The sequence below is a fragment of the Gigantopelta aegis genome, chromosome 8 (assembly GCF_016097555.1).
Source record: "Gigantopelta aegis isolate Gae_Host chromosome 8, Gae_host_genome, whole genome shotgun sequence".
NCBI classification, from domain to species: domain Eukaryota; kingdom Metazoa; phylum Mollusca; class Gastropoda; order Neomphalida; family Peltospiridae; genus Gigantopelta; species Gigantopelta aegis.
The window spans coordinates 25457837-25602015 of NC_054706.1; the positions used below are offsets into that span (position 1 = coordinate 25457837).

A 144179-nucleotide genomic window follows, 5' to 3' on the forward strand; every position below is an offset into this window, starting at 1 on the left:
ACCACACTACCAAAATGTTACTGGACGTTTAATCAGTAGCATGCCACGTCGGATTCGTTCATGATTGGCGAACCGCGGGGGTTTTACCCGTTACTAGTGTAAATATTGACGTCAAATTGACAAGCACCACCTCTGTTGCCTGTCTGTGTCTCCTCTGGACCTACATTTTCTGGCTATAATCTTTAATGCAAATCCTTGTCAAAAGAGTGCTTGTGTGTTACCATTAATTATTATTGCAATAAAAAATAATACATCTCTTTTATTTTGTGTTATATTCGAATATCCCCTACTTATTTTTAACATTATATAAAATTGTTATTAAAATTAAATTATTAAGTATTTTTTGTCCTGTTTGTATACCAAATATTATCTTTCTATTGTTTATAATTGTACGGCAGCCAATGACGTAAAAATTTAACATTCCAAATTTCGCCACAAAAAAAGTCACTTTTGAAGATTTTACACACAGGTGCATTATCGTTACCTCGTCCTCTTTACAAAAAGAACAACGTGCATCGTCCCGAATCACAATCCTACAAATAAAGCTCTGGGTTGCTATTATTACATTACGAACTTTGTATTAAAACTGTATAAGGGTGTATACTGCCAAATCAAATCCCATAGACAACAATACCATAGTTCCATACACAATTTGAGTACTTTTGTTTACAGGTACCCCTTACATGTTCCAAGCACAAGGCTACTTGACACAGTGGTACTAGATGAAATGTAATTGTATAAATGTTTTGCCCAGATGAAGCTTGGTTTGTTTTTTACAACCAACACACTCACATTTATCACCAATCTTATGGTGACTTATGGTGTTAACTTCTCTATCAAAACTTGGGTGTACATCGATCTTTGACCTAGCCGGAAGTTATTTCATTTAGTACTACCCATTAAGTGCGATTTGTTTAGTACTTTATATGTGTTATAGTCCCACTCGCGGTTACTGCGAGCTCGCAATTTCCGACGTATCGGCTATTTTCGAAATAAATATTTGGAAGCGCCACCTAGCATTTGTTGACATATGCAAATACATAAATGGGATTATGTTTTCAACGTGTGCAAAGAAATCGGTGCGAAATGTTCCATTTTCCTGTAAGTTTAAAAACAAACCTTGAAAACATAAATGTTCCTTAAAATTCACTATCCGAGTCCCAAACATATCGTTTGCAATCTGGGGCCTCATTCACTAAACTCTCGCAACTTTGCGATTTCGCAGTGCAATGGTAAAAGACTTGCAAATAGGGTACTTTGTTGTCTAGCAGAGCCTAAGAGAGCTTTGTAAATTAGGCCGTCTTGACAGCTGACCTACCGGCAATGTTCGTAATGACATGTGACGGCTTGTATGGAGGCACATAAAGGCTACAAAATTTTAACACAACATCCTAACTTGACAAATTGTTGGGTTCACATTGTCAATACAGAAAATAAGTGAGGTCGTCAAGGTACTTGTCACTTTTTTATGTTTTATTTTTATGTATATACGAAATACAAACATCAGTATAGGGGCCTGTATACGGTTTTGTCTCTCTTTGTTCTTCCCTATTATATAAAAACAATTGTTAAAATGGGTTTTTTATTCAGTGTTGATAAAATTTATTTATAAAAATTTAGGATATCAAGCGATGTGGTGCAAAGTAGAAAACTGATATTTGATAATAATCTAGTGAAATCTAAGAGACAGTATGATCCGGAAAATTTGGTTTGGCTTATAATGAAACCTGTTCAGGAACACCAGTGTATCAGGCTTGTAGGAAATATGGAGTCCCTGAATCAACTCTTAGGGACAGGACTAGGGGGAAGTGTCACTTGATGCAAACCCAGGGCCCGAAAGATTGTTTTCTTCTGATGAAGAACAAGCACTAGTGAATTACATAAAATACATTGCAGGAATTGGTTATGGCTACACAAAATCTAATGTCCAATATCTTGCATCCAGCTATGCCGTGATATGTGGGGGGAAAAACAAAGGGTGACAAACTTATGAGTCACATTTTGTTTTACAATTTCACAAAAAGATGGCCAGATCTCAAGCTTGCAAAGCCACAAACATTGTCAATTTTCCATGCCCAATACAATTCAAAAGACATCATTAGAAAATAGTTCAAGGAATTGTCTACCATCCTCACTGTAAACCATTTACTAGATAAACCTGAACATATTTTTAACATTGATGAGACTGAAGTGTCGACAGAACATACGCCTCCAAAAATCTTGTGCGATTCGAACAGTCAACCACAAGCAATAGCATCCCCAAGATCAAATACAATTACTATAATAGGAGGTGGAAATGCTGCAGGAAATCACATCTCACCATATTATGTGTTTCCTGATAAACGATGGAATGATGTCTTCTTGGGTGGTGCTCCCCAAGGTTCTTCATGAGAGTTGTCTGTTAGTGGTTGGTCAAATCATGACATATTTTACAAAACACTACTAAACTTGCCAAAACATTTGATTATGTTTCATGGACACAAGTCCCACATATCTTTAACACTGACAGAATGGGCAAAAAAGCACAACGTCATACTCTTTGTACTGCCACCTCACACAAGTCACATCACACAACCTTTGGTGTTGGCCTGTTTGGGCCACTAAAAGCTATCTATCACAGGGAATGTCAAGTGTACTAACAAAAGAATCCTGGTATTAAAAGTACCAAATACGATGTTGTAGCTTTAACTTCCAAACCATACCTGAAGGCAATGTCACCAGAAAATATGGTATCAGGCATTTTGCAGAACAGGCATATTTCCTTTCGATAACAAATTTATCACAGACACTCAGGTAGCTCCTTTTACAATATACTCATCTGTACCAGAAAGTGAGCAGGAAAACCAAGCAGTTGACACATCTTCTACATCTGTTGTAGAGGATGCCTCCGATAACAAAATGGTTCCTGTATGGATGACCAACAAAAGAATGTTAATTGCATATCATCAAAACAGACACCAAGTGATTTTCAGCAGTCCGGGAAAATCGTGAATGTTGCCACTTCGAAAAACAACAAAGAAGTTTGTACCCCCATTTCTGGTTAGCAGTTTGCAAAAGAAGCGAATCATTGATAATCTGAAACAAAAACTTATAAAAAAATCAATAACAGCAAAGATCACTGAGAAGACAATTAAAAAGAGCACTAAAAACCTACTTTCAACACCGCGGCCTGGCCATCCATACACCACCTCAGCAGCAGTACGCCAAATTTCCATGAGGTCAGTGAAGGGTCTGATTTATCCGATTCAAATGAATCGAAGTGCTGCATTTGTAAACAGTTTAACCCACACGCTCTCATTTTCTGCACTGATGTCAGAGACAGCGAGTTTCTGTGTCCTCACTGCATGCACATTATGCATGTACTTTTTTTTTTTAAACTGTTACTGTTTTATATATTCAAGTTGAGGATTCATTCTAGTTCAGAATTTGTTCTAGTTCAGGATTTCTGTTCTAACTATTTGTCACCAAGATTCTTGTACTTTATCGGCTTAACTTTTTAACCATGATGGAAAGATGCCCAAAAGGAGAATTCTGTGGATGTTTGCTCAGATGACTTGCTCAATGCTCACGCTCAATGGTAAGGCAAATATGTTTTTTAATGTTGTCCAAAATGGGCCTCCATACAAAACAGTAGTAATTCCCGCGGTAACTGCGAGTTCCTTCCATAATTATGTGTGTTGTACGTCATTGCATCAACACTAGTAAGTGTTTTCATGGGCCTAGCTTCCATATACACAGGTACGTAGCTGCGTACCACGTGAGATTACAACGATTTTGTTTTTAAATTAAAATATATTGGGGTGGGATGGGCACAGCCAATAGCGTTTTATTCCATCGCCTAAAAAGTCTGCGTACCACCGGAAAATCCCAAGCTAGGTCCCTAGTTTTCTACTAAAAACTAAACATTTTCACTAGAGCTTTTATTTCACTATATGCATGAAACCATCAATGTCGGTGTTTTTAACAAATTAAAGTTCAATTCCTTTTTCAGGGTGTATACTACCAAATCAAATCCCATAGACGACAATAGTAACATATGTGGTTAAGACTCCTACCTGCAGCGTATCAATCGACATAAACGCCACGGATATAAATACTACCACCCCTCACACTTAGTGAATCAGAAAAAATTGGGGCTCAAGCTGCTCGTTTCTGAGATAACGGGTAGCGTCTATGACTACCCTAGTTCCGCACAAAATTCGAGTACTTTTTTATATAGGTATCCCATACATGTTTCAAGCGCAAGGCTACTTGACACATTGGTACTAGATGAAATAAAATTGCTTATTTTTGTACCCAGATGAAACTATTATGTTTTACAACCAACACACTCACACTTATAACCAATCACAGGACTTGTGGTGTTCTATCAAAAGTTCAGTGCACCTCGAACTTTGACCCAGCCAGAAGTTATTTGGTTTAGTACTACCTTCAATGGTTAATCAAGTATCAACATATTAAGGGTGCAATCAAGATCGCCAGATCTCAGCCCATTGAACATCTATGGGACGAACTGGTCAGACGTGTACGCCAGCGTGACCCGGAGCCTCAGACGCTTCCGCAACCGTCACATGCACTACAGGAAGAATGGGCTAGGATTCTGCGTGCCCGGATTCAGACTCATTCAGTCTATGCCAAGGAGATGTCGCACAGCGATTGCTGCTGCAGGTGGCCACACAAGGTACTGATTTCAGCGCCTCGTGCGACGCTGTTTGGTGACGAAAACGCCTCCACTGCCGTCAGTCCATAGCACGAAGATTGTCACATACTCATGTCAAATGTGATTGTGATACGATCATAAATAACGAAATTATACCACTTTGTATTAAAGAGATAATTTCATGAATATTTTGCCTATGCGTTTCTTTTTTGACAGAGTATATATATATATAGATATATATATATATATATATATACCAACTATCAGTATTAGAGAGCAATCAACATAAATACACATCACGCAGTCCAGTGTCATTGTCAGGCAATGTGTAATTTTACACACAATTTTGTCTGTATGGGTTATGTATTTGGTTGTGCGTGTGTACTGGTGTGTGGGCTTGTTTTGTAGCTTGTAGGCTATTGTTTATTTGGGGGGGGGGGGCAGATTTGTTGTTGTTACTGGGGCTTTCTTGTTGGGGGGGGGGGTAAATTGTTGAGTGGGGTATTTTTAAAATATTAGGTTTTTTGTTTTACCTGCCACTTACGCTTATAATCATGTATACAACAATGTCTTCATTTTAACATGTTGGGCATCTACCTATCTTAAATAATCGGCATGCAATATTAAATATTTTGATATTAACAAAACTAGTACTGTTACTATAAAATTTACACTTTATAAATGCAATGTATATAGGCCCTACATATAGTCCGCCCCATCCTCCTACAAAAGTGTTTTGTTGTTTTTGTAAATAATTTAAGTTTAGTTTGACGTAAAAATAAAAAATAAAAGTGTTTTGGAAATAACAAAAATATACTATTTTTGCGTGTAATTTAGAAAACAAGCGGTTCAGAAATAAATAACTTGTAGTAAATTCCATAGTATGAAAAAATGCGTTCCCCGTTGGACGCACTATAAACATGTTTTTATTATCTATTACAACTGTGTTACTGTCACACACAATTCATTAAAGCTGCAGGTGTGTTTGTATGCTTAAATGAAATTATGATAATTAATGTGAGGCGAGATTGCAGCTTTGAAAAAAAAAAATTCCATACAAGAAAACCAAAACAATCAGGGTGGGTGACTGCTCGCTACATTCATGTCCTATACTTAACACATGGTCAATTATAACAAAACGCAATTTCATCAACTTAATTTTTACCTGTATCATTCTTTATTTTTAAAGCATAGTCCCTGGCATCATAAATCTCAGCTGAAGATTCACAAACAACTGTGGTTATTGGCCATTCAACCTGTAACCGGAACGCGCCGGAAGTGGTTAGGGGACGTAACTCTTCCTATTTTTCACGCGAATTTCTATAGAGGCTTATATATATATATATATATATCAATCAGAGAAAACAACCACACGACTCGTCGCTCTTCATACAAGGAACATTAGGGTTTAATCGGAAATAAACAGTACATAGCTGATTTTTTTCCCCCAGGATAAATGCAGAGCATCATCAGTAATAACATATTACAAGTCCCCAAGTTTCCGAGGTGTGCTAACTTTACTACAGACGTAAAAGTATAATTATCGTAATGTAATCCGTTTACGCATGTAACCCATTTTCGTTATCTCCCTTAGCAACTTCATCCTGGTATATCGCGCACGCATTTTTGACATATGCTGTCGAATTTTTAAAATAAAGAATTAGAGAAACTAGAAACAACAAAATGATTAGATGATTCATATAAATTTTAATAAGAAGATTAAGAATATTAATTTAAAAAAAATGTATGGATGTCTTTTATTAAAAACGACAAACAAATGCGTTTGAGGGTAAGACTTTTCTTTTGCAGTGTTAAAAATGACATTTTCTACGATAATTGAACGGGCTAATACATTTAAAACTGTATTTAGATAATTAATTTTTTAAATATTAATTATTAAGACAAATTATTTTTAAATATATTTATTTGATTTAAAATAGAATGAAGTAACAGTTAAAGTAACTATATGTACCTTTATTTCCATTCCCTAAACCTAGTAGGACTATATTAGGACCACACATATTATTAAATCTAACACCGACAATGAGTCTTATACAACGACTTCGCGTGTTGTGTCTGTAAAACGTTTCGGCCGTATTCATTAACTATGTGGATCATCTGTTGTGGGCCATTTACAAAATTAGTAGGGTGTGTGTATCCAAACACATATTTCATCAAAAAAAGAAAGAAAGAAAAAGAATGAATTATGCTACAGAGGTTGTTGTTGTTGTTGTTTTTAACATAGATGAGAATCCTCCGGATTTTTGCGCTGTCCGATTATGGTCCGGGTTTTGTCAAAATTTGCTACGTTTTATACCAGAAGTCCGGGTTTTACACCAACCGAGCAATCCGGATTTTATACTTGCCCAGTAGTCCGGGTTTTATACCAACCAGCATTTGACCTCAGACCATAATTAATGGGTTATGGGTGAATAACTCTAGTCTGATGCCATTTCGGCGATTCCAACATGGCCGCGGTTATATTAGGTCTCACTACACAGATGTCATCTGCCATTGAAACCCATGTTAAATTGCCCAACTTCAAACGAAGATTGTCAATAGAACGGGTTCTCACTGGCACTAACAACATACACCATTGCGAACATACATTATATAAGCATTTATTTTCACTCCAAACTTGAGAACATTTCCGTCTCAGTGTTTTGTTATATGACCGCATCTGGCTGTAGTACCGGTCCGAACAGGTGGTTCATTAACCGATTCACTCAGGCTGTCTCTTGCGCTGTACACCCATGTCCCAAAAGGTCGATGCACAATATTACAAAATAGCATGGGTAAAATACAGCCAGAAGGCTTACCATTAAACATACATGTTGTTTTAATTCTTCACCATTTCCTAGAAGTGAATATGTGAACCATAACATGTGTCACAATTAGGAACTATAGTGGACGGTGATGAATGAACTCTCACCCGAGAGTGATCTGTGTAGTGAGACCTTATCCACGCAATGACGTCAAATTCGACGTCATTGTATCCACGTATGTTATCTTCATCACCATTGGTCAGTTTTGATCTCTGAGACCTGTTAGCAGTGTTAATGTGCGTATTTGTTTGGACCACAGCGGCGTACGCCGGTCGATGATCCCTCACGTGAAATATACTTCCGAAAATTAACGAATGATTTTTTTTTTAATGTAACATTTAGCCATAGCCTACAGCGGAAGACTTGGCATCAAATAAGCAACAAAAAAAAGAATGGTAAAAAACCTTTTTTTTTCTTTTTTTTTAACAAATTATTAATAACATTACATAAAGCTGTAGATGTCAAAGACAGGAGGTGGCAAAGATGTTTCTTGATAATTAATGTGTGTCAACTACTGTAAAAACATAAACTGTATTATAAAATTTAAGATAGATAAAAATGTTGCGAAACCACCAAATTAAATCAACTAAAAAAAACTTTAAAATGATCGAAACTGTTACTAATAATTAGAAAATAATTAATATTTTTACTCCGATGTCAGGAAATAGGCTTTCAGTCCATTATATTTTCAAAATTGTCCAGGGGAGCATTCCCCCCTGTACCTATGACTGTCTTGCATTATTATACTCTCCCAAAAAAGTTTTGTTACACGTAACTTCGACATCATTTATTTTAGTTAAAGGGACATTCCTGAGTTTGCTGCATTGTAAGATGTTTCCCACTAATAAAATATTTCTACGATTAAACTTACATATTAAATACATTTTCTTGTTTAGAATATCAGTGTCTGTATATTCAATGTGTTTCTGGACGTCTTAATATTTGTAAGAAAGAAAGAAATGTTTTATTTAACGACGCACTCAACACATTTTATTTACGTCTATATGGCGTCAGACATATGGTTAAGGACCACACAGATATTGAGAGAGGAAACCCGCTGTCGCCACTTCTGGGCAGTTACCGCGGGAATTACTACTGTTTTTTATGTAATTACAATCGCTAAAAAGTCTCTGTTAGTCGATAACATCTTAAAAAGTGTAGCAAACTCAGGACTGTCCCTTTAAATATTACATATTTGATTATGAAGTAACATTGTATGATTACTAAATTATCTAACGTTGTGTCGCACAGGTCTCCTTGCTCGAAGACCAGCTTGACGTAGACGATTGATAACGGTTTGGGGGGGGGGGGGGATTCTTCTTAGTCCAGGAATTTGGCTAGCTGTGGAGGTCGCCGTCTTAAATCTATCCCGAAGGTATATCAACCGGATGTATCGATTTTGGACTGGGGTGGTCAATCTCGGTCGGCCTGACCTTGGTCTATTACGAGCGCTTCCTGTGTTGTTGTAACTCACCCAAAGTCTGCTTATAGTGGCTCTGCAAACCCCCATATGTCGGGCAACATCACCCTGGTTTGCCCCTGCTTGAAGGCGTTCAATAGCGTTGTTCTTCTGTAAGTTTTGGCATTGTAACATCAACCTCTGTGGGAAAAACTGTGAATCGATGGCATTTGCCGATGGTGTCCTTTATACCCCTATGTAACGAAGTCACAGCGTGCAAATTTTGACAGAATTTGGCTACACGTGCCACGTGCAGCGTGTGGTTTGTCAGTTTAACATAAAGTTGGACTAATGGGTATGAATATTGTTTATTGTGTGTTTCATGAGATTTTACGTTCACATTGGTCATACATATATTCAAGTAGTTGATGGTGTAACAGAACCTTTTTGGGAGAGTATATTTACAACCTGCTAAACAGTATGTCATTTAAACAATGTTCTAAATAAGCCTCTAATTTTCAGGATTTTTTGGGATGGGACATTCTCATCTGTGTTTTAAAACTGTCTGGATGGAAGTCGTAATCTACTTTGACATAATAAATGACCTAAATATTCGAGGTTGTAAAATAATATATATATATCAATTATATGGTTAGGCTGTGAGTTTTGCTTCTTGTAGCCTTGAGTACTTCCCCCTCCTCCCTCCCAACACTGATACATTTTTTTGCCTACTCCCTTAGGTTAAATTTGAGGATGTATCAAGTGTGCGTATCATTAAAGGTTCTGAAATTTAGTTTATAAGTTGTGTAAATGTCCGTTGTTGGTTACATTCATACATTCAAGTTTTGCGTTCTGCACTTACCTGTACATTATAAATATTTTCTGTCTGTATCATGTTGGGGCAAGATGGAATGCCATTCTCCAGTTTCATGTTTCTGTACATCAATAATCACTAATTTGTTGGTGAAAAGTGCACTTGTGTATGTGCAAAGAGTATTGGGTCTACTAAACTATAATTTCATTACGTTGACATGAAACGAAGTGCTCTTTACATTAGTGGCTACAATGTACATTAAAATCTAAAATACATACCATGCGAATAACAGCACATGACATTTTCACCGCAAATGGTTTTCACCTATCTTCAACTGTTTATCTCTACATATGTATTTATATGTGTACTGTATTGAAGTCTGTACTACCTGGACACCAAGACCTTCACAATCTGAATCAAAATTATATGGTGGTTTCGCCCCTTTGATGTTACCCAGTATTATGTCAAATACATGAGTTTTCGGGCACCAAGTTTGTACCATATTAACAGAAAATGGTGAAAATCGAGTCTGAGCACTTAAGTGAACGTTAGGGGCTAGGCTCTTCCTAACTACAAGGCCACTGCAACCAATATTCTTTAAAATAAGGATGTCAGTACTTCAACATAATACTGCTGATTACAAGCTGAACTCAGCCTGAGTTCTGTATGTTTCATTATATCACCCATATTTACAGTTGTGTTGAGTTGATAACAATACTTGTATCACAGCTATGACCATTTTGATTTTGGCCATCTTCCTCAAGTCTGATTTCGTCGGTTTCCTCTAATACTTGTATCACAGCTATGATCATTTTGATTTTGGCCATCTTCCTCAAGTCTGATTTCGTCGGTTTCCTCTAAAATAATTTGTTTATGCTTCTAACCATAAACTTCCCTTATTATCTTATTGTGTTGCTATCCTTGTACGGGGCCGTACCTACCCTAAAGTAAGTGGGGTGGCAGTAAAAAAAACAATAATAAGGCTACAGGTACAGGGTTTCTGCCAGAGGGTACGAAGGATAAAATTGCATATCCTAAAATTTTAGAAATTAATGGATATATAGAATTTTTTTTTTTTTTAGAAAAAATATAGTTAGAGAACTACTCTTTAAAATGTGTAAAAGTACATAAAATACAGTATCCAATTTTAAAAGATTTTAAGTCCATAATTACCTATACGGGGTAGTTATGATGTGTTTTCTTTTCATTACGTATCCTCACATTATTTTATGGCAGAAAGTCTTGAGGTAGACTAAAATGGCTCTTTTAACCTAAACATGGTACTTGTTGTTGGTACGTTCAAGATTTGTAACAATTTTAACTGTTTGCATGGCCCTGTAAATATTAATGACCAATACAAATGAATGGATGGTGTGAAATTCGTGTTTACTAACTAAAGTATCTAATTTTGAGCTTCCTTTCCATTCCTGAAAATATATACTTCCATTAAAACTTATGTGGCTTCATATATGAAAAATATCCATAGCACTGCTACATTGTGATATGAATTACAGTCCATGCTACTGTCAAATTTCACGTTTTAATCAAATGAAGCCTACTTTTATTCATTCGAAACCGCTAAAGAAAATTTGCACATTTAGGTACGTAAACATATTGTTAAATTATTTATCTCAATAATTAAATACACATTATTTATTCAAATAAAAGTTATAAGCAAGTTTCTATTTTTGTGTTTATCACAAGATCTTTCAATGCATTCAATACATCATTCCCAAAAATTATTTTAAAACTTTTAATTTACATATTTACCGACACTGGCTCTCAGTTTAGATATAGCTAGAATATCTATATATTAATTTTAAAAACATTTCCATTTGCAGTCTGATTGAAAGTAGCGTCTTAACAATGAAATTATTAGACCTTTAATAAATGTCAGTCATTTTAACCCATCCTCAGTCTAATTTTTTTTTGTAATAACTGAACGTTTAATTCTATATGAATCATCTTTCCATATAAATAATAATAATAATAATGAATATAATAATAATAAATATATTTGTCTATAAATGTTAGTAAATGATTAAGAACTTCAATGTCGTCATTATTGAATGCAATAATAAGCATAACTTACCAAATAGTTTTAGCACTATAAATAAGACAGTGTAAAATAAAATGAGTTTCATCTTCCACAGCTAGGGGATTACAAACAATACAAGTCCTCTGTTCAATCGGGATTTTTTTTTCAGGTTTTATTCGCACTAATTTGCCACAGTGTCTACATTTTGATTTCCTGAATCCCGACTCCAAGACGAACATTTTGATATATCTTAACCTTTGTTGACCATCTCAAACATTCATTCATTCATTTATTCGTTCATTCATTCATTCATAGTTATTTTCGTGTTTATATCCATTTAAGGTTCAAGCACGCTGTTCTGGGCATATACCTCAGCTATCTGGGCTGTCTGTTTAGGACAGCGGTTTGTTGTTAGTGGTTAGTGAGAGAGATGTCGATGTAGTGGCCTTACATCTACCCATTCGTGCAGTCGTTAGACCCGCTCTGAGTAGGAGGCGGTACCAGGGTGCGAACCCAATACCTACCGGCCTTACAGGAATGCTTAAGCAAGGCTTTTGGACTGGTATGCATATTCACCGATATATAATGCACATTATTGCTTAATATCAACAAATATAATCTTACATTTAATTAATAAAACGGTTAAATATGACGGCTATTATATATAACGGACGCAGCCGGTGGTTACGTAATACTTAACGTGTCACGTCAGGAATTAGTCTTAGAACTGAAGAAACAAAACGTACCTGAATTTTGCGGATGCATCGCAATGTTCTGTAGTAATATCCATCCCAGTAAGCCAGCAGTAAGTATACATTATTTTTAATACAAAATAAAACACCGTTGTCAAAGTGTCGAAATAACACTATTATGTTTTGTTCATACATTAACCCACGTACTGAAATAATAATCGGAGTGTTTTCTTAGTTAAATGGTATTTTCTTTTCGTGGCCTGTATCTGTCGTTCCTGATTGGCAGGTGTTAACTTTGGACGGTCACCAGTCTAGGTGTCTAGACACAAACAAAAATACGTGTCTGTTTTGTGAAGATCACAGGGTATTGTAGGATAACCGCGCGGCCACCCCTAAAATCGTAATGGACATTGTCAGCCGTCCTGATTTATTACTGTAAATAATTCTGTAAAACCCTTGATTAAGTAGACTTTCCCATCTAAAATAACAAAACTGATCAATTACATAGTCCTAAAGAAAAGAAAATTATCACTTTGGTATTGTGAGTAGTCGTTTTTGCTCCAACCAGTAGGCCTAATAATATGCACTTTTTCTTTGGATTTTTTAAGAGAGAAAAATACTATAACCCCATTTCATTCTATTAAAGCCGCACACCCTAGTTCCATCCAGCGAAAATAAATTATAATTTGGTTAATCTACAAACCTGTAACACACTTAGATCACGTTTTTATCAAATGGAGTGAAAAAGCAGGTTTTATATCGATAAATACCATGGGAATCCCCATGTCCCAATTGCTTGAAATAATTTTGAAAGTTAGTATTCTGATGTCACCGGTAGATGTCGCTCGAAGCACAACAATGCCTACGTCACGACAAATTTCACAGACTCCTGGACATGTTCCAACTGTTCTGTCCTGGTTGTATCCCCTCTCCAGATATCGTAAGACTTAGCACAATTATTGGTTTTAAGGGTTTGTAACGTTTTGTATTGAGACACTTACTTGTCTGAACTTTATTGTTACTGAAAATGTTCACGAACTGTGAAGAAAAATCTCACAAATGAACAACAAAAAATCGGATGTTGATTGCGCGAATCGTGCACGAGAAAACAAATCGAACCAAAATGATAACGGTCACGTGATATACCAACGTCTGTGACATTGAAATGGAAATATCCCCTCTAAAAATAGATTGGACCTCGCTTGCTTAACGGTTTTTTTCAAGACAGAACGTCTTGTGAAAAAATGCAAAAAATGTATTTCGTGGTTTTACAAACATCAGGATTACCAAAAAGCACTTCAGGTGAATGGAAATGTGTATTCTAAATAATAAAATGTAAGTAAAGTGCAATTTTATTTGTGAAAAATGGGGTTTAATAGCGAAAAACAACGCCGTAATGGTTAACAAATAGCCGTAACTAGGGTGTGTCCCTTTAATGCAAACTGAAATATATTTAGTTAAATAGTTTATTATATTATCAAGTCATTTATGATGTTTTACAAGTCAGGTTGATAAAAGCGAAGCGCCTTGTCGTAAATTACTGCCTTTGTTTACACTGTGCATACAGAAGTTGGTCAGAGCTGACGTCACTTTGCCCCAAGTTAGCAGGAATAATCACGGTTTTTTATTTACTCTAAAATTACGCGTTTTTCATTTCATAAAGTGTCAGTATGTGTTGGTGGTCCGGGTATGCATCTTTCCAACGCATAAGGCTCATGTTAGAGTTTACTACTACATCACCGAGGCTGGTGTATCTCAAACATCGTTTCCCTCTGCTGCTCTGCTACATATGGAATCTGTCTTTACCGTAGATCTACGAAAACGTGCTGGGAGTCAAATTCAAAAGTTTAAAAGTTCGTTTTGTTTAACGACACCACTAGAGCACATTGATTTATTAATCATCGGCTATTGGATTTCAAACATTTGGAAATTTTGACTAGTCTTAGAGAGGAAACCTGCTACATTTTCTGTTAGTAGCAAAGTATCTTTTATATGCACCATGTCATAGACTGGATAGCACATACCACAGCCTTTGATGTACCAGTCGTGGTGCACTGGCTGAAGCGAGAAATAGCCCAATGGGCCCACCGACGGGGATCGATCCCAAACCGACCGCGCATCAAGCGAGCGCTTTACCACAACCCAGCATTAGAAGAAGAAATTTTTAAAAACCCCAGAAAACAACGAAACGTCATGTTTTAATTTATATCTTTATTTACAATGATTTACGAAGTAAGATAACAATAAGCTGAAAATAGATTATTACCTACTACATATGTAAGTAAGTTCATATAAAAACGCTTACTGCTGAAACTGCTAATCTATTTCTAATTCTAAGTATTGCCGAAAGTAGTGCACAACTGAGATTAATGCAGTTTTGAATATCCGAGCTTTTTTTAAGTCACATGATATTATTTTGACCAATCCAAGCATACATATATATAAAGAGTATTTATAAATTGAAATTATATTGTGATTGATATTGGGGTCGATTATGTGGTCAAGACTGGTTGGTATTGTGTTTAATCTTGCGTTTAACTATGTGGCTAATTCTGTAGTTGATACTGTCGTCGACTGTGGTTGATAATGTGGTTGATAATATGGTTGATATTGCCGTTGTCTGTTGTTGGCAGTGTGGTTGGTACTGTGATTCATATTGTGGTTAATATTGTGGTAAACTGTGTGCTTGATATTGTGGTTGACATTGCAGTTGATATTGTGATTAATATCGTTGTTGACTCTGTGGTTGATAGTATGGTTGATTCTGTGGTTGATTCTGTGTTTGATACTGTGGTTGGTATTGTGGTTGATACGGCTGTTGAGCAGCGTGCTGAAGACCCGGCTGTTGAGCAGCGTGCTGAAGACCCGGCTGGTGACCTGGTTGGTATCCTGCTAGCTCGTGCGTGTTCTGGTTGGAAGAACTGGTCACCACTTGGCCTGGGTTAGACTGGCTACTGCTGATTCCAACAATGACAGAAAATATTAGAATCAGCACAGACCCGACAACAGACAGCGCAAATGACCACGATAAATGGGCCGTCACATGACTGCTTTGTGCAGCTGTTATCTGACCTGCGATTCCAATGGACCCGAAAATTGCTTCTCCAACAAGGCCAATAATTCCTGCAAGTAAAATAGAACATGTCAAAGAACGGTTGAGATTTAGGCAAGAAAAAACCCCAACATGACTGTTTTTTCAAAGACACCCATCCACCTGTTTGAACTACAACTATAAACTGATAAAGTCACCTCAGCACCTGTTTGAACTACAACTATAAAGTGATAGTCACCTCAGCACCTGTTTGAACTACAACTATAAAGTGATACAGTCACCTCAGCACCTGTTTGAACTGCAACTATAAAGTGATAAAGGCACCTCAGCACCTGTTTGAACTGCAACTATAAAGTGATAAAGTCACCTCAGCACCTGTTTGAACTGCAACTATAAAGTGATAAAGTCACCTCAGCACCTGTTTGAACTGCAACTATAAAGTGATAAAGTCACCTCAGCACCTGTTTGAACTGCAACTATAAAGCGATAAAGTCACCTCAGCACTTGTTTGAACTGCAACTATAAATTGATAACGACACCCCAGCACGTTTCAACTACAATTATAAATTGATAACGACACCCCAGCACATGTTTCAACTGCAATTATAAATTGATAACGACACCCCAGCACATGTTTGAACTACAATTATAAATTGATAACGACACCCCAGCACATGATTGAACTATAATTATAAATTGATAAAGACACCTCGCCATGTGTTTCAATTACAACTATAAATTCATAAATACACCCCAGCACATGTTTGAACTACAGTTATAAATTGATACAGACACCCCAGCACGTTTGAACTACAACTATACATTAATAAATACACCCCAGCACATGTTTGAACTACAACTACAAAGTGATAAAGACACCCCAGTACATGTTTGAACTATAAACTATACATTGGTAAATACATTTGAGCACGTTTGAACTACAACTATACGTTGGTAAAGACACCCCAGCACATGTTTGAAATACAACGATAAATTGATATCTCAGCACGTTTGAACTACAACTATATATTAGTAAAGACACCCCAGCACATGTTTGAACTACAATTATAAATTGATAACGACACCCCAGCACATGATTGAACTATAATTATAAATTGATAAAGACACCTCGCCATGTGTTTCAATTACAACTATAAATTCATAAATACACCCCAGCACATGTTTGAACTACAGTTATAAATTGATACAGACACCCCAGCACGTTTGAACTACAACTATACATTAATAAATACACCCCAGCACATGTTTGAACTACAACTACAAAGTGATAAAGACACCCCAGTACATGTTTGAACTATAACTATACATTGGTAAATACATTTGAGCACGTTTGAACTACAACTATACGTTGGTAAAGACACCCCAGCACATGTTTGAAATACAACGATAAATTGATATCTCAGCACGTTTGAACTACAACTATATATTAGTAAAGACACCCCAGGACATGTTTGAACTACAACTATATATTAGTAAAGACACCCCAGGACATGTTTGAACTACAACTATATATTAGTAAAGACACCCCAGGACATGTTTGAACTACAACTATATATTAGACACCCCAGGACATGTTTGAACTACAACTACATATTAGTAAAGACACCCCAGGACATGTTTGAACACAACTATATATTAGTAAAGTCACCCCAGGACATGTTTGAACTACAACTATATAATAGTAAAGATACCCCAGGACATGTTTGAACTACAACTATACGTTGTTAACGACACCTCAGCACATGTTTGAACTACAACTATACATTGGTAAAGACACCCCAGCACATGTCTGAAATACAACTATACATTGGTAAAGACACCTCAACACATGTTTGAACTACAACTATACATTGGTAAAGACACCCCAGCACATGTCTGAAATACAACTATACATTGGTAAAGACACCCCAGCACATGTTTCAACTACAACTATATATTAGTAGAGACACCTCAGCACATGTTTGAAATACAACTATGCATTAGTAAAGACACCCCAGCACATGTTTCAACTACAACTATATATTAGTAAAGACACCCCAGCACATGTTTCAACTACAACTATATATTAGTAGAGACACCTCAGCACATGTTTGAAATACAACTATGCATTAGTAAAGACACCCCAGCACATGTTTGAAATACAACTATACATTGATAAAGACACCAGTACATATTTGAATTACAACTATACATATTTTACCTGTTAAGAAATCAACACCATTTGTTATGTTATACGAAGAGCTAGGACGAATGCCAGTTCAATTACTCATACATAGAAGAATGATATGCTACTGGGCACGTCTTTTATCAGGAAAAGAATCAAAACTCTTTCTTATTATACAAAGCTATGTTATATGATCATCTTACTAACGGAATCAACTATAATTGGATCACCGCTATCAAAAACATTTTGGATAACTTAGGAATGAGCAATGTATGGATATCTCAGTCGTTCATATCAGTAAACTGTCTCTCGCAACAAATCAAACAAAGGCAATACGACCAATATTTACAAATATGGAGACATAACTTATCACAATCATCGAGAGGGAAAGGTTACGAGCTATATAAAGAAAAATTATTTCTTGAAAATTATTTTAGTATACTTCCTGAAAAGCTGTGGTCAGTTATCATAAAACTTAGAACGTCTAACCATGATTTGCCCGTTGAAACTGGTCGTTGGAATAACATGCCTATAGATGAGAGACTTTGTACACTATGCGATGTCAATGATATTGGCGATAAGTTTCATTACCTTTTTATTTGTAATTTTTTTCATGACTTAAGGGTCCAGTATATACATTCATATTACTATAAACGACCAAGTACTTATAAATTTAAAGAATTAATGAATAGTAAGCGAATCGGAATATTAAAGAAATTAGCATATTTTATAAATGTAATTATTAGTAACTTTAAACGTCCCTAACCAAACCAAACAAAAATATATAATTATTATTACGATGACATGTTTGCTTATAAGTACTTGGCCACACATGATGTATATCCAGATTATATTTATATGAACACCAACTTGTGGTTTGTGTATAATGATGTTCTTAAATATGTACATGTATCTAATGCATTTAGAGTTTTTGTCATACATATTGTTCTTATAGAATTTTATTCAACCATCTTGTCACGTGAATGTTATAAATTGTATATGTATATATGTATATTCCTCATATGCAGTTGCGCAACGGTCCGAGTGTAAATAAATTGTTGTCTTGTCTTGTCTTAGTAAAGACACCTCAGCACATGTTTGAACTATAACTATACATTGGTAAAGACACCTCAGCACAAATTTGAACTACAACTATATATTAGTAAAGACACCCCCAGCACATGTTTGAAATACAACTATGCATTAGTAAAGACATCCCAGCACATGTTTAAACTACAACTATAAATTGATACCTCAGCACATGTTTGAACTACAGCTATATTTTTTATAAAGACACCCCAGCACCTGTTTGAACTACAACTATAAATTGATACCCCAGCACATGTTTGAACTACAACTATACATTGGTAAAGACACCCCAGCACATGTTTGAACTACAACTATATATTAGTAAAGACACCCCAGTACATGTTTGAACTACAGCTATATTTTAATAAAGACACCCCAGCACATGTTTGAACTACAACTATATATTAGTAAAGACACCCCAGTACATGTTTGAACTACAGCTATATTTTGATAAAGACGCCCCAGCACCTGTTTGAACTACAACTATATATTAGTAAAGACACCCCAGTACATGTTTGAACTACAGCTATATTTTGATAAAGACACCCCAGCACCTGTTTGAACTACAACTATAAATTGATATCCCAGCACCTGTTTGAACTACAACTATACATTGATATCCCAGCACCTGTTTGAACTACAACTATACATTGATATCCCAGCACCTGTTTGAACTACAACTATACATTGATATCCCAGCACCTGTTTGAACTACAACTATACATTGAACTTGAACTTGAACTTAGTATAGACACCCCAGTACATGTTTGAACTGCAACTATAAATTGATAACGATACCCCAGGCAACTGAACTGAACTTTATTTACACTCAGGCCGTAGTCTACGACATATGAGGATATATATACATACATCAGTCACATATAATTGTAACAAAAGGGTGGGTGTACATTAATGTACATAAATACAAAGATACACAAAAACAAATACACAGAATATCAGCCAGAGGATTTGAATGTATTCATAATTGGACTACAAAATAAAAACAAAGTTTTCTAAGGACACCAGCTTTCTTAGAGTTGAATAATTTGTAACATATATATATATATATATATATATATATATATATTTGGTTTAGACTGACAGAAGGAAGGAAATGTTTTATTTAACGATACACTCAACGCATTTTATTTACGGTTATATGGCGTCGGACATATGGTTAAGGACCACACAGATATTGAGAGAGGAAACCCGCTGTCGCCACTTCATGGGCTACTTTTTTTCGATTAGCAGCAAGGGATCTTTTATATTCACCATCCCACAGACAGGATAGTACATACCACGGCCTTTGTAACACCAGTTACGAGAAATAGCCCAATGTGTCCACCGACGGGGATCGATCCCAGACCGACCGCGCATCGAGCGGGCGCTTTACCACTGGGTTGGGTCCCGCACAGACTGACAAAGATGTTAAGTTCAACAGTATTTTAAAATAATTTATAACTTGAAGCTTTGGATGAGTTATCGATATAAGAATACCATGATTGTATGTATTGATCTGTAAGCTTTGTATTAATATAGGTTTTCAACATGGAAACACAGGTAATATCATTGCACTGTGATAACCATATATAAGTACAGCCAATATAATCCAAAACAGATTTAACATACATAATCCATTGGTGATTAAAAAAGTTATTTTTAACGAGAGGGTAAGAGAGACGCATACGTCCAAACGTAAGTCAAATACATGCACACATGCATACACACGGGGTGTGGGGGGGGGGGGGGGGGGGGGGGAGGGACGTAGCCCAGTGGTAAAGCGCTCACCTGATACGTGATTGGTCTACGATCGATTGCCGTCGGTGGGACAATTGCGCTAATTCTTGCTCAAGTCAGTGTAAAAAGACTGTATATCAAAGGTCGTGGTATGTGCTGTACTGTCTGTGGGATGGTGCATATAAAAGATCCGTTGCTAGTAATGGCAAAAATGTAGCGGGTTTCCTCTCTAAGACTAAATGTCAAAATTATTAAATGTCTGACATCCAGTAGACGATGATTAATAAATCAATGTGCTCAGTGGTGTCGTTAAAGAAAACAATCACGGACACACACACACACACACACACACACACATACACACACATACACTATATCATGTGTATCTATCTCTCTCTCTCTCTCTCTCTCTCTCTCTCTCTCTCTCTCTCTCTCTCTCTCTCTCTCTCTCTCTCTCTCTCTCTCTCTCTCTCTCTCTCTCTCTCTCTCTCTCTCTCTCTCTCTCTCTTACTACAAATTGTGAAAAACAAACGAACCCGTTGAATATCACAGTAACGTATTTATTCACAGAAATCTAAAATTCCTCACCTGCTATAATTCCAAGGACAACGATCCCAGTCGGTCTAGAGTTAGAACAACATTGTTTAAGCAATGCACAGAGAGTTGAGGCCAGGTGAAACACACATGCTACGATTTCAATGCCCCGAATATAATCAAAAGGAACCACTGAAAAGAAACCAAAGCAAAACTTGTAAACTCAGGGTACTACATGTATACATATGAAACAGAACTTTGTGTTTGAGAATGGACGGAAATGTTTCATTTAACGACGCACTCAACACATTTTATTTACGGTTATATGGCATCGGAAATATGGTTAACGACCACACAGATATTGAGAGAGGAAACCCGCTGTCGCCACTTCATGGGCTACTTTTTTTCGATTAGCAGCAAGGGATCTTTTATATTCACCATCCCACAGACAGGATAGTACATACCACGGCCTTTGTAACACCAGTTACGAGAAATAGCCCAATGTGTCCACCGACGGGGATCGATCCCAGACCGACCGCGCATCGAGCGGGCGCTTTACCACTGGGTTGGGTCCCGCACAGACTGACAAAGATGTTAAGTTCAAAATAAGGTCAAAATAACACTGAAATGAGACTTTAAAAATCATAACGGAGTTGATAGTACAGTTTAACTTTTACCCAGAACTGTAATTCCATACTGTGCAATTACTGTATTGTAGTACATTAATATTATGCAAACAATTAACATTTTGACAGCTGTAAGTGACACGCACGCACACAATAAATGCACACAATAGACATGAATTTGTGTATTGGTAGGACATGTGTTGAAGCCTAAAATGTCCCAACTGCACAAGATTTTCCATTTCCATGTATGTAAAACGAGTATTTTGTGTATTTGATTCACGCAGACAAACACATACAATCAACACACAGACAGGAACATGTGATTTTGCTAAAATATCTTCGAGACAAAATACATCACTAAAAATGTCAAATTATATCAGGAATCCCTTTTTGTCATGGTCATCTGTGATAGAAATTCTAGATACACTACAAGAACAGTTTGTGATAGGGCCCACTGGCATAACCATCATATTTAATATATTTGATGATGATTTCAAAACAAAACAAAATAATATATCGCTAGGTGTACCCGACAGTTGAATTGAAAACTATTAGATTCTGTTCTCTAATGCCGATTATAACTTATACTACGTAGCAAAGAGCGTCGGTGATATAACGAAGATCTATGCATCCATTTAAACACCAAAATTACCACATACAAGTTTTAAAGGAAGCTTAAACTCTTTGCAACAGGCAATACGATATTGTGTTTACACTATTATGAAACATTCATTGTCGTAAAATTCCTGATATGCAGAACTAACAATAAATTATCACGATCAAAAATTATTACAAATGATATAACTGGATAATATAGCAACAAGCAGAGAGTGAAAAGCAGACGGAGACATACACAAATAGAGAAAGAGAGAGAGAGTGAGAGACAGATAGACAAACAGACAGACAGACAGAAACAGATACACACAAAGTAAATGGGGGAGATATAATCAAAAGAATAGGCTCACGGAGAGAGAAAGTGGGATATAGAGGGACAGTGAGACAGACATAAAGAGAGAGAGAGAGAGAGAGAGAGAGAGAGAGAGAGAGAGAGAGAGAGAGAGAGAGAGAGAGAGAGAGGGGGGGGGGGCACACACACACACACACATTTGTCGATATCTTATCATTTTATAAAAAATTTAAAGGATTATTTATTTATTTATTTCATTTTATTTTATTTTATTTTATTTATTTTAAACGGTTAAAACATACAGTTGAGGTTTGTGGAGTGTTTTCCCTAATTCTACAGACCAAGTGTCGCATTATATAATGTACCGGTGCAGTCGTTAAAGAAACATTTTCATTATATAATTCACTAATTTAAAAAAGTAGTATCTTAATGTAAAAACTCACCCATACAAACCGACTATATGTCTGTTCGTACACAAATTTGCCACAGTCCGTACGTGTACTCAACAGAAACCCCAGAAATTTCAAACCACGCTGGTGTCCCGAACCCAACGACGAAGACGACAAAACTTAGGACGATTCCAACAATTCCCACTTTGTACACGGTCGTAGTTTCCGACCACAGCGCCATGATGAGGACTGGTTTGTAGACTGCCAAACGTAACGAGCTGTACCGCAGATTGATGAAAAATTAATAGCTTTGTAACAGTCAAATGGCGACCTATATATTATATTGGTATGGAAATTATTTTATGCCCATATCCAAACGCCCATCCCAGATTTGACCTGTGACATCGCCATATTATAAGGAAAACAACCTGTTCTGTAGCTTTTATAGTGGTTGACCCTACTCGGATTTAAGTACTTCTAGGTATCCAAGATAAAATGGGAACAATGTAAAAATAAGTCAAATCGAAAGTGGCGGATATTTTAGTCCGTCCCATCCTCCTACAAAAATGTTTTTTGTAAATAATTTTAATTTGGTTTGACGTAAGAAGAAAGGTAAATGTGTTTTGGAAATAACAAAATAAAACCACCCTATTTTGTGTGCAGTTTAGAAAACAATCGGCTCAGATATAAATAAATTGTAGTAAATTCCATACATGTACAGTAGTATGAAAAAAGCGTTGCCTGTGTGAACAATCTAACTAAAATTATCTCCACTGGTTAATTACTAGACCAGTAGAGCTCATTTTAATCAGATTGTTGTCTAACCCTGTGAACTCGGGGTCAAGAATAAAGTTTGTTTTGTTTAACGACACCTCTAGAGCACATTGATTAATTAATCGTCAGCTATTGTGTGTCAAACATTTGGTAATTCTGACTCGTAGTCATCAGAGGAAACCCGCTACATTTTTCAATTAGTAGCAAGGGATCTTTTATATGCACTAATCCACAGACAGGAAAGAACATACCATGTCATTTGACCAGTTGTGGTGCATTGTGATTGGAACGCGAAATAGCCCACCGACGATCCTAGATCGACCGCGCATCAGGCGCGCGCTTTACCACTGGGCTATGTCCCGCCGAAATGTTTTTTGTTTGTGTAATCGGCAATATTGACTGGTCTAGCTATGCGTTTTTAACGCGATAGTTATAACAGGAATGACGCCTTTCTCAGTCCGTACCCGGATGTGTCTTTTTACGATCGCATTACACAGAGAGAGAAAAAAGACACACCTACATTTCACTCCATTTCTTTTGATTAGTTATTTCAACGTTGATTTCGCAATAACGAGATTTCGCAATTTGTATTTCTCAGAATTTTGACATTAACTGTGTGTCGTACAGACGGATCCGGCTTCTCAAGATCTGTATTTCAGCACAGCACTACACCTTCAACGTCTATCGACTGTCAATCTAGGGGTTTTCTTGACGGGATGCAACCCATCTCGTCCCTTTAAGCTGTGCACCCACCGGCCTCGGTGGCGTCGTGGCAGGCCATCGGTCTACAGGCTGGTAGGTACTGGGTTCGGATCCCAGTCGAGGCATGGGATTTTTAATCGAGATACCGACTCCAAACCCTGAGTGAGTGCTCCGCAAGGCTCAATGGGTAGGTGTAAACCACTTGCACCGACCAGTGATCCATAACTGGTTCAACAAAGGCCATGGTTTGTGCTATCCTGCCTGTGGGAAGCGCAAATAAAAGACCCCTTGCTGCCTGTCGTAAAAAAGAGTAGCTTATGTGGCGACAGCGGGTTTCCTCTAAAAACAGTGTCAGAATGACCATGTGTTTGACGTCCAATAGCCGATGATAAGATAAAAAATCAATGTGCTCTAGCGGCGTCGTTAAATAAAACAAACTTTACTTTTACTTTTTAAGCTGTGCACCCAGACGGCCTTAACGAGGCCACTCGCGTGGACATATCGATGTGACTTTAAACTTTTAGATCTGCGTTCAAAATTTTATGTCGAAATTACTTTCTTTTCTTCTTTTTTTAAATATTATTAAATAGTCCGATCCTCTCTTCTTTCTCTTATTTAATTTTGGACTGTCCTTCTAAAATGCTCCAAATTATATAAATATTCGGCCGAGCAGTCAATTCTTTTTTATTTTTGGCTTGTAACCTTTTTATTTTTTGTATTTATTCTATTAACGTTTTTACTAATTGCTATTTTCAAAATTCTGCCCATTTTTAACCCCTCACCCCCTCCATTCAGAGTCAGGCCACCGATCTTATCGGAGGTCGGACTCGGGATGGGCGTGTTCGAAACCCTAGTGGTATATGGGCACGTTAAACTAGTTATCATCATCATCAGTTGAGATATATATTCGATTCGAAAACAACGACATCTATAACTCTATTCAAATCAATTTTATTAGACATATTCTCCCTGTGAAAAAAACTACCCCAATCTGCATGTTATATGGTGAACTTGGTAGAATGCCAGTCGAGTTGACTATCCACAAAAGATGAATTTGTTATTGAGCACGAGTTATCTCAGGGAAACAGTCTAAACTATCTCTATTATTATACAAATCAATGATGAGAGACCATAATTTTATTAGCAATCGAACTATATATAACTTATAAAATTTGGGACTTCTAGCCATTATTTACCTGTTGAGACTGGACGTTGGAATACAGTTCTATTAGAAGATAGATTGTACTATTTGTGATGAAACGACATAGGAGACGAATTTCATTATTTATTTGTATGTAGTTTTTTCAATAATACCCGGAAAGAATGTTTACGTCCATATTATTATATACGACCAAATATATATAAATTTAGAGAACTTATGAGCAGTAAAAGAATAAGCACACTAAAAAAAATTAGCCAAATTCATGAATATAATTTTTCAAGTATTTAAACGCCCATAACAACAACAATACCCAACAACAACCAAAATTACCATACATTACCAGTTAATGAAACTAAAGGTCAACATACAACTATACTTGATATATTTTAAATCGTATTACATTATTTTATGTCTTTAGTGTTCATTTATGAAACTACTTTTATTATTATTTTTATTTATTTATATCTATATATTGTAATATCAAGAATTGTAAAGTACACAGTTGTAACTGAAATATTCTGAATAATTATATTTTACAATGTATCTCTACTATGTTAGATCGCGGAATGTATCTATATTGTTAATATATCTGTATTTATATTATTAATACACATATCTTTATAATGTAATACCATGTACTGTATTTGCATTCAAATATGTACCAAGCAATGTATTCCTGTTATTTGTACCCTCCTGTTAACCATCTTGTCAAAATCAGGATATGTATGTTCCTCTTACACCGTTGCATAACGGCCTGAGTGTAATAAAGTTCTGTTCTGTTCTGTAATAATTATTTATCACTGATAACTAAACAAATAACAAACACACTGGTAGTCAGTATTTATAAATATGCATTAATTTAAAAAGTCGTTCTTTATTATGCTGCTGTAGAATATTTTACGAAATCGTGACAACGTTGAGAAAATATATGGAATATCGTACGAAATATGATTGACAAAATAATATAATAGAGAATATATAAAACTCAAACATAATTGTCATTGTTCATGAAGTGGTAATACAATGATAATAGTTATTTTTTGAAAAAGTCAGTGATCACAGCTTGTTTGACACAATGGATTTTTAAAGTTACTTTTCACAAGTTTGTTATGCACAAAACCTATCTGATCCATCACGAATTCACCGTCTGTTTTTGTTTGGAAATATCCTCATGTGCGTGATATATTTGACAAATTAATACATCCTATTCTAAGCTACGGCTGCGAAGTCTGGGGGTTTATTCAGAGAACGGCAGTAGAAAGAATGCATTTGAAATTTTGTAAGCAGTTACTTGGTGTAAAGCAGACTACTCAAACTGATTTTGTATATGGCGAATTAGGTAGATTTCCTTTGATTGTGCATAGGCATTATAGAATTATTAAGTTCTGGTTGAAAATTATAAAAGGTGACAACAGGAAATTTACAAAACTATGTTATTATATGATGGTAAGTGATATGATTTTGTTCCCCACTAAAAATAACTGGGCTATGCGTGTTCGAAATTTGTTAAATAATACTTGTTTTTCTATAGTCTGGCAAAATCAGGGTGTAGGGAATGACAAGGTGTTTTTATCGTTATTAAAGCAAAGATTAAAAGATATATTTATACAGGGATGGCGCTCGCGATTAAACCTTTCTTCAAGAGCATCACTATACCGACATTTTTCAAATACTTTTTCTTATAAGTCATATTTAGACAGTATTTCTTTTGGAAAATATAGAACTGCTTTAACGAGACTACGCATTGCTGCTCATAGATTATTAATTGAAACGGGAAGATGGGCAAAACCTAACCCAATTGCACTGGATAATCGTAAATGTGTTACTTGTAATTTAATAGAAGATGAATTCCATTTTATACTTGTTGTCCTATGTACAAATCTATCAGACATTACATACCAAAATATTATTAAAATAACCCTAGTATGTTCAAATTTATAGAACTGTTAAATAACAACAATGAAAGAATAGTAAGACGGTTAGCTGTGTATTGTTTTAAAGCCTTTGAAAAAAGACACAATTTTGTACAATTAAGTTTTCCCTGCATGTGAATGTGAATGCGTAAGTAGAACGTTTGTGTTATATATTATGTGTATCTTTAATTTTGCATTTAGTTATTTTATAAATATCATGTTAATACTCATGGGCGCCATGTAGCTAATGTATCCCATTTATGTGTCCATACGATTTACACGTTGTATACAAACATTATATATCTGTGTATATGTATATATTATGTGCTCAAGGGCCATTAGGCCTAATGCGAATAAAGTTCATATATATTTATATTGCACGCTTCAAAAGTTTCAGTCACACTGTTCACTGCCGCGTACCATCTCATGGTCCATCTCGTCATCATTATCTGCATCCGGGTTTCTTTCAAGAAGCACATCCTCGAGAATGTCGTCATCCGTCGTTACTGTACATGTGGGAATATCAAGGTCTGTATCGCTGTTGACAAGATTTATTAAACAACACTCAGACACATTACAATGTGTAACAAGAGGACATTTTCAAATACATAATTAACATACATGACAAGAACAGGCGTCAACATAGAAGTATCTATAATTAACAGAACAAAAGATATGCAAACAAAATAGCTAAAATATGCGGAGAAACGTCAGTTGACAAGACAAGATAATCTTTTAATAAATATAGCTAGGTTTTTTTAATAGTGGTGCATTACATAATGACAGCATATTTTCATTTTAAAAACGCTAGGATTAATTCTATAATATTTTTTTATATATTTTCTTATATATAATTTTTACAATTAAATAAATAATGGTCTGCATGGATGAATTGCCGCGTATCTCTTAATACCGAGTTCTGTCAGGCGTGCTAGAGGCAAGTCGTCATCTGTCATTACCCCTGCGTGTGCTGTAACCTCACCGTGGTGCAGGGGTGTAACATTTTCTTTGAGAATGGCCAATACAGCACAAAATTTAAGTTTTGAGTAAAATTCAGTATCCGTAAAATTCTGTGATATTTGTGTTTTTTGCACAGTTCTTTACACTGTTCTTTACACTGTTTTTGTTTAAACCTTGAATTTTTATGTTGATGTTGATCATCGCTTTATTTATTTGCATTACCATAGTTTGACACCCATTAGCCGTCCCCTGCGTGTGCTGTAACCTCACCGTGGTGCAGGGGTGTAACATTCTCTTTGGGAATGGCCAATACAGCACAAAATTGAAGTTTTGAGTAAAATTCAGTATCCGTAAACTTCTGTGATATTTGTGTTTTTGCACAGTTCTTTACACTGTTTTTGTTTAAGTCTTGAATTTTTATATTGATGTTGATCATCATTTCATTTATTTGCATTACCATAGTTTGACACCCAATAGCCGATGTATTTTTCGTGCTGGGGTGTCGTTAAACATTCATTCATTCATTCATTCATCTGTCATTATTGTACATGTGGGAATATCAAGGTCTGCATAGATGAATTGGCGCGTATGTTCTCTTAATACCGAGTTTAGCCAGGCGTGCTAGAGGCAAGTCGTCGTCTGGATCGTCATCGTCTTCGTTTTCATTGTCAGTTTTCATTGTCATCCCAATGATACTTTTAGAACTGTACTTACCCCGGTTATGAACTGTGTACCACATAATGACAATTATCCCAGAAATATTTTTAGAAATGCAATTATCCCAGTTATGAACTGTGTACCACATGACAATAACTTTTCTAGTGATGATGTTATTAGTAATGATATATCTTCTTCAAGTATGAAAAATGTGATACATGTTGAGCACTTTTGCAGAGATGTTCCTAAAAATGTACTTACCTTATTTATCAACTCTGTAACACCTACTGACAACCATGCTTGTGATATTATTAACAATATTTCAAATAATAACTCTGGTATACTAAATGACAACCATCCTAACAAATCTGCAAATGTATCTTTCTCAAATATGAACTTTGTATCACATACTGACAACCCACCCATTGGTGTTATTGACAATGTGTCTACTAATACCGATAAACCAGATAGAAATACAATAAATACAGACCAGCAAAAGAAATTAATTAATATGGAATCTATACATTGTCTTAGTTTAAATGTATGTGGGCTTAGAAGCAAATTATTGATACCTGAATTTGTTGAAAATATCATCAAATATGATATTTTGTGCTTTACTGAGACCAAAATGGATGAATCGGATAAACTTTCAATTCTTCTACCTGGTTATACCTTCTACCTGAATAACCGCCAAAACAAACTACGTCCCTCTGGTGGCATAGCTATTGGTATCAAAGATGAGTTAGTCACCAGTCTCAATATTGATGTCACCCACAAATCAGAATTTGTATCTTGGCTCCAAATCCCAGGTGAGAATATAGGCCTACATGAAAAATTGCTGATTGGTATACTTTATATTCCCCCAATAAATTCCCCTTATTACAAGGAAATTACATTTACTATTATTGAAAATGAAATAAATCAGCACACAAAATTAGGAAATCCATTGATGTTACTTGGTGATTTTAATGCAAGAACAAAATGCCTGCCAGACTATATCACACTTGATGAAGAAGCTGATCTCCCCTATAACATAGATAATGACATAATTGATTTTTTTAATGATATAACTAAACTAGAATCATGTAATGTCCCAAAAGATAGAGTAAGTCAAGATACAGGGAGAATAAATAGTCATGGCACACAGCTTCTAAACCTGTGTAAAACACATAACCTATACATAGCTAATGGTAGAATAGGTAATGATAAATATATTGGAAAACTAACATGCAAAGACAGTAGTGTCGTTGATTATGTTATTGGTAGCCACCAGATTTTTAACATAATAAATAATTTTCAGGTCTGTAATTTTGACCCACTTTTCTCAGATGCACACTGCGCTTTGACCTTCAATATTAATTCATATCACTATCAAGCTCTCACATTAACAGAAGAAATTAATAAAAACAGACATAACACTGTAGATTCAACAAACATAAAAATCCGTAAATGGATACCTGACAAAAGACAGCAATTTGTCAATAAGTTTGACCAAAAGTCACTTGATAGTATCTCCGGCATTTTGTGTAACGACACGAACGATGCACACACACGTGTCAACAAAGCGATTGAGGTTATGAAAAATCTATTTATAGACCCTGCAGCGTCAACATTCGGCCGTGTGCCAAACGGTGCTCATGCACGGACTAAATATGAAACCAAGCGACCTCTATTTGGCACGTGTCTTGTCTCTAGAAAAAAATACCACGCGGCAAAGAAAACATATTCAGTATATAAAAGTGCAGAAAACAAACAGAGATTAATTAACGCAAGCAGATCATATAAGAAATGTTTATTTAAAGAAAATGCATCTCATAAATACAAAGCAGAAAAACAAATGCGCGATCTGAAATTAAATGACCCAAAATCCTTTTATAAATTATTAAAACCAATAACTGTGAATAATAATTTCCCATCACTAAACGAACTTAGCAACTTTTTTGAAAAAGCAAATGAAGGAGATCCTATGGATAATGATATAAATCAATATACAGATTTTGAAACTGTTGAATTAGATAATGACGCTCTAGATAAACCGATTGAAGAAAGAGAAGTTACAAATGCAATAAAACAACTTAAAAATGGAAAAGCTTCCGGAATTGATAATATTACAAATGAGTACATTAAATCTACTGCGGACAAAATGTTGCCAATATACACAAAACTATTCAATGTTATGCTAGATAACAGTATTTTCCCAAATGAATAGCTGATAGGAATGATTAAGCCAATCTTTAAAAACAAAGGAAGCCGTTCTATGCCAGAAAATTATAGACCAATAACCTTATTATGCCGTAGCTCAAAACTATTTACAACGATCCTAAATAAACGACTAAATGACTACCTTGAAGAAAATAATATCTTAACTGAAGCCCAGACTGCCTTTCGAAAAGGCTACTCCACAACCGACCATCTGTTTAATATATATTCTCTAATCGAAATTTTAAAAAGAAGAAAAAAGAAATTATTCTGTGCGTTTATTGATTTCCAAAAGGCATTTGATACGATATCAAGAAGCTTCCTTTGGCAAAAATTATTAAACTATAACATAAATGGCAAATTCCTTAGAATTATCCAAAATATGTATCAAGGTATAAAATCCTGTATCAGTTTAAATAACGAATGCTCAAAATTGTTTTCTTGCAATACCGGAGTCCGCCAAGGTGAAAATTTGTCACCTGTCCTATTTTCACTTTATTTAAATGACTTAGAAAACCACCTACTAAATTCTAACTGCTCGGGGGTAGCCACCGCTATAGATGACCACGATTGCTTTCTAGACATCGGTATCCACTTACTTTGTCTCCTATATGCCGACGATACTGCACTACTAGCAACCAATGCTAACGATTTGCAAAAAAATCTAAATGTCTTTTTGGAATACTGCAAAAAATGGAAACTTAAAGTAAACAGTGAAAAAACAAAAATAATAATATTTAATGGAAATGCAAATGACTATAAGAAAAAGTTTACTCTCGGAGATAAGTCTCTTCAAAATGTTAAAGAATACAAATATTTAGGTTTAACGTTCACTAAACAAAACAAATTTAAAATAACAAAACAATGTTTAATTCAGCGTGCTTCTAAAGCAATATATTTTGTTTTATCTAAAGCCAAGGATAATAATTTGCCAATTGATTGCAAGCTTAAATTATTTGATTCAATGGTCCTCCCAATACTTATGTATGGCTGTGAAATCTGGGGATACGAAAATGTGGACATAATAGAAAATATTCAGATAAATTTTCTTAGACGATTATTGCCAGTAAAAAAGGATACGTCTATTTTTATGTTATATGGGGAACTTGGTAGAACGCCACTAAAACTAGTTATAGATCAAATAATTATAGGATTCTGGGCACGTATAGTTAAAGGTAAATCTACAAAAATCACTAATTTAATTCTTAATTATATGATAAAAGAATCTGTTGCAAACGGGCACAGCTATAACTGGCTAGAAAATTTAATACACCTGTTAAATAACCTAGGCATGACCGATATTTATATGTCGAAAAATTTCCTATCCGTAAAAATACTAACTGAGCATGTTAAACGAAGGCAACTAGATCAGTACCTACAAACATGGCATAACAACATCGAGTCTACATCCAAAGGCAAAACATATTCTATTTTTAAACAAACTTTAAATTTGGAAAAATACTTTATTAAATTACCCGAACAATTGTGGACCAACGTTCTGAAATTCAGAACATGTAATCATTATTTACCCATAGAAACAGGACGCTGGAATAGCATCCCAGTCGAAAATAGATTATGTACATTGTGCGAAGAAAATGATATTGGAGATGAATATCACTACTTATTTAAATGTAATTATTTTATGAATACACGCAAAAGGTTTATAAAGCCATATTATTATAAAAAACCTAGCACTCTTAAATTCAAAGAACTGTTTAATTGTAATAAAATAAGCACTCTCCGTAAATTGTCAAAACTAATCTCTGAAATTACAAGTAAATGTAGTAAACCATAGATAAACATCTCCGATATCATTTTATACTTTTAAAAGTACTGACGTATAAAGATTTATCTGCTTTATTTAAATGTTCTGTCTCCACGTGTCTTCTTTTTAAAATGTGTATATAGCTATTTTGAATTATGTCTGTATATATTCTATGAAGAACTCCTGTTGTCATCTTGTCACTGTAAATAACTATTGTAAAATATGTCCTCAGATGCTGTCGTTTGACGGCCTGAGTGAATCGAAATAAAGTTTGAAAGTCGTGTATCGGGGCGGGACGTAGCTCAGTGGTAAAGCGTTCGCTTGATGCGTGGTCGGTTTGGGATCGATCCCCGTCAGTAGGCCCATTGGGCTATTTCTCGCTCCAGCCAGTGCACCACGACTGGTATATTAAAGGCCGTGGTATGTGTTATCCTGTCTGTGGGATGGTGCGTATAAAAGATCCCTTGCTGCTAATCGAAAAGAGTAGCCCATGAAGTGGCGACACAGGATTTCCTCTCACTGTATCTGTGTGGTCCCTAACCATATGTCCGACGCCATATAACCTTAATTAAAATGTGTTGAGTGCGTCGTTAGATAAAACATTTCCTTCCTTCTCAGTCGAGTCGTCGTTAGATAGCTATTGTGTTTTTTTAGGTCATCTTACGCCAGGACTGCTGCATTAAATACTTTGCGTTCAGTACCGTAATTATCATGTCTGTGCTCTTTTTATCAAAATAATTAAAGAGAAAACACTATGTTTGATATATATTATATTATATTATATTATATTATAGTATATTATATTATATTATATTATATATATTATATTATATATTATATTATATTATCCAAACAAAAACATCCAACAGAGACACATAACAAAAAAGTAAAGTTTGTTTTATTTAACGACGCCGCTAGAGCACATTGATTTTTTATCTTATCATCGGCTATTGGACGTCAAACATATGGTCATTCTGACACTGTTTTTAGAGGAAACCCGCTGTCGCCACATAGGCTACTCTTTTTACGACAGGCAGCAAGGGGTCTTTTATTTGCACTTCCCACAGGCAGGATATCACAAACCATGGCCTTTGTTGAACCAGTTATGGATCACTGGTCGGTGCAAGTGGTTTACACTATCCATTGAGCCTTGCGGAGCACTCACTCAGGGTTTGGAGTCGGTATCTCGATTAAAAATCCCATGCCTCGACTGGGATCCGAACCCAGTACCTACCAGCCTGTAGACCGATGCCTGCTACGACGCCACCGAGGCCGGTAAGAGACACGTAACAATATAACTTTTTTATTATTCTTTTATTACAACGTTGTGTATGAAATAGTAAAAGCACAAATCAATGAACGTAAGTGCCAGAGAATTGTTGTTGGGGTTGTTTTTTATTGTTTTATATTGTTATAATATTGCATGTGAGTTGAATGCCAAGATTATCTAATATAATTTATACACTATAATATTAATTATTATAATAATTAATGCTATCAAATATTTTGTAATCAGGTAAAAACGAAAAACCAAGTAGGATGACAGGGTATATGTATTGTGTATGGTCAGAACGGTAAATAAACATATACAGATAGGGGGAGGATTTGAGGTGCTTGCGTCGCAGGATTGAACAACCTCGGCGGATCCATTCAGCTGATTGGTTTTTTTTCTCTTGTTCCAACCAGTGCACCACAACTGGATAAATGCCGTGGTATGTGCTTTCCTGTCTGTGCATATAAAAGATCCCTTTCTGCATTAGGAAAAATGTAGCGGGTTTCCTCTGATGACTACGAGTCAGAATTACCAAATGTTTGACATCCAATAGTCGATGATTAATTAATCAATGTGCTCCAGTGGTGTCGTTAAACAAAACAAACAAACAAGCATACGCGGTTTTTAAGTTGCCTAATAAAGTACTTTATTTCAATTTTCTCTGTCCACAAAATCATATAAAAATGTTGTGGTTTTTTTAATCAATAAAGGTTTTTTAAATGAGTATGTGAAATGTTCATGGTTCATACACTTCAAAGGTTTCAATTCCCATACTTTTTAAGCACTATGTTTGCTTCAGGACTGATTTACCTTTTCCCAGGAGTCTGAATACATTACTTGGAAAGGAATGTTTGCTTAATAACACCCCAGCACATTGCCCTCTCACATTACAATATCATGGTTCCGCCCCTGGTATGTGTGTACCTCTGTGTGCGTGCGTACGTAAATAAATACATTTAAAAAACGTTTTAATTAATTAATCAATCAAATCAATTAAATTAAATTAATATTTTTATAAATAAAATATAAAATAAACAATTATGTACAGAATAAAACACATTAGTGAGAGGTGTACGTTATAGTATTTACATGGACCTCACACATTTCACTCACTGTTACATCTGTCCAGCTTCTTATTATATAACCTTCAGCATAAATACTGAGAGCTCTTGTTCTCAGTGTGGAAATGATATTGTCACTATTGTTGTGATGTCGTATACTTAGAGGATTTATAAGGTTAGTTATTTGTATTGGTTATTTGTAGTATTCATGTTTCGTATTTGTTTACAGGCAGGTACTAAATGTAAATTAATGTTTGTGGATTAAGTCGGTACATTATAATATAATGTATTAATACGTAAAATAACTCTTCTGCAACTATATTTATCTAAATTAATTAAATGACAGATGAAGTATATTAAATTAAGTTAAATTAATGTATAAATGGTAATGTAATTAATTTTATGATTTCTTATCACTAAATACTAATGGGTTTTAACGTTAAATTAATTATGGTGTGATCGTTAACTGAGAGTAAGATGTTTGCACAGTTTGTATTATCTCAGAAGAGATGTTTGTATGATATTCAGTGCGTTTTATTATTTTATTTAGATCGCTATTTCTGAATGCGTGTGTCAGTTACCGGCTAGGTGTTACAACCTTAGTTACACACATTTGGTATGTACATGACTGTTGTCATATGTGTATATTTTTATGACGTTGTAAATTTAATGTATATGAATGTGTTAAACATTAGTAATGAATGTATTAGGAAAGTATGGATTGTATAATTGTATTAAGGAATAACAGATGGTGTTATGTTATGTGTATTGTGAATGTATTGTTTGATAGGAACCGTGTATTAGTGATATGTTTAATGTTTAATTATTTATGACAGTCTAGGAAATGTCGTGTTGTCATATATATAATATAATATAATATAATATAATATATATTTCTTATCGTAATGTCATGTATTCTATTCTTGTTGCATTTTAATTTATTATTTTGATTGTTTCAGGGTTTTAAAAATACATTGTGTGTGATGTTGAATAAAATGCCATTGTCCTGAACCATGCAGCTGTTTGTCGTCTATTTTGAAACAAATCTAATGCTGTTACACAACCAGTAACCATGCTTGTTATAATTTAAATACCGTGCTAGTTGATATTATGTCTTTGCATATAAAGATTATTTGCTGTTTTCCGGTAGAAATATCTAATGTAGTGGAAGCTGATTTCTTCCCTCACTATCTAGACCAAGTGTCGCAATCATATGTTAGACACCAAACAGCCGTAATTTAAAATGTGCTCAGGTGTTGTAAAACAAACAATTCCAGAATGGCAGCTTCTCGTAATTTTAAAAAATTAAAATACATCTCGTGTTGCCATATCTACACGCCATGATGCTGCTGAAGTCTTCTGACCTTGCAGAAAGTCTGGAATATATGCAATGCCTTTTCCTCTTTTGTAATGGGGTTGGAGGGGGACAATATCAGGGTTTTTAACACAGGGTACTGAGGGTAACATTACGTACCCTTAAATCTTGCCAATTAATACATGTATAGCATGTGTGACATTGTAAGTTTGTATAAATCGTGGTAAGGAAACTGCTGTTCAAAATGTATCAAAGTGGACAAAATGCAGTGATTATTTCAAAATATTTTCAAACCCAATCCCTCTAGTACGGCAACTTATGGTCTGTGATGTTTTTAGTATGTACTATCAATTTATTTTCTGCCAGAAAGCCTGGATATTAATGTCGCAGTTGACAAAAAACGTAAATATGTATGAAACAAACCCGTGTAATAAGGAAGATAATAGTTTATTAATGAACAGTTTCACGAAAATCGGATTATTCGAATATATACAGGCGCGGGATTTAAGCTGAGTCGGTGGAGCTCTCATCTGAGGTGTTTGGGTCGCAGGATCGAACCTACCTGGCTACCACTAGACATTTTTCGTTCCAACCTGTGCAAAACGACTGGTATATACCAAAGGGCGTGTATGTAGTGCCCCGTCTGCGAGTAAGTGCACATAAAAGACTACTTATTGCTTATTAAGTAGGAGTAGCCCATAAAGTCGTGGCATCAGATTTCTCATTTCATTATCTTTGTGGTTCTTAACCATATGTCCGACGCCGTGTTACTGTAATAAAATGAGTTGAGTGCATCTTTAAATAAAGCATTTCTTCTTCTTCTTAAAGTATTAACTGATTGAATTTTAGTCATATGTGTGTATGTATGTGTATGTATGATTGTGTGTATGTACTGATGTATTGATGTACGAATATATATTGTATGTATGTCGAGGTTAACTGTTACATGCATAGATATTAACGCACTGGCGCAGGGGATAATTAAATCATTTCTGGCCGTCACAAATTGTCCCATGCCGTTGCTGGGACTCAAACCTATGACACCGATTCTTCCGCAAATTGCAGACTTGCCACGATACCTTCTGAGCTATTGAGGCATCCATAAAAGGACGTTCTTTAACTCAGCTATATGCATGGGGCACACACATACGCACACGCACACACACACACACGTACGTACGTACGTACATACATACATACATACATACACAAATTCCAACAAACTAATCCCGATAGCATGCTAATATTTAAGGGAAGGTAACAAGTTTTATTCAAAATGGCCCATGTTAACTACAATAAATGGCACACATATTTTACTTTATGTTATCTAGTGGTGTAAAACATAATTTCTGTTATGCTATTATTAACTGAATAAATAATTTTAAATATATATATATTTTTAAAACAATGTTTAAGAGTAAGACAACATGGCTAATTAATGTGTAGTGGATGATTGGTGCTATCCCATCGATCTACCAATGGTATGCTGTTATAAAATTAGTTCCGGGGAAAATGTCCAAAGGTGCCGAGTTGTAACGGTTGAATAGTTGGTAAGTGATTCCCTGTCCAGCACAACTCAGAGACAGCAGTCAAACCTCTGTTGAGCAGCCATTTATCCTAAATGGCTACCTTATTGTATTCCCAAATCTTCTAATATAGAACAAACTGACCTATATGAAGCAGCCACTTGTCTTTAAAGGCCACAATTTTTACTCCCTTGGGTGGCCGACTAATACAGGTTTGACTATACATAATTAAACACACACACGCACGCACGCGCACACACGCGCACACACACAAACACACACAGATATACCCATACATATACATAATAACAACCCATATACTTTGTATTGTACTTTGGGTATCTAGGCCTAAATTATGGCTGTGATACTTGGTATAGGCGAGTGTGGAAAAGAAAGTTTGTTTGATTTAATGACACCACTAGAGTACATTGATTTATTAATTATCGGCTATTAATTGTCAGACATTCGGTCATTGTGAATGTAGTCAGAGGAAACCCGCTACATTTGTCCATTAGTAGCAAGTGATATCCATAGACAGGACAGTACATACCATGGCCTTTGGTATACCAGTCGTGTTCCACCAAGCTGATTTGATCCTGTGACCGACGCATCTCAGGCGAGCGCTCTATCGACTGAGCTAGATCCCGCCCCCGACATTGTTACGGGCAACAAAGATACTAAGATAGAAAACATGCTACCTCCACTGCTTGTGCTACTCTTAGCGATTAACAGCAAGGGATCTTTTATATGCACCATCATATAGGCAGGATAATACATAACATACCAGTTGTGGAGTAACAAATAGCTCAGTGGGTCCACAAACCTATTTGCTGATAGTCTAAAGGAGAAGCCTATGTGGCAGTAATGATCGTCTTAAATACAATAAACTCAACAGCCTCAAATTGAAGAAATGCGGTGCGCTGTTCCATCAAAGAAAGCACACGTTCCTTTCCATTTTTGTGTTATTACATTTCAAGTCTGTATCTTATTCCAATTCAAGGCAGCTCTGGTTATTACAAATCAGGGCAATTCTTTGTTACAATTCAATTCAGCTAGTTTATTACAATTTAGTGCAGGTTTTTTATTACAATTCATGGCATGTATTACAATTCAGGTAATTTATTACAATTCAGGGCACTACACACCCGCCGCCTAAGCCTGTGTGTAAGCCTCTAACCCAGCTAATTTTTCAGCGGTTGGTTTGTTTGTTATCCTTTTTGCTAACAATCTTCTAAAAACAAATATATCGTATTCGACTAATAAACAAAATATAGTACTAGCCAAACAAATTAAAAACAAGACTGACCGAAAAACAGTTATATTTTAAATATCACAACGGTCAATTTAAAATCAATTTCGAATCTCTAGGGCAAAATTAGAAAATAATAATTTTTTACTTTTTAAAACATTCCTGGGGCAAAATTAGAAAATAATATTTTTTTAATTTTTAAATACATACATACATACATACATACATACATCAATACATACTAGCCAGTGCCAGGTCTGCCCACTGATTCATGCACGTAAGAGGGGTCGACGGCGTAGATTGTAGGCCCCATGCATGTGGTTGAAGTAAAGAGCATCCTTTTTTATGAATGCCTCAGTAGTTCAGAGCGCATCGTGGTTAGTCTTGCAATCTGCGGGCGATTCGGTGCTACAAGTTCGAGTCCTAGCAACGGCATGGGACAATTTGTGAGGCCAAAAAGGATTTAATTATCCCCTGCGCCAGTGCGTTAATATCTATGTATGTAACAGTCAACCTCGACATACATACAATATATAGATATTCATACATCAATACATACTAGCCAGTGCCAGGTCTGCCCGCTGTTTTATACACGTAAGCGGGATCGACCGCGTAGATTGTAGGCCCCATGCATGTGGTTGAGTTAAAGAACATCCATTTTATGGATGCTTCGATAGCTCAGAGCGCATCGTGGTTAGTCTTGCAATTTGCGGGCGATTCGGTGCCACAGGTTCGAGTCCCAGCAACGGCATGGGACAATTTGTAAGGCCAGAAAGGATTTAATTATCCCCTGCGCCAGTGCGTTAATATCTATGTATGTAACAGTCAACTTCGACATACATACAATATATAGATATTCATATATCAATACATACATACATACATACATACATACATACATACATACATACTATTGTGAATTAGATTTAACTTAATCAGGTCACAGCAGCACAACGTTTATTGACATGTAATTAAAAGTGTCACGGCGACACTACAGAATTGACGTATGCATTCATAATCATAACACACAAAAAATGCTTAATAGAACAACTTTACATTGAAAGCTATCCAGCGTATCATGTACTATTATCCTGTTCAATTATTTAGACCCAAAGTTTTTTGCAAATGTTACGTTTATTTCCTATTCGATATTTGTTTTCTTTGCATATACATGAAAACAAATCCAAACCCCGACAGGTTTTATATACAAATCATCATATAAAATGCACGAAGTTGACTTAATTCCACTTTTTAAAAATCTCTGTGTCTTTTGAATGCACGTTATTTCTCCTATAAATAACTAAGGTCATTTGCATATCAAAACATAGATGTAAACAAACAGAACATGTAACCCTTTCTTGTAGGTGCATTATATTTAATAAATTTAGCTAATGTATTATGTATTTTTAATTTATTATATCAATTATATATTAGCATACCATACCTAACCTAACACAACTGAGGTGTAGCACAGTAATAAACACAAATCACCTCACACACCGCAGGAATGTGCTTTCCAAATTTATAAATAAATTTAATGCAGGGCCGGACCCAGAAGACCGGGGGGGGGGGGGGGGGGGGGGGAATAAAATGTCAAAGGCCACCAACATCAAATAATAATAAAAATGTTATTTAATTTGCCTCTAAATTGGGAACTCATACGTATATGTATATATATATATATATATATATATAGTATTTAGGGTGGTGCTAGGGGCTGGGGTTTGGGGGTTGGGTGTTACATTTGTAATGCGAAAAACCAAAGGGCTATTGTTCGGACTCGTATGGGTTCAACCACTTTTTCATCCCGCAGACACAGCCCTGAATGTTCAAAATACGATAGCATTGCTTGGTCAATAACATCATTATTTCGATCTATGACTGCACGTGCTATTGTAGCAATGTGTAAACCACGTAAAATACAAGTTAGGTAGGGTATATAAATTCATTGAAAATGTATTAGTCGACATTCTTGTTATTGTTATTTGAGGAAAAATATGGGTAAATCGAAAAACACTTCAGTTGATGTAAAATCGTGTATTAAGAACGTTTTCGATTATTTTGAAGATGAATATCAGCGCGGTAGACCTAGGCATGCTTCTTATCGAATTGTCGATCGAGTTGCCGCTGCACTTAAAGTTTCGGTTTCAACAGTAAAAAGAACTGTGAAAAATCTAAGCTCTACGAATCCAAGCACACAAATCACTGTTAAAAAACGCGACCGAAAACTCATCGATTTATTTGATAAAGATGTTATTAGACGACGAGTATACAGATTTTATAGAGAGGGCGAATTACCTACATTACATAAGATTAACGTGGCTTTAAGGGAGAAATGTGGAATCAACATATCCATATCAACTTTACGAAGAACACTCCATGACCTCGATTTTAAATACCAACATATGTCTACAACCGGAAAAGTGATTTTTGAGGACGCCAATATATCAGACAGGAGACTGTCCTATCTCCATGAAATATCCAGTTTACGAGAACAGGGGTATTTAATAGTGTATCAAGATGAGACCTGGGTGAATGTCAACCACACAACATCCCACCACTGGACAGATATCCACCCGGGCACAAGTACCGCCAATCACCTGCCGAAATCAGACGCTGCTGATCGAGTTCCTAAACTCTGTTCGGTGACTGGGAAGGGAAAAAGACTTATTATTTGTCATGCTGGCTGTGATAAATATGGATTGATAGATGGCTGTGAATTGATCTTTGAGGCTAAAAAACACAGACGGAGACTATCATGGTGAGATGAATCATGACAATTTCATCAAATGGTTTGAAGAACAACTTATGCCTTCTCTACCAGAACCTTCTGTTATCGTCATGGATAACGCAAGCTACCACAACAAATTAACTGAGATTACACGATGTCCTGCACTAAACGCTAAAAAGGAAGAAATTCAGTCGTGGCTACGAAACAAAAATATACCTTTTGAGAGTAACATGACAAAGCCAGTTCTTTATGAACTTGTGAAAGGTAACAAATGTGCAAAGCAATTTGTTACTGATGATATTGCTGAACGCCATGGGCACTTGTGTCTAGACTGCCGCCAAGACATTCTGAACTCAATCCGATAGAACTGATCTGGAGTCAAGTCAAAGGGCACATAGCTCGTCATAATGATGGTAAAATGACCACGGTGCGGAGAGAACTTGCACATGCATTGAACTCTGTCACACCTACACACTTCTCTGACGCAGTTAAACATGTAATAAAGATCGAAGAAGATTTTAGAAAACAAATAGTTTTATAAGAAATAAAATACCCCTGTGATAGTCCCCCTTAACGAAGATAGTGATGAAGAAATGATTCGTCGACTGATTAAGTTATTTCTCCATACCCATCAGGAGTATTACTTTAATGTATGCATGAACTAGAAATGCATATAGACTACACATACATACGAGAGAAATGTTTATTTAAACGACACACTCAACGCATTTGATATACGTTTATGTGGCGTCAGACAAAACGGTTAAGGAGCATTATGACAGTGAGAAAGAAAACTCACTACCGCCACATGGGCCACTGTTTCCGATAAGCAATTTTGATAAGCAATAAGGGACGTTTTATATATGCACCATCCCATAGACAGGATAGCACATACCACAGCCTTTATACATCAGTTGTGGTGCACAGGCTGGAACTAGACACAACCCAATGGGTCCACCATGTGGGATCGATCAGTCGACCTACCATGAGCGAACGCTTTACCTCTGAGCTACGTCCCGCTCCATATACAAAAGAAGCCTTAAGTGGGGTTGGGGTTGTGCAGAGGGTCACACCTCTACCAATCGCATGCATACCATATTCTTCTCTCTCTCACCCTATAACCATATAACCATAGATTAAAATATGTTGAGAGCGTCGTTACATAAATGACGTCTCTCTCTCTCTCTCTCTCTCTCCTCTCTCTCTCTCTCTCTCTCTCTCTCTCTCTCTCTCTTTTTTTCTCTCTCTCTCTCTCTCTCTCTCTCTCTCTCTCTCTCTGTCTGTCTGTCTCTCCCTTCAGCGCGCGCGCTTTGTGTATTCCACAATATAATTATAATATTTGATACATATTTTTTTTCAAAAAACTGAGGTTTTGTCACTTGAACTCCCCACCTGAATCCGCGCCTGCTTCATGTTTACAGATATTTTCTTAAATATAGGTCATACTACGATTTGTGCGGATAGGACGATAGAACCGAACATTAGTTTGAAACGCACTATAGAATGATGCTTTTGATATGCAAATGACCTTAGTTATTTATAGGAGAAATAACGTGCATTCAAAAGACACAGAGATTTTTAAAAAGTGGAATAAGTCAACTTCGTGCATTTTATATGATGATTTCTATATAAAACCTGTCGGGGTTTGGGTTTGTTTTCATGTAAATGCAAAGAAAACAAATATCGAATAGGAAATAAACGTAACATTTGCAAAAAACTTTGGGTCTAAATAATTGAACAGGATAAAAGTTGACTTTAATATAACGATGTTCCTTTGGAAAAGACACGGCACCATATATTCATACGTCATTTGAATATCGAGTAATGGCTGACTGGAATTAAAGTTGTGTATACAGTTTACAAAGACATGTATTAACTTTGAGATTATATAATAAAGAGATTATTACCCTTCTGTGTTTCGGTATCGTCAATATCATATATTAGGAGTGAAAATAATGTATTATGCTAGAGGCATAATACAACTTTTATTCCTAATATATGATATTGACGATATGTACAGAAACAGAGAGAGAGAGAGAGAGAGAGAGAGAGAGAGAGAGAGAGGAGAGAGAGGGAGAAGAGAGAGATGAGGGGGAGGGACGGGAGGGCAGAGAGGGGAGGAGATGAGAGAGAGAGAGAGAGAGAGAGGGAGGAGGGAGGGAGGGAGGAGGGAGAGAGAGAGAGAGAGAGAGAGAGAGAGAGAGAGAGAGAGAGAGAGAGAGACAGACAGACAGACAGACAGACAGACACAGAGAGAGACAGAGGCAGGCAGGCAGGTAGACAGGCAGGCAGGTAGACAGACAGATGAAGAAGGGAGATATCACACAAATATACCAGTGATCAAAATATATTTTTGTGAAGGAAGAAGCGGGATATTATCATGTGGGTTGTTAGATAAGTACGACTTATAAATGTAAGTGAAAGTCGACATTAATGTATGGCCATAACTGGGAGATAGCTAAATATGCACACGCAGACACAATTACATACTAGTAACCAGATACACATACAGGCACGCATGAACACACAAGCATACATGCATGCATCGATCCATCCGATCCATAACTGGTTCAACAAATTCCATGGTTTCTGCTATCCTGCCTGTGGGAAGCGCAAATAAAAGATCCCTTGCTGCCTGTCGTAAAAGAGTAGCCTGTGTGGCGACAGCGGGTTTCGTCTAAACAACAGTGTCAGAATGACCATATGTTTGACGTCCAATAGCCGATGATAAGATACAAAAATCAATGTGCTCTAGTGGCGTCGTTAAATAAAACACACTTTACTTTACGATCCATCCGAGGCAGGACGTAGCCCAGTGGTAAATAGTTTGTTTGGGGGTTGTTGTTTTATTTTGGGGGGTTTTGGGGGGCGGGGTTTGTTTGATTGTTTGGTTGTTTTGTTTTGGGGGGTTTAGGTTGTTGGGGTTGTTTTTTGTAACAGTGTATACGTAATAACTTGTTATCAGTGACGCGGTACGTTGACTTACGTATAAACATGTTCTGTGGCTATTTCAAAATATATTTATAGTTTGTTATTTATGGCATAGCCTACGTTTCAGTAGCGGATTCAAGGTGGGTAGCGGTTTAAATATCTCCTTTCTCTGCCTAGTAAAAACAAAATGTATGTTCTCTCGTCCGGTACATGACCCCACCTTGGTGGATGCACAGACTACAATATGTAACATTCTCAAGTGTGCTTGGAATTGTCTTTGATAAAACACATACTGCAGTATGACAGCATACTTATTAAACTTAACTCCTCCCCCCCCCCCCACCCCCACCCCGCGCACCCTTCAAAATAATAGATTCACCACTGCGCTTTTATCTTGAGGATGGAGTACATGTATACTATGATCGTACAAAGACACATCCTGGTAGTAATTGTTGTACGAATAAGCCAAATGTCCAACAGTCACTGAGTAGAGGGTTTCGGATTTTTCAGTTGGTTTATTCATACAACACAGTACGATCACAGTACGATCACAGTATACATGTAATTCAATATTTGAACGTTGATTTCACAACAAACACATTTCACAATTTGTGTTTCTCAGAATTTAACATTTTATGAGTGCATGTAATACCAGGGTCGTAAGAATAGGGGGGGGGGGGGGGGCTGTACCTGTACTTGAGCTCTCTCATTATATGGGTCATTTTTTTTTAATGGGTCAATTAAGTGTCAAAAACTAATAATAAAAACAATAATGTTCCTTTAAAAAATGTCTAATTCCAAGAGATACCATCAGCTGTTCATCTGTATTTGACTGATTAAAAACATTTTATTGCACAAAAAAACAAAATAATCGGACATAACTTTACTAACTTACGAGGCCCTCCCCTACATACATACAATATACGTGGCGAATATGTTACATAACTACATATTTATAAACTACATTTAAACAGCAAAAGATAACCAGAGGAAGGAAATTTCTTACACACCCGTTGGTGAGAACACCATGCGTTAGTTTTGACAGCACATAGTTGTTTACACACGTACGTATGTTAACAATTTCAAGACATACGACTGGCTGATCCTAGGTGATGACCAGGTCACCAATGCCATACGTCCAATAGAAAAACAGCTACGATGGAAATCGATTACACTGTGACGTATAGTTAACCTGGCAATTGTGTGTCTGTGATGCGTAAGTCAGCTATAAGTGCAACGCCTGAAAATACCTTTTAGTCGAAAAAGATGTTGAAATTTGTTTAAAACCTGGGTGGGTTTTTGGGGGTGGTTTTTTTTTAGGATATGTAAGAAATAGAATAATACATTCGTGTCCGTTAGATACCATTTATCTCACAACTCGTTGTTTAAAAACGTACAGTGTGCGATTTTGGTTTCAAAAATTAAAGTGCCATAAGGACTCCCTGTTTACAAATTTTGAGAGTCCGCCAACAACCCAGCGAGCCCTACAGCGCGTCATAATATACACTAGATTTTTTTGCAAATGGTATACTAGCAATCTCGTTCTGAAATGTGATGTATTTATAAAACTCAGCTGTTACTCTATATGTAGTAAATGTTGAAATGATCTGAAATAGGATTAATAAAACTTGCAAACAGTTATTAATGACACAGGATAGTACATACCATGCCCTTTGATATGCCAGTCGTAGGGTACTGGTTGGGACATGGTAAAAACCAATCCAAGAATGGATCCACTGAGGAGGTTCGATCCTAGAACCAAAGCACCCCAGACGAACACTACGAGTCTATCGACTGAGCTAAACCTCGCCATAATCTTAAAATTAATGCAAATGATAATTTCCTTTGGCAAATGTCAGATTAAAATTTAATGGAGACTTGCATACATGCATTGTTAAAATAAAATACTTTAACAGTAATTTAAAGTTTGTTTTTGTTTAATGACACCACTAGAGCACATCTATTAATCATCAGCTACTGGATATCAAACATTTGGTCATTGTGACACGTAGTCCGAGGAAACCTGCTACATTTTTCCATTAGTAGCAAGGGATCTCTTATATGCACTTTCCCACAGACAGAAAAGCACATAGTACCATGGCTTTTGATATAACCGCCGTGAGGCACTGGCTTGGATGGTTAATAGTAATTATGCATGAATCATGCTACCTAATATAATTAAATCTGTGGACATTTTAAATAAAAAAAAATTACCTGTACACTGAGTACACTGCAGTAATCAATAAGTGTCAGTATGGGCATTGAAATTATCAACATCAAATATTAAATGAAGTTTTTTTATTTAGTTTTTTCAATTAGATTAATCATAATGCATTAAATTAAAGGTAAACTAAAAATAACAATTATTCCACACTGGACACAATATTCCAAATTTATTTCAGACAATTTAATATGATGCTGTAAATGGAAAAATATCTGTGCAGTACTAGTGAAACCAAAGTTTGAAGTTGGGTTGCCTTTCCATTAAGATGTATCCTAACCGACCTTCTTTTTAAAATTGTTATCAACAGTTGAAACCGCCAAGTAAAAATTGTTTGATTATTTAATATATGGATGTATAGAAATAGAAATAATTCCTATCGGTATTGTGTCGCGCGCTCGACTACGTGAATCTGTCGCGCCGTACGCGTGCATTTAGGATGCAGCAATTGAAATCAATGGTTTAGTTCGATTTTATTCCCATGGCCAGCTGTGCCGGCATGAGGGGAAAATCGAATAACGCTGTATCCTAACCGGACGCGAGCGTCACGCCGTACGCGTGCGGTTAGGATACGGCGATTGAAATCAATGGTTTCTAAAAAAAAAAAACATTTATTCATTGATTTTTCCTATATCCATTGATTTTTAGATGTCACACATTGCGTGTTTATATTTGCAGATAAAAAAAATATTATAATTTTGTTTATTTCCAATATCATTTACTCAAGCCATATACATGAAATACGTATAGGCCTTAGATAATATACAGACAATGTATTCACATTAATAGATAATTTATTAACAATCACACTGCATACTACTGATGTGCTGTGGTTTCTTATTAAATATACTACATACCCAGCTGAGGTTAAAACGATGAGTACGGTATGTTGATTTCGCCTAGTTTCAGCTGACAGAAAGTAAACAGCTGATAAAGCATTAATATCCAAAGACAGAAAATGACCTAATATTTAGTAATGAATAATGAATAAACAGAAGGAAAAAATACTTCAAAACTATAATAAATATATTTATTTTGTGGGGCGAAACGACTCGGTACGAATGAGATTTAGGGCGAACCAACCCTGGGTGAATAGGACTGAGGGCGAAACAACGCAGAGTTCGAAATGGTTCAGGGCGAAACGACCCGGATTCTTATTACTATAGTACTGTCGGAAATAGAATAAAAATGACTTTCGTCAAATATTTCTTACATCATTTTATTAAACTGACAAGTAAATATTTTGTAAATATCTATTTAATGATAGTCTACCTAATTTAGCATTTATTTGTTTGGACGCTCATTGATGTACAAGGTGGTGTTTACTCTTGAAATTAAAAGAAAAATGTCAGTAAACGGGTGATTTGTGCACTTTATGGGAACAGACTATAACAAATTTTGGTCAACGTGTCAATTTCATTGCTGTTTAAATATGTGAAGGACTGTTTCTGATGATGGTTTACCCCTATCCCTCTCCAAAACAAAATATTTGTAGTCATTTATAAGTAACTTTTTGGCAAAACTGTCAAGAACCATTATGAGTCATCCATTATACCAGTATTAAAGGTGCTATCTCAATGTTGCACAATGGCAGCTATTGCAAATCATTTTTTATATAAATAAAATTTTGATTTAAAATTTAAAGAAGACACCTTTAACAATATGCCCATAAATGATTATAGGAAATAATTTTATCTACTGGTAGGAAATACATTTTATTGGAGAATCTTTATCACAGCTCGCATATAACTGATATAGCACCTTTAAATTGTTGCAAGATTGTGTAAATTTCTAATGTACTTATATTGAATTTATATTCAATAAATATGCTTGTCATAATTAATAATTTATGCTGCAATTAAAAATAATCGGTTAACTTGCAGTTTTAAATTAAAAGTTTGTTTAAGGGTAAATGAAATTGACACATATCAACATGTGTTATAGTCTGTTCCAATAAAGGTCACAAATCACCTGTTTACCGACATCTTTAGTTTAATTTCAAGAGTAAACACTACCTTGTACATTAATGAGAGCCCAAACAAGTAAATGCTAAATTAGGTAGAGTGTCATTGAATGGGTATTTACAAAATATTTACTTGTCAGTTCAATATGAAAGAAATAATCGATGAAAATCATTTTTATTCTATTTCCGGCAGTACTTTAGTTCACCCGAGTCGTTTTGAACAGGGTCGATTCGTACCTCTAACAGAGTCGTTTTGCCCCATGTTGCGATTCGCCCTAATTTTTATTTTGTTAATAAAAGTAGGCCTCAATGGAAATGTACTAACCGTGCTGCAGGCGCATGTGCAGAAAATTAGATCGACTGGCTGGCGAAGCAAGTGCCGCAGGCGCAAATTCAATCTTATCATCTTATAGAATACTAAACGGGTTTGCCTGTCATACCATTTTTATGAAATGAGTGAACAGTTTTGGTATCTGACAAGCGAAATCGAGTCAGATACCAACACTGTTCACAAGTTATAATAAAGAACTCTAATCTTGCACAGATATTCGTTAAGTCTCAATTTAAAATAATAACAACCGTCAAATTATGTTTTAATTAATTAACCCGATCAAAAATTTAAAACTGTAAAAGCAAAACTTTTGAAAAATTAATGTCCTCTCGGAGAATGTCTGTTTAAAATAAATCTTTGTGACGAAATTGGCCGATTTATTCCGAATTACTTTTACGATTATTACTGACCGGAAAGCAACGAATGGGTTATCAAAACTACTAAATTTCCACGCATGGAAAGCGAAAACTAGCACCATGAATTTGCATGAAATCACGGAAAATATCGCGATTTGAGACTGTCGTTTTCATGGGTTTTAAAATATGTTGCATGTGTCATTTAGAAAATTCAATTTCATTTGTACAAATTATATTTAAGAGCCATGCGGGTCCGTATTCTTGGCATATTATATACAAAAGCATGTAACGCAAATAATACTTCACGTGCAGTCTAACTCCCGTTATCGCAGTCACACATAATCAACATGGTTATAATAATTATACTTTATTAATCAAATGGGGCGAGATTTAGCTCAGTCGATTGAGTTGACACCCTCTCCTGCACCCTGTGTCTCGTACCCTGATGCATATAACCCTGTGTCTCGTACCCTGATGCATATAACTACATCCAGAATAGTAGCCCGTGTACTCCAGGCCCGTAGGAACCGGGGGGGGGGGGGGGGGGGGGTTGATTACCGTGACCCATTAAAATTTGCATTTGTACCTGAACTATTGAAGAAAATCGTTCGTGTAAACACTAAAACCACACGAACGACATATCGGTTGTCTAAATAATTCAAATTGTATGTCCTGCATTGATTTATTAATCCTCGGCTATTGGATGTCAAACATTTAGTGATTTTGACATATATAGTCTTAGAGAGGAAACCCGCTACATTTTTCCATGATTAGCAAGGGCTCTTTTATATGTACCATCCCAGAGACCGGATAACACATACCACGGCCTTTGATATACCAGTCGTGGTGCACTGGTTAGAACTACCTAGTACGTGAGAGGAAGGAACAATTAAGGCATTTGGCCTGGCATGCATATTCAACGATATATAATGCACATTATTGCTTAATATCAACAAGTATAATCGTATAGTTAATTAATAAAACGGTTAAATGTGACGGCCATTATATATAACGGGCGCAGCCATTTTGTACTATCTGAGTGAGTACGCCCTCTGGCGAGCTGGTGGTTACGTAATACTTAACGCGTAACGTCAGGAATGAGCCTTAGAAGTAGAGAAACACAATCTACCTGGTTTTTGCGGGATGATAAAAGTCATACATTGCAATGTTCCTTAACAATGCACATCCCAGTAAGCCAGCAATAAGTATATCCCGCATTATATATATTATTTTTCAATACAAAATAAAATACCATTGTCAAAGTGGCTACACAACAAGTCGAAACAATTAACAATGTTTTGTCCATGCATTAACCTACGTTCTGAAATGATACACGGAGTGTTTTCTTAGTTAATTGGTCTATGTTGTTAGTTGCTTCTACCTGTGATTCCTGATTGGCAGGTGTGTATTTGATTAGTAACCAGACGAGCCAATTAATTGACGCTGTCTAGACACAAAAATACATACCGGTATTGTGGAATATTACCTGTCGCCCAAAAAATGGTGATGGACATGGTTTATTATTGTAAATAGTTATGTAAAACTATTGATTAAGTAGACTTTTCCATCTAAAACCACAACTGACCAATTACGTAGTCCCAAAGAAAAGAAAATTATCACTTGGGTATCGTGGGTTGTCGTGTTTGCTCCAACGTAGCATATCAATAGGCCTAATAGTGTACATTTTTCCATTGGATTATTTAACAGAGAAAAATACTACAACCCCATTTTGTTAATGCAACTTGAAATATATTTAGTTAAATAGTTTATTGTATTATTACGTCATTTATGCCTTGTCGAAAATTACTGCTTTTGTTTACACTGTATATACAGGAGATGGTCAGGAGCCGACGTCACTTCGCCCCAAGCTATACCACGGGACGTCACAAAAAAGAAACAAAATGGCTGCCCCCAGTTAGCAGGAATAATCATGGTTTTTTATTAACTCTAAAATTACGCGTTTTTCAGTTGCTAAAGTGTCAGTATGTGTTGGTGGTCCGGGTATGCATCTTTCCAACACATAAGGCTCTTGTTTGAGTTGACCCTACCTTTAACGTTTTGCTCAGCTGAAAGTTGTTTAGATGGAGCGCTGAAATAGGTGGAAATATACTTAAAAGAAAATGTTTCCAACATTAAAGAAAACAATTAATAATAATATTTTTAAGTGATTATAAACAATTTACCTTGTTTTGTCTAGTATTTATTAAATAAGTTATTTCATAAATATGTTTTCCATTTTTTGCACATTGTGAATAAAGTAAAATGTGGATGTTCGTATTGGTCTATGTTGTAGGCGGGAAGGAGGGAAAGATGGATGTCACGAAAAATAGTAGGCAGCGTGATGAATGTTTAATCTTTAATTTAACGACTGATTGGTTTATTAGTTCCCTACCGGTCCAACCGGAGGTGACAATAGGTTTTATCACCGTCCTTCTGTCTGTCCCACGTTTAGTTTTCCGGATGTTTTTGGGTTTTTTAATGCCTTCAAATATTGAATATTCATCATATTTAGTAGTTCACCAAGGTAAACATCTACGGTCCGTTTTTTAACATTTTGACATTTATTGGACCCGATGTTTACAACTTGAACAGCAAAAACAAGCGTGCAGTTTCCGCCCAGATTTCAGGCGGAATCGATACAACCATGGAATTAATTATTTCGTGGCGAAATATGAGATGTACCAATAAATATAAACACTTACTGTATAAAGAAAACTTCCCGAGTCACGTTTTACGCATAAATAGACAGTTTGTCCAAATAGTAATCCTGCATTAATCCAATTTTCAGTTACGAACAAAATCTCAAATATTCCCACCGGCCATTGTGAGCATATTTAAAATGTGATTGAAAACTGTTGGTGGAATCGGATTATTTTTATTATTATTCGTCTCGGGTTCACGAGTTTATTCCACGATATTTAATGGAATATCACGTTTTATAATAATAAATAAATAAACTTAATTAATGAATAATATTGTTTAAAAATCAATTAATTGATAATAAATTAATAATAACAATTAAATTTAACTGAATAAAACTCCTAAAATAACTAATGACCAGTAATTATAGCTAAAAAAAAGAAATGAAATTAAAAAAAAAAAAAAGAGAAAAAAAGAAGAAAAAAACCTTTGAAACACATGTAAGCAATGGCCTGTAATAATAATATTTAAAAACAATTACTAAAGGAAATAATAATTTTGAAAAAAGTAAATAAATGAAGGCCTTAAAATAAGTAATGACCTGTACTAACAATCATTATTTTTTTAATAATAATAAAAAAGAATAATACACCCCAAAACTTTAATGTGATAATATTATTAACAATGCATATAATGCAACCCACACAAAGCACATATGTAGAAACAAAAATAACAAAATAAATAAATTTAATAATCAATTCCATTCAGTTCCGCAATATTTCTTTTTACGTAAAATGCTTGATACGAATAATTCTCGTTCCGCAAAATTTTCATTCCGCATTTTCGATGTGCCAGGATAAAAATAGTTTTCAAATGTTTAAATGTGTCATCTTCAAACATCTAATCCTGGAAAGGTTACCAAAGGTATTGTACTTAATATTTTTGTCTAAAATTTATTAAAATATGTTGTTGTACGTGTTGAGGCTCTTAAATAAAGCACATATGTCTGATTTTATTAAATCGTGATTGCAAATGGAAAATTCGATCCAATACGGCACAGCAATAAACATCACAATAATAAATATCGTGCCGGAGACGTTTATCTTGATGAACTACATATTTAGCTGAAATTTTGTTAGTCCGAAGGGACGTAGAATATGTGGTTCTTCTGCATCTGAACCTTGTTACATACCCTAGATATGGACTGGTACGGTATTCAAAACTTGTTGCACCATGTTTCAAACGTTTCTTAACTGAAAGTGCAACAAATAGACACAAAACCAAAAATGTATAACCTATCGTACTCACTAAATCCCGATTAAAGTACATGTGTCATTATTAACAAAATAAATCTTCCAACGACAACCGTCGAAAGTCCCCCGCCACTTTAAATAATGCTACATAGAGGGAAGGGGTACCAGACGTTTTGTCCCGCCCACAGTCAATTCGCCCCCAAATAGGATGTCAGTTCGCCCACACGTGCATAACCAGTTCGCCCCTACAAAGGTACCAGTTTGCCACCAGTCAATTCAGGTCATGTTCCTGGCCTGGAAAGTCATGAAATTTTTATATTGGTCATGGAACGGCCTGAGTGTAATAAAGTTCTGTTCTGATATATCCATACATGTTTGTTCTGTGTTGAATACGAATGCCAGGCTAGGCAGGTCAGGTCATAGGGTTTTACGTGCACATTCAGAACAAGCTGTTGTAGCGCACATCTGTCACGGGAACAAGAGCCGGCCTTGGCCGGCTCCTCCGTCCATGACAGGCCAGGCTAGGCTGGTCGTATGCGCTTTTATGGCCTTTATCACATGTTAACCTGTTAACTGTAATCAGTCATAGTGTTTTTAGAAGATGATCATCTTTTTTGATGTTCATGGTTAATAATTAGTGGCCAAAAGAACCCCCGCAATAATCCCTCAGTTAGAATAATGCTCACCAGAAGAGGCCATATCGAATTGCTGTTCAAAGCCCTCTTAGGTGTTAGCCGAATATGCATAATCAGCATCAAGGTTATGTAGCTGATTAACCATTGTTTTATTTCTTCTTAAAACAGATCATATCTGGCAGGAATGGATGTTTTAATAAATGTTGATGATGTGGTTTGTGAATTTGTGAAAAAATGTCGGTGTCTACGCTTATTCAGCACCCAACGTTTAATTACATCTGAAAAAAATATAACCCTGTATTACAATTCTCATGATTCATGATCAGTCCAAATTGTGGAAGGACAACAACCCCTCCCCTTTAAGAAAAGAAACACACACAACACACACACATGAACACACTTTAACATCCTCTAAAGAAACAGTACAATAATTGTTTAAAAGTAACAACTAATTGGGGGCGAACTGACAAATATTTGGGGGTGAACCGGCAAACAGTTGGGGGCGAACTGGTACATGGGGCGAACTGGCTGGGGGGCGAAACGTCATGGATTCGAGGGAAGCATCTCGCCATGCACGTTAAAGAAAAGTATCACTGTATTGACATAACGTGCCTCGTCACCCGTGCAGTCAAATTTTGTGTCCCATCGATGTCCCAAACTGCGTTCATCTAACAACAAAAACACAAATATGATATTTATGGAAATACTATTCTACATTTTTTAGTTACGATATGCAAAACAAAATGGATTTCAGGCTCATGCATTTGCAAAAGGTATACCGCGCATGTGCGGTTCATAATTTTCCATTTTTAAGGCCCATATATGAAAAAGTATATTATGTTTCTCAAATATGTACCAGGGTAGACACTTGGGATTTTGTTTGACTGGCCAATCGGGCCACTCAAAGCAACACTTTGACTCCACCGTACAAATTTATGATGAAGAATGAAAAAAATACTAAGCTGACAGCAATCTATACAAACATTAATCACATCCACTAGAGAAATAAACACACAACACAAGTTAAAGGCATAATCACCATTTAATTATAAAACGGACAGTAACGATTACAAACAATATTTCTAAACCATACAAAATAAATCACTATAATAACGTAGTAGAATATTGTGTCAATATCATACAATAATGTGAGCTAGTATCATTCGTTACTGTGAGCTAATATCAAACGGGGAACTAATTACAAAACCTGTTTAGAAATCTACACCTGTAGACTCATTGTAAGTGACCTGTGAAGAGTTCAGTTAATTTGAAGTTCCCACAACACTCGCACATGCACAGGCAATGATAACTGTCGTTGACATCGTTCGTAGTGACGATTTGGTATAGAAGACTTGGTATATTCTGTAAGAATCGAAAACATTCCAACACAATGTAACTTCAGAAAACTTCATGCTCATACACAAAAATCTGTCTGCTTTTCCGCTAAGAGTTGTTCCGATTGTAACTAAATAGAAAGTAAAGACGGACATGGCCAAGGTGTTCCGATTGAACCTACGAATACATTTATGTGGCCCAGGTTTTCCAAATATATAATCAAAGCTGGCCGAGGCATTCCAAATGGTTTTAGATTGTTCAATAGACTGGGGAAGTGGTCGCTATTATGTCTTATATGGGTTTGGTTGAGCAGATACTAATAGGAAATCAGTTGAAAATAATAAATAAAAACAGGGCTTCTAGATCATGGTAGCCCCAGTCCCATGGAGCCTAGTGATATTCAGTGTTGGGCTAGTAAATGACTACTATTGCCATGCCCGACAGCTAGTGAAAAAAGGTCAGATGTTGCGATTAAGTCTATTTTGTATATATGAATATCCTACCCCTACCCCAACCCCCAATGTTAGTCTTTTTAAGCTCTATCACTCTCTTTAGGTGACATGATTTTTACTATTATTTATTTAGTAAAATTGTATTAACTTAAAGTAGGGCTAGTAAATTTTTAATCGTGGCTAGTAAATTTTTAAAATCACTGATCCCATGGCTAGTGAATTTGACAACAATTCTAGAAGCTCTGTAAAAAACAACTTTCCGATCTTTTACAAACATTAGTTATTTGCATTTTGATACATAATACAATTTGCAGAAATTTTCGGTCACCAGGCCACAAAATTTGGCCTTGTTCTTCTGGCACGTGTGAGGTCATGTGACACGTACCGAATGTTAATTCATCTTCCTCCATTTTAAGTCAATTTCTACAAGTCAAGTGGATCCGATATCGGTATTTTTATGGAATAAACAAAAACGACTTCGCAAAATTATTGGTTTTTAGGGTTTGTAACGTTTTTTATTGTCTGAACTTTATTGTTAATGAAAATGTTCACGAACTGCGAAGAAAAACCTCACAAATGAATGACAAGATGATGGCAACAAACCAGATGTTGATTGCGCAAACCGTGCACAAAAAACCAAACCGAACTGAGTTGGAAGCATAACGCAGTTAAGGATGACGATATAGCTTTATCATGTACAGTTACTGATCAAGTTTGACTTTCGTGACTGTTTACCCATTTTTGACAGAGTAATGGCCCTTGAACTTGGATATATGAAAAAAATAATTCCAGACTTCTGTTTTTCAGAAGGCCTTGAGATATTAACCTGAAATTTTGTGTATAGCTTTATCATGTATCATGGGTGAGCCAGTTTCGGTGAGCATAAGTATTTCGTTCTAAAGCATATCAATATTTATAGACAGACATTTGTTATCCAAATAGCTACCTTTTTATTAGTATTTAGAACTACACTTCAAATGAGCACTCATCTGGCTGCTATATATCAAAAACTGTAGCATGCATCAGCCGTAAATATTGCTAACTACATTACCTGTTTCGGTAAGTGAAACGTTTAGTGGTGTAGCTTACAGCCAAAACTTTCCAACACAAAACCTTTCAGTGTTTTATCAAAGCATGTATGTTGTTCAATAAAATATCTACTTATAATAATTTATAAAAATAATTAAGGCAAATTACAAAATAAAGTCCTCAAGAAGCAACGTTAACAGACAATAGCTTTGGGAAACGAATATAACAATTCTGATGTCTTGCAGTCATGTTATAAGTTGAGCAAATGAATGGTTATAATAATGGTAAAATTGTTTTGTTAAAAAATATATGCTGCCTTCTAAGTAATAAATATATAACCAGACATCCAGAAAGATATTTATGTTAAAACATATAAAGACCATATATTTTTGGCAAGTATCATAATCTGTAAAGAGAGTTTTGTCAGTAGATGCCATGACTTCAATAATAAGATAGCAGTACAGTTGAGAACAGACAAAAATAGTTTTTAAAATTAAGATTTCTTTCAAATGACAGTGTTTGAAAATTGTAGAAAAAAGGTATTAAGAAATGTGCATTGTTTGTGAGTGTGTTAAGTTCAATCTTGATTTTTTGTGTGCTCATTTTCACCTTATTTTGACTAACATTTCTGTGAATGTGACAGACATTTGTTTACTTTTCCCATGCAAATGTATGTTGTGCACAAACGAAGTAACCACTGAAACAGGTCCCTCACCGAAACAGGTCTATGGACGATACTGTTACAGATCACGTTGGACTTTCGTGGAGATTTACCCATTTTTGACAGAGTTATGGCCCTTGAACTTATGCGATGTGGGAAAAAAAATTCCGGACTTTTTTCAGAAGGCCTTGAAATATTGACCTAATTTTTTTGTATAGCTTTATCATGTAGTCTACTGTTACAGAGCAATTTTAATTTTCATGGTAATATACCCATTTGTGACAGAGTTATGGCCCTGGAAATTATGGAAATTAGGGCTTCTATACTTTTTTTTTAAAAATCCACTAGCCATGGGATTAGTGATTTAAAAAAATTACTAGCCACAGTTAAAAATTCACTAGCCCTACTTTACACAATTTTACTGTCAGATATGTCACCTAAAGAGGGAGATAGAGCTTAAAAACACTAACATTGGGGGTTGGGGTAGGGCAGGATATTCATATTTACAAAATAGACAACTGCAACATTTGACCAAAAAAATATTCTCTAGATATTGACCTAATTGTTTTTTTAATAGCTTTATCATGTACTGTTACAGAGCAAGTTACTTTCATGGCAATATACCCATTTGTGAAGAGTTATGGCCCTTGAAATTAGGAGATATGAAAATTTGTTTTCCGGACTTTTGTTTTACAATGCCTGAAGATATTGAGGTGAAATTTTGTATGCAGCTATATCATGTATTGTTGCTGACCAAGTATGACTTCTATAATTTTTTGTTAAAATCCACTGGCCATGGGATCAATGATTTAAAAAATTCACTAGCCACAATTAAAAATTCACTAGCCCTACTTTACTTTATGTTAATACAATTTTACTATCAGATATGTCACCTAAAGAGGGAGATAGAGCTTACAAAATACTAACATTGGAGGTTGGGGTGGGGCAGGATATTCATATTTACAAAATAGACTAACTGCAACATTTGACAAAAAAATATTCTCTAGCCCTCAGGCATGGCATTAGTAGTTATTTAATAAACCAACATTGAATATCACTAGCCATGGGAGTAGGGCTTCCATAATCTAGAAGCCCTGCCATTTTTCACAGATATTAGAATTAGATAGACGTTTGGCTCTTGAATTTAAGAGATTTGAAAAATTGTTGGGTCAGGTAGGGGACCTGAATTGCTTTAGCAGTACTCTCAAAATGCTTGTTTGGAAATGATTGTCATAACCTTATGTGTTAACATTTGTAGCCAACATTTCAAATAGGAGTAAATCATATTTAAATTAATGTTTCTGATTAAATAGTTTGCTTATAAAAATATAGTTTTCTGTTCCGACACAGTAGCAAGCACCAAACAGAAACTCCTAGTATGGATACTATATAGTTACATATAAAAGGTTTTCTATACTCATTGTTATATAATACTCTTTGTTATATAACATAGCTATAACACATTCAGCATTATTGGTTGGCAATCATTGAAACCATTTTTAAGGTGTGTGATCTTCTTTCACATGACACAGGCGTAACTAAAGTGAAAATGCCAAATACATGTAAGTGCTTTTCCAGTTAGAGACTGTTTTATTGCTCAAATAAATATTACTTTTATTGTGTGTTTCAAACATACAAATGGATACTGGTTTGGTACACAATAGAAGCTGTTAAAAATAGTGTTAATTAATTAATTAATTAATAATTGTCATAGTTACTGAAATTTTTCCTCAGTTGTATTTTCATACACACCAAGGCTTGTTTCCTTTGATGTCCAGTGTGCTGACTGATTGATTTGTTTTTTGTGTGTGAAAAACGTGTGTATTTTGAAATAGCAGAGATGGGTGTTGTAAAAAGCTATTTGAGCAACTGACATCACCATTCCTGTTGACAATTAACTACTGAATACACTGAACACAGGACCATCATGTATTAACGTATTACACATGTGGGACCATCATGTATTATGCATTTAATTCTTTTGTTTGTGGGTTGCTAGAGAAATGAGTTTGATAAATTATTTATTGGGGGAGGCAAAAGTGAAAACCGGACAATGGTTTGGGATCAAACTTGACAAAATTAGGCTGAAAAGAAAATTATATATAGTGACGGTCAGTTTAAAAAAAAAAAAATATTAATTTATTTTTCATAATTCATTCACCTCTACAGGTCAAGATAAATTTTCACCTATAAATTATATATATTACCAGTAATAATAATACTAAAAAACCTTTTTAAAACATTATACACATGTACATTACAAAAAAATAAGGTCAGATCTTTTTTTAGGTACTATAGGGGTTGTTTTCCCGAAAACGTATTGTTTTTCAGCCTTTTATAAAGTTTGTTGTAATTGATCAGAAATTTGGACTAGTGCTTTATTTTGGTGGGCTAGTGGAATTTACAAACTTACTAGCCCTCTGGCTAGTGACTTTAAAAAAATGTCATACCCTATTAAACCAAAGGCAATAAGTACGTGTACTTGGTGTGCCACACACACACACATTTTTCTTGCACCTGACAAGATTGATTTTGGGGGCACAGTGTCAAGTAAAGAGGTCAACCAAAGTAATTTTATTAACTTCAAAAGGTAAAATTTGAACCTTGAATTTGCCAAACCTAATGATTTATCCAAGATGTAAGTACTGTACAATTTATCAGTGAAAATACATGTAGCTGTAATAGACAAAAATATTTTATTCTAATACCTAGAATTGGTGTCTTTAATATGTTCATAACTAACTTGATACAGGGTTCATACAGGTCAGGGAGGAAGAAAATGTGTTATTTAACGACACACTCGACACATTTTATTTACGGTTATATGGTGTCAGACATATGGTTAAGGACCACACAGACATTGAGGGAGGAAACCTGCTGTCGCCACTTCATGGGCTACTCTTTTCGATTAGCAGGAGATCTTTTATATGCACCATCCCATAGACAGGATAGCACATACCATGGCCTTTGATGTACCAGTCGTGGTGCACTGGCTGGAGCGAGAAATAGCCCAGTGGGCCCACTGACGGGGGTCGATCCCAAACCGACCGCGCATCAAGCGAGCACTTTACCACTGGGCTACATCTCGCCCTTCATACAGGTCAGGGAAATACTGGAAAGTCGTGGAATTTTAGTATGGAACAATTATTTTTTTAATTATTATTATTTAAAATAACAAGGTGGGGAACAATTTGCATCAAACCATTTTAAAATTATGTCAGTAATCATAGAAAAATCCTTGAATAGCCCAATGAAAGTCATGGTAAATGTCTATAAAATCACATAATGAAAAAGGAGAGATTTAGCTCAGTTGGTTGAGTGCTCGTCTGAGATGCTTTCCTTTTCCTGCCTGTGGGAAAGTGCATATAAAAGATCCCTTGCAGCTAATGGAAATATGTAGGCTGTTTTGTCTGATGACTGCATGTCAGAATTACCAAATCATTGAAATGTTTGACATCCAATGGCCAATGATTAACTAATCAATGGGCTCTAGTGGTGTCGTTAAACAAAAAAAAACTTTTATGTAATAAAAGAACTATGTATTATATAGTATCTCCACGTTTACTTTCAGACTTTGCAGCTGTGTTCAGTGATATTACAAAAGCAATAGAAGATGCAGACTTCTTAGCCATTGATGGTGAATTTACAGGTTTGAGTTCATCCATAATACAGTAATTACAAGTAGTTTGAACTTTAATATTGTTGTTTACAACCTTTTGACTAATATGTGTGTTTATTTCAAACACATATACAGTGAGACCGCGATAATCCGGACAGTATGGTTTTTCATAAAGGTGTCCATTTATCAAATTTCCATAGTACTGAGTTATACCTGAAGACTTATTTCCCTTGAATGGCAAACCAGTAAAAAGCAACAAATACAAATTTGCATAAATGTTTTTTTTTATCAAAACATATCTATTGGTGAAAAATAATTCTAAATGAATATTTTAAGAAAACAATTCAAATTTAAAAGTCATTTCTTAACTGCATTTTGAATTTTAAAATTTATTTGTACGGACATTTTCCTTTCAATTTAAAGGCTGTATTTTTGTGACATTTTCAATTCTTGAGATTAGTGTAAAAATAATATACAATTATGTTTTACCAATGACAGTTGGTCTTAATTTGATTAATTACATTTTATAAAGACAGTGAACATGTTAACAACATGGTATGCTTTAAATCAGTAAACCGTGTCATTCCCACATTGCAGGAAAACTGTCAAAGAACCAACAATTAAACATACTCGGAGGTCTGAGACCTAAACTTTGGCACATGTTAATTGTCTATTGATGTTTACTGGCCATCGTGGTGGATACTGCTGCTTACTGGCCATGATTGAACAAACTCATAGCAAGTTATACATTTTTGTTCTAGTTAAATGATCAGTTGGAAGAAATTACGTCTGGTCAAGTGAAGCAATTTGTTTTTATTTTTAACAAATTGTTTTGGATAATAGTCGTCCGGGTCCGGAAGCTAAATATGCAGACTAACGAACACATTTATATAGTGGAGAGTTTGTTGTGTATGTCGGGTGTCCATAAGGTGGGGTTTCCGGACTACTGGAGTCCAGATTATCGAGGTCTCACTGTAGTATTCTGCTTGAACATTTTAACAATGAATGTTTAACGAGAAAGAGTTTTATTTTCATTTCACACTTGCATCCAAGACTTCTTATTTTATAAAAATACTTGTTCGTTTCACATTTTGATCCAAGACTGGCAGATTTGTCAAAAGAAGTCGGCAAATGGCAGGCTTCTTCAGCTATAGAACTTCTGTAATACCACTTCTATTTTACATTATATACTTTGTGTTTTTGTGGTGTACTAAACCTGAAGAATTTTGTGACATACATTTGTATTTGTTTTCTTAATGTACATCTATTGCTAGATTATTTTTTGTTGTTGTATACATTCTATGGTGTTTGTTGACTGAAAGCTAAAACCATAGCTTGGTAAAAGCAAATATCTTCTTAAATCGCTTAAAATAGGACACATAAGGATAAAATTAAATCCATCTTCTAGGCCAGTATCCCATGATGTTAATAAATGTAGCTTCACCTTCATTAGTCTAGTAATGGGCACAGTATTCACGTGAACCATTGCTATGTTCATCTGATTGTTAGGCAATTGATTACGTGAAAAACCTTTAGATTCTAAAATTAAAAGTTACAAACTTCAGGATCATTGGAATTTTATTAATTATATGCAAATACATGTATAAACAACCAATCAGTTACCTGGGTGAAAATTGCGTGAATTAAATTAGTTAGCTAAAAAAAATTAATATTGTCACCTGCATTTACCTGTATCTTACAGTAGCTCAGCCTTAAACTGTTTCATTTCTTGCAGGTCTAGATACTCCCCAAGTTGGACATGTTACCTTCTATGACACACCAGAAGAACGCTACCAGAAACTGAGAAAGGTGTCATTTATTTTCATATTTTGTGTGTGGTTAACTACATATAATACTGTCAGTATCATACCTGTACATGTGTATATATGATAAAATAAAATCTCTCCTTAACCACAAAAATTATCTCGCTGTTTCGTCAGTGTATTGTTGACATCATCAGGAGAATTTTAAATATGAAGGAAATGTTTTATTTAATGACGCACTCACCACATTTTATTTACGGTTATATGGCGTCAGACATATGGTTAAGGACCACACATATATTGAGGGAGGAAACCCACTGTCGCCACTTCATGAACTACTCTTCGATTAGCAGCAAGGGATCTTTTATATGTACAATCCCATAAACAGGATAGCACATACCACAGCCTTTGATATACCAGTCATGGTACACTGGCTGGAGCGAGAAATAGTACAATGGGCCCACTGACAGGGAAAGATGGAGATATAAACATATTTATAATATGTCTTGTAAACATGTTAATGATCTCATGTGTGACAACATGGTGATATTTTAACATATTAGAAATGTTAAACTGTGTAGGGGGTGGGGGCAGCAGGTGGAGGGGAGGGGGGTGCATCATCGGAAAAACATACTTTCTTAGTAATTTTGGTTGGAAGAGGAGTCTATTATAGGGCTTCTAGATTATGGTAGCCCAACTCCTATGGCTAGTGATATTCAATGTTGGGCTAGTAAATAACTACTATTGTCATGCCCAGCGGCTAGTGGATTGTTTTGGTTAAATGTTGCAGTTAAGTCTGTTTTGTAAATAAGACTATCCTGCCCACCAAGCCCACCCCCAATATTAGTGTTTTCAAGCTATCTCTCTCTCTTTAGGCAACATATCCAATCTTTACTATTATTTAGTAAAATTGTATTAACTAGTGAACTTTTAATTGTGGTTAGTCCATTTTTAAAATCACTGATCCCGTGGCTAGTGGATGTTATAAAAATTCTAGAAGCCCTGTTGTTAGCTGTTGCTGTTTTGTGTTTGTTTGCAAATTGGTATTGAAAAAAGCTCCATTGTCTGGCAGCATCTCACCTTTCATTGGGGCCAGAATATAGCCCAGTGGTAAAGGACTCACTTGATGTGTCTTCGGTCTAGGATCGATCCCCGTCTGTGGATGCGTTGAGCCATTTCTCATTCCAGCCAGTACACCAGGACTGGTATATCAAAGGCTGTGGTATGTGTTATTTTGTCTGTGGGATGGTGTATTTAAAAGATCCCTTGCTACTAATTGGGGAAAAAGTAGAGAGATTCCTTTCTAAAACTAACGTAAAAATTACCAAATATTTGACATCCAATAGCCAATGATTAATAAATTAATATGCTCCAAACTTTTTTTTAAACTCACCTTTCCTTCTGTCTTGTTTTTTTTTCTCTTTTTTTTTAACTGTTTATTTCTTTCTCTTGACGATTCCATTGTTGACAAATATCAACCCACGCAAAGGGAGAAGACATGGGTTGTTGTAGTAATTATATACACAATTTATACACACATAATGCAGCTACTAGTCACATTTCATTGGTTGAGGGGTGGGGGTGGGGCGAGTGCAGGAAGTTTGTGTAACTCAATGGTAGAATGCTCACTTGCAGTGCACTAGGTTGCAGGATCAATAACCCTCAATGGACTTTGGATTGATAATCTGATCCCAACCAATGCCCCATAACTAGTATGTACATCAGTGGTTGAGTTGAAAACTGTTCCCTCTATGAGTTAGTGCATATAAAAAAATCTTTGCTGTTTTTGGTAGGAGTAGCCTGTTTGGCTTTATCAAAGGGTTTTTCACAGTTTGAAAATTCTCATTAAATTTTAATTTCAGGGTTCTACAGATTTTCTTCTGATTCAGTTTGGATTGGCTGCCTTTACATATGATGATGAAACAAAATCGTACGTATGTTGATGATTGAGTTTTATATTAATTTGTAGAGCGATCGTCTTCAGTGTTTGGATCATATGATTGAACTCCTTCAGTGTTTGGATCATATGATTGAACTCCCTCAGTGGTACCATTCTCTGATTGGGTGGGGGTTTTTTTCAGTTTCAACCAGTGCCCCACATTTGGTATATTAAAGGACATGGGATGTGCTGTCCTGTCTGTAGAAAAAGTGCATATAAAAGATCCCTTATTACTAATATTAGTGGGAATATGTAGGTGGGTTTTTTTTCAGAGACTACATGTCAGAATTACCAAATATTTGACATCCAAGAGATGATGTTTAGTAAATTGATGTGCACCAGTCATGTGGTAAAGCACTCTCCTGATGCGCGGTCAGTCTGAGATCGATACCCGTCAGTGGGCCCATTGGGCAATTTCTCGTTTATATTTCAAAGCAAAAATTACTGAATATTTTTCATGGAAACCGCCATTATTTGATATAGCACCTTTACGGTGCAATGGATTATAGAATCATTCACCCTAGGTACATTCTGTTTCACAACAAATCCCAATTCCAATGAGTGCTCCATGACTGGTACATCAAAAACTGTGGTATGTATTGTCCTGTCTTTGGGAAAGTGCATATGAAAACATTCTGTTTTACAACAAATCCCAGTTTCAATGAGTGCTCCATGACTAGTACTACATCAAAGACTGTGGTATGTATTGTCCTGTCTTTGGGAAAGTGCATATTAAAGATTCCTTGATGCCTTGTAGCCTGTGTGGTGACATGGTGTAAAAGAATTGTTAGACATGAAATAGTCACAGTTATAGAGGTGCCAAGTTGTTGTTACACAATTATTTCTGTCCTTTCGTAGCTATTCTTCTTCTTGTTTCAGTCACACAGCTAAATTATTTAACTTCTACGTTTTCCCGCGACCATACACAAGACAAGCTCCAGATCGAAGGTTTTTATGTCAGGTACGTAATTTAACAATATGATATTTTAACCTCCCAGTATCAGGTATATTTTAACCTCCCAGTATCTGGTATATTTTAACCTCCCAGTATCAGATATAATTTTAACCTAGTATCAGGTATATTTTAACCTCCCAGTATCAGATATATTTTAACCTCCTAGTATCAGATATATTTTAACCTCCCAGTATCAGATATATTTTAACCTCCCAGTATCAGATATATTTTAACCTCCCAGTATCTGGTATATTTTAACCTCCCAGTATCAGATATAATTTTAACCTCCTAGTATCAGGTATATTTTAACCTCCCAGTATCAGATATATTTTAACCTCTCAGTATCAGGGTATTTTAGTCTTCCTGTATCAGGTATATTTAAGTGTTTAGAATAGATACGCCATTTTAAAAATCTATTTTGTCTGTCAAGTCACAAGCAAATGTTACCGTTGCCAAATTGATGCTGTGGCATTAGGATTGGTTCAATTTATGTGGTTTTAAAAAATAATGATAATACTTGTATTTTGCATTAAAATACAGCTGACAATATCCACTTATGTTAAACACATCTTAGAATGTGCTGAAGCTGTAGTTCTGATTGTGTTTTGCATTAACAAAAATTACAAATGATTAGGTAAGATTTGGGATTTGTTAAAAAACATTCTAGATATATTCTAGTGCACAGTTTTAAACATGAGAGGGACTTTCAGTGCTTGTTTGCATGTACCATACTTCAAACATTTTGCAGTCAGATGCTGTTGATAGTTTTCATTCTATTTCATTATACAGTACTATATATTTCTTGTTCTAAATTATACGTCTTCTTTTTTTAAAAATAAAAGAAAATTTACATTCCAGTTAATAATGCTTAAAGATTTTCCCCAATATGTGAATAATTTAGACATTAATCTAGGAAAACAAAGGTTGTGGTACATGTATGTGCTTTCCTGTCTGTGAGAGAAGTGCATATAAAAGATCCCTTGCTGCAATAAAAAAAATGTTGCATGTTTCCTCTGATGACTACATGTCAGAATTACCGAATGTTTGACATCCACTAGCTGATGATTAATTAATCAATGTGCTCCAGTAGTGTCGTTAAACAAAACAAACTAACTTTTAATCTAGGAAGTGACTTATTCCTTCCCAGAAGAAAAGGAAAAAGGTGATTAAATTTAGAAAAGTGTATATTTATAGGTACATTTTGTAGTGTTTTTGTTTTGTCATGTTCAACATTCATTCAGAAAGGTTTCAAAATATACACTTGTTCTGAATCAAAATATTTTGTTATGAAAAAAACTACCTCTTGCAGCAAACTAATTTAATATTTCCATTAGAAACACAAAACTATTAGATAACTGATAATTAATATGTTACTGTTATATTAAATGAAAGTAATAATTAGTATTTTCTGGTATTACTCAAATGAATCCCACCAGGAACCGAACAACACTTGACATGGTGACAAAATAGCCATGACCAGGGCTTCTAGAATTTGTTTTAAATCCACTAGCCATGGGATCAATGATTTAAAAAATGTACTAGCCATGATAAAAAATTCACTAGCCCTTATTTTACTTTAAGTTACCGGTAATACAATTTTACTAAATAATCAGATATGTCACCTAAAGAGGGCGATAGAGCTTAAAAACACTAACATTGGGGTTTGGGGTGGGGGCAGGATATTTATATTTACAAAATAGACTTAACTGCAACATTTGACCAAAATAAATTCACTAGCCGTCGGGCATGGCAATAGTAGTTATTTACTAGCCCAACATTGAATATCATTAGCCATGGGAGTGGGACTACCATATACATTATTGTCTAGATATCTGTGGGATTTTGTTTTAAAAAAAATAGGATTAGGTCTAAAATATCAACTTCTCACTACTGCTAATAACTTGGCGATTTCAGCCAACTTTCGGCAGACAAAAGTGCCATTTCGCCAGCTAGTTAAGTACCTGTTTTTTTATTATTTTTTTTTTTTTTTTTTTTTTTGGCACTTAAATTGTATTTAAATTTAATGATTGTTTCTTTTTAATTGTAGAGTTCCAGTATTGACTTTTTGGCCTCTCAGGGCTTTGACTTCAACAAGCTTTTCAGAGATGGTAAGATATTGTTTGGAATCAGTCAGATCTGTTCTGAATTATTTATGGTATAACCATTTAAAATTATGTACACTTATATAGTGTCTTAGATATGTGTACGTCATATCACTGGGTACATATTCTGTATCACCATGCTCATGTAATGTTAATATCATACTCTTGTTGACTTCATTTAGGAAAGGGGCGGGATTTAGTTCAGTCGATTGAGCGCTCACCCGGGATGCTTGAGTCGTGAGATCGAACCACCTCGGTGGATCTGTTCAACTGATTGGGGTTTTATTATCAAAGGCTGTGGTATGGGTATGTGCCTTCCTCTCTGTGGGAAAGTGCATATAAAAGATCCATTGCTGCTAATGGAAAAATACAGAGGGTTTCGTCTGTTGACTATGAGTAAATATTACCAAATGTTTGACATCCAATAGCTGATGATTAATTAATCAATGTGCTCTAGTGGTATCGTTAAACAAACAAACTTCTTCTTTTTTTCAATTAGGAATACCATATTTAACACTGGCCGATGAAACCCAGCTGAGGGAAACAATTCGAAGCAAACACAAGGACTACAGCCAGTTTTCATCTCCTGCATTCATGAGCCCATTTGGGGCTGACCCAGGCCCCAGCAAGGGTCCGGTTTGTGTTCCAGATGAGCATAAAGAGTTTATTGCAGACGTTGGGTAAGGGGAAAATACATGTAGCTAGATATCTGTCCTCAGTCTGTTACTAAATATTACAACATGTTTAAGAAAAATAGAGCCTTTTAACAAATAAAATTATATATTAAATACATTAGTTGTTTAGAATATCACTTACTGTATGTTCAGTGTGTTTTTGTTCGTACTAATGTTTGTAGTGGCATCAACTTCAATTAATGTCCTAATATTTTTTCGTATGTTTGAAATTAGTGGGAGATCAGTTCCAGTTTGGGTTACTTCAAACATTAGTCCAACTAGAAACACTTGTACATGTATGTAAACTGTGAACCCAAAAAATGTATTCAGTAATGTAATTTTAGTAATTAAAAAACTCTGTCAGAAATATTTTATAATGGTCGCAAACTCAGGGAAGTCTGTTTAATATATGGATAAGTGCTTTAGTTATGACATTTTGTCCCTCTGCTGTTATTAAAAAGAGGATATTTTGACATTTTGTCCCCCTGCTGTTATTAAAAAGAGGATATTTTAGTTATGACATTTTGTCCCCATTCTGTTATTAAAAAGAGGATATTTTAGTTATGACATTTTGTCCCCCTGCTGTTATTAAAAAGAGGATATTTTAGTTATGACATTTTGTCCCCCTACTGTTATTAAAAAGAGGATATTTTAGTGATGACATTTTGTCCCCCTACTGTTATTAAAAAGAGAATATTTTAGTTATGACATTTTGTCCCCCTGCTGTTATTAAAAAGAGGATATTTTAGTTATGACATTTTGTCCCCATTCTGTTATTAAAAAGAGGATATTTTAGTTATGACATTTTGTCCCCCTACTGTTATTAAAAAGAGGATATTTTAGTGATGACATTTTGTCCCCCTACTGTTATTAAAAAGAGAATATTTTAGTGATGTATGTTTTATTTGTGGATCACCCTGTATAAACATAGTAAACAAATACAAGATATACCATTAGACACATTCACAGGCTACAGTAAATAAAACAAAAAATCATGTTAATATTTAGAATACCAACAGGGAATAAGAGAAAACTTATTGTTAAAAGTAAGGTTTAATAAAAAATAAACTGACACACTAAAAGAACAATGTTTAGCGTGAATATTGTGTCATGTATGACTAATAGTGGGGTAAAATGAAAATTAAAGGGACAAACCCTAGTTTTTAAACACTACGCAGTCTTTGCCAGGAAAGGCGAGTGATCACTCCCGCTCCTCTCCACACTCGCCTTGAAAGATTTAGGAGAGCAGCAAATTGATCGCCTCTTACTAAAATATTTAATACAGTTTATTTGACACATCACGTGTTTGCTCAGGAGAGTTTACTTCAGCTCGCCTTGATTTTGACATTACTTAGGTTTTATTAGTTAGATTATCCATTTCTGTACAGTGAGATGTGTTTCTGGTCATCATGGTTTTTCTGATGTTTTAAGACTCGGATACCTCTGAGAAGTAATGGTTATGGAGTAAAGCTTTAGCTTATTTGTAAGGGTATTTTCCTCATTACAATATCGCTGACGTTTTATCATTCTAAATGCAGGTTTGTGGATTTACCAAACTTAATGTTCATATTCACAGGTTAAAACTAGGGTCTGTGGCTTTAATTTTGTTGTCTGCTGAAAAGGGCAAGCATTTTTTCTACAGGAATGTCATACTAAAATAAAAAAATTCCTTCTCAAACCACTAGCTGAATATTTGCTCCATTATATTTCAGATTAAAAACTCTCCTACTTTTTTTTCTTGAAGCCTTCACTTTTATACTAGTCTTGTAAAAAAAAAAAAAAAAAATTCATTTCTTTTGTATTGTTTCTTTGAATAGCAGATAATAGATTTAGATTTTCAGAAGTGAAAATTTGGCAGTTATATCCCATTAATTTTGTTGCTCTATTGTTAGTTTACTAACTTTTTTTTTTTTTTGGATATTTTTTAGATTTAAGTCTTTTACATTGAAAAAAAAATACTTTGTTGAAATTTTTTGTTTTATAGAAAAATGTTTTTTGTCCTTTTTTTTTTCTTCTATAGTAACAAAGTTGCTAAGTTTTTGGAGCAGGATGCAGAAGACACACTACAGCTGCCACCATGTGGCGGGTTCCCCAGGAAGCTCATCTACCAGACCATCAGACTGAAGTGAGTTCAAAACACTGGGATGCCCTGCTAGGGTGGGCAGTATGATTTAAAGTAGTGATCTTTCTATGATCGATTATGTTCTAAAACAAATTTAATTGACTTGGCTCTACCATTGTTATGATCAATTGTAAAAATCCATAAGGGTTGTGTGGAAAAATGTTAACTCTTAATTGTTTCTCCAGATTAGATGGTGGAATGTTGATATGTTGAAATTGATGTCCATGTGTTGGGGTGGGGTTTGTTTTCATGTGTACCTAAAGAAGAAAAGAAGATAATAATCATGGGTTTTTTATTAACTCTAAAATTACAAGTTTTTTCATTTGTTAAAGTGTCAGTATGTGTTGGTGGTCTGGGTATGCATCTTTCCAACACATAAGGATCATGTTGGAGTTTACTTCCCCTTTAAACCTGGATATGTAAGAAATATAATACATGTATTACATTCATGTCCATCAGGGCTTTAGATCTCACTAATTTGGGCACAACAGGCATTTTTGTCTTTTCTGAAGGTCGTTTTACTTCTGTACTGTCACTAACAGTTGGTGGAAAGTTGTCAATATTCAGAAATTAATTTCAACTTATTTTAATCTAATTAAACTTAACATTTCAGTGGTTTTGAGGTGAAATATTTTGAGGTCAGCATATTTGTACTTACATTTGGACGTGATTATTTTGGGTACAACATTTATTGCTTCAACTTTGATGTAATCTAAAAGCCCAGGTCCGTTAGATACCATTTACCTTACAGCTTATTATTTAAATATGTATGCAACTCACTTTCACTCATTAAATAAGTTTTGAAACAAATTGTTGTTAGATAATGATATCCAGCAGTCACTTGCATGTATGTAGTGTTTTCTATTTTTAATAAGTTGAGTTTTTAATCAGTCAAAGTCTTTTAAAACATGAATACTATTTAGTGTATGAAGATAACTTTTTGATTAAGAAAAAGTTTTTTACATATTCTTTATGCTTTGTTTTTTTATTACAAAATTTTTCTCTTCTTTTTTTTTTTTCATCTTTATTTTAGATTTTCTTCCTCCCTCCATTTGGAGACCAAGAGTGGAGAAAAGAAAGAAAGATATATAGTCATCACAAAGATCAAAGGTGAAGATGACATGAAAGCCAAGGAACAGGCCAAGCAGAATGCTGAGCTGGTAACAAGCAATTTGTCACCTTTTTTTTTCTCTCCTTTTTGTCATGAATAAGTAAAAAAACGAGATATAGATATTACAGCATAATTTTTAGCTCTGTTAATATTTCACGTTTAACTTCATTTCTCACAAACTCTTAAGTCCAAGATCAATAAAACATGGTTTATAGACAGGTTTTTCCGATTGTCGCCCAGCAGTTTATGACATTGTCTGTAAATGGCGTAACTGTACGGCCGCTTTTAAGGGAGTGAAATTCACGAAACAATAACATGTGACGGCATTGCATCCGGGTGCAATTTCAGTATTTGTGACTTTTTTGGAACGTTTTGTAAAAGCAAAACCAGTCTCTCGGATAATTCAGCCTCAGTTAAAGATTGTATATTCATATCAATGTCGGTGGAAATCTGTGAAAGATTAAAAACATAAATAATAAAGCACCTATAAACCCCAATACAAAAGCATAGTGAATAAATTAAACACACGCAAGTGTAAATAAGTTTGATGGTTATTAAGTGAAACTTTGCTGAATGCATCTTAAAATATAGAAAAAATATTTCAGTTATGTATCTTGGTAAAAAACGTGGTGTACCATTTTGAAAAAGAAAACCTGACCTTAGATCGTAGATGTCAACATTTAGCTGTTACTATTATTAGCTCTGGGATATTCCACATGGGGTTGAAGTGGGGCGCAGTTCACACTTCCAAATATGGCTCTCTTATTTTTTTTTTTTTTTTTTTTTTACAGTGTTAAATGTGTGCAAATAAAATGACAAATAAATAAATTACTGACGTAACATGCATGCAGGCTACACCAAAAATCTCACCTCGCCCACTTCGTCAATTTTTTTTTTTTTTTATATATATTTTTTTTTATTATAAATATTTTTTAAAATAATAATTTTTGTTTCTAGGACATTTTTTAAAAATTAACTTAATAATCCACAATATTCAACACTAAATCACCCTGAAAACGCGCCTCTGATTAGTCATAAAATGTTCTATATACTAGTTAATTACAAAACAAACCCCTTTGACACTTACTGGCAATGCCCAAGGCAAGTACAAACAAAACAGGAGCACAGGCTGGGGGTGGTTATCTGATACTATTTTAAAGTTCAATATATTAGGTTATACAGGTGTCCAGGGAAATTATATTTGCTTGCATACGTTTAAATTATTCGTTATGCTTTTGTATTCATGTGTATATATACATGCTTTATTATTTACATTTTTAATGATTATCACACTTCTACCAACTTTGATATGAATCTACAATCTTTAAATGAGGTTGAATTAGCTAACATAATGGTTTTGCTTTCAGAAAATGTACTAAAAAGGTCATAAATACTGAAAATGCACCCAGATGCAATGCCTTCACATGTTATTATTGTGCGAGTTTCACTCCTGTAATGGGGGGAAATAACATGATTCTAAACATGGCCGCACACAGTACTTTGTCGTCACTGGCCGATAAACCCATCGATAGTTGCATCTGTTGATGTTCAGGGGTGGGATTTAGCTCAGTGGGTTGAGCGTTCGCCCGAGGTTCACGGAATTTATCTTAGTGGTAGAGCATGTATGTTAGATTGAGGTCATACATTCAAAACCTTCAAACATTTCTTTAGATTTTTATTTTTTTTCGAATCCAGTCAGTACTCCATGGTTAGAATGTAAACAGCTTTGATAATCTTTGTGCTGTTCTGTCTATATAGGCATGTGCATAAATTATCTCCCTTAGTACTTCCTGAAAAAGCATTTTCTAACAAAACATCAGTTATTGCATGAAATTATTTAGCAAAATTTAAATAAAATTGGCCACTTTTTTTTCACAAATTGCAGTTGGCGAGTACCAGAGCTAGTCGTGACTTTACATATAATTGTTAGCTATATTTACACAGTTTAATTTCATTTGATACATTTCAGAATGAACTTGATGATGCTGTTGGTTTCTGCAAGGTCACAAGGCTGTTGTCTCAGTCGGTATGTGTAGAATTAAACACAGGGCTTAAGTTGTCATGCACCACACACAAACTGAGATGGAATTTGCTAAACATGTTCTGCAATAAATTGACTAAACAGCTAATTTAAGAATTATCACCTATATTGTTAGACTAATTTTATTCCTTTTTTTTTTGTGTGGAGTGGTTAGCAATGTTTGCTTCTCACGTTTCAATCTGGAAGTTAAACTTAGGAACTCAGAAATATAAAATCTTGTAATTTGTATTATTTCTCCAGAAAATTAATCAGTTTTGAATGTAATAGAAATAGTTTCAAAAAGAAGATTATAGAAAGCAAAACTAATTATGAGAAAGTATATTGTGTATTTTAAATGGCCTTTGCTGGTTGCCTCCTGTCAATTTCAAACCTTGATCTAGAATGATTCAGTGTCACAGAAATTATATATTACCGCATATCTTCGCCTGTAAGTCGATCTCGGCTATAAGTCGAGTCCCTAATTTCAAGCCCTGAAAACGTATTTTTTTTATTGACCTGTTTATAAGTCGACCCATGAAAAACAACTTATAAATATTAAAATATTTCTTATTTTCTGCACATGAGAACAATAATGTACAATATTTGAACAAAAGAAAATTATTTTACAAACTTCGGTTTTCACGTTTTGTACATCGCAATATAATCAGACTATTCCAATCAAACTATCATTATTACATAGCATCAAAACGAAATATTCCCTTAGTAGAGAGTGAAAGCTGTTTGACTGTTACTGTATGGTACTGTACAGATGGTTTTGTGCACAGACAACTACTTTATTTATAAACACTGCCAACAGATCACTACGATAAAACTGAAAGTATCACGTTTTGCCGCCATATTAATACATGTAAGGAGGATAACTCTGGAAAGTACACTGGTTTTTGTACCAAATGTGTGTCCCTATTGCTCTAGATAGTGAACTGCAGAGATCAGTCTATTTTAAGGGAAATCTCAGTAATATTCATGAAGTTAATCACCGCCAAAACATTGTTTGAACAACCATTAATGCCAGTGACCAGATTTCAAAATAAACTCAGGCAACAGGTAGTTAGTATTGTTTACATTTTTACTATTAGTGATGACTGTTAATTTAACTAAGTGGACTGTTGTCTTGGCATGTGAGTGAGATCGTACACCTTTTCGCATAACGAAAACCGTTCTAATGCCAAAAAAAAAAGGTTATAAAAAATAAATGTCAAATTAACATATTTGAGTATAAATACATGGCATACTTCAACAATAAAACTTGTAAAATAATCCCCAAAACTAATATTTTTTGGTGAAATTTTTTTACCCTCTTATAAGTCGACCCCCCAAGTTATAAAATAATTTTTGGGTGAAAAAAATTCGACTTATAGGCGAAGATATACGGTACTTATTATTTTGCAATCACTGTATTCATTAGTGAGATATGACGACCATATTAATTTTTATATTTCCGGTCATAGACGAAAAATATAGGTCACGTGACGTAAACCCAACTCGACTAGATTTAGTACAGTGTATACAAATAACATTTTGTATCACAATAAAGATACAAACCATATATACATGTATGTATTTATGAATAAGAATTTAGAAATACTTTTTAAATGTCACAAAATGTAGCTAGCATCTTACAAAGAATGACGTCATGTATATTGTATAATATTATACTGCAAAAAGCCTTTCTAGGTTAATGGTACTTGAAATGTGTATAAAAACTGGAATACATAATGATTTTCTTTTCAACTTCACCTGTCCTCAACAAATGCCTTTTAAGGATCTGGCACCTGCACTGGACGGTGATTTAGATAGGCTTGGGAAGCATCCCTCAAATCACCATCCAGTGCAGGTGCCAGATCCATAAAAGCATTTGTTGAGGACAGGTGAAGTATCTATAAAAGTTTTCTCCATTTTTGACTATTATTGTTGGATTGCAGGATAAATAAAATAACCAATTAGTGCCTTAAGATATCGACTTCATCTCGTTCAAGGGTCGAGACGTAGCCAAGTGGTAAAGCGCTAGCTTGATGCGCGGTTGGTTTGGGATCGATCCCTGTCAGTGGGCCCATTGGGCTATTTCTCGCTCCAGCCAGTGCACCATGACTGGTACATCAAAGGACGTGGTATGTGCTATCCTGTCTATAGGATGGTGCATATAAAAGATCCCTTGTTGCTAATCGAAAAGAGAAGCCCGTGAAGTGGCGAAAGCGGGTTTCCTCCCTCAATATCTGTGTGGTCCTTAACCATATGTCCGACATCATATAACCATAAATAAAATGTGTTGAGTGCATTGTTAAATAAAACATTTCCTGCTCTGGTCGAATCGAGAATGCCGCCCAGCACAGCCATTCTAACCTTCACAGGATAACACCCAGTATCTTGAGGCAGTAACCAGTTATTCTCTATTTAAACACCAAATAACCATAATTGTATACTAAAATGGCTTTAAATAAACATTCCTTTCATTTTTTGTATTAGGGCAAGCTCATCGTGGGCCACAACATGTTGCTTGATGTGCTGCACCTCATCAATCAGTTCTGCATCCACTTGCCCAAGGTTTGTGATGACCACGTCATTTACTTTCATATTTACATCCAGTATTCAATTAGGTTTCAAGAACCACTTGTGAAAATCCCCTCAATACTGTTATCTTGTAATGACTTAACAATTCACACAAGTTCTGTTGCTAATATTTATAATAAGTTATTTCATCTTTATTCGCTGTTGTTGTGTAAAACCTAATAAAAAATACATCTTCAAAGTTATCTGACTCATGATTGTGTCCGACTCATGATCAGTTTATTTTTATTTATTTTCTAAGCATTTTTCACTTTATCAAACTGTTGTTTATGGGCGGCATGTAGTCCAGTGATAAAACGCTCGCTCGATGCGCGGTCGGTCTGGGATTGATCCCCGTCGGTGGACCCATTGGGCTATTTCTCATTCCAGCCAGTGCACCACGACTGGTATATCAAAGACCGTGGTATGTACTACCCTGTCTATGGGATGGTGCATATAAAAGATCCCTTGCTGCTAATCGAAAAGAGTAGCCCATGAAGTGGCGACAGTGGGTTTTCTCTCTCAATATCTGTGTGGTCCTTAACCATATGTCTGATACCATATAACTGTAAATAAAATGTGTTGAGTGTGTCATTAAATAAAACATTTTCTTCTTCTTCTTTTTATCAAACTGTTGTTAACTGTTGTTTGTTTGTTAATGTTATTTTCCAGGAATACGAAGAGTTTAAATCCCTCACCCGGTGTGTCTTTCCAAGGTATTTTTCATATTAATCTCTTGGTCCAGTTTTGTAAAAATATGAATTTTTCAGTGTTCAATGTTGTGAAATATATTTAAAATTTATTAGTAATGTTTTGATGATCAATTATAGTCGAAACGTGATTGATTGGATTTTAGCTGTGGTAATTAATTCTGAAAATCTGTAATCAGTTGTATGAAATGTTGGCTGATTACTCCTGTAGTGTAGATAATGAAACGTGAAATCTGCTGGAATTTGGATTTGTCTTTATCTGTGCATAAAGAAACAATAACCGGTACGGATACTAAAAATAAATTTGTGGAATATTTAGGATCTGTCTGAGTAAACACAGCAATAGGTCCTTAGTTATAATAATTCAAATCTTTCCTAAATTCATTTATATTCCAACCTATTGTATAATTTAAAACATGATTGGTTGATGCAAACCAGTTATAGCTTTCGATGATGAAATTCAACAAATTCCCAATGCAAATGTGTATAAAAAGGGTTTTAGAACCCTGCTTACCTACCCCACCCACCTCCATGAGGAATTATCAACATTAGAAATATTTATTGTACAGCTACCACCCTTGAAATACTTCAAATGCCTCCAGATGTATTCTTGTGATCTCCTCCCTCCCTCCCCCCACCCCCACACACCATCACTACCACCACCCAAGAACAGCTCTTCTTAAAAGTATCTTTAACTTGAATTATTTTTCTTGCAGGTTACTTGATACGAAGCTGATGGCAAGCACAAACCCATTAAAGGTATTTTATTAATGTTTGTGCATTGTTCAACTCTTCTGCTTGCCAGGGCCCATGCTTAACAAACTCAATCTCTAATGACGTCACACGCATACAATTTGTATGGCGTTGTCATGACATTAGTGTCTCAGACTCTATTAGAGTCTCGAGTCTAGACTCTAAATGTTTTATAAGCACCAGGCCAGGTAGAAAAACGAAAGTGTGTATACTTAGGAAGCTAAATTGTGCAGTTGAGAACATGATGCTTGGGGTTTGGATATGTAGTATTTGTCTGCCTGATTGCACCGTCTCGGTCACATTCAGCAAATATACCATATTTTATAATAAATTAGCAGGTACATTTTTTCATTTATAAAGTTAATTAGTTATTAAGTTTCTGTTTTGCTAAGACAATGAATTTGTCCCTACATTTGTCTAGTAAAATAAGCCAAATTGTTTACAATTTGATTTCACCAGCTTAAACCCTGACAGTGAATACATTTCTAGTATTTCATTCCAAGCTATATTTAGTGAACTATTGAAGAGTACAGATGAAGAGTAATTCAGAAACATGTAGCACTTTTGAAACATGTTTTTTGGTTAAATTAATACATTGTAGAAATGTTGAGTCACTTTTTCTGTATTTTACTTGGAATATTGTGCCTATTTGTACAACGAGCATATCAAGTTAAATTGTTTTCCTCATATGCAATCTGTGGGTCACATTTGCGTAGTGCTTGATCAAAATTATCAAATGTTTGACATCCAGTAGCCAATGATTAATTAATCAATGTGCTCTAGTTGAACAAAGCAAACTTTAACTTTATATAGTGCTCGAGTTATAAAAGTGTATTTCCAGGCCCCTATGGATCCTAAGTTATCTCCCTTATATAAACCAGAACATTCTCAAATTTATTTATATTTATGGTGTTTTTCATTTTGACATGAGTACATGGACCAACCTAGAGTGATGGTTTTTCTGTGTTTATTTTATAAGACTTTACTCTTCCCCCTCCCTCTCCCCCACCCCCCACTATACATACATACACACCACACATCACCTTTTCTGCAAGGCAGATACATAAAAATTGTCAGTGAAGGTGCAAAAAAGTTTAAAATTCATGATATATTAATAGATGATTTATTTTTTACAGGCCAATTAAATTTGAATGATGTTAAATGTACTTGGTCTCTTTACAATAATGTTGACTATTTCTTTCTAAGACATAGAGGTTTTTTGGGGGTGAGGTTTTTTTTGCAAGAAATGTAGATATTTAAACTAATATTAAATTAAACTGACTACCAATCTCCTTCAGTAATGTTCATACAGTACACCGGCCTCGGTGGCGCAGTAGTTAAGCCGTCGGTCTCCAGACTGGTAGGTACTGGGTTCGGATCCAAGTCGAGGCATGGGATTTTTAATCCAGATACCGATTCCAAACCCTGAGTGAGTGCTCCGCAAGGCTCAATGGGTAGGTGTAAACCACTTGCACCTACCAGTGATCCATAACTGGTTCAACAAAGGCCATGGTTTGTACTATCCTGCCTGTGGGAAGCATAAATAAAAGATCTCTTGCTGCCTATGGTAAAATAGTAGCCTATGTGGCGGTAACGGGTTTCCTGTAAAAAAAAAAAACCCAGTGTCAGAATGACCATACATGTATGTTTGATGTCCAATAGCCAATGATAAGATAAAAAATCAATGTTAAATAAAACAAACTTTACTTTACTTTGTTCATACAGTACATGTTTGGATAATATAAATATTGGGTCTTTTTCTAGAATCATATTCATAACTCAACACTGGGTGACTTGAAGAAGATCCTGGAATATAGCCCATTTACAAAGCCCAAGGTTGGTATGTACATGTAAATACATTTATTTCTTTTCTTCTTTTGATATATACTCTTCAAAAGAAGAAACGCAAAACCACATTGTCGTAATATTTGGAGAATTGATTTAATTATTGAATGGTGAGTCCGATAATTACCAAATGTTGCAGGATTGTTCACAATTCACTCTAGTCCATTGTGAGTAAGTGATAGGATACACCACCAAGGTCAAGGTCATCTGGAGTCAATACCGGGTGTGGCCTCCGTGTGTGTTGACAACTGCCTGGCACCGCCTGCCCATTGAAGCAACCAGAGTACGGATGACGTCCCGGGGGATGGTGGCCCACTCGGCCTGCAAGGCTGCTGCCAGCTCGGGTAGGGTCTGGGGCTGTGGTTGTCGCTGTCGGAGGCGTCGGTCCAACTCGTCCCATAGATGCTCAATTGGGTTCAAATCCAGTGATATCGATGGCCAAGGAAGGACATTAATGTTGTTGTTCTGTAGGAAAGCCGTTGTGAGACGTGCTGTGTGAGGCCTGGCGTTGTCATGTTGGAACACTGCGTTGGCGTTGGCCATAACTGGAACGATGTGTGGCCGGAGGATTTGGTCAATGTAGCCCTGTGCATTCAGGTTGCCCTGCACGTGGACCAGGTCAGTTCTGCCAGTGTGTGAGATGGCTGCCCACACCATGACACTACCCCCGCCGAATCTGTCCACTTCCTGCACGCAGTTTGCCGCATAACGTTCACCACGACGCCTATACACGCGACATCTTCCATCATGACGTCGGAGCAGAAATCGGGACTCGTCACTGAACCACACCTGTCTCCATCGCAGTTGAGGCCATTGTCGATGAATCTGGCACCACTGCAGTCGGAGTCGACGGTGTTGTGGTGTTAAGATGACACCTCGAACTGGACGTCTGGCACGAATTCCTACCTCACGTAGGCGGTTCCGTACGGTCTGGTCGGATATCCTGCGCAAACCTGGTATTGCTGCGGCTGTGGAGGTGGCAGTAGTCAATCGTTCCCGAAGGTAGCGTACCCGGATGTAGCGGTCCTGCCCGGGGGTAGTGACCCGTGGTCGACCGGATCTAGGGAGGTCACGTGTTGATCCATGTTGCTGGTAACGGTCCCACAGTCTGGAGATGGTGCTTGGGGACACATGGAATGCCCTGGCAACGGCCGTTCTGGATTCGCCTGCGTCTAGTCGGCCGATGGCATTGTTTCTCTGCGGTTCACTGAGACGTGGCATGTCCTGGATTGTCAACTGTCGGCCAGATACAGAGGCCAGGCAAGCGAACACCCTGCACTTTTATACTGTCGGTGTTCATGTTGCACGTGCAGACAACGCACATGCAGTGGTGACATGGTTTGCACGTGGCTGCGTTTTTGCGAATATTCACATTTTGGAACTTTATTGTACAGTAGCTGTGTTTTATCGAATGTAACCGTGGGAATGTGTTTGGGACATGCAATGACCTTATATTCACAAAGCATGAACCAGTAGGAAACATAAAATCGGAGTTATAACCCATTTGTACCCTTTTGTGTTTCTTTTTTTGAAGAGTATATATATATATAATCTGTGCATCCGATTGTTTGATGTCTGCAGTTCATTGAGAATTTGATTTTTGTTATCATTAATTCATATATGCGATGCTCATAAATTTAAATACAGATACGCCTTTTCATTAATTGTGAACCCATTATGACCAAGATGTGCAAATAAAAACTGTTTTTTAACTACTGAATAGAATAAACACCAAGTACCATACAAAACATGATTTCGCTAGTCCCCTGTGTGTCGCACAAACTATGACCCTTAATGTATGTAAGTTCCACTGAGTGATATTTTTTAATACATGGTCACTTGAGCAATTGAGTTGTTTCTTTTTGACCCAAGGTGGGATGTAACCCAGTGGTAAAGCCTGCTTGATGCGCAGTCGGTTTAAGGTCGGTCTCCATCGGTGGGCCCATTGGGCCACTTGTTGTCCTAGCTAGTGCACCACGACTGGTATCTCAAATGCTGTGGTATGTGCTATCCTGTCTGTAGGATGGTGCATATAAAAGATCCATTCCTGCATTAAGAAAAATATAGCGGGTTTTCTCTGATGACTACATGTCAGGAGTTCCAAATGTTTGACATCCAACAGCCGATGATTCATTAATCAATGTGCTCTGATGGTGTCGTTAAACAAAACAAAATTTTAACTATTTTATTCATTTTCCATATATTAACAGGTATTCACCCACACTCAAAGTCTGGTTTAGTGAATTAAGTTATACTACTTGAAAAAATGTTTTATTTCTGTTTTGTCAGAAGAGTATTAATGTATGTATGTCATTCTCAAGTTCACATTTTCTCTGAATGTAGCAGAATTAAAACATGCTAAGCAGAGCCTTTATTTTTCTTTTATTCTTTGTTAGGTGATACTGATAATTTATGTGGAAGGGTGTTTGATTTTAGGTACATGTCTTAACATAAAAATATGTGTATTTTTGGTTTTAAATATTTTATACTGTGTCCAAATGTTGTTCTTTTTTCATTGTTTCTTTGTTTAGATCTCCCAGAAGAGTTTTCTCGGTACAGTGGTAATGAACATCTGCATGAAGCGGGATACGATGCTTATATCACCGGTCTCTGTTTCATCTCCATGTCTAACTACTTAGGTATGTTTATATCACCGGTCTCTGTTTCATCTCCATGTCTAACTACTTAGGTATGTTTATATGACCGGCCTCTGTTTCATCTCCATGTCTAACTACTTGGGTATGTTTATATGACCGGCTTCTGTTTCATCTCCATGTCTAACTAATTGGGTATGTTTATATGACTGACTTCTGTTTCATCTCCATGTTTAACTACTTGGGTATGTTTATATGACCGGCCTCTGTTTCATCTCCATGTCTAACTACTTAGGTATGTTTATGTTATCAGCCTCTGTATCATCTCCATGTCTAACTATTTAGGTATGTTTATATCACCGGCCTCTGTTTCATCTCCATGTCTAACTACTTAGGTATGTTCATATCACCGGCCTCTGTTTCATCTCCATGTCTAACTACTTAGGTATGTTTATGTTACCGGCCTCTGTTTCATCTCCATGTCTAACTACTTAGGTATGTTTATATCACCGGCCTCTGTTTCATCTCCATGTCTAACTACTTAGGTATGTTCATATCACCGGCCTCTGTTTCATCTCCATGTCTAACTACTTAGGTATGTTTATGTCACCGGCCTCTGTTTCATCTCCATGTCTAACTACTTAGGTATGTTTATGTTACCGGCCTCTGTTTCATCTCCATGTCTAACTACTTAGGTATGTTTATGTTACCGGCCTCTGTTTCATCTCCATGTCTAACTACTTAGGTATGTTTGTGTCACCGGCCTCTGTTTCATCTCCATGTCTAACTACTTAGGTATGTTTAGGTATGTTTATGTTACCGGCCTCTGTTTCATCTCCATGTCTAACTACTTAGGTATGTTTATATCACCGGCCTCTGTTTCATCTCCATGTCTAACTACTTAGGTATGTTTGTGTCACCGGCCTCTGTTTCATCTCCATGTCTTAGGTATGTTTACTTAGGTATGTTTCTCCATGTCTAACTACTTAGGTCTGTTTCATCTCCATGTCTAACTACTTAGGTATGTTTAGGTATGTTTATGTTACCGGCCTCTGTTTCATCTCCATGTCTAACTACTTAGGTATGTTTAGGTATGTTTATGTTACCGGCCTCTGTTTCATCTCCATGTCTAACCACTTAGGTATGTTTATATCACCGGCCTCTGTTTCATCTCCATGTCTAACTACTTAGGTATGTTTGTGTCACCGGCCTCTGTTTCATCTCCATGTCTAACTACTTAGGTATGTTTGTGTCACCGGCCTCTGTTTCATCTCCATGTCTAACTACTTAGGTATGTTTAGGTATGTTTATGTTACCGGCCTCTGTTTCATCTCCATGTCTAACTACTTAGGTATGTTTGTGTCACCGGCCTCTGTTTCATCTCCATGTCTAACTACTTAGGTATGTTTGTGTCACCGGCCTCTGTTTCATCTCCATGTCTAACTACTTAGGTATGTTTGTGTCACCGGCCTCTGTTTCATCTCCATGTCTAACTACTTAGGTATGTTTGTGTCACCGGCCTCTGTTTCATCTCCATGTCTAACTACTTAGGTATGTTTAGGTATGTTTATGTTACCGGCCTCTGTTTCATCTCCATGTCTAACTACTTAGGTATGTTTATGTTACCGGCCTCTGTTTCATCTCCATGTCTAACTACTTAGGTATGTTTGTGTCACCGGCCTCTGTTTCATCTCCATGTCTAACTACTTAGGTATGTTTGTGTCACCGGCCTCTGTTTCATCTCCATGTCTAACTACTTAGGTATGTTTGTGTCACCGGCCTCTGTTTCATCTCCATGTCTAACTACTTAGGTATGTTTGTGTCACCGGCCTCTGTTTCATCTCCATGTCTAACTACTTAGGTATGTTTGTGTCACCGGCCTCTGTTTCATCTCCATGTCTAACTACTTAGGTATGTTTATGTTACCGGCCTCTGTTTCATCTCCATGTCTAACTACTTAGGTATGTTTGTGTCACCGGCCTCTGTTTCATCTCCATGTCTAACTACTTAGGTATGTTTGTGTCACCGGCCTCTGTTTCATGTTTATGTTTAGGTATGTTTAGGTATGTTACCGGCCTCTGTTTCATCTCCATGTCTAACTACTTAGGTATGTTTATATCACCGGCCTCTGTTTCATATCCATGTCTAACTACTTAGGTATGTTTGTGTCACCGGCCTCTGTTTCATCTCCATGTCTAACTACTTAGGTATGTTTAGGTATGTTTATGTTACCGGCCTCTGTTTCATCTCCATGTCTAACTACTTAGGTATGTTTATGTTATCGGCCTCTGTTTCATCTCCATGTCTAACTACTTAGGTATGTTTATGTTACCGGCCTCTGTTTCATGTCCATGTGACAGTGCTGGTAATAAGGGCTTACCACGAAAAACATTATAAGCATGTTCCCCTAGACAGGACAGTACATACCACAGCCTATGACGTACCAGTCATGGGAGAGAAAAAACTCCAGAATCCATTAAGGGTGATTGATCCTTGGAACCACTGCTCCTCAGGTGAGCACTATACCAGTAACAATCAGCTGGGTCAAAGTTCAAAGGGACCTAAACATAAAATTTAAATTTAAATAATCGAAACAAAATATCATAAACCAGTTAAATAACTGTTCAAATAATGATCAACAAGAATACTTCATCAGGCAGCCTGGTGCTTGAAAGATGTATGGGGGTGCCTGTAAAATTTAAGTTCCACAGTTTTGTGCGAAACTAGATGTATTGCAAAAACATCTGGTTATATCCAAAATGAGCCACTTTTTCAGTTAATACTTAATATTTATATAATAAATATAAAAACTTACAGTGTATATGAGTTGTTTTCCTTACCATGTATGAATGAATGTTTAATGTCGTGGTTAAGCCATCGGACATAAGGCTGGTGGGTACAGGGTTCGCAGCCCAGTACCGGCTCGCACCCAAAGCACATTTTACTGACTCAGTGGGTATGTGTAAGACCACTACATCCTTTTGTCTCTCACTAACAACTAACCCACTGTCCTGGACAGACAGCCCAGATAGTTTAGGTTGTGTGTGTGCCCAGGACAGCTTGCTTGAACCTTAATTGGATATAAGCACGAAAATAAGTTGAAATGAAAATAATGACACCCCAGCACAAAAATACACATCGGCTATTGGGTGGCCCTTCCCAGGTAAATATTTCATCATTGGTATCTACTTACATAGTATTTCTGAATGTGAAGGAAGGAAGTGGTTTATTTAGCGATGTACTTTCTGTATGTGAATGCAATGACTCTTAATTTAATTTGATTTTATTGTTCCAAGTGTTTACTAAATAACATTATAGATCACTCTTTTGTAACGTTCCCGTCACTATGTTTATTTAATATTGTTCATGCAGAATATGTTTGGTCAATATAAACCTGAGTGTTATAGTCTGTTCCAAATTACATATGTTTTGCATTAAAGTTGTAAATAAATCTCATATTTCTATCTATAACAGGTCATTTATTGTCATTTTTTCTACCGGTTGTTTGAATATCATAACAGGTCATGATAATACTGACACATTTTTATGGTTTTTATTCCAGGGATTTTCATAACCAATATATAAGACTGAAAAATCACCTGGGTATAATTTTGATTAGTACTTTAATTGTCTGTTATTGTAGATACAGCAGTTTTGTATTTGATTTTATTTCATTTCAACTTATTTTTCATGCATATATCCAATTAAAGTTCAAGCATGCTGTCCTGGGCACACACCTCAGCTATGTGGGCTGTCTATCTGGGACAGGGAGTTAATTGTTAGTGGTTAGTGAGAGAGATCAGGGTGTAGTGGTCTTACACTCACTCTGGGTGGGAGCCGGTACCGGGCTGCGAACCCTGCACCTATCAGCCATATATCTGATGGCTTAATTTTTAAACCTAGATTGCAATGCAAAACAACAAAGTTTTAATTACTTTGGTTGCTGCTAGTCTGGGTTTGGATACAATAGCAGTTTTCAATCATGGAATGAAGTTGGATATAGCTGTCACCTTTTTCATGGTATTTAATTAAGCTTTATTATTTTCCAACTTCAAAATTAGTTTGGGCAGGATGTAACCCAGGGGTTATATGTTTAAAACCTACAAGTACATTTTTTTTTTATATATACTATGCACATGTATATAGAGGTTATTACCAGAGTGTTTTTCTGTATCATCCGAGAGTGCACCACGACTGGTATATCAAGGCTGTGGTATTTGTTATCCTGTCTGTGGGATGGTGCATATAAAAGATCACTTGCTGCTAATCAAAAAGAGTAGCCCATGATGTGGCAACGGTGGGTTTCCTCTCTCAACTGTCAGTGTGGTCCTTAACCATATGTCCGACTCCATATAACCATAAATAAAATGTGTTGAGTGTGTCATTACATAAAACATTTCCTTCCTTCAATTAATTTACATCTAATTCGCAAAGTTATAAAATTCTGAAAGTATGTGATTTGAAAAATATCACATACTTTGATTACACTGGATATGCTAGAAAATATATGATGAACAATATTATTAAAATTTATGTTATACTATTTATATGAATTATAATCTCTACAAGTTTTGTAGTACATGTAATACATAGATCTTCTTATCTGTATTTCTATGACAGGACTTTCAAATAGACATACCAGTGAATGTTTTGTTCAGTATCGCCTTTCTTATCACTACACAAGGTTCAGAGATCGCTACACAACTTAAACAGTATACAGTAGATGCTAATCAATTTTCAACTGACTAGAAATGTTGCTGATTAAATATTTTGAACACAAAGTGCCGAAGTTACAAAGCTTTAGACTTACATGTGTGTAACTACATACATTTACTATGCTTAAGAAAAACAAGCTTCGTAAATTCGGCCCAAAATGGGTGATGGACATAGCCCATTGGTACAGCACTCACTTGATGCGCGATCGATCTAGGATCGGTGGGCCCATTGCGCTATTTCTCATTCCAGCCAGTGCTCCACAACTGGGCCCATTGGGCTATTTATCATTCCAGCCAGTGCTCCACAACTGGTGTAATAAAGTCAGTGGTATGTACTATCCTGCCTGTGGGATGGTGCATATAAAAGATCCCTTGCTGCTAATCAAAAAGAGCAGCCCATGAAATGGTGATGGGGGTTTCCTCTTTCAGTATCTGTGTGGTCCTTAACCATATGTCCAAAGTCATTTAACCATATATACAATGTGTTGAGTGTGTAGTTAAATAAAACATTTGTTTCCTTCGTCCCAAAATGTTCCCTGCACACCCCTTTATTACCTTTGAATCAAATGTTTGAATGTATTGGTCATCTTAACTATAGTTTATTGGTCATTAATTTTTGTTTATGTCCCAGTTGGGTGTGTGGTTAACGTCATTAGTAATGAAATGCATACAGGTGCTGTAGGTTCAAATCCTGACCATTCACACTTTGTGTTTTTTATTATATGTAATAAATAATACTTCCGACACATCATTAGTTCGTCCTTGTTGTATCTTATATTTGCAGGATCTTGTCAGAATCCACCAAAGGAATACATTCCTCCAAAATCTCAGCTGATCGAGCCTTTCATCAACAAGTAGGTCTTAATATTATTTATTACACCAGTGGGCACTCATAACCAGCCAAATAAAAATCATAATTTCTCACTGACAAATGCATTTAATATTGTTGGTCGATTTGACAGTTACAAACCATTGACTTTGTCTTTACTAAATATGATGTCATTCCGATTTGCCAGACAATACTCATTGACATCTTGTACATGTAGGTCAAAGAGTTTGCATTTACAGCTCTTAATTTGTATTGTTTGTTTTTGTTGTGGTTTTGGGTAATTATCATGTAACATAATATACCATAACCATGATTACAACAAAAAAAAACTGTGGCATACGAAAATAAAAAACAATTGGTTTCCCATTAAATATGAAATCCTGAGGCCTAAAACAAGAATTGCCCTTAATACCACACACCATGTTGTCGTTTCTGAAACGGCGCTAATTTGTACACGTTATATTCCAGATTGTTTCTGATGCGTGTTTCCGACATTCCCTATATAAATCTGAGTGGAGCTGATTGTAAGTTGTCACACACACACACACACACACACACACACTCTCTCTCTCTCTCTCTCTCTCTCTCTCTCTCTCTCTCTCTCTCTCTCTCTCTCTCTCTCTCTCTCTCTCTCTCTCTCTCTCTCTCTCTCTCTCTCTCTCTCTCAGACACCACAAACAAGTAACACAGAAATGAAGATAGTTTTATTATGACATCACAGATGTTTATAACACAAGCCTCACTGAGCATTAAACTGAATGCCCGCAAATCAGTTTGTAAATGATGGCATTATAGTGCCATTATTTGATTGTCCATCATCAAATTCTAAAACTACGACCCATTCGTAAAAAAATTATTGTCTGGGGAAAAAAGTACAATCACTCGCAGTTTAAAAAAAAATAATGTGGTCATAATTACTATTATAGATATATAGAAGAAATATAGTATTAAGTGTTTATTTCTTAAGTGAAACTGTATCAATAACTATAAACCTTTGTTAATTACCTAGACCTGTATATATGTCTATGTTCAACAGAGTATCATTTCACTTAGAAATTTGCCACAAATATTAATTGAATCTTTATTTTCAGTACAAATGAGTCGAGAACATGTGTTTCACATTACATTTCCAAAGGAGTGGAAGACCTCAGACATTCATGAATTATTTTCACCTTATGGTAAGCATTTAACTGCACACAAGTAGTTTGTATCCATCTAGTATGTAGTTACATGTGTAACTACATACATTTACAATGTTTAAACACCTGTGTTAGACTTACACGCATGTAACTACATACATTTACAATGTTTAAACACCTGTGTTAGACTTACACGCATGTAACTACATACATTTACAGTGTTTAAACACCTGTGTTAGACTTACACGCATGTAACTACATACATTTACAGTGTTTAAACACCTGTGTAAGTCTTACACGAGTGTAACTACATACATTTACAATGTTTAAACACCTGTGTAAGTCTTACACGAGTGTAACTACATACATTTACAGTGTTTAAACACCTGTGTTAGACTTACACGCATGTAACTACATACATTTACAGTGTTTAAACACCTGTGTAAGTCTTACACGAGTGTAACTACATACATTTACAGTGTTTAAACACCTGTGTAAGTCTTACACGCTTGTAACTACATACATTTACAGTGTTTAAACACCTGTGTAAGTCTTACACGCTTGTAACTACATACATTTACAGTGTTTAAACACCTGTGTTAGACTTACACGCTTGTAACTACATACATTTACAGTGTTTAAACACCTGTGTAAGTCTTACACGCATGTAACTACATACATTTACAGTGTTTAAACACCTGTGTAAGTCTTACACGCATGTAACTACATACATTTACAGTGTTTAAACACCTGTGTTAGACTTACACGCATGTAACTACATACATTTACAATGTTTAAACACCTGTGTTAGACTTACACGCATGTAACTACATACATTTACAGTGTTTAAACACCTGTGTAAGTCTTACACGAGTGTAACTACATACATTTACAATGTTTAAACACCTGTGTAAGTCTTACACGAGTGTAACTACATACATTTACAGTGTTTAAACACCTGTGTTAGACTTACACGCATGTAACTACATACATTTACAGTGTTTAAACACCTGTGTAAGTCTTACACGAGTGTAACTACATACATTTACAGTGTTTAAACACCTGTGTAAGTCTTACACGCTTGTAACTACATACATTTACAGTGTTTAAACACCTGTGTAAGTCTTACACGCTTGTAACTACATACATTTACAGTGTTTAAACACCTGTGTTAGACTTACACGCTTGTAACTACATACATTTACAGTGTTTAAACACCTGTGTAAGTCTTACACGCATGTAACTACATACATTTACAGTGTTTAAACACCTGTGTAAGTCTTACACGCATGTAACTACATACATTTACAGTGTTTAAACACCTGTGTTAGACTTACACGCATGTAACTACATACATTTACAGTGTTTAAACACCTGTGTTAGACTTACACTCATGTAACTACATACATTTACAGTGTTTAAACACCTGTGTAAGTCTTACACGAGTGTAACTACATACATTTACAATGTTTAAACACCTGTGTAAGTCTTACACGAGTGTAACTACATACATTTACAGTGTTTAAACACCTGTGTAAGTCTTACACGCTTGTAACTACATACATTTACAGTGTTTAAACACCTGTGTAAGTCTTACACGCTTGTAACTACATACATTTACAGTGTTTAAACACCTGTGTAAGTCTTACACGCATGTAACTACATACATTTACAGTGTTTAAACACCTGTGTAAGTCTTACACGCATGTAACTACATACATTTACAGTGTTTAAACACCTGTGTAAGTCTTACACGCATGTAACTACATACATTTACAGTGTTTAAACACCTGTGTAAGTCTTACACGCATGTAACTACATACATTTACAATGTTTAAACACCTGTGTTAGACTTACATGCATGTAACTACATACATTTACAATGTTTAAACACCTGTGTTTACGAAAAAACAGGCTTTGTAAATATGTTTAAACAACACTGTCTACAAAGAAATATTGACATTTTGGCAAATATTTTAACCTTTTTAAATTGAAGATTAAGTAAAACTGATTACAACTGTTCATTTGTTAAAGTATTTTGAGTAAGACATGCACCTAACTGTCTTGTGAATTAACCACTCTTCTCAGCTTACATGAAGACTCTTTCTTAGACCTATTTCCTGGGGAACTCTTACAGTGTGCCTAAAAGTAAAAGAGACAATCTTGAAACTTAAGTGAAGGTAGATTTATATGTGTAGATAATATTTATTAGTCTTCACCAGGAAAGGTGAGTGATCACTCTGAACATTTATTGCCTTGCAATAAACAAAGGTAATAAATTTATTTGAAACATTGTGCAATTTCTTGCCTGGCATCATTTCAGGAGAGTGATTCTCAACTCACCTTGATTTTTCTCATGGCGAAAACTGACTATGATTGAATGCCCCACTACACCCTCAACAATTATTTAAAATAATTAAATACTAGGTAATGTGCCAAGATTCACAGACAGATTTTAATCAGTTTTAACGCCTCTGGCCCAAAATAAATAGCAAACCAATTTGGTGCGTACATGTACATAATGACGGTAGTGTACATCATAGGGCATCACCACTATACCTTTTTGTCACAACTATGAGACAGGGCGTAGTTCAGTAGTACAGCGCTCGCTTGATGCACAGCCAATCTGGGATCGATCCCCATCGGTGGGCCCATTGGGCTATTTCTCGTTCCAGCCAGTGCACCACGACTGATATATCAAAGGCTGTGATATGTGTTATCCTGTCTGTGGGATGGTGCATTTATAAAAGATCCCTTGCTGCTAATCGAAAAGAGTAGCCCATGAAGTGGTGACAGTGGGTTTCCTCTCTCAATACCTGTGTGGGGTCCTTAAAGATAGGGTCAACTCAAACAAGAGCCTTATGTGTTGGAAAGATGCATACCCAGACCACTAACACATACTGACACTTTAACAAATGAAAAATGCGTAATTTTAGAGTTAATAAAAAAAACATGATTATTCCTGCTAACTGGGGGCAGCCATTTTGTTTCGTTTTTGTGATGTCCGGTGGTATAGCTTGGGGCGAAGTGATGTTAGCTCCGTCCATCTCCTCTATGCACAGTGTAAACAAACACTCTTAATTTACGACAAGGCACTTTGCTTTCATCAACCTGACTTGTAAAACAACATACATAAATAACTTGATAGTATAATAAACTATTTAACTAAATATATTTCAGTTTGCATCAATAGAACGAAATGAATTTATAGTATTTTTCTTTTTTTAAAAAAAGAAGAAAAAAAGAGCATATTATTAGGCTTATTGGTAGGGTACGTTCGAGCAAAAATGACTACTCACAATACCCAAGTGATACTTTTCTTTTCTTTGGGACGACGTAATTGGTCAGTTTTGTGATTTTAGATGGGAAAGTCTACTTAATCAAGGGTTTTACAGAATTACTTACAGTAATAAAGCAGGAAGGGATTATCACACAATACCCTGTGATCTTAATAAAAGAGGCACGTCTTTTTAGTGTTTGGGGACCGTCTAAATATACACCTGCCAATCAGGAACCACAGGTACAAGCCACGAAAAGAAAAGACCAATTAACCAAGAAAACACTCCGATTATTATTTCAGTACCTGGGTTAATTTATGTACAAAACATAATACAATTATTTCAACATTTTGACAATGGTGGTTTATTTTGTATTGAAAAATAATATACTATAACTGTTGCTGGCTTACTGGGATGGATATTATTACAGAACATTGCGATGTATCCACAAAAATCAGGTATGTTTTGTTTCTTCAGTTCGAAGACTAATTCCTGACATGACACGTTAGGTATTACGTAACCACCAACTCGCCATTCACTGGGATGGTACAAAATGGCCATTATATATAATAGCTGTCGCATTTAACCGTTTTCCCCCCCCCCCCGCGCCCCCCCCCCCCCCCCCCCCCCCCCCCCCCCCCCCCCCCCCCCCCCCCCCCCCCCCCCCCCCCCCCCCCCCCCCCCCCCCCATTAATTAATTATATGATTATACTTGTTGATATTAAGCAATAATGTGCATTATATATCGTTGAATATGCATACCAGGCCAAATGTCTTAATTGTCCCCTCCTTTAACCATATGTCCGACAACATATAACAGTAAATAAAATGTGTTGAGTGCACCGTTACAGATAAAATTTGACTTTCATGGCAATTTATCCATTTTTCAGAGTTAAGCCCTTGAAAATTACTTTTACTGAGTCTTTTTTTTTCATCGCAATACATGTACCTCAGATATTGAACTGAAATTTTGTGTATAGCTTTATCACGTACAATTACAGATCAAGTTTGACTTGAATGGTGATTTACTTATTTTTGACAGTGGGATGGCACATGTAAAAGAGCTCTTTGCTACTAACGGAAAAATTTAGCAGGTTTCCTCTCTAAGACTAGATGTCAAAATTACCCAATGTTTGAAGTCCTATAGCCAATGATTAATAAAACAATGTGTTCTAGTGGTGTCATTAAACAAAACAAACTTAAAATTTTACTACTAAAGTATTGTGAAATACATTGCCCAAATTCATTCTTAGCCATTTATTATATACACTGTAATAATATAAATGGCGGTTATAGTGCTGACTTGTTTCTTTGGGCCGCACCTTAGTGTTCTGATATACAGAGTATCATATTGCCTTGTCAGCGTAATCATTGATTTCACATTCACAAAATTCACTTTCTGTTTCCTTGTGTGACTAATGCTACTTCTTGAGAACACGTCATTTCTCGGAATTGCTGTCTGGCTTATTCACCACTTGCAGTTAAGTTATGCAGTGAGTTGTTTATAGATCCTTTCTGTGATTTCATGAAGCATGTGTGTACTTGTGTTAAGGAATGAGATCAGCAGTTTCATAAGGATATGTGTAAGTATTATATTGGATGTACAGTGGCTAACGTTTATTGGTAACGCTTCATTATCTCTCTCCCCCCCCCCCCCCATAGGACGATTTGCAGGGGATATTATTAAAATGGGCAGTATTTTTCCGTCTGCCATCTATTGGTGATTCCAGAGTGCTCACCACTCCAAAACCATTCAAGATAACTTCATGAACGCAATGTTGTACACATATTAATCTATGGTTTAGAAGTGCTATAAGGGAGTTTTCTTTTTCAATATTTTTTCTGTTGGGTACCATGGAAACATATAGCCAGATTCATTGTTTCTGGAGCACAACTCTAACTCCAAAACCATTCAACATAACTCAGAGTTCGACAAATCCGCTAGCCCGACGCCCGTGGCTAGTGGTTTTTAAGTTCAGGCTAGTGAGAAACGCAAAACCACTGATGATAACATGATAACTGCATGAAATGTTGTCATTTTCAAAAAAAAAATCTGTTTCCATGGAAACAAATAGCCAGAATGACTAAATTCAGTTTCCGGAGTACTCACAACTCCAAAATTGTTCCAGACAAAATGGGGAATATTGACAGCTGTCGTCTTGTTGAAATATTTTAGCCATATTAAATTTTTCTTAAACAAAATGCAACAAAATAATTTATTATATTACTACCGTACCCTATTTTAAAAATATTACAAACTTTATAAGACTTTATGAAATGTATTTTTGATAAACACTACAATTATGAAAAACATACATGTCCATGTATCGACTAAAATTTGAGATATGCCCTCTTTAAATAATTAACTATGAAAATTTGTTTTTATATTTGCTGCCAAGTTATGGACTAAAATTTGAGATATGACCTCTTTAAATAATTAACTATGAAAATTTGTTTTTATATTTGCTGGCAATTTATAGACGAAAATTTGAGATATGACCTCTTTGAATAATTTACTGCAAAATTTGTTTTCATATTTTCTGCCAATTTTTGGATGCATACCTGACTATATCAAGGAGCTCTCAGTTTTTTTATTTATCAGCAGTTAGTGAATGTTTCCAGGTGATAAAAGTAGAACAAAGTCCATATTTTTAAAATACATTCCAAAAGGTAACTCCAGATACCTAATCAATATCAGATACCATATCAATTTTGTTTTGTTTTTTTGTTTTTTAAACAAAGTGTTAAAATCAGATCAGAAGTTACTAATCATTCTTCTTACAAATGATCACATGATGCTGACAGTTACATATGTATTACTGACAAAAGGCAGAAAATTGTCAATATATTAAAATTAATTGTTTTATGTGAATTTTTATAATTATGTCAGGAAACATCCAATGATTTGTGTATTGTTGAGTTACATAATTATGTGAATTTTTATAATTATGGCAGGAAACATCCAATGATTTGTATATTGTTGAGTTACATAATTATGTGAACTTTTATAATAATGGCAGGAAACATCCATTGATTTGTGTATTGCTGAGTTACATAATTATGTGAATTTTTATAATTATGGTGGGAAACATCCATTGATTTGTGTATTGCTGACTTACATAATTATGTGAATTTTTATAATTATGGCAGGAAACATTCGTTGATTTGTGTATTGTTGAGTTACATAATTATGTGAATTTTTATAATTATGGCAGGAAACATCCATTGATTTGTGTATTGCTGAGTTACATAATTATGTGAATTTTTATAATTATGGCAGGAAACATCCATTGATTTGTGTATTGTTGAGTTACATAATTATGAGCATTTTTATAATTTTGGCAGGAAACATCCAGATCTCCTGGTTAGATGACATATCTGCCTTTGTTTCCCTCTACAAGAAGGATAATGCTCAAGCCGGTACGTCATGAACATTTTAATTGTTACGAATTCGGTTTGTCCTTGATGTAGTCAAGAGTCGAGATGTAGGTACTACTTTTTCAGCCACAGCATCAACATTAGATACAACATTATGTTTTCATGTTTAGCTGCATTTTTCACAAAATATATTCCGACGCCATATAACTGTAAATAGAATGTGTTGAGTGTGTCGTTAAATAAAACATTTCCTTCCTTTTCACAAAATGTAAGTCATAGATAAATGAAACTTGATTTATAGTTGCATCTTTGAATATTCATCTCAATAAAAAAAAAAAAAAAATTTTTTTAATTTATTAAAGTAAAAAAAAAAAAAAAAAAAAAAATTTGTTTTCAAGTTTCTTCTTCTTTTTTTTTTAATCTTTGAGATGAACATCTAGGAAAGCAACTTTGATTGACACTCAATAAGTTTGTGGCAAGCGTGACCTTTAATTCTTCAGAATTCTTGTTATTCTAATTTGCTTTAACTCCAATGTAGGGAATGTCAGTAATACTGAGACATATAGAAAGATTATTTTGACTTATTTTGTTTGTTGTTAGCCCAGTGGTATGGCATGCATTCATAATAGCATTTTTCTGCTGATGGTGTTTAAAACATGGCCTGGTGGTATGGCATCGAACATATACATGTAGTTAAAGACCACAAAGGTAATGAGAGGAACTATGCTGCCACTACACCATGGGCTTCACTTTTCATTATGGTCATGTCAGGTCATAGGTTTTAACATGCACATTTAGAACAAGCTGTTGTAGCACATGCCTGTCATGGGCGCAGGTGTCGACCTCAGCCGGCTCCTCTGTCCAGGACAGGAAAAGGATTGGGGATGGGTGGGAGAGGGGGTCGCCCACACTGTTATGTGCAAGGGAGCTCAAGCCGCCTGATCAGGGTCGGTAGCAGACGAGGGTTGGTTTTGGTGCTATTGAATTTGCAAATGTCCCATAGGATTAAAGCCAAATAGATAATAATGTGTAATTTCTTAAAGGTAATTTTGAAGCATATTTTAGAATGGTTTATAAAAAATGAAAATGGGGCTATATGTAATTGGTTGATTTGACTTAATTGATCGAAAGGTAGCTCCTTGCTGGAACCTTTTGGGATTGGGTAGAGTGAGCCGGTATTCTTTTGTCCGACTCTGTCTGGGTGCGAGTGCAAGTGTATATTAGGGAGCCAGTTTTCTTTGGCCTGGCTCGCCATGGAACGTAGTGCAGTTTTCATTCAGTAGTAAGGAATCTTTTATATGTACCATCCTGTGGCTTTTTTACATCAGTTGTGCAACACTGGCTGGAATAAAACACTAGTCCAGTTAGCTCACTGATGGAGATCAAACCTAGATTGATTGCACTTCAGCCGAGCACTTTACCACATCCAGCACATAAACTTAGGCCCGAGACCAGACAGCTGGAGCTTAAACATTTATTGAGATGTCATTTAGAAAATATTTTTTTCCTGACCTTTCTTTGATTTTTATACTAAAATGTGTTTAAAATTGTTTCCACTGAAACCACCTTAAAATTAAATTTACATAAAAATAATTAAAATCTTCGGTCGTTAGAAGATGTGGACATTAACATGAGGAGAATAAAGAAACATATTGGTGGGATCAATCCCCGTCGGTGGGCCCATTGGGCTATTTCTCGTTCTAGCCTGTGCACCACAACTGGTATATCAAAGGCTGTGGTATGTACTACCCTGTCTGTGGGATGGTGCATATAAAAGATCTCTTGCTGCTGATTAAGAAGAGTAGCCCATGAAGTGGCGATAGCGGGTTTCCTCTCTCAATATCTGCGTAGTCCTTAACCATATGTCTGATGCCATATAACTGTAAATAAAATGTGTTGAGTGCGTCGTTAAATAAAACATTTCTTTCTTTCATGTAAAAGTGAATTTTTATTTTTTATTAGGTAAATGAAAAAGCTTTGAACGAATATGCATCAGAATTTAATATGAACTGTTAAAACCACACTGAATTCACTGAAAAATGAGAATTATGTTTGATCAAAAGCATGCTTGCCAACAAGAGTCGGTGAAGTATGAATCTAGCTTAAGGTATAAAAAAGAGAAGTCTAGCTTGGAAACTGAAAAGAATACTGGGTTGTTAAAACAGGATCAAACCAGTAGTATTTGATTGTTATGACAGTTTTAAATGTCTTTGTGCAATGGCTTTTTCGTTTTTTACAGCCCTGAAAGGTTTGTCAGCAAAGAATTCTGTTTACAGAGTGGTCACTTACGAGGCATACAAGAAGGAGATCTCACCGAAACGAGACGTCCCTGTGAGCAGGAAGCGGTCATCGGAAGATGTCGACATTGACATGGCGAACAAGAAGAGAAAGTCCCTGAATGTTCAGTGAGTACAGTAATAACTTAAACTATATTCAATTTGCAACCATTGTCGCATAGTTCCAAATAATAAATCCTTTTTTAACAACTGAAGTTACTTCTTGAATATAGCTCATTGTTGAAAATCAGTTTTTGTATATTAAATGTGGTTTTCAGTTGTCCTAATATTTGTGGTCACTCCAATTTCATTTTTTTTATATGTACGGAATAATTTGGAGGTAAATTTCAGTTTTGACTACTACCAATATTAAGATAACAAGAAACATATTTAATATAACAGACCGGCATTTTAAATATGAAAATGTATTGAATGTGTAATTTTAGTAGTTCTTAACAATGCTCTTTTAGTCAAAAACATGTTGCGGTAAAACCTGTCTAAAGTGGATCATGCTGGAGACCTAAATTTTGTCAATTTAGACAGGATCCAGATTTTAGAGGGTCTCATTTTAGAATTTAGAAAATTCTGAAGCAGGAAACTTAGCCGGTTTTGACAAGATTCTGGTTTGTCAGGGTCCGGTTTAGACAGGTTTCACTGTACAATGGCAACACACTCAGACAGCTCCTTTAAACCTTTTTGTTCCAGTTATATTAGAGGTGCTAGCCAGTAGTGATGCTTTCAAACAGGCAGCTAACAACAAACCCAACCTGGAAACCAATGGGGCCAAATTTACAATGCCTTCATGTTTTTGTCTTACACCAATGCTTTAAACACCAGGGGCCTAATTCACAAAGGAATCTTAGGCTCTGCTAGACAACAAAGCATTCACTTTGCAAGTCTTTTAGCATTGCACTGCGAGATCGCAAAGTTGCGAGAGTTTAGTGAATTAGGCCCCTGGAACCAGTTGTTCAAAGCTTAGTTAAATTAACCCTGGCTTAGTCTAATATTTTCCTTTTAATTATTATTGTATAAATACGAAATAAACTTTTAGAATTTATTATGATTGTTCTAAGACAAGTTTCAACACTATGTTTTCCAATTGTTATTTACATTGAATCAGTCTTTGGTTTTGAAAATTTCTGTTAACAATGGGTTACGTTAAGTAACATTTGAACAACTGGCCCCTGCTCTTTAGTAAAACAGGCTTGGTATAGTCGACCCACAATGCTTGCTGTAATCCAAACAACTAATTTTTCAGTAAAAATGTCTGTTCTGGTTTTTCCTGTTTTATCAATTTAACAATTCATTTAAATTTGTAAATGAACAACTAATAGCTAGGCCTAAAAAAAATATATATATATATATATATATATGAGAGAGAGAGAGAGACAGAGAGAGAGAGCAACCAAAGATAAAGACGCCATGGGAAGGGGATTACTCTGTACATGTCCGAAACAGTACATGTATATCTGGGAATCTACCTGAAACATGTACACGGGCATATGTGTACATAGAGCTGGGCAAAATCTCAGTATCGGTTATGACCACCACAAGCCCTGATAAGTTTGACAACAGTGACACATGGAAGCAATCAAACTTTGCACAACACGTTGTGGAATGTTCTGCCGCTCATCCTGCAGTGCTGTAAGAAGTTGCGGAAGTGTTGTCTGGTCAGAAATTCTGTGTAGTTGTTGCTGTTGTGGTTCGATTTCGAAGATGACACACCCGGATGTATCGATCTTGAGCAGCGGCAGTTACTCTGGGACGATCTGACCTTGGCCTGTCGTTAACACTTTGAGTGGTGTTGTACCATGCCCATAAAGCAGAGATGGTCTGTCTGGAGACGCCAAAGTGCCTTGCCACAGCTTGTTGAGTTGCCCCTGCTTGCAATCTCCCAATGACATTATTGCATTGATCTGATGTCAATATTGGCATTATTGCATTACCTACAGTGTTGTTATGCGGTCTGTTTGAATCACTGATGCTGTTGCCTTTTATGCCCCACCAATGGAGGGTTTGACATGCAAAGTTACAGAACTTCATGATGCACGTGCTTCTCTGAGGCTTGCACTTTTGCATTTCAGTACAAACATTGACTATGGCTATGTTTATGCAAATCGAACGTGTTTTATAATGTTCTTGCATCACCATTCGGTCACTTATTTGATTGTCTTTACGATGTCTTTGATTCTGTAAAACTAATCCTATAGCATTCTTTTTTTGAAGAGTATATATTATATATATATATATATATATATATATATATATATATATATATATATATATATATATATATATATATATATATATATATATATATATATATATATATTAATAGGTTTTCATCATTGATATTTTAATGTCACCCACTAAATCAATGTCTTACACTTTTGTACTTAGTTGCAATGCTAGCTCTGAATCCATCTAGCTTCATGTACATATGTTTGAATAAGAAAGTGCAACATATATGTAACTCAACTTTAGAGGGTATGGCAGTATAGGTTAAACCCACTTTGGAAATTGCAGTGCTTTGCTTTTAAAAACAAATTGTAATCTTAGCCATAACATTTACTACAACTAGTTCATTACAAAAAAACTAATCCCTTTAAAACATTCTTGGTATTATGTGAATCTCTGGTAAGCATAATACATTATTTTTATTCCTGATATATGATATTGACAATACTGAAGCACACGAGGGTAATAATCACTTTATCATATAATCTTGTTGTTGGGTTGACCATTGCAGTGTATTTGACCCTTTCGAGTTCAACCCAATGAGATTCTACTGTTTCTGGCCTTAACGGCAAGAGGTAAATATAAAAGGTGGTGGGTAAGAAAAATGGTGTGATGGGGGGGGGGGGGGGGGGGGGGGGGCCAAACACACACACAGACACACACACATACATAGGCCAGTGATTAGAGTGAACACTAATCAAGTTGTGAAAGGGTTAAATAATGGTATTGTCATTCTTTGCTGATTTGGGGTTGTTTTTGGTTGTTTTTTCTAGCTTTCTTTGCTTTGCATGTGCTTTTCGCTTTAGCTTAGTGTGTATAGTTTTTCATATTAACAGAGCTGCCCCATTTGTTTCAAGATTAAAACCTGCAATACTTGAAGACAAAAAACAAGAAAAGAATGGAAACAACAGTTCAGGTCGTCATAGCGACAAGAAGGCACAAGGTGATGCAAACGATGACCAAGGTATACATCGTTACTGTTTAGTTATAGTGCTTAAACTGGACACAGAACATTGTGTACATTGTTACTGTTTAGTGATAGTGTTTAAACTGGACACAGAACATTGTGTACATTGTTACTGTTTAGTGATAGTGTTTAAACTGGACACAGAACATTGTGTACATTGTTACTGTTTAGTGATAGTGTTTAAACTGGACACAGAACATTGTGTACATCGTTACTGTTTAGAGATAGTGCTTAAACTGGACACAGAACATTGTGTACATCGTTACTGTTTAGAGATAGTGCTTAAACTGGACACAGAACATTGTGTACATTGTTACTGTTTAGTGAGAGTGCTTAAACTGGACACAGAACATTGTGTACATCATTACTGTTTAGTAATAGTGCTTAAACCGAACTCAGAACATTGTATAAATATTTAGTGATAGTGCTTAAACTGGACACAGAACATTATGTACATTGTTACTGTTTAGAGATAGTGCTTAAACTGGACACAGAACATTGTGTACATCATTACTGTTTAGTGATAGTGTTAAACTGGACACAGAACATTGTGTACATCATTACTGTTTAGTGATAGTGCTTAAACTGGACACAGAACATTGTGTACGTCATTACTGTTTAGTGATAGTGCTTAAACTGGACACAGAACACTGTGTACATCTTTAGTAATAGTGCTTAAACTGGACACAGAACATTATATACATGTTTGCTCTTTAGAGATAGTACTTAAACTGGACATGGAAGATTCTTTACATCGTTACTGTTTAGTGATAGTGATTAAACTGGAAACAGAACATTCTTTACATCTTTAGTCATAGTGCTTAAACCGGATGCAGAACATTGTATACATCTTCAGTGATAGTGTTAAACTGGACACAGAACATTGTGTACATCGTTACTGTTTAGTGAGAGTGCTTAAACTGGACACAGAACATTGTGTACATCATTACTGTTTAGTAATAGTGCTTAAACCGAACTCAGAACATTGTATAAATATTTAGTGATAGTGCTTAAACCGGATGCAGAACATTGTATACATCTTCAGTGATAGTGTTAAACTGGACACAGAACATTGTGTACATCGTTACTGTTTAGTGATAGTGTTAAACTGGACACAGAACATTGTGTACATCATTACTGTTTAGTGATAGTGCTTAAACTGGACACAGAACATTGTGTACATCATTACTGTTTAGTAATAGTGCTTAAACCGAACTCAGAACATTGTATAAATATTTAGTGATAGTGCTTAAACTGGACACAGAACATTATGTACATTGTTACTGTTTAGAGATAGTGCTTAAACTGGACACAGAACATTGTGTGCATTGTTACTGTTTAGTAATAGTGCTTAAACTGGACTCAGAACATTGTGTACATTGTTACTATTTAGAGATAGTGCTTAAACTGGACACAGAACATTGCGTACATCGTTACTGTTTAGAGATAGTGCTTAAACTGGACACAGAACATTGTATAAATATACAGGTACATGTGTATACAGGTCTTGTTGGCTTGTAAACCAATGACCCATCCACAGCAACACATTATTACCTAAAGACCTTACAAATTGGCATATACTTTTAAATTTGCATTCTATTATTAGGTCTCTAGTTAAGGTGTTGCTGTTGATGAAAGAAAGAAATGTTTTATTTAACGACGCACTCAACTCATTTTATTTACGATTATATGGCGTCAGACATATGTTAAGGACCACACAGATTTAGAGAGGAAACCCACTGTCACCACTTCATGGGCTACTCTTTCCGATTAGCAGCAAGGGATCTTTAATTTGCACTTCCCACAGGCAGGATAGCACAAACCATGGCCTTTGTTGAACCAGTTATGGATCACTGGTTGGTGCAAGTGGTTTACACCTACCCATTGAGCCTTGCGGAGCACTCACTCAGGGTTTGGAGTCGGTATCTGAATTAAAAATCCCATGCCTCGACTGGGATCCAAACCCAGTACTTACCAGCTTGTTGACCGATGCCCTAACCACGACACCACCGAGGCCGGTTGCTGTTGATGAGTCACTTGCTTACAAGCCAACAAGACCTGTGTACCTGAGCGTAACGTTTTCAAAGATTTATTTAAAATGAGTGATGTCAAACTAATTTGTACTAATCATGATGACATCATATTACCGATGGCGGTGACTTTTATACTGTGATTTACTAAAAACTGAATTAAAATGTTATTTTAGAAGTGTAGGATAAATAGAATTTGCTACTCGTGTTTATTAATATGGAAAATATCAACCTTGTCTACTAAATCGGTATTTGTCGAGGCTATTAACATAGACCAAGTTGATATTTTTAATATTAAAAAACACTCATGACGAATCCTCTATATTTAAAATTTTACTCAGATGATGCAAACCAATTATAACGGATGATGGCGGATGGAATTCCACCTGATTCCCAACACTAGTTGAATAACATTGGTTATACTTAAATACAAAATTATAGTATAGCTGAGATAGCACTTTACAGCTTTACTTAAATTTAGTCCCAATATTTTCTATATATTTCTAACACTACCATAATTTTACAGCCTTTTTAGACCTGTTCTGTTTCCTCTCTTTAATTATTTATTTTTAATTTAGAATAGCATGTGAACAAAAAATTGCAAATAATTCATGAAATAACAGCATGCTATGTATAAAAACTATATAATTATTTCCCATATTGCTATTATATTTTGTATAGTGCATAAAATGTTTGGATTTTTTTTTTTTTTCAGGAGATAATAAAATGGAAACTGGGGAAAAACTCTTTGATGAATCCGAAAACTGGGATTGACCAAGCAAGAGATTCTTGAAATAAATACATCAAGTGTTTTGGGGCCTTTTTCCAAGGAACATGTCAACGGAACTACAATGTATATTTTTTGCTTCAACAAAATGTGATCTGTTTACATGTATTGTCTTTAGTTGTCAGATTCCATTGTACATTTATGTTCCTTGAGGTCATTCACTTCATAGTAACTGCAGATATTTTCTGTTAAACTACACATTTAGAATCTTTGGCTTTGGCTAAACAAAGATTGTTAGTTGCTAGTGTGTCACTGATGATTGCATTTATGTAAGTTGTATCTTTGTTATAGAATTGTTGTTTATAATAGTGCTTTTGAGAATAACGTTACTGGTAGTTTTAACCTGACTAGGCATGTTCCACTATTACTACCATTACAGAACACTTTAGTTTGCCTAACCTGCTGCACTTTGTGGCTTCAAAAGTTTACATTTACTACTTACCTTTTTAGATCTGATACCCTGACCCCTTACTATATTCAATAAGTAACTAACTAAATTTATATACTGTAATATATTTATGTACAAAATTCCCAAGCAAAGTTTAAGAAAAAGAAATTTATGGTCATTATTCATGCTACAACAATTAATGTCTGTGTTTTGGCAATAGCTGCCTTTCTCAGAAAAACATGATTCTATGTTCTTCTTTTTCATGATATATCATTTTCCATTGTTTATTAATCTTCCTATTCAAGAATGAGAGTTTTGTTCTTGAAAACCAACTTGCAGGGCAGAAGATTTCGCCAAATTATCTATTAAGCTTCAAAATGTTATAGATACACGGTTATTTTGTAGAAAAATATCAATGATTACATAACATTATTTCGACAAATGAAAAATTAATAAAATTCACCTATTGTTTTTAAAATTTGCATATTAGCAAATTTGGTGAGTGCCAGACCTATCCCTTAATGTGGATATAACAGCTGTTGAAACATCTTCCTCTAAGGAAGGAAATGTTTTATTTAACGATACACTCAACACATTGTATTTACGGTTATATGGCGTCAGTGTTCCTTAAAGGAAGGAAATGTTTTATTTAACGATACACTCAACACATTGTATTTACGGTTATATGGCGTCAGTGTTCCTTAAAGGAAGGAAATGTTTTATTTAACGATACACTCAACACATTGTATTTACGGTTATATGGCGTCAGTGTTCCTTAAAGGAAGGTACCAGTAACTGCTGCCAAAATGTCAGATATTAATTGTAGTGTAAGAGTGATCATGATTTGTTTTCAACTAAATTTCATTGGGGTGGGTTGAATGGCACTTAACAAATAATTACACTGGCATGTATACTAAATACACCATATCTCGTCTGTTGAATGTTGTACTTGTTTGATGGTTCAGAAATGGATACAGGACTCATTTTTTTAATTATTAAATCCTATCATTGACAGTTATATGGCTTCATAATAAGGCAACTGGTCATTTTGGTGAATTGTTTTTAATTAAAACAAAGTGTATATTATTTACAACATTAGGCATTGATATAAGTCGACAACAGTCAATCAGGTTGCTACTAAAATGTATTATACAAAAACCACACCACCTAAATTTGGATCATTTGTATGTTATTTAAATACATGTATAAACTGCACATACATATACAAGAATCAGTACAAAAACAGGGATGTGAATGAATAAAAAACTAACTATAGTCCTTTCCACAGGGAATGCCTTTTTTCATACTATGAAATTTACTAAATATTTATTTCTGAACCGATTATTTTCTAAATTGCACACAAAAGTAGTTTTTGTGGATTTTTTGCAAACTGAAATTATTTACAAAAAAAACAAAAACATTTTTGTATGAAGATGGGGCAGACTATAAAGTGTTTGCAAAGGGATTTTGTACAGGAATTGTGAACTTGATAAATGTGTCGTGAACTATACATTACGGTTTACCAAGCCTGTAAGGCTCAGAATTCATTTTATGGAATGGGAAGTAATCTGTGCCAACAATATTTTAACCTAGAAGAAAATGCTAAAAATTAAGTACTTCTTGTACAGGGCCCCGTTCCATGAAGCGATCTTAGCACTAAGATTACCTTAGACCCATAGCTACCCTATGCACTAAGTTGATCTTGGGACTAAGATCGCTTCGTGGAACAGGGCCCTGGTATGTAAATTGAAAGAACTAATCTCTTTTTAAATTATTGGGTTGTTTGGAGGGGGTTATAGGTTTTTTATATCATATATATAATACTGGTAAAAGTAAAGTTTGTTTTATTTAACGACGACGCTAGAGCACATTAATTTTTTATCTTATCATCGGCTATTGGATGTCAAACATATGGTCATTCTGACACTGTTTTTAGAGGAAACCCGCTGTCGCCACATAGGCTACTCTTTTTACGACAGGCAGCAAGGGATCTTTTATTTGCGCTTTCCCACAGGCAGGATAGCACAAACCATGGCCTTTGTTGAACCAGTTATGGATCACTGGTCGGTGCAAGTGGTTTACACCTACCCATTGAGCCTTGCAGAGCACTCACTCAGGGTTTGGAGTCGGTATCTCGATTAAAAATCCCATGCCTCGACTGGGATCCGAACCCAGTACCTACCAGCCATAATACTGGTAGTCCTAATGTTGACATAGCACAAATTTCTTAATCTGATAGTTGGGCAATGCTTTCAAAAGGAAAGCAAAGGTTGTTTCTGTAATAATTTAATCAATAATCATATTGTGTACTTCGCGTGGCAATTGCCTGTTGCTCCCTGTCAGTTAAAAGACTCGCCTGGTGTGTTCTGTGTCATTGTAATATTTATAAAAGTCCACAACAATGTCTTCTTGATGTTTGGCTACTTAGAATTTGGTTGGTACTGGGATTTGGTAAATATTTTTCAAAAAATACATTCGATTTAATCATCCTATTTGGCAACTGAAAACATTTTTAACTGATCACAAGTGTAAGCATTTACCTGTCACCAAATGCCATGGAATGTGCTGTCATGTCTGTGGTAATATGCATGTAAAAGATCCCTTGCTGTTAATAAAAACAAATGTAGTGTGTTTCCTTTCAATTCCACATGTCAGAATTATCAAATATTTGACATCCAATAGCCGATGTTTAATTAATCAATGTGCTCTAGTGGTGTCGCCAAACTTTAACATTTACTTGTTTTCAAAAACGGTTTGAAATTTTTTTGTTGAAGAACTGCTGAACACTTTTGTTGATGACTACACATTCAGAGTTAAATTGTACCATGATTGACAGAAGGAAATGTAAATACATTTTATTTCAAAAAACAAACTGAGTTTTAACCAGAACAGCAACACATTCAGTGGTACCAAGTACCTCCAAACAAAATACAAATCTAGAATTCAACAGACAAAAGTAGGCAGCATCTTCAAAGTAGTCTACATCAGTTTAGGAAGCCTTCAAAGTATCTATTTCAGCCTCAGCATTTTAAACGTGTGTAGTTGAGCAAGAAAGAAAAACAAGGTCAGTCTTATCTGGTTTAGATTCATTATGAGTTCGTACATTTTCTTTTTTCCATATTTATAGTCAGTAAACAGTATGAATAACATCCCTTTAACCAAGTATGTGCACTTGTTGGCCCCGTAAGGCTGATGTCAGCTTACTGTCTTGAATACAAACATTTGTTTTACTGTTCCAGTCACAGGAAGCAAAATGGATATGCTATCTCTGGTAGATGTTAAAGTATGAAATACTGTTTACAGTGTTAACACTGGTTACAAAGTTATTTCGTCATCTTCTAAAAAGGTGACACTAATAAAAATGAATGTAATGTTGTCGTTGGTGTTGTCTTTTTTACTATTGATTTTGTTTTGGTTTCTTTTCCAAACCCTGAGTGAGTGCTCCGCAAGGCTCAATGGATAGGTGTAAACCACTTGCACCTACCAATGATCCATAACTGGTTCAACAAAGGCCATGGTTTGTGCTATCCTGCATGTGGGAAGCGCAAATAAAAGATCCTTTGCTGTGTCATAAAAGAATAGCCTATGTGGCGACAGCAGGTTTCCTCTAAAAAAAACAGTGTCAGAATGACCACATGTTTGACGTCCAATAGCCGATGATAAGATAAAAACAGTGTCAGAATGACCATGTGTTTGACGTCCAATAGCCGATGATAAGATAAAAACAGTGTCAGAACGATCGTATGTTTGACGTCCAATAGCCGATGATAGATAAAAACAGTGTCAGAATGACCATGTGTTTGACGTCCAATAGCCGATGATAAGATAAAAAATCAATGTGCTCTAGCGGCGTCGTTAAATAAAACAAACTTTTTTTCTCTCTTTTTTTTCTTTGTATCCGCTAAATATGTAAAGACAAAACCAAAATACTGACACACTTTGAAAACAATTTGGTTTCAATGTGACACTAACAAAAATATCTAATGTATATCTATTAATGCATTACTATAACATGCTAAGATGTATTAAAGCATGTCAACGTGGGTTTCTGAGTTTATAAGGAGGATCTTTTCATGCAATTATCACAAAATGTGAGGACAGTCACAAACACTTCCAATCAGGTTATATCGCTTATTCGACCTTGAATTTTTTGAAGGGTGCACTTGAAATTACTAGCTATCCGTTGTGAAATTCCACCAAACAGCATTCCTAATGCTCGCTCCCTCTGATCATTGCCAAGTCGTAGCATTGTTTCATATCAACTTCAAAGTGTGTCAGTATATAATTGTGTTTTACTGTCATATTGTTTTAGCTAATTTTGTCATATACATGACTTCTAAAAATTGTTTTAGTAAACTTTGACTGGTGATACACGCAAAAAAACACGAGTATTTCACATAGTTATGAAAAATATTGAAATGAGCATTAGGCTAGGATTTGTTCAGAATGAAATTTGTCATTGTGTTCCTTCTAAATTGTTATTTAAGACATTAGTTTAAGAACATGCCACAATGCTGACAACTTTCAACGGAAGAAGTTGTATTTTCCCTCATATAAAAAGGAAAATGCTAAAATATCTAATAGCCCTTAATTGATTTTTCTGAGTACAGTATAGGCAGATATACTGAACCATATTTGAATAATGCTGCCTCAGTATATTAAATACAGTCCAATTTTTGATAAAAGTTTCAAGCAGCCGAAAAATGTGAAAATATAGAAAATAATGCATTTCAGGCATTGCTTAACTTTTGCCGATGAGTATATCATTCATACATATTGCATTATTATTAATATTAATATCTAGTATATCATTCATTTATGTATCTGTTAAACATTTATGTGGATTATTTTTTCCATATAGTATTTTTGGGACACAAAATGTGCAGCTGTACCCCTATTCAAATGGCAATATCTTTTTAATCCACCAATATGTTTTTTCTGCAGACAAGCAGATATTAAATTCATATATAATAGGGTATCTAAAAATACTTGTCTCCAAAAATCCCTAGATGGGGGGGGGGGGGGGGGGGTTCGGTATCTGGCTCATGGACTATTAAGGGTTCACACACAGCAGAGGTCCTCGGCAGAAATCCATGTGTGTGTGCCTCATACTACTCCAGAACTGTCCCTGTACTCCGATATTAGTACCCCGTTCGCTTGAGCTCAAGGCCCTGGCCTCCCGTGCACATTAAACATTGGTATGATACAAATTGTGCAATTCTTAAGAAAAGTTTTAAATTATTATGCTCCAAAGAGTGTTTAACGTGCACATTCAGAGCAAGCTGTTGTAGCGCACGCCTGTCCTGTCCAGGATAGGAACTGGCTGTGGTGGATTGGAGGGGGGCCGCCTACACTGGCAGGTGCAAGGGAGCACCAGCAGCCCGACCGGGGTCGGTAACAGGCGGAGGGTGGTTTTTGGTGTTATGGAATTTGGAATGTACCGTAGGATTAATGCCAACGAGAAAGGGTGCACAGTGTTATTGAAGGAAATTGGGCGCAATTTTGAATGGTCCATCAAAAAATAAAGAGGGAGCTACATATGTTTTGAATTAGTATGCCAAAAGTAGCTCGTTACTAGGACCTAAAATGTACACAAATAATTTAGACATAATGGTTTGTCCAATAAAACAGTTGATAAGCAAAGAGAAATGATTTGCATGGTGAAATATAGTAAAAATGGACACTTAAGTTTGGTCAAGTTACAAACCTGTAACACATTTGGGTAACGTTACAAGAGAGTTAAAAAAAGTTTGTGAAGGACAAACAGTGAAATACCGTCAACAATAGACTGAAACTCGACTCCATAACTGTTACTTCTCAGACGCACGTACGTTTGGGGGGGGGGGGGGGGGGTGTAAATGCATTTTGTGGTATTGGAAATTCCAGGATGACCAGAAAAAATTTGGTTGTACGGACATGGATAAGCTAAATAAAATATAAGTAAAGTTTGATTTCAGTGATCATAAACGGCTCTAATAGTGGAAAATATGACTTGGTGTTTAAAAAATAGGGTCTGTCAAACATTTGATAATATTGATTCGTAGTCATCAGAGGAAACCCGCTACATTTTCCCATTAGTAGTATATGCACCATCCCACAAAACGATAGCACATACCGCTGCCTTTGATATAGCCTACCAGTCGCGGTGCACCGGCTGGAACGAGAAATGGCCCAATGAGCCCACCAACGGGGATCGATCCAAGACCGACCGTGCATCAGGTGTGCTCTTGATTACTGGGTTACGTTCCGCCCTTTCTTCAGCAAATGACGCCCATGCCCGTATACATATTATCTGTATAAGCGGGGGCTGGACGAAGTCCGGTGGTAAAGCGCATGCCTGATGCGCGGTCGGTCTAGGATTGATCCCCGTCGGTGGGCTCATTGAGCTATATCTGGTATATGAAAGGCCACTGGCTACTAATAGAAAAATATAGCAGGTTTCCTCACTATGTCAAAATTACCATATGTTTGACATCCAGGGGTGGGTAAAGTGTTCGCTTGATGCGTGGTCGGTCTGGGATCAATCCCCGCCGGTGGACCCATTGGGCTATTTCTCGTTCCAGCCAGTGCTCCACAATTGGTGTAACAACGGCCGTGGTATGTACAATCCTGTCTGTGGGATTGTGCACATAAAAGATCCCTTGCTGCTAATCCAAAAGAGTAGCCCATGAAGTGACGACAGCGGGTTTCCTCTCTCAGTATCTGTGTGGTCCTTGGCCATATGTCTGACGCCATGTAACCGTAAATAAAATGTGTTGAGTGTGTTGTTAAATATCAACTTCTTTTTTTTCTTTCCTTTGACATCCAATAGCCGATTATTACTAAATCAATGTGCTCTAGTGGTGTCGTTAAACAAAACAAACTTAAAACTTCTTAATCTGTATAAGCAAGCTGTGTTGTAGGCCTATTGGCACTATTTTCATTAATTAACGTTCTTGATTTAGGCCCTACCTTACACAAAAATAAATAGAATGTGTTGGTAAATAGTAAAAGTAGGTTTTTCTGAACTTTTTTTTTTTTTTTTTTTTTTTTATTACCCCTTTCAACTCCCCACCCCCATTATAATGTATTTCTTTTTTAAAAAGAAGTTACACCGGATGTTTACAAATAGGAAATATTTCCTTAACGACCACAGACTTATGCTCGGCGCAGACGAGCGTTTTTTAACGGATGCGTCTCGTGTGCGCCTAGATACGATAACGTAGCGCTGACATCGACGCATTTACGTTGCCTGACGCGTGTCAGCATGGAGGAAACTCAATTATGTACACAAGTAGCACTTTACTTGTAAAAAAAGGTACCATAATATTGGCGAGAAACGTGCCGCTGTGATCTGTGGCGGCGCTGCTACGAAGAAATGACATCAATATTCCGTAACGGTAACCGAGACGTAGTCGAAAGTTTCCGTTACAATACCGTAACTAGTGTGCGCCTACCTGCGATGCGTTCCTGCGATCCACTGATGATTTCTTTTATTAATTAATTTATTTATACTTTACTCTAGGAAAAATAACAAAGATTAAATGTAATTTATTAATACATTTTAAAACATAATAATCTTTATTTAAAACATTATGTACATAGAGGATTCGTCACGAGTATTTTTTAATATGGAAAATATCAACCGAGTCTATGTTAATCGGTATTTGTCAAGGCTCTGCGATATAAATCTTTCTTATTAATTATTATTATTATTAGGCATAGTACAATGAATGCAATAATTTATATTTTTTAATTTCATCTATTTAGAAATGTCATTAATTACACGTGCCTAGTCTTTGTTTCAAAGATGAGCAGTTGGAAATTATTTGTGTTGAAATATTTACATGTTAGTCATTTTTAATGGTCGGGTCTGTTTTCACAGTTCTATTCATCACTGAAACCAATAATTGTTAATTGTTAAACTGTCAGGAGAGGCCATTTCGAAAGGCGTGTTACTGAATAGACAGATGATTGGTCAGTATAAAAATGTGAACGCAAGGCAGACGCAAGTAGGCGCACACGTGCTTTTTTAGACGGATGCGGCAGGAGACGGATGCGTTTGTGCGTCTAAAGTCAAACATGTTTGATATTTGAAAAATCGACGCAGCGCTAAAAAACGCAACGCAGAGGGGGTCGCACACGATGCGTTTTTACTGCGTTCGTACGGATGCGTTAAAAAACGCTCGTCTGCGCCGGGCATTAGTTACGTTTGACATATAGTCCGTCCCATCCTACAAAAATACTTTCAGTTTTTTTGTAAATTTCAGTTTGGTTTGACATGTAAGAAAAAAAATAAGTGTTTTGGAAATACTATTTTTGTGTGCAATTTAGAAAACAATCGACTTAGAAAATAAATGTGGAGAGGACAAACAAGTTTTTGACTCGGCCAAGTCAGTTTCAGAAAGTTGCAATAAATTACTATCCTACCCCCCCCCCCCCCCCCCCCCCCCCCCCCCCCCCCCCCCCCTCTTAGCCTACTGTAGCCCTATTCGCTTTTCATACAGGCTAAATTAAGGCGATTCTAAAAAAAAAAAAAAAAAAATGTCAATTATAATTAATTCTATTATTTTTGCTATAGCTATAGCAATAAAGTTTGATGTACAGTGGACGAGTAAACTTTCATTCGGGAGGTTTGGTGGCCCTTAAAAGGGCCTTTATAACGTCGCTCCTTCACCGGCGACATTTCCTGGAGTGTTCCTGTCCTTGCTTTCGAGGGTCTACAGAATGATGTCCTCTGGATCTCTCCAGCAAACTGGCGTCTTGGTATGAGCAATGGAATCAAAGTTTACCATTGTCGATGGACAGGAAACGGGCTCCGAGGAAAGTCCCGGCGTCGGAGCAACCCGGTTGTCTTTACGGGAGGTACATTTCAACATCGCGTTGACAAAGAATCTCAAAACTTTTACGAATGCCACAGACATGACAATAGTTTTGTTTTTGAATCAATTCAAAATCAGATAATGTAATTGTTTCAGCATTGTCTTTATATACTGGTCGTGCGGACGTAATAAAAGCACATGTCAACTTCTAAATGACGTTTTATCGTTGATTAATATTTTGTGTTTGTGAGTTGGAGATTATATTATTTTAAACTTTATTGAGATCATGTTAGTTCTGGAAAAACATTAAAAGTAGTTTTTCGATAGCTTTCTTTTTGTTGCGTTATTTTGAAAAATTATAAAGAAAGGTATTTAAAAGTAATATTGCTGATAACCGTTTCATAATCATATATCATCTTGTCATCATTATTGTAATTGCCAGAATTATTAATCAAAACCAACAATCGAACTATTTTCGCGACCCACGGGTTCTCCAGGGCTCGAATTTAACGGCTGCCATGCGGCAAATTGCTGCAATGCCCCAGTCAAATCCAACAATGGCCAGAAAATCTATATGAACTGGCCGTGCCATGTTATTTTGCAGGATACTAATTGGTCATAATGCTCGAAAGCGATTTCATAATGTTTTATTACGAATCCAGTGTTCTAGTTGACCCATTTTAAAGGGCGCTGCGCGTTGGTTGAGACACATACACGCACACACACACACCTTCGTATTTTCATGAATTAAATTCACGAGCGTAGGAAGGTGACAAAAGGGGAGGGGGGGGGGACACTTTTACATTTACAAATTTTTACACTATTATAAAGCAAAATATCTGAAAAGTGGGGGGCACTTGCTCCCCGCACCACCACTTCGGCCCAAACTAGAATTCCTGACGCATCGGAAACAAAGAAAATGGCTGCCCCAGTTAGCAGGAATAATCACAGTTTTTTATTAACTCTAAAATTACGCATTTTGTCATTTCTTAAAGTGTCAGTATGTGTTGGTCGTCCGGTATGCATCTTTCCATCACACCAGGCTCAATTTGAGTTGACCCTCCCTTTAAGTAATTACAGTGGTTGCTTTTTGATTACAGGTGCACATACCATACGGGTATATTAGTATATAAGGCGTTGAACAATCTGACACCTGCATATATAAGTGATTATTTCATACCATCATCAGGCTCGAATAAATATAACCTGAGATCAGCAACGCATAATAATCTTGTATTGCCAAGACCAAACACTGAATTGTATAAACACTCCTGATATTCTGGTGTTCGTTTAAAAGACCGTATTGAAAAAATCATAACAACACTGGCTCTTGAAAATGTTTAGTAAAATCTTTACTCTGGAGTCTGTACGTTTACATTCTATTTATTTATGATTATATCAAGTTGTGATAACATTTGTTTGTGTATGTAAAAACAATTGTATTAATTATATATGGGTATTTACTTTACAGTTTCGATGCATTTAATGAAGAATAGCTAGTGCACCACGACTGGTACATCAAATGCCGTGGTATGTGATATCCTGTCTATGGGATGGTGCATATAAAAGATCCCTTGCTGCAAATCGAAAAGAGTAGCCCATGAAGTGGCGACAGTGGGTTTCCTCCCTCTGTGTCTGTGTGGTCCTTAACCATATGTCCGACGCTATATAACCGTAAATAAAATGTGTTGAGTGCGACGTTAAATAAACAATCAAGGATAATTATGTTGTTTTGTTATTACATTGTTTATTTCATTGTATGCAGAGTAATAGATTTTAATGCCTTTTAAATTCTCTTCTTAACCGTTTAATGAATTTTAGACTATTAACTACTCGGTTCCCCCCCCCCCCCCCTTCCCCCGTCAAACCAAAAAAATCCTAGCTATGGCCCTGAACTATGTTTTTAATCTGGTCAACTATTCTATAATATAAAAAGTTCAAGCAGTGTGCTTGAAATGTTATTAGTAAGTTGTGTGGACATAATGTAATATATTAACTGACACGCACACATACACACACACACACACACACACACACACCTGGGGGGATTCATTGCATCATACGGAGCTCTGTTGGGAGTTCCATGACTTTGGTGTACGGTGACGCGGTTACCCCGAAGAGGAAGGAGGAAGAGGAAACGTGCGCCAGGGGCGTCACAGGGCGGGAGACCAAAACTGGTGGCTCAACCGCCAGCGGCGGTCCCGTCTGTGCCCCCCCCCCCCCCCCCGGGACCCGACAAACCAGCGGAGCCAGATTTTCCTAGACAGACTGAGCCACTGGAAGAGTCAACTGCACTGTTGTGTACCGCTATCTGCGAGACTCCACGGCCAGCGTCTCTCGTTCCAACCCTTTCGTGGTGGTCGGCGTCGAGTTCCCCACCCCCGGGGAACTCCGCCAAGACCACCATGGATGTTGGTGTTGCAAAGCGGAAGGCCGTCACTCCGCCGAGTGACCAACCAGCCAAGGCTGGCCTTCCGCTACCGCCCGGGGCAGGGACGCCGCCTGGAGCCTCGCAGTAGCTAAGATCAAGGGCCAGTACGCTAGATACTTGGTCGGGGACACTTCCGACATCGACTCACTGCCAGGAGGAGTGCTCGGGGCAGCGTTCAAGTCCTTTCCAGACGGCAGTGAAGTCGGGATCCACTCGAAGGAACTACGGGACGGGACGATAGGACTTGTGATGACGTCGCGCCGGGATGTTCTTTACCGACAGGAGATAGATACTCTTCAAGGAAATGGACAACTACACCGTCCACAGAGTACTGAACATCATCGCCGGCGCCCAGTACGTTCAGCTAGCCAAGACCTTGCTAGCTCACCGGTGGAGGAAACTGGTACCACTCTTCAACGAGAAGTACTTCAACTCGTACCCGTAGCCGCCAACCTTTTCTAGGACAGTTAACCTCCTTTTTGGGGTTTAGTTGGACTTTTAAACTTTTTGACCGTGGTTCATTTCGGTAGCCCGTCTAAATTGCTCAAATCACCTTAAAACCTTTTCGGCCGAGCACTCTAATTTTATTTTCGGACTACATTTTTGTCCAAACTTAGGATGAATCAGCTCATTTTAGATTTAGGTCTTTGACCCAACTTCTAAATTTTTATTCCAAATTATGCCCACCTCAAACTTACACACACACATCCCCCCCCCCCCCCCCCCTCCCCCTTCTGGCCCGGACTTGCCACTGGCGATGTCAGAGGTTAAGCCCGCGACAGGCGTGTGCGAAACCTCTGTGGTATATGCGCACGTTAAACAAATTCTGATCTGATCGGACATTTGGGTAATTGACCCCTCCGTACGGCGTGATTGACAACCGCGCTGGACCAATCATGTTACGGGGTTCAAAAATCGCGGGCCCAAATTTGCTTGGACGCCATTAGGTTAGACAACATAATTGTTTTCGATGTGTAACGTTTTTGTATAGTTAGCATTAAAATTAGTTAAAATAATTGTCTTCTCCAACTGAATTATAATCATAGTAAACATATACTTCTGCTAACAAGTGTTAATAGCGATGACAACTATGCGGAGCCTACGATTGACGTAAAATCAGTGTTTTCCTGCGAAACCGTCACATGGTATTGAAAGTGAAGTTTTGCCGAAATCCATCAAAATTCAACTGATATATAAATTCTACGAAGGTAAGAGTTTAAGAATCACTTTCCCTCCAATGTAATGGAATTTACTGACTCATTTAATCAGTCTTCGATGTATATATTGTCGTTATATGTAGCTTTGTGCAACTTTCTAATAGAAATCAAATAACACATCAAAGTTAAATACATTGTTCACTACTTTTCTTAATTTACTGCTATACGTTTTAATTTTATACTTTGTTTAGTCACATTGATTTTGTTTCCTGTTAAAAAAATGTTTTCCTAAAATTAAATTAATCTTTAAATTAATACAACGATATGTAATTAAGTTACAGACTAATGTACTTCTTCAAATGGATGTGAAATACTTAACATGTTTGTTTTTATATATTTCAGCAACTGGACCAATGGATGTGGAGTCGTTGATCAGATGTCGAAAATGAGATTCTGAAGACAGACTATTAAACAAATTACATTGCATCTTGATATTGAGAACAGAATGATAGAAATAATAGAACAGTTTCAACTGATATGTGAAAGAAAAACTGGGGTAGGGGGGTGAAATTGCTGCTGAAAATGAAACACTTTCAACAATTTCATTTAATACAATATTTAAAAAAACAAAAACATTTGTGTTTGACATATTGCTGCTAAGGAGTAATTCAGACTTCCAAGACTTGGGATTCAGTTTGACACCACCCATCTTATGGTAATCCTTAATTGCTCAGTTGACTGTACAAGTTTCGAGGATAATGATATGGAGATGGATGCCACAGAAAGATACATTTTTGAATAAATATATTTACCTGTACCAGATTGCATGGGGATTACTATGTAAAGACCCTCTCTTTGAGAAAAAAAAAATGTTAGGAAGTATTCTCATAATAAATATTAAATAAATTGTGCGAACTGCAATCTGGTTTAGTTTTATGTTATATATATATATATATACAGTGTTTCTGCCAGAAAGAATTTTGTGTGTGTGGCGCTATGTTATTGAATGCAACCAAAGTCAACAGGGGCTATGGGGGGTCTCCTCCACAAATAAAATGGGTTACATTTAGGGTTAGGCTTAAGAAAATCATACAATAATGACAAGTTATTAATTTTGTCAAAATGTTAACTAAAAAATAAAAAATTGGGTATGGCACCATACCCATTTTACCCTCTGGCAGAAACCCTGCTCTATATATATATAAATATATAAATATAATTTTGCCTCTTTTTTTAATATATATATATAAATGTTTTTAATTAAATTTTTATTTTGTATTATTATTATTGTTCTAAAGGCATGGGTTGTCTTATAATATTTATTACTATTTTTTATCTGCCTATGCCTCTAGAACAGATAAAGCTTTTTGAGTACATTTTGTGTGACAGTAGGATAACTAATGGGCTGGTTGTGTGAGATTGGGGGGGGAGGGAGCGGGTGCAGAAGCTTCAAGTTTGATTCCCAGCAGTTGTCACAACACATGAGTTTATAATTTATTTAAACACTGTTGTACTGCTTTAATTGGCAAATATGTTACAGACTGTCCAGCTATCCTACTTTTACGTACTTTTTGGTTTTTGTCCTATTTTTCCTACTTTTTCTTCAGAATACTTAGTTTTTCCTACTTTTTGGTTTGAAAATGCCACGAATTGCTGTTAAAGTGTGCATATTCCTTGTATTCTTATAAAAGTCATCAGTTACGGGAATTATTTTAATTTTTCTTGGCAGCAAGATGTATCTCCCAATTTGTGGCACCATATAATCTCAACATATTAAAATTACACCCTCGAAGCCAACATATTTTCCAATGATTAATATAATTATAATGTGTATGACTTCAGAATCTATAATACATTATGGAAAACTTAAATTAATCATGTTAACTCTGTTTTACTGTGCATCAGCATTCCTATGCATGTAAATATGTATATTGATTAATATAGTGTACAGTAATTTGAAATAACTATAACGTGACCGTTACATAAGATTCACATTATTTTTGATAGAACACAAAATACATGTACAAACTAAGCACCACATAAAAAGGTGTTTTGAGCATGAATAATGTCGCTACGTACTGTTTCAGTCCAACTTTTGTTCTACGTTTTTCTACTTTTGTCCTACATTTTCTATATTTTCATTCCTAATTGTGTCCAACTTTTTCAAAAGGGTGTGCTGGACAGCCTGATTTTATAAAGAAGGGATGGGGCACCCAAACGTAAACAGCCCTAATATGTCTGGTCAGAACGGAGACGGGCCAATATGTCAGTATACATAACTGGAGGGCCAAAGATGTGGTCCCCACTAACCCACCCTTTGGCTACGCCAGTTGTGATTTTAATTTTTTTTTTTTTTTTTAAATTTCGTGTATGGCTTTGGTTTCATAAATAGGGCAAGTGCCGTATATCGGTTGATTCAAGCAGTGCAGCTATGTAAGAATACACCCCCATAAACATCGCAATCCCAGAATCTAAACCACTGCCTGCATAATTTTGGCACAGGCGACTGTATCCTGCTATAGTTTTGTAACCTTTCGTGCATAAAATGATAGCCTTGTATTTTAATGTTACTGCTCACGTCCCTCCCTTTTTTTTTTTTTAAACAAAACATTTAACGCAACCCGACCAAAAATAAAGACGCCACGGTTTTAAACGGGTCGTCGCCGCGCATTCTATTCTTATTCCTCGGCATATCGGGATTCCATTAATATAAAAGTCGAACAACAACAACAACAAAAATTAAGATGCAAAAGAAGAAGAAAAAAGAAACAAACAAGACATTTTAATTTATCAGTTCTGACAAGAAAAACGAGCATAGGATGTTTTAAATGTTCTTTTGGTTGCATTCGACGTTCACTTCCGGGTTCTTGTGCTTCGATAAAATTTACTGAAGTACAAATGGTTTCGTCGATTTAAATCACATTGTCATCGTAAATGTACCCTGTAGTGAAATACTTGAATGTCTCCGCTTGTCGGCTTTTTATTTAAACAACGATATTTGTAAATAAATTAAGGCAAAAACGTAATCGGCAGATCGGTTGATTTTGCTATCGACCTATGCGAATTGGCAGCTATTATTGAAAGTTTGTCTAATCTTGCATCACGTGTCACGGTGGGCGTGGTTAACTCGTCATACGGAGCGGTCAATTGACCCCTCCGTATGAGTTAACCACGCCCCCCCCCCCCCCCCCCCCCCCCGTGACACGTGATGCAAGGCGTAGCCAGAGGGTGGGTTGGTGAGGACCACATCTTTGGCCCTCCAGTTATGTATACTGACATATTGGCCCGTCTCCGTTCTGACAAGATATATTAGGGCTGTTTACGTTTGGGTGCCCCATCCCTTCTTCATAAAATCAGGCTGTCCAGCACACCCTTTTGAAAAAGTTGGACACAATTAGGAATGAAAATATAGAAAATGTAGGACAAAAGTAGGAAAACGTAGAACAAAAGTAGCACTGAAACAGTACGTAGCGACATTATTCATGCTCGAAACACCGTTTTATGTAGTGCTTAGTTTGTACATGTATTTTGTGTTCTGTCAAAAATAATGTGTATCTTATGTAACGGTCACGCTATAGTTATTTCAAATTACTGTACACTATATTAATCAATATACATATTTACATGCATAGAAATGCTGATGCACACTAAAACAGAGTTAACATGATTAATTTAAGTTTTCCGTAATGTATTATAGATTCTGAAGTCATACATACACATTGTACATTATAATCATATTAATCATTGGAAAATATGTTGGCTTTGAGGGTGTAATTTTAATATGTTGAGATTATATGGTGCCACAAATTGGGAGATATATCTTGCTGCCAAGAAAAATTAAAATAATTCCCGTAACTGATGACTTTTATAATATTACAAGGAATATGCACACTTTAACAGCAATTCGTGGCATTTTCAAACCAAAAAGTACGAAAAACTAAGTATTCTGAAGAAAAAGTAGGAAAAATAGGACAAAAACCAAAAAGTACGTAAAAGTAGGATAGCTGGACAGTCTGTAAAATATTTGCCAATTAAAGCAGTACAACAGTGTTTAAATAAATTATAAACTCATGTGTTGTGACAACTGCTGGGAATCAAACTTGAAGCTTCTGCACCCCCCCCCCCCCCCCCCCCCCCCCAATCTCACACAACCAGCCCATTAGTTATCCTACTGTCACACAAAATGTACTCAAAAAGCTTTATCTGTTCTAGAGGCATAGGCAGATAAAAAATAGTAATAAATATTATAAGACAACCCATGCCTTTAGAACAATAATAATAATACAAAATAAAAATTTAATTAAAAACATTTATATATATATATATAAAAAAGAGGCAAAATTATATTTTTTTAAAGAGAGAGAGAGAGAGAGAGAGAGAGAGAGAGAGAGAGAGCAGGGTTTCTGCCAGAGGGTAAAATGGGTATGGCGCCATACCCAAATGTTTTGGTTTTTTTAAGTTAACATTTTGACAAAATTAATGACATCATTATTGTATGATTTTCTTAAGCCTAACCCTAAATGTAACCCATTTTATTTGTGGAGGAGACCCCCCATAGCCCCTGTTGACTGTGGTTGCATTCAATAACATAGCGCCATACACAAAAAATTATTTCTGACAGAAACACTGTATATATATATAAAACATAAAACTAAACCACAGATTGCAGTTCGCACAATTTGTTTAATATTTATTATGAGAATACTTCCTAACATTTTCTTTTTTCTCAAAGAGTAGGTCTTTACGCATTAATCCCCATGCAATCTGGTACAGGTAAATATATCTATTCAAAAATGTATCTTTCTGTGGCATCCATCTCCAAATCATTATCCTCGAAACAGCAATTAAGGATTACCATTTGATGGGTGGTGTCAAACTGAATCCCAAGTCTTGGAAGTCTGAATTACTCCTTTGCAGCAATATGTCAAACACAATTTTTTTTTTAAATATTGTATTAAAAGAAATTGTTGAAAGTGTTTTATTTTCAGCAGCAATTTCACCCCCTACCCCAGTTTTTCTTTCACATATCAGTTGAAACTGTTCTATTATTTCTAACATTCTGTTCTCAATATCAAGATGCAATGTAATTTGTTTAATAGTTTGTCTTCAGAATCTCATTTTCGACATCTAATCAATGACTCCACATCCATTGGTCCAGTTGCTGAAATATATATATAAAAACAAACATGTTAAGTATTTCACATCCATTTGAAGAAGTACATTAGTTTGTAACTTAATTACATATCATTGTATTAATTTAAAGTTTAATTTAATTTTAGGAAAACATTTTTTTAACAGGAAACAAAATCAATGTGACTAAACAAAGTATAAAATTAAAAAGTATAGCAGTAAATTAAGAAAAGTAGTGAACAATGTATTTAACGTTGATGATGTTATTTGATTTCTATTAGAAAGTTGCACAAAGCTACATATAAGATGGCATGTGGAAGAAGAAAAATGCCTATGCTTTGCTAAAATTTGGGGTATAAAATAATGATGAAAAACAAAACTACTGTCTCCAAAAGAAAATCATATTTAGGGTAGGTAATAAAAACAAAACAGATGTAAGTGCCTCATCTAGGTGGTTATGGGTTTGAAATGTTTTGAAATTAGGGTTAGAACATATTTCAAGCACATGACCATTTATAAACAGCAGTCTTTTACTATCATTTATCTGAACATTAAAAAATGTATCTATTAATTTCCAAGATTTTATTATTATTATTATTTATTATTATGGCTTCAAAACATTTCAGGGTCCCTACATAAAATTTGCCTAATTTATAACTTTCCAGACAATACTTCCTTATCCCCCTAAAGCTCACAACCATATAGGTTACTCCCTCACTCCCCTCACCCCTCCCCACACACACAAAAGAACATACACAGACTCACGCCTACACACATGCAAACAAAAAGAAAAAGAAAAAATGCTAAGACTTTCAAACGTTCCAGCATGCTTGTTAATACTATCACTAACCCTAAACCTAACTTACGCCTAAATTAACTGAATGCTGGAACGATCGGAAGTCTTGCCAAAACTTTTATTTTGGCCATTCGTCTGACTGTGTATTGTTTAACGACGGATTCTTAACGACAATATATACATCGAAGACTGATTAAATGAGTCAGTAAATTCCATTACATTGGAGGGAAAGTGATTCTTAAACTCTTACCTTCGTAGAATTTATATATCAGTTGAATTTTGATGGATTCGGCAAAACTTCACTTTCAATACCATGTGAAGGTTTCGCAGGAAAACACTGATTTTACGTCAATCGTAGGCTCCGCATAGTTGTCATCGCTATTAACACTTGTCAGCAGAAGTATATGTTTACTATGATTATAATTCATTTGGAGGAGACAATTATTTTAACTAATTTTAATGCTAACTATACAAAAACGTTACACATCGAAAAAAAAGTATGTTGTCTAACCTAATGGCGTCCAAGCAAATTTGGGCCCGCGGTTTTTGAACCGCGAAACATGATTGGTCCAGAGCGGTTGTCAATCACGCCGTACGGAGGGGTCAATTATGTTTAGGTGCTCAAAATGATGGTATACGTAATTAGGATTGTGTTGAAAATACATTGTATCTAAGTATAATAGTGTGTCGCTGACCATGTTTTTATTTATTTTTGTACAATCATTTCTATAGGATTGTATCCATCATACTTTTTTAACCTGATTTTGAGGTGCTGGATCAAAAACAAACATGTTTGACATCTGGGAAATTACCCTTAATGGGTCAAAATTATAAAAACAAAATGGTAGTATACGTAATTAGGATTGTGTTAAAAATACATTTATCTTAAGTATACTAGTTTGTCACAAACAGTGTTTTTATTTATTTTTGTGTGATCATTGCTTTAGGATTGTTACCAACATGCCTTTGTAACCAAATTAAAATATGCTGAATGCAAAAACGTGTTGGCCATTTAAAAAATAATGCTTATGTAGTCGAAATAACGAAAACAAAACCACTTTTATACATGGGTCCAGCGTATTTTCGACAACATGCCACCACCACTCAACCCCTCCACAGAGGTGATTGTTTTCTGGTGGATTTTTTTTTTTTTTTTTTTTTTTTTTTTTTTTTTTACAGCAAATCTATATTAGAATTTCTAAAAAAGGAAAACATTTATGTTTTCAAACACAAATTAATGTGTTTATAGGCATCGAAATAAGAGGCGTCCGTTTAAACGAAATTTTGTGAGAATGATTTTACGATCTAGGAGATGGAATTAAAATTAAAATTAAAATAATTAAATTGTATTTTGAATAGTTAAAAAGAAAATGAAAAAAAGGAATAATGTAGCCTATGCCTAAATTTACATATTAATATCAGTTTTTGGAAGAATATGTCTCTACCAACCATATGCCAGGGCCGTAGCTAGGATTGTGTGTGTACCCACCCCTGCTAACTATGGTCCTGTGTACAGGCGCATATTTAACAATAGTGGTGTAGGGGGGAGGGAGGTGGCGTAATATAAATGTAGGCCTGATGGGGATCAATTGGTTATAAGTTTGAATTTGTAGGTGATTAAAACAAAATGATATCCTGAAGCTAAAATGAGAGGATAGATATTTTAGATCTTTATTTTGTAAAGGCGTCGGAAGCAGGGGGAGGGGGAGATTTGAATAAACTGAATTTGTTTCACCCACCTGACAGTTCAGAAGAAAGTAGCTCATATAATGATTGTCCATGCTGCAGCTAGTAGTTCTTGTGTTAGTTCGACCAGAGTTGATTATTAACAGTCTTGCTTTACTGGGCTCCATATGTGTATATATTTTGAGTATATTATGGGGGCGAATGCAACATCTGAGAAAATAAATTATTTGTGAATTCAGCAAGTTGTATAAGCAGAAAGCTATTTATGCAAGAAAAAGGTTTTTTCGGGAGGGGGGGGGGGGGGGGGGGTATTATTATTTTATTTCCAAACAAGCAGATTTAATTGTTTCTAGTTATCTTAATACATAATTATTTATTTAAACAGATTCAACCATGGTGTCCAAAAATTTCCTTAAACCTTTTTATATTTATCAGTACAATTCCTTCATCTGAATATTCCTATTTAATTAAATCTCGTTTTAGTTTATCTATTTATATATTTAATAAAAATTCAGTTCAAAATTAGTAATTTTTTTACATAGAATAAGACGACAGACACAAAATGTCGATACCTTAGATGATGATTCTATAGTAGGTCCTAACTATTTATATGTGACCGGAATTCAGTAACCCATTTCAAATATGAGCTGTAAATGGTAACAAAACGTTACTGATGAAATTACAAAACAAAATCTTGTTACAATGTTTTGAAATGAAACGAATGCTGATCATTCATACTAAAACTCAAAATGTCCTGTTCAAATCTATACAATACATTCTGACAACTAATATTTACCATACCTACCGAAATGTGATATACAAACTGACGCTTTTTATGCATTTTTTGCAGTGAAGAAGCGGAGTAGATAAAAATTTATCTTTTCATTGCTCTCAATGTTAAACATTTTGGCAAAAGTTCGCAAATTGTTTCAAAGATAAAATGGGTTTTTTGGGGGGTTTTTTTTTAATATAATCGACATAATATTTTGGAATTCTCCGCATAGTACGCTAGTAAATCATCTCATTTTTATACGTAAAAAATATAAATATAATAGAACTATTGTGTGTGTGGGGGAGGGGGGGGTGAATATGTAGTAAATATGCCAAACGAAATCGAACGTTTTCTGAAGTTATGAGTATTATAAAATATAATTTTTAAAATATTTAAAACTATAGTTACTCAAATAACGAAGACCAATTCAAAAACAGTGTTATGCATTGCCTGTATGAATATGTATGTTCTTTTAAACAATGGCGATAGTTCCCCAGTAATTAGGACATTACAGAAAGTGTTATAAAATAATCGCGTCTCTCTGAAGGCCCTTATAAAGGGCCTGACCGCTTCTAGGTAGGTAACTAGGTTAACGTGCTTATATACCACTTCCGTGCCAATCAAGGTACCATTAGCTGGGGCGTAGCCAGAGAGGAAAAAATACCAAGGCAAACTCAGACCTTAATATTACCTACCAGACCTTAATTTAAGCCGAAATAATTAAAAAGGTGAATGAAAAAGAAGAAATCAGGCCTAATAAATAAATAAATAAATAAATATTTTTAAAACTTCGTAAATACCAAATACCAGATATTTCAAATGAAGTTGTTGTATATGACTAATATAAATGATGGTGAAGTGAAAATAAAGAAAGAATCAAACAAACAAAGAAAATAAATTTAAAAACAAATAAATAAATACATGTAAATAAAATTTAACATTCGTAAATACCAGATATTTGGAATGAAGTTGTATGTGACTGATGCAAGTAATAGTAAAAAGTAAATAAAAGAAATAAAGAAAGAAATATAATAAAATAAGATAAATAAAATAAGATAAATAAAATAATAAATAAGGTGATGGCGCTACACACACACACAAATATATATGTTTTAAAACTTCGTAAATATCAGATATTATTTCAAGTGAAGTTGTATGTATCTGATATAAATGATAGTGAAAATAAAATAAAATAAAAAATAAAATAAAATAAGTAAGTAAGTAAGTAAGTAAGTAAGTAAGTAAGTAAATAATTTGTGGATAGACATGTAACATTGATTAGTAGTTGTACGACTATCTTTTTAATGAAACGATAAGGGGAAAATAGAGCTGTGATAAAGGTCTATGTGAGTTAGGGGTTTTGTTTGGGGGTTTTAGGGGGAAGGAGAGGCATATTTTATTCAAACCTATACGTAGCTCCCTACCTTTTATATTTAGAACGACCATCAAAATTGCGCCAAACTTCCTTCATCAAAATGTGCACTCATTTCCCTTTGGCTTGAATCCTACGGGACATTCCAAATTACATATATTTTTTACCTAGGTGAAACTAATTTTTTTTACAAACAACACACATTTATCACCAATCACAGGACTTGTGATGTTACTCGAACTCTGACCCAGTCGGAAATTATTTGGTTTAGTCCTACCTATATCACCTGTTAACTGAACATTATTTTTAAGAATGCTATTTTGTAGCAGAGTGACCGGCACCTGCGCCCATGACAGCTTGTTCTGAATGTGCACGTAAACCCTATGCCCTGACCTGGCCGAGTGGTTACGGTGATGGTCAGGGCACTGCGGGCGATTAAATGCCTACGGTTCGAGTTCCTACAATGGCATGAGAGACAAATATGTAAAGCCAAACATTATTTTTATCTCCTGTGTTCATATCTTTTGTATGTATAGTCAAATCCGACACACATACAATATATAGATATTTATACATCCATACAAAGAAACATACATACAGTGTTAATATGAAATTCTTTTTTTACATTTACATTCTATAGTCTTTTTAGGGTGTATTTGCCTATCCTATATTATTCGAATAGACCTATTGATATATATCTAATCGGATAGCATTGAATTGCTGTCTTCGCGTTAGCTATGGATGGCTTGAATAATTCACACGTACACTAGGCGGTCCGCGGTTGCCATAGTGTTAACTGACGGCACACTGAACTAGAAACGAAACCAGGAAGTATTTCCTTATTTCTTACAACAGTGCATACATGTATCCGAAATCAAAAGCAGTCATGTTTCATTATAATCAAACGTTAACGGTGGAGTTTATTTACTCATTTTCTTTTCTGCTTTTTAATTGTTAATGCTCATTTAAAACCGTGTATCCTAGCCATAAATAACTTAAAAATATAAACGCTTACCTGGCCTCGTCTGTTGTCAAATGGTGGACAGGAAATATTTCATTTTCCCTTTGCTACAGTGGGGATTAGTAATTCGAATCTCTGATTATCCCTAAAAATCAACTTATATTGGATTTTTTTTTTTGAGAGGTTTTTCTTACCAGTGCTCACGAATATAGCCTATAACATCTTAGGACGACCAGGAAATGTGCCTTACTATTTGTTACAGACGCCAGCAGGAGTTAATCATTTTAGTCAAAATTAATGATTTTAATATAATTAATGTATAAAACATAATATGCAATCAGTAGACACTTGTTAAGAGTTGTTTAGCGATTTTGTACGGGTATATGCTTACCTGTTCCATGCTTACGGCAACCAGGAAATATTTAAAAACAAATTTTATTTAATATGATTAAAACCGTAAATTGTTAAAACAAAATTGTCTTACCTTTTCCTATAAATATACACCGACTTCATATAACTGATTGTTCATTGCTTTTCAACCTACTTTTCTTTTCTTTATTTTTTTCTTTCTCTCTCTCTCTCTCTCTCTCTCTCTCTCTCTCTCTCTCTCTCTCTCTCTCTCATAAAGATTCCTTTCTGATGATATCTCCACTTTCATTTAGGATTTCTAGGGGCATTATTCTTGTTAAAATTCAATGAATGCTACTAGAAAACCCTAACTTAGTGGCGATACGTTCCTGGCATTTCCACCTGTCGGTCTCCGGACAGCACTGTCTTGTCACGGGTCGCAATGATACTACTCTCCGACGGTCCAGTGACTGATTTCCGAGAAAACGATTGTACCTGCTGCGGCCTATCGCATTACAAGCCTGGACTCGATACGAAACTAACATTTAGCGGTGTGGGGTTTTTTTGTGTGTCGGATCTATTAATAGAAATCTTGGAATTCCAGTTTTCTTCGAAAACGGGCCGCTTCGACGAATAAGCTTTTCGGTGGATTACGTCTACTGTATCGAATACCAGTCGAGGGTAGATTCTATTTAGTTGGGGGTGTATGGGTGGCTTGCCACCCAATCAATTTGCGTTAGCATAACATGTGTTGGAAGATACCAGCGATTAGGAGAGGGGACGTTATTAATTCGCCTTTCGACGGGGGTGGGTTGGGGTTGGTGTGGAGCAACACATATTCTGGCATCTGGGCTTCATAAATGAAGCATTGCCCAGTAGCGTGTGTCAGGATATTATGCAGGGGTGCTCTAGACTGAGGCGAGCGACGTTTCTAGAGAGGGTCGAGTTACGTTTCCCCTGGTAAAATATATTTAATAAAATAAAATTGGCTTTGTGCACACTCGCCTGTTCTGGCCTCAGACCACAATTAATTTCGCTATATGTTTCTATATAGCCTTAGTGGCTATAACATTTTTATTAATATCAGCAGGCCCGTGAAGTTTTGTATGTACCTTTGCCTGCATGGGGGACACATACCCTGAAAAGGACAACCCCTGTTGTCCAGCTCTTTCTCCCAGCATATTGGTTTAAACAGACACACCCTCTAAACCATGCCGGAGTACACCCATTTTACACAAAAAGCACTACTTTTGCATGGGCCGGAATTACCACAAACAAGTCTTCAATGTCAACAAGTTACACATGTTTACAAACTACATGCTATCCCCTGTCACTTCAGTCAAACAGTTGCCACTTCATAGCTGTCTGCCATGAAATAATCACAGTCAAACAGCAGACTACTTGCGCGGTCAAATTTCCGGATTTTCGACAACCAAATGGGAAGATAACTGTAATCTGAGGCCTTCTCCTGCCTCCATCCCCAACACACACCGTCCATTTCAAACGCCAATGAGCAACGACCAGCAATATTTTTTTTTTATAAATAGGGGCGGGACGTAGCCCAGTAATAAAGCGCTCGGTCTAGGATCGATCCCCGTCGGTGGGCCTATTGGGACATTCCTCATTTTAGCCAGTGCACCACGACTGGTATATCAAAGGTTGTGGCGTGTGCTGTCCTGTCTGTGGGATGGTGCATGTAAAAAAAGGCCACTTGCTACTAATGGAAAAAATTCAACGTGTTTCCTCTCTAAGACTATATGTAAAAATTACCAAATGTTTGACATCTAATAGCCGATGATTAATAAATCAATGTGCTCTAATGGTGCCATTAAACAAAACAAACGTTAACTTGTTTATATGCACGTTTTCACAGACCACGGTCTTTATATACCAGTCATGGTGCACTGGCTGGGAAAGGAAACAAAATCAAGCAGATAATGGGTCCTCCAAGGAGCTTAGATCCGACGACCAAAGCACATCAGACGAACACTCTATATTTCTAGTGCAATAGCATAACATAAAAAAGGAGTAATGGTAGACATCTATTGCAGTTTTAAATCGTTTACCTCAACAGTTCTTGGAAAGTTGCAGTAACTTTCGTTAACCACAAACAATTATCTAAATCTCTGCTTTTTGATGTGACTCACCTGTTATCGATGGGAAATTCGTCACAGTTGTCGAACAGAACATATCAAGCATGGGCGTACATAGGATTTTGAAAAGGGGGGTTCCAATACATAGGATTTTGAAAAGGGGGGTTCCAAAATAGATTGCAGAGATATTGGGCATATATTTCTATGCTGAGTAAATATAATAATGTCAGATATCAATGTCAGATATATTAAATTATATAAAAAAAAGCGATTTCAGGGGATTTAGGTCGAACCTATCGAACCCCCCCCCCCCCCCCATGTACGCCCATGTCAAGTGTTATAACGCATCCTGACACTCAGCATCCGCTAACTCGAATAGTTTAATCAAAACAAAACAAGTAAACAAACAAACAAAACAATAACAAACAAACAAAATCCGGATCCGGCCCTTTTAAAGACACCCCACTCACAAACTCCGAGTAAATAAAATGCACCATCAACGCCATCACCACCACCACCACCACCACCATCAGCAGCAGCAGCATCACCACGACCAGCAGCAGCAGCACCACCACCACCACCACCATCATCATCATCAGTAGCAGCAACAGTAACAACAAAACGTCAACAAACCAACTCAACTAGATACTATATCTGTTATGTCACCTACCTCGTGAAATGTGCAGGTTGAGATTATAATTGTTTCTAAAGTTCAAATTATTAAGTCTTGCAAAGATCTGAATCTATAATCTTAATCTTAGATGTGGTGTACTGAATATTAATACTGAGAAAGGTAGATTTGAAAATATTCCCAGACAACAAAGAATATGTCCAGAATGTAATACTAATAATATAGAGGATGAATATCATTTTTTGCTTGTATGTTCATATTATAGAGACCTTAGAGTCAAATATTTCATTTTTTTTTATTGTTCATGGCCTTCAATGAACAAACTGACTAATTTGCTATCATTAAAATCGAAATTGCAAACATTACACCTAGCTAAATTTATCTATTTTTCTATGCAGCGTCGTCAAGAATTAATATCATAATTCATGTTTCCTCCTCTAATTAAGTATTAATTATAGGTCATAAGTGTATTAATATTTTTAAATAATATTTATCATATCCATGTTACCATGTGTTGCGCATCATGTTTCAGCCAATGGCTGATTACAGCTGTGGCTAAATAAAATTGATTTGATTTGATTTAATTTATAACTTATTCCATATACAAAACAATTATCATGCTCAACATTTTACAAAACAATTATAAAACAATAAAATCCACTGGCATGGTTCAGGTGCTGTATGGTTGAAACTAACTAAACCTTTAACTAGTGCTGAGTTAGTCCATTCACTGTGTCTGTCAATATTATTGTACGGATGCAAATTACGGAATAATAAATAACTAAGCTACTGGTAATAGAAATGGCAGTTAAAAGTATCCAGTATTTTTCTAAAAGAACAAGAACTGATGTTGCCTTCGATTTTTTTATTATTATTATTATTCAGCTATTTGCTTAGGTATAAATATTCCAAGATTGCAGAGTTATAAACTTTAAAATTAATAAATATCATATTACCAAAATTGTGACATCACAGGTTGTTCCCGTGGACCCTGTATATGTGTTAAACACACTTGTGGACGGAAAACAACCGTTAACAGCTAGCCACGGAGTCAATAACAGAATGTTAAGCCACTGTTTCGTCTTTAAATACAAAAATGCTATAGACTGTAATTTCGCATAAGATATTAAAGCAAAAACATCTCTCCCCTCAAAACAACAATAAACCCAAACAACAACAATAAACCCAACTACAAAACCAAATAAACAAATAACACACACACACACACACACACATGCACGCACACATACACGGACACACACACATATACTTTCACACACACAGACACACACACACACGGACCACAAAAGACAACCAAAACAACACCCCCACCCCAAGTAAATAATAACCCCCCCCCCCAAAAAAAAAAAAAATGATAAAAAAAATAACGCACGATGCAATTTGGGAAGGAACCATTATCTGCGTGAAATGTTAAAAAAACTAAGAAATTGGAACCATGAATAGATTTAAATTGAATGAATGGTATCGTTGACATAAATACATATTGTATGAGGAAATGTCTGAGTTTATGCAAAACAACAGTCTTCAGGGCCCCGTTCCACGAAGCGATCTTAGCCCTAAGATCAACTTAAGTGCATAGGGTAGGCAATTTTGAAGCCACTGTTTATGTGAACTGCAACAGAATTATTACTGACGTTTGAAATATCTTATAAAATACTTTGAATATCGTTGGAATAAAAATGTAACATTACATTTTATAAACGTGTATCTGTTGATAATTTTACCAATCAATACACGTGTAGATTATTCATGTTTCTTACATACCCGTTGGTGAGATCACCATGCGCTATTTTTGGTTACACGTGGTTACACGTGTTAAAAATTTCAAGACATACGACTGGCTGCTCCTTGGTGATAACCAGTTTACCAATGCCATACGTCCAATCAAAAACTACATGATGGAAATCGATTAGACTGTGACATACGGTATATAGTTAACCTGTGTGTGTGTGACGTGTAAGTCAGCTACAAGTGTAACGGCTGTAAATAACTTTTAGATGAAAAAGATGTTAAAATTTGCTTAAAAACCAGTTTTTTGAGGATATGTAAGAAATAGAATAATACATTCGTGTCTGTTAGATACCATTTATCTCACAACTCGTTTAAAAACGTATCAAACTCGCTTTCGTTCGTTAGATACATTTTAAAACAACTCGTTGTGAGATTAATGGTATCTAACGGCCACTCATGTATTATTCTCTATAGATGTGCGAAAGTGTCATACGAAATACGGTATGTTTGTGGTGGATGGTGGGGCTAGACTGTGGCGAGCGAATTTTAAAGGGGGTCGAGTCATGCTCCCCCGGGAAATATATTGAAAACAAAATTGTCTGGTCAGGGGAATTTCGAACCCCAAAACACCCTCCACACGCACCTGACACACAAATGTGATAATTTATTTATCCACACACTATGGTCTGTAACGAATATTAAGTATGATCGTAATCTGTTCACAGTCGATGTTCATAACATACAACGAAGTCAGTTACAGTGACGCTGAATAATGCAAATTTCACCAATCGCGACTGCAAACTGCCCTAACTTCAGCCAACGAACGTTGCCAACTATTTGATTGGTTCCCGATGTAGCCATTTGGTTTAACTTGAAGCGCATAAACCAGGCTTGCGGTCGTTTTTCTGCTCTGTCTGGGTGAACCCTGATTTCAGCGGCTAGAGTGACGTATGTAGTATTCAATATATCGTTATGTCCCAAGCCATATTCATATTATATATACGATATTTATGTAACCATTTATTGTAAACAATGTCAGTAATAAATATTGTTATTGGACCCATTCTCCGATTGCTTCTTCTCCCGTCACAACCAGTGACCCACCACTGATATATCAAAGGCCGTGGTATGTGCTGTTCTGTCTGTCGATTGGTGCATATATAAAAGATCCTTTGCTAATAATGAAAACATATAGCTGATTTATCAGAATTACAAAATGTTTGACATCCAATAGCTGAATCAATATGCTATATTGATGTCGTTAAACAAAACAAACTTCAATTTTCCTTTCTTTTTAATACTCTCCCTATTACTAAACATGAAGATTTGAACAACAACACTGAGAGAGAGAGAGAGAGAGAGAGAGAGAGAGAGAGAGAGAGAGAGAGAGAGAGAGAGAGAGAGAGAGAGAGAGAGAGAGAGAGAGATTCATTTTAATTTAAAATATATTACCCATTCTGTATTGGGGGGGGGGGGAGATGTCCTATTTATGAAAACATTGTCGATCATCGGCGTTTGAAGTAGACAGTGTGTGTTGAGGCGGTCGCGGGGTGTGGGTGGACATGCGTGTCTATGCGCTTAAGGTAATCTTAGGGTTAAGATGGCTTCGTGGAACGGGACCCAGACGTATCTAGTATCTACGACTGTGTCATAATGACCATATGTTTGATATCCAATAGCCGACGATTAATAAATCAATGTACTCTAGTGATGTCGTTAAACAAAACAAATTTCTTCTTCTTCTCCCATATTTCAGCTTCTTTTTGTTGATCATTCCACATCCAAGTCCTTCTCATTCAACCGCAACAGGTGCTTGTCTCTTGTGTCCAAATGTGCCATTTCCCATCAGCTTTGCTTTTCTATGGGCTTAGCCTGACCACTTTGATGAGTATTCATATGTAATTTATGTCATTATACATGTAGTGGGACTTATTGGCTCATTTCGGTTCAAATAATGTTTTGTCATGCTCTGTTAAGAGTCTCTTATAATTACGTTTTAAATTTATACTTCCGTACTACCTTTATTAATAGCAAAGGACAAGGATGCCAGGTAGGTGAAAACGGATATATAGATGGATGGATGGGTGGATAGATGGATGGATGGATGGATGGATGGATAGATAGATGTTGGTAAACGAAAAAAAACAGTCAAGAAATATGAGCCAACCGTGAAGGGATTTGCACCACAGTTGTTATCCGTTGTACTATGTTGCTCATTTTAATAATAATAATAATAATTATTATTATTATTATTATTAAAATATTATTGTTATTGTTATTATTATTATTATTATTATTATTATTATTATTATTATTATTATTATAAGACAAAAAAGAAGCTCACTATTCAATAGCATATCCACTGGACCATATAGTATGAGAGGCAGCTGCTTTAACAGATATAAGGTGAGAGACTGCCGCTTTAAAAATATAGGATGAGAGACTGCCGTTCTGATATAGGATGAGAGACTGCCGCTTTAATAAGTATAGGATGAGCGATCGCCACTTTAATAAATATAGGATGAGAGACTGCCGCTCTGATATAGGATGAGAGACCGCCGCTTTAATAAATATAGGATAAGAGACTGCCACTTTAATAAATATAGGATAAGAGACTGCCGCTTTAATAAATATAGGATGATAGACTGCCGCTTTAATAAATATAGGACGAAAGACTGCCGCTTTAATAAATATAGGATGCGAGACTGCCGCTTTAATAAATATAGGACGAGAGACTGCCGCTTTAATAAATATACGATGAGAGACTGCCGCTTTAATAACTATAGGATGCGAGACTGCCGCTTTAATAAATATAGGATGAGAGACTGCCGTTTTAATAAATATAGGATGAGAGACTGCCGTTTTAATAAATATAGGACGAGAGACTGCCGCTTTAATAAATATAGTATGCGAGACTGCCGCTTTAATAAATATAGGATGAGAGACTGCCGCTTTAATATATATATAGCATGTGAGACTGCCGTTTTAATAAATATAGGATGAGAGACTGCCGCTTTAATAAATATAGGATGAGAGACTGCCGTTTTAATAAATATAGGATGTGAGACTACCGCTTTAATAAATACAGGATGAGAGACCACCGCTTTAGTAAATATAGGGTAAGAGACTGCCGCTTTAATAAATATAGGATGAGAGACTGCCGCTTTAATAAATATAGGATGAGAGACTGCCGCTCTGATATAGGATAAGAGACAGCTCCTTTAATAAATATAGGATAAGAGACAGCCGCTTTAATAAATATAGGGTAAGAGACTGCCACTCTGATATAGGATGAGAGGCTACCGCTTTAATAAATATAGGATAAGAGACTGCCACTTTAATAAATATAGGATGAGATACCACCGCTTTAATAAATATAGGATGAGAGACTGCCGCTTTAATAAATATAGGATGAAAGACTGCCGTTTTAATAAATATAGGACGAGAGACTGCCGCTTTAATAAATATAGGACGAGAGACTGCCGCTTTAATAAATATAGATTGTGAGACTGCCGCTTTAATAAATATAGGATGAGAGACTGCCGCTTTAATAAATATAGGATGAGAGACTGCCGTTTTAATAAATATAGGATGTGAGACTACCGCTTTAATAAATATAGGATTGAGAGACCACCGCTTTAATAAATATAGGACAAGAGACTGCCGCTTTAATAAATATAGGATGAGAGACTGCCGCTTTAATAAATATAGGATGAGAGACTGCCGCTCTGATATAGGACAAGAGACAGCCCCTTTAATAAATATAGGATAAGAGACCGCCGCTTTAATAAATATAGGGTGAGAGACTGCCACTCTGATAGAGGATGAGAGGCTACCGCTTTAATAAATATAGGATAAGAGACTTCCATTTTAATAAATATAGGATGAGATACCACCGCTTTAATAAATATAGGATAAGAGACTGCTGCTTTAATAAATATAGGATGAGAGACTGCCACTTTAATAAATATAGGATGAGAGACTGCCGCTTTAATAAATATAGGATGAGAAACTGCCGATTTAATAAATATAGGATGAGAGACCGCCGCTGTAATAAATATAGGATGAGAGACCAAGAGACTATCGCTTTAATAAATATAGGATGAGAGACTACCGTTTTAATAAATATAGGATGTGAGACTACCGCTTTAATAAATATAGGATGAGAGACCACCGCTTTAATAAATATAGGATAAGAGACTGCCGCTTTAATAAATATAGGATGAGAGACTGCCGCTTTAATAAATATAGGATGAGAGACTGCCGCTCTGATATAGGATAAGAGACAGCCCCTTTAATAAATATAGGATAAGAGACCACCGCTTTAATAAATATAGGGTGAGAGACTGCCACTCTGATATAGGAAGCTCACTATTCAATAGCATATCCACTGGACCATATAGTATGAGAGACAGCTGCTTTAACAGATATAAGGTGAGAGACTGCCGCTTTAATAAGTATAGGATGAGAGACCGCCACTTTAATAAATATAGGATGAGAGACTGCCGCTCTGATATAGGATGAGAGACCGCCGCTTTAATAAATATAGGATAAGAGACTGCCGCTTTAATAAATATAGGATGATAGACTGCCGCTTTAATAAATATAGGACGAAAGACTGCCGCTTTAATAAATATAGGATGCGAGACTGCCGCTTTAATAAATATAGGATGCGAGACTGCCGCTTTAATAAATATAGGACGAGAGACTGCCGCTTTAATAAATATACGATGAGAGACTGCCGCTTTAATAACTATAGGACGAGAGACTGCCGCTTTAATAAATATAGGATGAGAGACTGCCGCTTTAATAAATATAGGATGAGAGACTGCCGTTTTAATAAATATAGGATGAGAGACTGCCGCTTTAAATAATGAGAAACTGCCACTAATAAATATAGGATGAGAGACTGCCGCTTTAATAAATATAGGAAGAGAGACCGCCGCTTTAATAAATATAGATGACTGCCTTTAATAAATATAGGATGAGAGACTGCCGTTTTAATAAATATAGGACGAGAGACTGCCGCTTTAATAAATATAGGATGCGAGACTGCCGTTTTAATAAATATAGGACGAGAGACTGCCGCTTTAATAAATATAGGATGAGAGACTGCCGCTTTAATAAATATAGGATGAGAGACTGCCGTTTTAATAAATATAGGACGAGAGACTGCCGCTTTTATAAATATAGGACGAGAGACTGCGGCTTTAATAAATATTGGATGAGAGACTACCGCTTTAATAAATATAGGATGAGAGACCACCGCTTGAATAAATATAGGATAAGAGATCGCCACTCTGATATAGGATGAGAGGCTATCGCTTTAATAAATATAGGATAAGAGACTGCTGCTTTAATAAATATAGGATGAGAGGCTGCCACTTTAATAAATATAGGATGAGAGACTGCTGCTTTAATAAATATAGGATGAGAAACTGCCACTTTAATAAATATAGGATGAGAGACTGCTGCTTTAATAAATATAGGATGAGAGACTGCCGCTTTAATAAATATAGGAAGAGAGACCGCCGCTTTAATAAATATAGGATGATGGACTGCTGCTTTAATAAATATAGGATGAGAGACTGCCACTTTAATAAATATAGGTAAGAGACCGAGAGACTGCTGCTTTAATAAATATGGGATGAGAGACTGTCGCTTTAATAGATATAGGATGAGAGACTGCCGCTCTGATATAGGATAAGAGACTGCCGCTTTAATAAATATAGGATGAGAGACTGCCGTTTTAATAAATATAGGACGAGAGACTGCCGCTTTAATAAATATAGGACGAGAGACTGCCGCTTTAATAAATAGAGGATGCGAGACTGCCGCTTTAATTAATATAGGATGAGAGACTGCCGTTTTAATAAATATTGGATGAGAGACTACTGCTTTAATAAATATAGGATGAGAGACCACCGCTTGAATAAATATAGGATAAGAGACTGCCACTCTGATATAGGATGAGAGGCTACCGCTTCAATAAATATAGGATAAGAGACTGCTGCTTTAATAAATATAGGATGAGAGGCTGCCACTTTAATAAATATAGGATGAGAGACTGCCGCTTTAATAAATATAGGATGAGAAACTGCCACTTTAATAAATATAGGATGAGAGACTGCTGCTTTAATAAATATAGGATGAGAGACTGCCGCTTTAATAAATATAGGAAGAGAGACCGCCGCTTTAATAAATATAGGATAATGGACTGCTGCTTTAATAAATATAGGATGAGAGACTGCCACTTTAATAAATATAGGTAAGAGACCGAGAGACTGCTGCTTTAATAAATATGGGATGAGAGACTGTCGCTTTAATAGATATAGGATGAGAGACAACCGCTCTGATATAGGATAAGAGACTGCCGCTTTAATAAATATAGGATGAGAGACTGAGAGACTGCAGAATTAATAGATATAGGATGAGAGACTGCCGCATCAAAGTTATTCTATTGTCAGTTTGTTTCAGTGCCATGCTTGTACACGGGCATGTAGCTAGTAATATGACAGATGTTATTCTTGTTCCTATTGTGAAAAACAAAACCGGAGACATAACAGATAAAGGCAATTACCGTCCAATTGCATTAGCAACTGTGATTATGGAACATGTACTGTTATCACGTACAGACCTGAGTACATCGGACTATCAGTTTGGTGTTAAAAGTGGGACATCCACCGATATGTGTTTATTTGCTTTTAAGGAAGTTATTAACTTTTACATTTCACAAGGTAGTCCTGTGTATGTTTGCTTTTTGGATGCGAAAAAAGCCTTTGACCGAGTAAATCACTGGATTGACACTTTTGAAAAAAGGTGTGCCTACTTTTGTAGTTCGCTTTCTCAAAGCATGGTATTTAACCCAATTGTTTAGTGTAAAATGGGGTGCATATATTTCCTGTAAGTTTAATGTAACAAATGGCGTCCGTCAAGGTGGGGTAATGTCACCCTTATTATTTAATATATATATTGATGACCTTAACCTACAGTTGTCAAAATGTGCAGTTGGGTGTAATGTTGGTGGAGTGTTTCTAAATAACTTCAGCTTTGCTGATGATATGTCACTTCTTTGCCCATCTATTTCTGCATTAAGAAAAATGTTAACGATTTGCGAGAAATTTGCAGAAGATTATGATATTATATATAATACAATGAAAACTGTTTGTATGTGTATTGAGTCAGAAACTATGAAGTTGATCAATATGCCTTCGATATATTTGTGTGGTGATGTACTGAAATTTGTTGACAACTATAAATATCTAGGTCATATTATATGCAAAAACACGAAAGACGATAAAGACATTAAACGACAGTATAGAGCCCTTTGTGTACGTGCAAACATGTTGTTGCGGCGATTTGCTAAATGTTCAGAAACTGTTAAAACACAATTATTTGTGAGTTATTGTAGTAATTTGTACGCGGGTGCATTATGGGTGAAATTTACACAGGATACCATGAAGGATCTTAACATATGTTATAATAATGCATACCGATGGATGATCGGACAACGACGACCATACAGTGCCAGCAAGATGTTTGTCAGTCATCGAGTAAAAAGCTTTGGCGTTTTACTTCGCTCAACAGCATATTCGCTGAAGAGTAGAATCGAAACAACCTCAAACGACCTACTTGCCCACCTGCGGTGTACGTCAAATCTGTGTGTGTAAATCGCTGGCACAAGCTGCTGTATATTATGTAATCAGTTTTGTATGTGATGTTTATATATGTTCTATGGATCTCTGATCTGAAATAAAAATCTATTATTATTATTATTATTATTATTATTATTATTATACGCCGACAGGATTTTGCTTTCTTTTGCCTATCATGGGGCGGGACGTAGCCCAGTGGTAAAGCGTTTGCTTGATGCGCGGTCGGTCTAGGATCGATCCTCGTCGGCTATTTCTCGTTCCAGCCAGTGCTCCACTACTGGTGTAACAAAAAACATGCTATGTATTATCCTGTCTTTAGAATGGTGCATATAAAAGATCCCTTGCTGCTAATCGAAAAGAGTAGCCCATGAAGTGGCGACAGCGGGTTTCCTCTCTCAATATCTGTCTGGTTCTTAACCATATGTCTGACGCCATATAACCATAAATAAAATGAGTTGAGTGCGTTGTTAAATAAAACATTTCCTTCCTTCCTTTTCCTTTCCCTATCATGTTAATATTCTCTGATAGCCACACATGCAACAATATAGGATCAATTACAGGACACACTGTAAAGTGCATTCCATGCATTCTATTACTTGAGTAGGCCTATCGTTTTCGTCTGAGTAGTTTAAAAACCCACTGCGTAAACAGTTCGTGGGTGGACTATCGCTGGATCCGCTTTGGAGCAAGATATACGGAACAACACAAGGAACGCGAATATTAATTTACTTTTCTTTATTTATAATTGTTCCGTCTGAATCATATTAATTTTGTGTCTATTAAAATTATCAACGTCTTCGGAACATTAATTTTATCATGAAAAAAAACATAATATATATATATATATATATATATATATATATATATATATATATATATATATATATATATTCCCGATTCTTCTGTTGTTCAGTATATGTGCGCCTATGCAATACAGTCTTTACCTACTTAATCTGTAAATGTAATCAATGTGTTCTAGTGATGTCGTTAAACAAAACAAACTTCTGTAAATGCAACTTTTTAAATGGATTTTTTCTCAACGTATAATTTTTGTATACATGTGTATACACTGAATATATATATATATATATATATATATATATATATATATATATATATATATATATATATATATATATATATATACTACAGTCATGAACCAAACTATTGGTTCAAATGAAATAATTATTTACAATGAACAACCCGATCAAGTAATTCGTTACAATTAAAATCACAAATGTTATGTATATTAACACACATTTTTGTTTATTATTTTGCAATGTATTATTTTCAAGTGTATTGTCGTTTTAAATATCCTGTGATAAAACTGTTGATAACTGGTGCTATATTGTTGTTTAATGTGTACCAAAGTTCCACCCGCTGTTCCCTTGGTCTGCCCATAACATTGGGCAGTGAGGGGTGAGGGTATGGGATACTGGCAGGTAGGGTTTTCTTTAGGGCCATAGGGCGTAGGCGGTTTGGCCTTAGGGTCTTATGTGGGGTCCGGCCTCCGCCCCTCACCAGCCTTCATTGGGTCACACCAACGTTCAAAATATTATTGGTAATTTTCTTCAAAATTTATTAACAACGTTCCTGTGGGTTTGAGCCAACCTTTCAACCTTTCTTCTTAACCTCCCAGTGGCCTAAATTGTAGGATACATTTTTATTTAGTTATTTAGACCAGCCCATCTAAAATTGCAATTTTTATTTTATTTAATTAATTATTTTAAAATTGTTTAGGTGAAAATTTGGTTTTAAGGGTGCAGTCAAAATTTATTAACATCCATTCCCCCATTATTAATATTTTGGATTTAATATTCTAAATTTAAAAATTGTCCATAGTAGCTAGGAAGTTCCTGTCCCGAGTCAGACTCCCGATCATATCGGGAGCCAGACTCGGGATAGGCGTGTTCGAAACCCTAGTGGTATAGGAGCACGTTAAACTAGTTATGATTGAGTAACATTGTCTTTTGATTTTAATACTCTCTCTCTCTCTCTCTCTCTCTCTCTCTCTCTCTCTCTCTCTCTCTCTCTCTCTCTCTCTCTCTCTCTCTCTCTCTCTCTCTCTCTCTCTCTCTCTCTCTCTATCTATCTATCTCTCTCATGTTTTGACTTTCATAGCTATTTATTCCGTGTTTTATCGGTAAGTTTATAATTTATGTATAAATTTATGTTGAACGTCATTTTTCTATGTTTGACGGTCGACATATTTTTCTTTCGTGCTGTTTTGTCAAAAATGCATTCATTCATTCATCCATCCGTTCATTCATTCAAATTAGTCGGTTACTGGCATAAGAACGGCCAATCTCTCAGTGGTAGATCCATATGATTTGGGGTTTTCCCATTCCAACCAAAACAATTCTTTTCAACACTTAATTACCGCTGGTGAAGGACTGGTATTTAAAAAAAAAACAGGGCTGCGTTCAGCCAGACCGAGCAGAAAAACGTCCGTTAGACTCGTTTATGCGCTTCACGTTAAACCAAAAGGCCACGTCGGTAACCAATCAAATAGTTAGCGAACGTTAGCAAAACGTTTGCTGTCTGAACTTAGGCCAGTATTCAGGTGAAGAAATGAAACACATATTTTGGTAGCATGGAAGTAACTCTTAATACTCTGTCCACCATACTAACATAAATGCAAACATAGTAAAGAACAGGAATTTCCCTGGGTCACTTGCATATACATTTGTATAATGGTAATAAACGGTCATCATCAACCTAAATCTGGAAGAAAAGAAAAAGCTGTAATTTTTACCACTGAAACATTATTTACTGTTTTTACAATTTACTACATGTATTGGTCCTTTTACTTCCCTGTTATTTTCTACTTTATTAATTATAATAAGCACTAGAAAAGGGAGATTATTCGTCTAGTCATACTGGAGAGAAATATGCGTACCAGTCAAATGTTATTGTCATATTGCCACTTTTTCGGATACAGCCACCGTCCATGGCAACGCCGAATTCCTGAGAAATACTCATCAGTATTCTCCGTTTCATTATGTATGATAACGTATATAACATCACCATAGCACATACGTCATATTACTGTTATTCATTGTACTATGGTATATCTGACGATACGAGGGTCTTCACGAGTACTCGAGTACTCGGGCACGGGTCGAGTCTAGCAAGACTCGAGTCCGTTCACAGGACACGAGTACCCGAGCAGGGTGGAATGGCTTCACAATGATCAACTATAATACAATATTTTCAGCAGTAGATAATCAACGATATAAGTTACACAGTAATTATATGTTCATTCACTAGTGTTTCTTTTTAAACTGGCCGTCCGTCCGCCAAAACACCGAACATATAAACCGGTTTCTAAATGCAATACAATGGCATGATTTGGCATCCATGTTCAGCGCTGGAATTAAGAGGGCATAATGCTATTTTACTTTATTCCTTAATCACATAATCATCTAGTGTAAGTGTCGGGTACTCGGGTCCGGGTCGAGTTTGAGCCTCGAGTACTCGAGTCCAATATGTTGGACTCGTGGAGGCCCTACAACTAAGAGCGGATCCAAAAAATATGATAGGATGGAGAAGGGTAAAAAGACACGTGGAGAAACGGGAAAAGAGCACCCCAAAAACCGTCTATCATTCGTGAATAAATTTTTTAAGCATATTGCATTTTTAGGGAGGTCAGGTCCCTCTCTCTCTCTCTCTCTCTCTCTCTCTCTCTCTCTCTCTCTCTCCCCAACCCACCCCACCCCCGCAGATTTTGATACCACGTGATACGATTGGAATCTA

The 144179-nt window shown here is 35.8% G+C and overlaps 2 protein-coding genes across 6 annotated transcripts; one reads left to right on the plus strand and one right to left on the minus strand.

The window, feature by feature from the left end:
• Positions 1 to 15150: 15150 nt before the first annotated feature.
• Positions 15151 to 23219, minus strand: LOC121379572. Its single transcript, XM_041508220.1, has 3 exons — positions 23002 to 23219; positions 21080 to 21217; positions 15151 to 15551 (listed from the first exon to the last, which is right to left on the minus strand). Exons 1-3 carry the CDS (start codon positions 23003 to 23005, stop codon positions 15151 to 15153), a joined length of 543 nt encoding a protein of 180 aa, XP_041364154.1. The 5' UTR covers positions 23006 to 23219.
• Positions 23220 to 52336: 29117 nt separating this feature from the next.
• Positions 52337 to 115213, plus strand: LOC121378405 (poly(A)-specific ribonuclease PARN-like). 5 transcript variants are annotated; one of them, XR_005958723.1, is made up of 23 exons: positions 52337 to 52365; positions 61613 to 61690; positions 63396 to 63469; positions 65286 to 65353; positions 66242 to 66323; positions 68365 to 68425; positions 68919 to 69099; positions 71114 to 71218; positions 72249 to 72375; positions 74296 to 74352; positions 76831 to 76908; positions 77584 to 77627; positions 78338 to 78380; positions 80139 to 80214; positions 82751 to 82858; positions 88313 to 88382; positions 88826 to 88881; positions 89449 to 89535; positions 96120 to 96194; positions 98392 to 98557; positions 101503 to 101630; positions 104379 to 104516; positions 115111 to 115208. XR_005958723.1 is itself a non-coding variant. In XM_041506560.1 (22 exons), the coding sequence occupies exons 1-22, from the start codon at positions 52347 to 52349 to the stop codon at positions 104435 to 104437; spliced, it is 1842 nt and encodes a 613-aa protein (XP_041362494.1). In that variant the 5' UTR covers positions 52337 to 52346; the 3' UTR covers positions 104438 to 106765. The 5 variants fall into 5 exon arrangements, 4 of the variants coding, with proteins under 4 accessions (XP_041362494.1, XP_041362495.1, XP_041362496.1 ...); XM_041506560.1 differs by lacking the exon at positions 115111 to 115208 and having other exon boundaries at positions 104379 to 106765; XM_041506561.1 differs by lacking the exon at positions 115111 to 115208 and having other exon boundaries at positions 101524 to 101630; positions 104379 to 106765.
• The last annotated feature ends 28966 nt before the right edge of the window (positions 115214 to 144179 follow it).

Excerpts from the sequence above, each read along its gene's own strand:
- LOC121379572 (XM_041508220.1), bottom strand. Across the intron at positions 15,552-21,079 it reads TGTCCTTGGAATTATAGCAG|GAATTATTGGCCTTGTTGGA; the intron begins GTGAGGAATTTT and ends TTTTACTTGCAG.
- LOC121378405 (XM_041506560.1), top strand. Across the intron at positions 65,354-66,241 it reads TATGATGATGAAACAAAATC|TCACACAGCTAAATTATTTA; the intron begins GTACGTATGTTG and ends TTCTTGTTTCAG. Across the intron at positions 82,859-88,312 it reads CTCCATGTCTAACTACTTAG|GATCTTGTCAGAATCCACCA; the intron begins GTATGTTTATAT and ends TTATATTTGCAG.